We start from the raw sequence: 144,179 nt of genomic DNA, 5'->3' as shown, positions 1-144,179 counted from the left end.
CTGGAATGCGCATTCCTAACGGTTCACCTGAAGAGAGTATGAGCTAGTGTTAACAGATGGCGCCAGCGTGTTCGCTGTGAAAGAATAACGTATTTTTTTACCGCATGAGGTAGCGGAAGTCAAAGAACTGTGACTGCTGTGACAGGTGCTGTCTCGTAGAGGAAGGTAGTGGAACTAAGCCAGTGCAATGAACCTGGAGCGCAGCCTTCAAAAGGATGTTGACTTCAGAATAGCTTTGTTTACCTCGAAGACCGCGCGAAGGAACGTCATGTTGTAGACTTTAACTGCTAGGTGCAATGTTGACTAAATTTACTGTAACTTTATTCATCCTGTTTTATTTTAAAGATTTATTTTTAACATGATTGTGTTTTTAACATAAATATGTCTTATGGGTGGAGGGTCATCGGAAAATGTATGAAATGTGACGCGACAACATGCGTGACGGAAGTGTAACCATAGCAACCGGGCAGGCAATGTTGTATGGTCAGACAATGTTACCTAGCAACCGTGCGGGCTATGGCGGTCATCTAAAATTAGCAGCCATTGATGGTTGGGCATGATAATTTAATTTTCGCAAAGGGAAAATTGGTTTCATTTGGGCTTGGGGTCTATCTATATACATATTTTTTTTTGCAAGCTGCTTTACGTCGCATCGACACAGATAGGTCTTATGGCGACGATGGGATAGGAAAGGGATAGGAGTGGGAAGGAAGAGTCCGTGACATTAATTAACCTGGTGCGAAAATGGGAAACGACGGAAAACCGTCTTCACGGCTGCCGACAGTGGGGTTCGAACCCACTATCTCCCGAATACTGGATAGTGGCCGCACTTAAATGACTGCAGCTATCGAGCTCGGTTATCTAGAATTAGTGTGGTCTGTTTTGAGTCGACAATATCCGACACCACGGTAACCATAGCAACCACTGTACGTCATGTATGTATCCTAGGTCAGTATCATCATCATCAGAGCCAGGATTTTGATGACCTAAAATGTAAAATGATCTATAAAATGACGGCAAAAATCCAGTATAATGATCCGAAATCTTTAAAAATGACAAATTTTAAATAAAATTTTACAACCTAGCAAATTTGTATAGCCTATATTCATGTTATAGACATTATATTAACCTCTTGAGCTTTTGCAATGTAAAGAAAATAAGGTGAAATTCTTTACGTTTTGCAGAGAACTGTTCTCCGCTTCTTCAGAAGAAAAAGATTGTTCACGAGAAAGACTTCTCCAATTGGAGGTGTCTCTCCTGCAATGTGGACATTTCCGAGAAGTAAGTGGGGAACAAAGTTTCTTTAGTCCCGAGATTGACAAAGCGTTGTGAAGATTTTCAAGTCTCCGTATTCATCCTCACTTAAAGTTGCGATAATACACAATACCACACGCTTAAATGCTTCAAAATTGTCAAACATGTAAGAAAATGACTCGAAAAAGTATAAAGTTTAATAAATTCCATTAAATGACCTAGTACTGACGTATAATTTTAGAAAATAACCTAAAAATACAAGACGGCAAAAATGACACAAATGACCTAATAAATTAGCAATTCTACAATGTGCGAACTATGATCAGGATTTCTGTACAAGTTAGCAATGTATGTTGTGAACCAATTAAAAAATGACATGTCATCAAAATCCGAGTCCTAATCATCATCCATACGTTACTATAAGAACGGAAATCTTTGTTACGTGTTTTTAATTTCGTTATAATGCTGAACGCTGAAAAATGTAAAATTAAAATAGTTTGCTATGAGATCTGCACTCTATTAACTAGCACACTGTTATATTAATGAGTCAAAATTTTGCTCCGTCTTAGAAACAATCTACCTTCAGTGGTCCTTCTGCAGTAGTGTTTTAAAATATATATATGTGTTAACATCGATATGTTTCTAGGCTAGGGGCGTATCTGGAATAAGCGTGGACAATTTTTCCCCAATAATTTTGCGACACCTTTTCTTCTATTTCAAAAAAGGATATTAGTGCTTTCTGCTTGTCTGTGTATCAGATGAACTATGCCAATTATTTGCATTACAGATTTGCAATTTTCAACATTTACCCAAAAGACTTTCGTGATATACCAATCGAAAGACACACGTTCCTGTCATCTAACAAACAGATTGTATAACGTCCAAGGTCTACTTGTACCTCTCTTACCTATTATGGCTAAGTCCTTTACTTCGCTTTGTAACTTTACCCACTCCGTTCTCACCGTATGACCGTACATTCGAAGCACACATGTTTAACAATGAATTACTCATACCGTGTGACAATATGGCGGCTAAAACTATGTGCGAGTCGGTGGTATCTCTAGTAGACAGTAGATAAAGGTGCGAAGAAAAATGTGGCAAATGTAACAGGATAGTAAAAAATGATATTCAGTGTGAGAAATATGATGAATGGTGTCATTTTTGTAATTATAATGTCGCAAATAAGACCGATATCCCAGTGTAAACAAACTGTTACACTTAGTGAAGCAAGACAAGAAGAAAAAGAACAATTAAGAGACAATATTTAAAATTTTAGGTGTTCTACAAGAAGATATAGTTGCTCTAAAAGCTGAAAATGAATGCCTGAAAGACAGAATCAAGAAAGTGGAAACAGAGAAGATCGTGGTAAGGAAGAAATGCTTTGGACTCAAGTGGCGAACCGACATTTTAGGCCTAATGGAAAACAAATGGGAGAAAAGAGGAACATCTCAAAATCAGACACAAACTCTTTTCATTGCGAAAATAAGTTCCATTTACTGCAACAAAATCGAGATGACCCATTTGTAAGTGCTCCAGACAATAAGAATGCAGTAAAAAAAAACAGCGGAAGAATAAAACTAATTTACGAACAAGATCGCCTAAAATCCAATGCAGTGCCAGGAATCATCATTCCTCCTCTGCAGAATCCAGAGATGGAGGTATATGAAAAACCGGGTGCTAGAACGCAATATATTTTTAAGGACTGTGGTCCTGTTTTAGAGAAGGACAGATATGTAGTGATTATAAGTACGACAAATGATATTGCTTTAGAAAGGTGAGGTATTACTCAAGAACCTCAGAGGTAAGATATCTAAATTACCTGATTCCAAATTAATTGCAATTATGTACCATATAGGCATTATCTTGGAAAGAACTCGTGTGTGAACCAGGCGGTGGAGAATGTAAATATGAGAATTAATGTACTGTGTAAACATTTTAGAAATGTTGGTTTAGTGGATGTTTTAGGGTTTAGCAGGCGCTTCTTTACCAAGCATGGCCTACATTTTAATAGTGATGGGAAAGAAACCCTAAGTAGACAACTGTTAACACTATCAGGAATGATTTGCAGGATAACTTAAATACCAGTAAACCTATACCACTGAAGTGGCATATACAGGGAAACTTGCTGGAAAACCTGGGCCCTTAAATCAATATTTAAGCACACGGATCCAGGTTCACAAGGGTGTCGCAAATTATGGGGTAAATGTAAATAGTACAGGTGTTGGACTAATCTCCACGAAAAGTTAAGATCGCTAGCAAACATTTTTATGTAAATAAAGAATTTACTGTTTTCCGTATCAACTTACAACACATCAGAAATAAGTTTGGTGAAATTGAAATATTCCTGAATTCATTCTCTGTTGATATTCTGTGTGTAAATGAACATTGGCTTGTAAAGGAAGAGGTTGACTTGTATATTTCCCCAGAATATGAAGTAATTACATATTTCCGTAGAAAGGATTTCAAATCGGGGAGTTTAAATATATAAGAAAATAAATAGCAACATGAAATACACTATTATAAACGTAGATCAGTTGTGTGTAGAAAAGCTATTTGAAGTAGCTGGGGTGATATTTCATCACATTAACTAATAATTATTTCTCTATATCGAACACCTAATTCCGATATCAACATCTTTATGAATTTGTGGGATAATTTGGCAGAGTGCTTGGAAAGGTACCGAAACTATAAAATCTATTACATTGGAGACATTAATATTAACACTTCAGTTCAATCATCTGCCATCTGCCAATGACCAACCTACTAGAAAAAATCCTGTTTAGACAATAACATTACTAATGTCCATAAAAGTGATTTTAGGTGTGGTGTCACAGAGCCTCTTTTGTCTGATCGCTGCAGTCTCTGGTTAAAATTTAAAAGTGTCTGGAATAAACACGGTAACCACAGTTACTTAAACAACTTTAGGATGTTAGGAAATAATAAGATTTTCAAGCTTAAAATTGAATTAATGTACGTCAATTTAGAAAACATGATAGCAAAATCCAGTAATGTTTCAAAAACAACTGATTTTTTTTTTGCACACGTTAGGGTCTTGTGCGAGAGTATGTTGTCCTAGAACACCAAGGATAATTGAGACATCAGGTAAGTATAAAGGTCCTATTGAAAAGAACTACATAACATAAGTTGTAGAGAAAACAATTTCCGACCATTTATGTTTTATTCAATTTTACCGTACCGACTATGATAGTGGTATTTCATAGCCGGAAGAAAACTAAATGTGAAGGCCTAGAATATTGAAAGCGCATAACATTGATCAACAATAACATTACATTGACCATTGTTTGTGGTGATGTTCTTTGTCTCTTATGCTGCCGCTCAACTCCGATAGATGGGATTACTGCTGCGTACCGAGCAACGAGCTAGAATAACATAGAGAGGCGGAAGCACTGCCTGGGTGAAGCTAATAGAACGAACGTCCGCCATGTTTCCTGTGCTCACACAAGCAAGGGAGCATGGCTCTTGAATGGAGAAAATTGTAGAAAATACGCATTTTAGAATCACTTGGGCTGAATTAAAGACCGTTAGCCGAAAGATTTAAAGCATTAAAAACCATAGACTGCGAATACTGCCACTTCATCATGTTGCGGCACGAGGCCAACATCACGATCAGCTGATTGTAAGGTAGTTCGAAATCGTTGCACATTGACTTATGAATAGGTCTCGAAATCGGAATAAGAGCGTTACCCTGCTTGGTTGGTGTGGTTAAGCGTAAATTACAATAAAAACCGTGTACGTAAATATTTATGACAGAAATCCTTAAAATGAAAGGGACCTATAATAGGTTACAATCTCATCTGATCATATTTTTAAAGGTACTGCTTCCCCACGAGTACCGTCTTTATTTATTTATTTCTTAATCTGTTTAACCTCCAGGGTTGGTTTTTCCCTCGGCCTCAGCGAGGGATCCCACTTCTACAGTGACCTGGAGCGTGGGACTTTTGGTCGGGGGATACAACTGGGGGGACGACCTCTAACTCGTCCAGGCGGCCGCACATGCTATGCTGAACAGGGGCCTTGTGGGGGGATGGAACGTTTGGAAGGGATAGAAAAGGAAAAGGTAAGGAAGCGGCCGTGGCCTTAAGTTAGGTACCATCCCGGCATTTGCCTGGAAGAGAAGTGGTAAACCACGGCTGAGGTGGGAGTTAAACCCATCTCTACTCAGTTGCCCTCCCGAAGCTGAGTGGAGCCCGTTCCAGCCTTCGTACCACTTTTCAAACTTCTTGGCAGAGCCGGGAATCGAACCAGGGCCTCCGGGGGTGGCAGCCACTCACGCTAACACCACAGAGGCAGCCCATGAGTACTGTACCACTATAATTGTTTAATGTAATTATTTATTACAGTATAGGGGGCATATCATTTCTTCCGATTACCATATCATACTAGGATTACTAGCTGACAGCTTTGAAAGTTGTCCATTATGAAGTGTAGCTTAGCTTTAAATACCAATGCAACTGACATCTACAATAAAGGCTGCATCAATTTCACAAATAGCAGTAAAATGCTGTATTTACCATGCTTGGTGTACGTTTGACCGAAATAGGTAACTTTTCGTGGTTACGTTTCCTTGGCGGTAGGCGCTCCATTTTCCATTCCGATAAATAATTACCGTGGCTATCAGTACTTCCGCTGTGTAAGCATTAAAATGGATTTAATTGCAAACAGAAATTACAAAAAGTGATCTCGGCTATCATTCAGTAATACTTACTTAAAGTACGATATATCCTTGGTTTTATTACTCCTATTAGTACAACCGCACACTGAGCATTCGGCTGGCATTCTTGAAAGCGAGAATTTCACTTTTCACTTCTTCAAAACTTACCAAATTATTTTGCCATGCACAATTTCCCTGTCATCTGAACACATGTTCTCACGACAACCGTTAACATAAATAAATAAATAAACTCGTGTCCTCATCCCGAGGTGGTGCAGCTCTTTTCAGGCACACCCCCACTGGAGGTGAGCTGCATGTACCATTTCAACCACATACCAGCCCTCCTGCCATTCTTAAATTTCTGGCAGTACCAGCAATCGAACCCGGGCCCCCGAGGACGGCAGCTAATAACACTAACCGTTACGCTACGGAGGCGGACAACCGTTAACATGGCTGCCGTTTATCAACTTGCTTCCGCCCCTCTATGTTATTCTAGCTCGTTGGTACCGAGTATGACAGCCTGACTGAATACTGGCTTGAAATGACTGGGGAGTTAGAAAACTTTCTTCTCTAACATGTCATTCCTCTGGTTCATACATTTTCTGATACCGTACTGCTGGTGCGTAACTCGCTGGTTTATCATAGTATTCCAGCTATAAGATCCCTACTCTGACGCGCTGTTTTGAATGAGCAGTGTGCACACTTAAGGCAGAGGCTCACGTAGTAGTAGTAGTAGTAGTAGTAGTATGACCTGGTCTAGAATTACAATTTAGGCGTATTCCAAATTATAGCACCACAATTCACTAAGTAACTCAAAATTCAATCCTCAAAATACCCGTTTCTTAAAAAGAGCTTCTTCCTCTTCACTTTTATTGAATTCTACATTCATTTTATTGAAAATTAGGAGTGAAGAGGGGTTTTTCTCTGGCTTTGAGGAAAAAATTGCCTTCAAGTCAGATAGATTTTTCCGCTGCCAGTGTAGTGAATTAAGGTTTTCTGACTCATTAGTAAAAGGGCATAGTTTTTGCCCTGGGACTCTCCACTATTCAAACCCCGCACCCCCCCCCCATCCGAAAAAAGACTAAGAGTGTTCACGGATCACGGCTGTCTGCGGCCTGGTCATTCCAGCTCTGGAACTGTTAGATCGGCAGCGTAGTACTGTTCGTTAAAAGTGAGAAAATGTGTGGTTTTTCATTTGGTCGAGTATTTCATGTGAAATCATTCCTTTTACTCGCACCATTCCTACTGACGTCATTGTAGTGACCTATGTTCATTTCAGTTAGGAAAACCACTAAGGCAGTCTTCCTGAGGATGTAGAAAGGCAGATGGGAAGTGAGTGTCTGCCATTATAATGCAATTCCACAACCTGATTTTGATTGATGGTAGGCAAGCAGGCCTACCATTACAATGAAAATTCCCTAACGCAGTCTTCATATGAGAAAAGACGTTTGGTGATTTCTCCGTCGCGTTTCCGGGGTAACGTTAAGAGCTATGCAATATAATACAGTCTTGCTCACAACGTGTACTCTTCCTAACCTACAATTCTGTATACAATATAGAATTCCGTAGCGAAGCACGGGTATATCAGCTGGTTATATATAAAATAATAGAACATTGTATAAAGGAGCAGTTACCAGCATATTTTGAAAAGAACACTGTATTAAACACCGCAGTGTCTAGTTTCAAAACTGGTACAGCCACCATTAAAGCAGTAGAAAGTGTTATGACCGAGGTAATAGAGGGCTTTGAGTCTCACCACATAACATGCGCTACATTGTTAGACCTCGGTAAAGCTTTTGATTCCGTATCATATGATATACTAATAAGAAAGCTCAATTATTACGGGGTTAAAGATGTAGAATTATTATTAATCACATCCTATCTCAACGACAGACGTCAAATCGTACAAGTTGAAAACAAAAAATGTAGCACACAAAGTAGAAACATGCGTAGTTCGGGGATCTATAGGATCTATAGGGTCCTATAGGACGATTTCTCCTCCTCGTGTATATAAATTATATTGTAAGTAATTTATCCTGCAGGTGAGTACTCTATGCATATGATATCACTATCATAACTACTGGTAAGGACTTAACAAAATAATGTGGAAGATGAAAGGTTGGAGATGCTACACAAATCATCCAATTGATTTCAGACTAATAAAATATTTTTAAACAGTAACAAGACAGAAGTGATTTATTTTCACATAATTAAATCAACCTTAGGTGAAAGTGAACATAGTTCTGTCAAATTATTGGAAATACATTTGAATTCTATGTTAATATGGTATACTCACAGACAAAAGTTATGTAAAAGACTGTCTAGAGGATTACTTTTACTTCGAAAACTGAAAGAGTCAGTTAGTAGTAATCAGATATTATGAGCATACTATGCTTTCTTCCATTTTCATTTATCATACGGTACCATGTTATGAGGAAATTCGACAGGCGCGCAAGATGTGTTTAAGTGGCAACAACAAGGCAATAAGATATATAAAAGGCAAGGCCTATAGGGAGTCATTCAGGCCTAAGTTTCAAGAACTTGCTATTATGACTCTCCCATCACTATACATATTTTATTGCATCATTAATATACCGGGCGAGTTGGCCGTGCAGTTAGGGGCGCGCAGCTGTGAGCTTGCATCCGGGAGAAAGTGGATTCGAACCCCACTGTCGGCAGCCCTGAAGATGATTTTCCGTAGTTTCTCATTTTCACACCAGGCAAATTCTGGGGCTGTACCTTACTTAAGGCCACTGTTACTTCCTTCCTACTCCCAGTCGGTGCGACGTAAAGCAAATAGCAAAAAACAAAAAACAAAAGAACCATCCTCAATATCAAAGAAAATATCGATGATCTGACATCTCTTAGAAATGTACGTTCATACGATACACGGAGAAGGAATGATTTAGATTTACCGCACGTGAGACTGAAAAAGACACAAGAATATCATAGGTATAATGGGATTAAATTATTCAATAACCTACCTCCCCAGTGGAAAGGTATCCCTTAAGGTAACTTCAAAACATATCTAAAAATGGCTGATATTAAACAGTTTTTACTCACTATCTGAATTTGAAGAAAAATTAACGCTATTGTCAAAGGGCAAATATGAAAGTCAGCACCTTCCTAATAGGTAGACCGAGCTCGATAGCTGTAGTCGCTTAAGTGCGGCCAGTATCCAGTATTCGGGAGATAATAGGTTCGAACCCCATTGTCGGCAGCCCTGAAAATGGTTTTCCGTGGTTTCCCATTTTCAAACCAGGAAAATACTGGGGCTGTACCTTAATTAAGGCCACGGCCGCTTCCTTCCCACTCCTAGCCCTTCCCTGTCCCATCGTCGCCATAAGACCTATCTGTGTCGGAGCGACTTAAAGCAACTAGCAAAAAACCTAATAGATAGGTAACACTGGTAGTTATGATCAGCTGTACGGTTACCATTCAATAGAATAATAGCCGAAAGTGACATGATAAGCTTTCATTTTACTTTACAGTGTATATAAACATTTTACATGTAGTGCTCTGTTTAATGACAATTAGATGCATTTTTTAACCTGTAACTTATATATTGTATCTGACTTCGTTTATTGCAACTGTATGTTGTCTAATGGCAATAAACTATATTGTATTGTACTGTATTGGTTTTACCTTGGTTGGGAAAAAGAGTACAGTATAATATTTGCTGCATAAAACATTGTAACGAAATAAAAATGACTGCCTTTATAGCCTACAGAGCAGAAACATGGTTTCAAATTACTATGTGTATGCAAATACAGTAAAGCAAAGCAATGTCATCTCCGTACAGGCCATGAAGACGCTTAGAGGGGGGGGGGGGAGGGGAAAGAAGGTAAATGCTTCCACTATTCATAACCATGGCACTCGATGGGCTAGAATGTTTAGCTCTATGCTCGGCCCAGCAATTAACCTGGTACTCGTTTTAGTAGGATGAGTGAACCTCAGGGCCATTTGCAACTCCGGAGGTGGAAATCTGATATCTTAAATTTTTCGACTTCCTGACGGGGAAACGAACCCACGTCCTTTCAGGTGAACTGATGAAAACACAGTACAAAATCTAAACATTAGGATAATGAGTCACCATTAATATACATCCGAGACGATTTTTCATCATCTCTTGCTAGTCTAAATTGTTCACAAGTCTTGATCATGTCGAATTTCACTTTCATCACTTGTTCGAGCGTAGATATCAGCATTTGACTCGAATGACTATTTTTAACACTGTGCTATGCCTATACAAGTTCCAGTTTAATAATCTCTAGTTCTTATGCAGATTAGTTGTTGTTGGGAAACAGTCCATATTACTTACTCAGAAAGTGAAGAAAACTGATGTGTGATTTTAATTCCATGTGTTTTAAATAGACAATTCCTTTTGGCACACCAAATAGAAAGGTTTGCAATTATCATTATTTAATGAGTTTTTAAAATACAGGGATGTGTCTTCCAAATATTGTTGTATTAGCATGTTCCTCACGACAAATCTAAACACACCATCAAAAATAATTTCACAACAACTTCTTATTTGGACTGGACTCCCTCCATTGATAACTGTTTCATCGAGTATTGTGAAGTCTTTGAACAGGATAATACCTATAAGAGCCTTGAAAAATCCCTACTAATGCCCAAATATTCCTTCCAGCATGTCAAATTTCAAAACTGACTATTGGAGTTATTTCATGCAATTACATTGTTTTCTACGTTTCTCTCTTTCAGTGCTGAACAAAAATGGAGACTTTACTGTACGTATTTAGGGCTAATAATGGTTCATTGACATTTTTTAAACTGAACAAAATAGCGTAAATGAGGCGACTGAAGATTATGAGAGGGGTGTTAATCTCAAAAAGAGTATACCTGGTCTCCCCGATTGTACCTACTCTTTACAGATCTCCTCGTGTAATATGAAGATCATAGTTCTTACACCCACTCTTTGGCCAGTAGATATGGCGGGGATGAAAAAGGATTTATTATATTGGGGAGAAGAGTAAGAAGGAGTGTTGGTTTGGATGATAGGAGTGGGTTGGGGTAGTTATATAAGGTTTTATTATATTTTACATTATTGATACATATGATTTCCTTTGCTTTTTGGTTAAAAATGAAGCCGCACTCTCCTGTGTCGACCAGTTGTCTAACATCAAGTTCTCCAGTCCTTCGAACACTAAGTATAGGAACCACATCCCTTGAACGTATCTATAGAAACAAACAATAAAAAATAAAACTAATAAGATAATACAAATATATAATGATAAATGTAATGTTTTACATTATATTACATATGTCTATACACAGAAGTGTATGTAAAATATACAGTTTTTCTGGAGCAGTACGATAGAGTACTTTTTCAATTACACATATGAGTTTTTTCAATTACACATATACCTTTGACTGACTTTGAACAATGAACATCACAGTGATACACAATTCTTACAATAATATATTTAAGTTTTGCAGATATTATTTTGTATGCATGGAATGCTGGATAAAAGGCACGTTTTATTATATTTTCTCTTGGTTTATATATTACACAATATCACCTGTTCACAAACTAGATGGACATGCCCCTCTAGAGGATGGTGTGGGAGATTTACAGTGGGGCACAGACAACTCAATCAGAAGAAGAAACGGAATCATAACAGCTGATGAATACCGAGATTGAAAATTAAAAGATAATGGTAGCTAAGAGTTAAAAGAGATGTTCCTGGGCATTTTTTTTTTTTTTTTTGCTAGTTGCTTTACGTCGCACCGACACAGATAGATCTTATGGCGACGATGGGATGGGAAAGGGCTAGGAAAGGGAAGGAAGCGGCCGTGGCCTTAATTAAGGTACAGCCCCAGCATTTGCCTGGTGTGAAAATGGGAAACCACGGAAAACCATTTTCAGGGCTGCCGACAGTGGGGTTCGAACCTAGTATCTCCCGAATACTGGATACTGGCGGCATTTAAGCGACTCCTGGGCATTTTAATTAATAATTCTCGGCCACCAAAGTATCAAAGCATGGTCGCAGTTCTCGTCAATTCTTTCATGGGGCGTCCCAGTGGGCACATACTGTACGATTTTGTTTCGTCCACTCTCCCAACGGGGCTCTTCCTTGTTTGCCTCCGAGTATCCATGTAGCCTACAGGTTCGATTTCTACAGGTTGGTGTTGATTTTTTTAAATCAGGTACATTCGTGCGAGGCAATAATGAATTATTATCCTTACAGTTCATTTAAACTTCTCTTGAGACCAACAGTTTAGATTTGAAGAAGCAAATTGATATTAACACTTTTCTGACTTAATATTATTTTTATAGATTTCATTTTACATTCTTGTGTCAGCCGCACATCCTAGTTCTTGTAAAAATAAATTACTTTACTATTAGACATTTTATAATAATCTCATTTCCCCTACATTATTCTCAAATATAAGTGTTTGCAATAGTCAACCATTCACTTTCTACATCCTATACATCTGTAATAGCGGTGTTTGGGTGAGGAGAGAGTTGATTTTAGTTTAGAGTTTACAAATGGGGAAAATAGTATGACTGTGAACCACTGTATAAAATGAACTGAACTTTGACTTGTTCTTCTGCACATAGATATGGATGGTGTTTGGCATTATCAATATCTGAATCGTTAAAGCATGTTAAGTCCTAGACGTTTCTTCTTTTTTCCATAACAAAACATTAACTATAGTGCCGACGTGAAACAGGATACGGTATATGAATAAAAGAGAATCTCAAGTTATCTTTCCTTTCAGGAGTTTGCAATATATACGGGATGCAAATTTAATACCAAACTAGAACATAACCAGTAGAATATGGTACATGGTTTTCATCCTGAATAAATACGACAAGGAATCAGACTTACAACACATTCATGACTAATATTTAATATCAATTTTAAACAGCAAACAACTATTTAGACGAGTGTGAGAGGATGGATTACGAATAGTCTGAATTTATTATGGCGCTACATGGGAGGATGTACTGATTAAATCCGATAGATAGGCGAGCAAAAATATTTTTATCCAAGGGACAAACAGTTCCCTCTACGGTAGTCGGTCATCGAATCAGCTGATGATTTGGATGTTGGAGGTGATGTATCCATTCAAATTGAGACACACCTGGAGCACATGCTTGTTTTAGTGTGTGCGATGGACGTTCTAATTGGTGTTGGAAATGTTGTGATATTATGATAGGGATGGTAGGGGTACAACATCAATAACACTCTATATCTCAACCGACTTTGAATTAAGAAACTCTGTTAGGAATGTGCAGGTATTCCAAGGATTTTTCAATAATACAGCCCACTATCTGATCTGTAGTTAACTAAGTATCTCTAGGCCTAGGATAGAGAGAGTGAAATCTGTCTGCAGACGAATAAGAATAGAAAATCTTCAGGACGAGGAAATTAGTCAGAAGTACATGGATATGATTAGGGAACAGTTCCAAAGCGAGGATAGTCAGCAGGTTCAGGATAAGAAAGAGAATGGGTGGCATACAGGAACGATGCAGTAGAAACGGCACGGTAATGCCTAGGAACAGCTGTGTGTAAAGATGGGAAAAAGTAAACATCTTTTGATGAAGCTGTACGCATAAACTAGCTTCGGTGGTGGAGTGTGAAGCGAATGGAGGAGGATAGCTTACCTAGGAGAATAATGGGCTCTGTTGTGGAGGGTGAAAGAAGCGGAGGGAGATCAGGATGACGATGGTTAAACTCAGTTTCTAACGATTTAAACAGAAGATGTATATAATTAAACAAGGGCATAAAGCTGGTTTGAAATGGAGAATTGTGCAGGCGTTTAGTAAATGCACATCTGCTTGCAGACTGAATGGTGAAAGACGTAACATTCTATCATGAAAATATATGTATACTACTAATACCAATAATAATAATAATAATAATAATAATAATAATAATAATAATAATAATAATAATAATAATAATAATAATAATAATAAAAGCTACACTGAGGTAGTTCGCCATGCGGTTAGGGGCGCGAGGCTGTGACCTTGCTTTCGAGAGACAGTTGGTTCGAACCTCACTGTTGGCAGCCCTGAAGCCTCTTCCTCACTCCTAGTCCTTTCCTGTCGCATCATCCCTATAAGACCTATCTGTGTCGGTGGGAGGTAAAGCCAATTGTAACAAAAAGAATAATAGCTCCCTTAGTGGCAGACTGTCGGGCTCCGGATTCTGAAATCACGGCATCATTCTCTGCATAGATTGCGGGAGTTTGGAAAGGTGGAGAAAAGGTCCATATTCTCTTCAAACCTAATGTATACAAGGGAGGATAAATACATGTTATTCTGTAAATATCAATGAAATTCGATTTTCCAACAAATTTTATCAGAGGTGTTATCAAAGCTTAATTTACTAATCTCTCTGGCTACTATCAACTCCTTCGTGAACGACAGGACGGGGATGCTGTATACCACAGGAGCGTTACTGTTATTCTTCCACAGCCATTTCTAGGGCCTGCAAATTAAACAAATTATCATCCACTGTTCCAGTTATTTCAGGATGGAAATTGCTAAATGCCTGATTTGTGAGTCTCTTCTTCCTACAGATACAGAGTAGGACGCAGAAGTTGCTGATGGAGAAAATGGACGATGTAAATTGAACTATCTCTGAAATTGGGGGTATACTGTTGCTTCACGTCCGTTGGTTAAACCTTAAAAGCCCTATACATGACCCCTCGGTGGTGCTAAGGAAGCAACAACATTGGCTGCTGGACCTATCTTCTAAAGATCTCCCAGCAAATATGCAAACTGTACGAAGTAATCTACTCAACGGCTCTTTTAAGAGCCAATTGTCTCGAAAGCTTGGACATGGTATTAAAATTTGCCAACTGAATATTGAAGATATCAGTAGATCTAAGTGTGACGTTTTGTCAAAATTGCTATGTAATAATGACATTGATCTGGTACTCATTCAAGAAACACATACTGCTACAGAAGATGAACTAAGCAAGGAAGGGAAGATTTATGGTTATAGTATTATTGGTGCTACCTTTGATAATGTATATGGTATTGCTACATATGCCCGTAACAACTTGGAGCAGGTTGAATTCATCTCATCTAGTACAATTAATAATATTCATACTGTAACAATAAAAGTGCAAGATGTAACCATCGTAAATGTCTACAAACCTCCAGCCATCTGCTGGCCAACCCCAGCTCTTCCAGATGCAAGTCATCCAACTATCTATGCCAGCGACTTCAACAGCCACAATGAAACTTGGAAATATGCAAGAAACAATTATTGCGGCATAGCTTTAGTAGAATGGCCAGAAGATCGAAATGTACATTTTATATTTGATGCAAAAGACAAAGGTACGTTTAGATCTGCTGCTTGGAAGCGAGAGTCCAACCCAGATCACTGTTTCGTCACATGTGACTCTGTAGGCAACCCTCTACCCACGATGAGAGAAGTTTTGGGGGACTTCCCAAATAGTCAACACAGACCAATCTTCCTTGAGATGGGCATCTCTGTTCCCTTAATTACATCTTTCCCACGCCCACGCGGGAATTTTAAAAAGGCAAACTGGACGAAGTTTTCTGAAGAGCTGGACAAATGCATCAGATGGATTCCTGCGACCAGCGATAATTATCAGAGATTTGTAGGGCTTGTGAAATCTGTAGCCAAAAAGCACATCCCAAGAGGCTACAGGAGGGAATACTTTCCTGGATGGAGTGAAGAGCGATGCCCTATACAGAGATTTTTTTGAAACAGGTGCCCATACGATTGGTGAGGATCTATTACGGAGTCTGGATGAAAATCGTAGACAGAAATGGACAGAAACAGTAACTTGGATTTCTCTTATTCCAGTAGAGAAGCCTGGAGCCTACTAAGAAAACTTGGAGGAAGCTCAAAAGGAGTTAGAGAGAAGTCAACTATTTTACCAGACAAAATAGCCTTCCATATTGTTTTAACTTTGAGGGTTACTAAAGATAAAACATACAAAGACGGTGAGAAGGAACCTAAGGATGCTTAAACTTACCTCTCCAACCTCTTCCGAGTACTTTGAAGACTTGACGATTGATGAGGTTGATACAGCATTAAAGGATATGAAAGTTGGTAAGGCACCAGATTTTGTTGGAATACATCCTGAATTTATCGTAAATATGGGACGGAATGCGAGAAGGTGGTTGACATGCTTCTTTACCCACTTACCTCAGACAGGTATTCTTCCTAAGGAGTTTAAGAAGACTAAAATCCTTGCCATATTGAAACGTGGCAAACCAAAAGATATACCACAAAACTACAGACCAATCGCTCTCCTCGGTTGTTGTCATAAACTCCTTGAATGACTACTATACAATAGAATTAGCATTGTAATTAACCAACATATTGCTACTGACCAAGCTGGTTTTAGGCAGAATTGTAGCTGTTGTGACCAAGTCCTTGCACTCACAACATGTATTGAAGCAGGCTTTCAGCAACAGTTGAAAACATATGCTGTTTTTTTTAAATCTTTCTGCTGCTTATGACACGGTTTGGAGAGAAGGGCTGCTGTATAAACTTCTTCACGTATTACCATGCAAAACCACGCTACAATTAATTGGAAAAATGCTTAATAATAGACTATTTCAGGTTGTTCTAGGGAACAGGACTAGCAAGCTGAAAAGATTGAATAAAAGTCTTCCTCAAGGATCAGTCTTGGCTACTCTCCTGTTCAATTTGTATGTATCAGATATGCCACCAACGAAATCTAGAACATTTTGCTATGCTGATGATATAGTTTTAGCTACAAGTCATGGTAACCTGAAAGAAACGGAGAACATATTAACTGATGACCTTTCCATTCTTAGTGACTATGTTCGGAAATGGAGACTCCAACCAAACTGTAGCAAAACTGAGGTGTCCTGCTTTCATCTAAATAAGAAAATGGCAAGCTATACTCTCCAAGTGTCTTTTAACGGTAAGGTCCTCAGACCTAATAACTACCCAAAGTACTTAGGTATAACATTAGATCGGACACTCTCCTTCAGGCAACATCTAGTAAATACAGCAGCATAGATTAGGAGTCGTAACAACATTCTGCAGAAGTTGTGTGGTGCAACCTGGGGTGCTTTTGCAACTACCTTGAGATGTTATACCCCTGATTTAGTTTTCTCTGTGGCAGAATATTGTGCTCCTGTGTGGATCAACAGCTGCCATGTGAAACTTGTGGACACTCAACTCAACAACACAATTATGATTATTTCAGGCGTAATAAGATCAACTCCTACCCACTGGTTTCCTGTCTTGAGCAACATTATGCCTCCTTCATTCCGTAGAGCACAAGCACTGTTGAGAGAACACTCCAAGATAAACGAGAACCCTGACTTGTCTATCCACTCCAATATTCCTGACCTTCAGAGGAACTGGTTGAAATCTAGACATCCGCCAGTTAATTTCGCTCAGAAGCTCACAGAAGACAATTCCAACTCCTATGCCCAATGGAAGGAAGAATGGGTCTCAAAAACAGGAGAACATCTCTGGCCTTTCTTCCCACCTAATTCAAGGCCTGATCTCCCAAGAAGAACTTGGACAATCCTTAATAGGATTCAATGTGGTCATGGTGTCTGTGTTGCATCCCTGTATAAATGGGGAAAGATACAATCCACGAGTGTGACAGTGGTACTCCTCTTCAAACCAACGAACACGTTGTAAAGGAGTGTAGCAGAAGAGCCTACCCTGGAGATTGGTTTGATTTTCTAGAGGTCAATACAGAGGCTCTAGAATGGATGACAACTTTGGACATTAAAATATAATGTATTTGCTTTCCTGTTTCTGTATATACAGTATATGCCATACGATAAATAAATACATAAATCTTTGAACTTAATTCTGGATATGATTTGCTCCATTGAAATAACATAAACTTAAGGGACACATATGTAGACAAATTATACCAAGAAATTCTAATCGCAAGACAAGATGGTCACAATGGTAGTTTTGGAAAGCTGGAAAGTGATAGGCCTATCATATTCATCACCAAATTATGGACATCAGGCCCGTAGTGGATATTTTACACCATGTCGCACGATGTCAGCATGTAAAAGATCTCACGTGACATATTCAGTGTTTACCGGAAAAGATAATTAAACTTCAACCATAGGTCAGCCAATAGAGATCCGATTTCTTTGCCATCCGGTAGGGTAACACGAGATGTCGACATTAACACATTGTTAGCATAATGAATGACAAATTAACGCTTTCGTCCGGTAGGTGAAGTATTATTATTATTATTATTATTATTATTATTATTATTATTATTATTATTCACAAGTAAGGGTGATTAGCAAGAAGGGTGAAGAAGAGAAGTTGAAGGTATGACTTCTCGGAGGGAGCGAGTGGATTGTAAGATTCGAAAGTTGGACGTCAGGCCTATTTTTAGTGACCATTGTATTGTAGATCTAATGAAATGCGTCTTATAGGATTAGGGTGTAGTAATATTAACTAAAGCTGTGCAACTGCATCTTAAAATGAGTGATCTCGATACATCGCGTCCCTAACATATACTATGCCGGTAGGTGCTGCCATCTGGGAGGAGAAAGCTGAAAGTACGATAGCAGCATACGAAGACTTGTAGCTTGTTCAGTGAGTCAGGTGCTTTTTAATGCATTCACTCCCATATCCAACGATGGTTGGATTGGGTTTGACGTGTGTAAAATACCCTATCCGACCTTAGTCAGATTAGAATTCGCGCCAACTTTTCACGTTCAAATGAACAAGATAGAAGGTCTTAATAATTGAGTAACTCTCCCTTTACAGTACTCTACAATGTTATTCCTTTCTATTTGATTTTAAAAAGGAACATGTTTCGTCTATTTCTTGTGAGACAACTTCAGCCTAAAAACATTATAATAATAAAACCTATCCTTAAAATGTTTAAGAGTCAAGATGACTCAGTCTATCATATGTAAACACAGTTATAAAACTGTTCATGTTGTTAAAAATTGTCATAGGAACAAATTGCTAAATGATAAAAGTTCCAATAAGCTTAAAATAAAAAAAAATCATTGTGATTATCTCAGTGTTCTGAAAGCGGAAATAAATCTTGAATTAGGTTAATGCCATCTCAAGTTTATGGAAGCTTCAGTACGTATGTGTCTGGTTAAACAGGGTTTGTTTTCTAAGTGGAATTTCTCAATATGCTGGTTATGTAGCCGGACAAATCGTGCGGTCCATATATTGTTTGTATGTGAAAAATGTTCTCCGCCCAGTTTTTCTCTCTCTCTTGTCCGGCCGGCTCGTAAGTATTGTAAAGAGGGAGTTACTCAATTATTGTCTTGTTGAGGCTGAAAATACGGATTAATTATGACATTTATTTCTTGTGGTTCAAATGAATGTTAGATGACACAGCACATCAGTTTGCCGGTAGATAGTGGGTGAATGAAAATTTTACGACAGCTTGCGGTAATTGTGGTAATTTCCCGCATTGAGGGATGTGTGCTGTAAATAAACATGTGCCAGTCCCGAGGTCTCTGAAGCGCGGAATTGAAATTCAAGTGGTGCTGGGTGATGAAACGGATACTCATGGGGAGTGAAAAAAAGAAAAAAACCGTACTAGATCATCTTGTGAAGGTGTGTACAAATTTTCAGATTTTTAAGGTTTATAGTATATGATTGATATTAAGTTAAATCCGTTTGCTACATGTTACGTAGAGAGTCAGGGTGGCACCCATAAATCGTTTGGCTGCATGATTAGCTACCCGTGGTGGAGCTGGGAGCGAATGTGTTCACAAAAGTATCTCTACTTGGAAACTAAGAGTGAGAAAGGTGGTGGTGATTACTGTTTTCAGGGGAAATACAACTGGGCAACCATACTCTATTAACACTAATTAGAGGGCAAGTATGGAAGGGATCCGGCACTTCGATAAATGAAGGTATCGCCTCCGCAGAGGTGTGCCTGAGCCGGAGTTTAGGTAAGGTAGGGTGGCCAGTTCCTTTCCGCTTCTCCATTCCCTTACCCCCCCCACCACGGCCACGAAGGGCGTGAAAATGAAAGACTCCATAGGTCTCGATACCTAATGGCGTCGAGGTCGAAAAAGAACGAGAGTTGACCAATGGAGGTCGGATAGGATAAATGAAATTGAGGATGCTGCCAAAAAAAGTGGAAGGAGACTCAACTAGACGAACAGACGTCGTCGACCCATGGTGTGAAGTTACCCTTTTAGTCTCCTCTTACGACAGACAGGAGATACCGTGGATATTCTACGCCCCCCCCCCCAGAAACGGAAATAGTAAGAAGAGACAGAACAGTTTACATCAAATGACAAACCTAAAGTGCCACTCAGAAATTGTTGAAAGCCTTTGTAATTAGCAACACGAATAACACCGTTAGGATTTCATTATTCTCTTCTGCGGTTTATTTTCAGATGTGGGTCCAACACACAAAGCAGCTATAACTTAAGACAGATCTCTACATTCGGGAGGGAGTGGACAGGTTTCACAGTCAGCTGATCCTAAGATTGGTTTTCCGTGGTTTTTCATTCTTGTCACTAAAGGAAATTACGACACACTTCGTTGTATAGGCCACAGCCGCTCCCCTCTCAGCTTGTCCACACCATAAATAGCGACAACACTTCGCCCGGCCTGAGAGAGGGCGTCACCCTCTATGTAGCCCGTCGTCCCTTTTAAGGGTACGGAATGAAGTAACAAAAAGGCATAAAAAGAAACCACTTATCTTTTCGCTAAAATCAAATAAGAAGGGTGTAATCTGCCCGAAGGCAGATCCGAACCTCCGCAGAGGTGTGCCTGAGCCGGAGTTTACGTAAGGTAGGGTGGCCAGTTCCTTTCCGGTCCTCCATTCCCTTACCCCCCACCAACAAAGCGTGGCAACGCATCCAAATCTTGACCACGCCCAATGTTGCTTAACTTCGGAGATCTCACGGGATTCGGTGTTTCAATATGGCTACGGCCGTTGGCAAAATCAAATGATCTCAAATAATTATGTTTCTCGGTCTTGGCCATTCATGAATGACTGCTAATTTCGGATGACCACCAGCCACAAGACACAGCCTGCACGGTTGCTTGGTAACATTGCCTGGCCATCCATCCATACCTTACATCACTACCTGCACGGTTGCTATGGTTGCAATTCCGTCACACATTTGTCGTGTCACGTCACACAAGTTTTCAGATTACCCCCAGCCATAAGACATATTTATGTCGAAAATATACCCGGCGAGTTGGCCGCGTGGCTAGGGGTGCGCAGCTGTGAGCTTGCATCCGGGAGATAAAGGGTTCGAGCCTCATTGTCAGAAGCCCTGAAAATGGTTTTCCGTGGTTTCCTATTTTTACACCAGGGAAATGCTGGGGCTGTACCTTACTTAAGACGATCTCTTCCTTCCCATTCCTAGGCCTCTCCTATCCCATCGTCGCCATAAGACCTATCTGTGTCGGTGCGACGTAAAACAAATAGACCATACACCATATGAAACCACGGGACAATTCTCGGGTTTATAACGATACTGTCTTAAAACTGCCCACATTTTTTCAATTCATCTTGCTTCCGGGACGTTGGATAAAAAATGGAGGTCACCACTTATAGCTAGAATTACTTTTCGAAAACTGTAAATTTAGTAAATGGGAGCAAAGGCAGTATTGTTATTATTATTATCTGTCCGTAAAGGTAGCTTAATTCGGGGTAACCACTCTCTCAACACTAATCAGGCGAAAAATGAAGGTACCCGCAAAGGAAATGAGAGGGCCGCGAAGGGCTTTTTCCTAGTCTTCCAAAACAGGAGTTGACTGAGGGAGACCGGATAGGAAGGTTCATAGTGATGAGTCTGCCACAAGTAAGTGGAAATAATATCAAACCCACCTAGGGATGTCATGATCGCTAACCCACGCTCAAAAGTCGAGAGCACCTGGAGTCCTCTTTTAGTTACGTTCTACGAGAGGCATGGAATATCACCTTCACCCACAGGGCTATTATACTAATACCTGTCTACAGTATATCGCTTTGTGAAATATTTCAGTCCAGAACTTTGGCCGGTGAGGTTCTGAAATCTAAAGTTCAATACTGTGCTAGTAAAGAATTCCCACTGTTGATGAAATGTGTGCTGCGGGTCTGTATCTCTGTCGTAACATTAACACATGGCGATTTTCGCAGGCACAACGGCGATATGCAGAATTATACATACAACTTTAGTACTTTTTCCAATTTATTATCTGCATGGTTTCATTGTTTAGGACAAAATGGATGTGTACCGTACTGAATCAGGTTGTAATGTTAGGATCTTACCGGAAGTACCTGGAAACAGGTTCAAAGTGAAGGCTGAAATCTGTTGAGCTCAATGGCAAGCAATCTCTTGAATTTCCAATGAATTGTTCAAAATATCGCAAAATCATTGTTTCTTACTTTTTTATTGAACTCTAAACTATGGGAAGAGGAAAGAATTACGCAAAATTCGATGTTTGCACCAGGAACGACGCATGAGAGAATTATTATTATTATTATTATTATTATTATTATTATTATTATTATTATCCGCCTCTGTGGTGTAGTGGTTAGCATGATTAGCTGCCACCCCCGAAGGCCCGAATTCGATTCTTGGCTCTGCCTTGAAATTTGAAACGTGATATGAGGGCTGGAGTGGGGTCCACTCAGCCTTGGGTGGTCAGCTAAGTGGAGGGGGGGTTCGATTGCCACCACAGCCATCTTCAAAGTGGATTTCTGTGCTTTCCCATTTCTCATCCAGGCAAATGTTGGGATGGTACCTAACTTAAGGTCACGGTCGCTTCCTTCCCTCTTCCTTGTCTATCCCTTCCAATCTTCCCATTCCCCACAAGGCCCCTGTTCAGTGTAGCAGGTGAGGCCGCCTGGGCGAGGTATGGGTCCTCCTCCCCAGTTGTATACCCGACCCGATGTCTGACATTCCAAGACCCTGCCCTTGAGGTAGTAGAAGTGGGGTCCCTCGGTGAGTCCGAGGGATAAACCAACCCTGGAGGGTATACATAATAAAAAGGAAAGAATTATTATTATTATTATTATTATTATTATTATTATTATTAAAATAGATTCCAATTGTTAGATAGCGGCCGTGAACATTAAATACTCATTAGTCATTACATAATTAGAGTGTCTAATTTAAATATGTAATTCTCCAATTCATGTCTGTATTTAAACTTCTGATTTCTACTGTTTGGAGTATTAAAAATTCGCTGCTTAAAACATGCGGAGTTTGTCGGTTAAGACCAAAAGAAAATGGCTCGTGTGATCTTTCTTTACGCACGCACGACTCACAGTTGAGTGGTTGAAGAAAGTAACAGGAGGTGGTGATAGGATTCAAACCCAGTAGTGGAGGTGGTGAGCCGGAACAACCTGCTAAGCCGCAAGGAGGAAGTAGGCTTCGAGGCCAGCGAGCGACCTGGCGAGAGAGTCGAAGTAGCTCACACAAAAAGACCGTGACTTTGAGGCTGCAGCAGCAAGTGGCTTTGGGGGTCAAGGCGAGCCGGAGTGTGGAAGTGGGGCGTTCGTGAGAGTAGAGCCTGCGCACAGAGGGTCACGGTCACTACGGCAGATAGCCTCCTTAGCTCCAGGACGCTGGAGCTCTGCACGTGGTTCACACGTAGTACTTAATACGAATAATTCTTTCCATCTTAATAATTTCACGTACAATTCGCGATTTTCTGGTAGGGCCTAATTGAAAAAGTTCGGGTCGGAAAAAAGGCAAGAATTTTACAAGTTCTGGATCAAAATTTCAGAAAATTTTAGAATTTACACCATCATTATCAGGGGATTATCACATGATCGTTTTATATACGAGAGGTTCAGAAATTGTTTTGATTGACAACACATACTGACACCCACGATATTGCAGTACATTATTTTATTATAATTAACAGGGCTGCTGACAGTAGGGTTCTAACCCATTACATCCCGAATGCTAGCTCACAGCTGCGTGCCCCTAACCGCACGGCAAACACGCTCGTTTTTATTATTATTATTATTATTATTATTATTATTATTATTATTATTATATACATTCCAATTGGGAGATAGCGGCCGTGAAAATTATTATTATTATTATTATTATTATTATTATTATTATTATTATTATTATTAAAATACATTAACCGTTATTTGGATTCTCAGGTCCGCGTTGGCAGCCGTGTTTTGAAAATTACGATTTTCAAATAGAATGTGTGTACACATAAGGGGCACTACACTTGCCGTCTTTCCTGAACTACTTTTAGTTTAATAATAATAATAATAACAATAATAATAATAATAATAATAATCATAATAATAATAAATATTTCTTTCTTAATCAGTTTACCGTCCAGGGTTGGATTTTCCCTCGGACTCAGCGAGGGTTCCCACCACTACTACCTCAAGGGCAGTGTCCTGGAGCTGGAGACTTTGGGTCGGGGGTATACAACTAGGATGGAGGACCAGTACTTCGCCTAGGTGACCTCACCTGCTATGCTTACCTTACCTACTCATAAGCTACCCTGCCTTTCGACTGAATAGGATGTACCCACGCTTCAAACATGCAGGCGGACCTGTGAGTAACTAAACAGGTTCTGCCACATGCTGCTAACAAAGACATCTGTGATTGTCCGACACCAGCCGCCGTTTGATACCTCCCGATCCTCCGCTATAGGAGAAGTGGTAAACCATGGAAAACCACTTCTAGGATGGCTGAGGAGAGAATCGAACCCCCTCTACTCAGTTGACCTACCGAGGCTGAGTGGAACCCGTTCCAGCAATCGTACCACTTTTTCAAATTTCGTGGCAGAGCCGGGAATCGAACCGGCGCCTCCGGGGGTGGCAGCTAATCACACTAACCACTACACCACAGGGAAGACTTATTTTTCTTCATCATTAAACTTTTATCTCTGTTTATAAACACAACAATTACTGTCTTTCAGAGTGAGTACATTTTGCCACACCCTGCATGTACAGTAAAAGTAAAAATAATCGAAATTATGGGTTATTACAAATATGTTGGCGAAAAAAAAAATTATAATCGCATTCTGTTTTCTGATTTAGAAATTTACTCAAGAACCAATGATATTGGGTAGCGCCACATCGAATACAAGGTCATTTACCTGTCTTTTTCCCTGGAATCTATGACCTGTCATTGGATGTGTGACTTGGTCTCTATCCTTGGTCGGCTTGAGGAGGGAGTGAGGTGTATTAACACATAGTGGCAGATTTTAGGGGCAGCAAGGTCTTAAGACATGAACAATAAATACATGTACGATGGACGAATATTACACTTGACAGTGAAAGATTTGTATCAGTGAAGATATGAAAAAATATGACGGAAGAGACGTCGTCTCGTTGATAAAGTTGTAAGGGTCTTGGTGTTGCGAACAACTCTCTTCTGCACTTCTACAGCCTGTTTCCAGTGATTCGACCGAGTCAGGAATGGAATGAATGAAGCTCCATATAGCGGCGAGGATAGGAACTGTGCCGGCTATCGAAGCATGTCACACTCCTCTAGAGCAATGCTTAATAACTGACAGATGAAATGATATTGGAGAGTGTTGCTGGAATGAAAGATGACCGGAGTAGCCGGAGGAAAACCTGTTCCGCCTTCGCTTTCTTCAGTATGAATTTCACATGGAGTGACCGGGATTTGAACCACGGAACCCAGCAGTGAGAGGCTGTGTGCTGCCGTTTGAGCACGAGTTCGTTCTTAAGTGCTTGAATTAAAAATGAAACAACCTTGTGATTGAACAGTGTGAGAGTGAGTAAGCAGTCACGGAGGATTAAACTTTGTGGATGAAAGGTAGATAGGTCTATCTGTGAAAGTGTGAAGAGGTTAGGGATGAGAGGGCAGAAGGGCCGACCCTGCGTCTCTTTACCTTCACTCCAGCAACTGTTATAAAGAAAGAAAAAACCATCTAACTTTCTCGGTAAATTTCTTTCAGACAGGTATCTGGTCTTCGTTATACATGTTCGTATTGAAACAGTTTGTGTATCGTCTCCTGAACACGACTCAGAATATGCCTGGGATGCCACGTGAATCCTAAAAACGACACACAAGAGTGAAAAGCATGGTGGTGGTGATTATTGTTTCAAGGGAAAGCACAATTGGACAACCATTCTCTATTAACACTAATCAGAAGGAAAATGGACCTCGGCGGTTGCAGAGTAGGTTGTGGCCTACAAGTGACCACGGCTGGTCCGTAGTCCGACAGCTCTGCACTCCGACCGGCCAACCGAGCAGAGGAAGGGTGGTCGCGACCCTGCCGTGGCTCTACGCCTCTGCATTCGGGAAACGGAGAGGGGATGGTCCCCATCGTTGGCTGTCCTGAGAATGGGCTTCCGTGGTTTTCCATTCTCCTGCACTAAGGCGAATGCCGGAACTGTTCTTAGCAGGCTATATGCCACGGCCGTCGACCCCCTCATCTTCGCCACCATCTCCCAGCATCAGAGACGGCGTAATAATCTAAGAGGCCCACCTGTCCCTTCAGGGGAGGAATCAAAACAATTTAGAATTACGGAAATGGAAGAGGTCTGACACTTCGAATAATGAACGTATCGGTGAAAGAAAGGGAAGGTCCATGAAGGACGTGAAAATGAAAAGCTCCCTAAGCCTCGAATGCTCTAATACCGTCGAGATCTGAAAATAACAAGAGTTGACCAAGAGAAGTCGGATAAGATAGATGAAAGTGAGGAGCCTGGCAGGAGTAAATGGAAGCAATGCCTGACTCAACTAGGGGGACCGTGGTCGCCACCCCACGCTCCCAGATTGGGAACTCCTATTCCCCCTTTTAGTCACCTCTTACGACAAGCAGGTGATACCTTCCTACCACAGGGGGACAAGAAACTTTGGCAGTAAAGCTCTGTACTTGTATGCGACAGCCCGTTAAGATAACTGCTGCCTCTAGATACTGGAGTATCACGTGGTCAGTCTATCGCTTGGCTTTCAAGATCATGCCCACTACCTCTCGTACCACACAGCTCGTCCATTGGTCTCACGAGGCTGAGTGAATCCTGTTCGAGGATTAAGGCCAAAAATACAATTCTTGGGCCGGCCAGGAATCGAAACTCGGTCTTCAGGCTAAGTAGCAGACCCGCTACCGCTGACTTGTACAACAGCTATTATTTCTTTATGTTGTATCGACTTGAGGTGATTTAACACAACCGGCGCTGTACTGTTTTCCTGCTGTTACAGACGTAAGTTTCCGGTGGAACACTCGTGACCGGGCGAGTTGGCCGTGCGCGTAGAGGCGCGCGGCTGTGAGCTTGCATCCGGGAGATAGTAGGTTCGAGTCCCACTATCGGCAGCCCTGAAAATGGTTTTCCGTGGTTTCCCATTTTCACACCAGGCAAATGCTGGGACTGTACCTTAATGAAGGCCACGGCCGCTTCCTTCCAACTCCTAAGCCTTTCCTATCCCATCGTCGCCATAAGACCTATCTGTGTCGGTGCGACGTAAAGCCCCTAGCAAAAAAAAAAAAGGAACACTCGTGTAGCATAAGTTTAGTTATTCAATCGATGTTGTGCTAGGAAAAGTCACAAATTTACTATAATGTTCAGGGTACATTCGCTACCAGTGACTTTTAATTTGTGAATACCGCCCTATAACCTACACAAAACAGAATCATTGGAGACGAACATAAGCTCTCGAACTGTGTAGTGTGGCTGTATCCAGGAGAGCGAGGGGTCTGGCCAATGGCGCGCTCTGCCACCTGCTTGAGGAAACGACTGCTTCTGAATAATGATCCTGTAGCTGAGCACTTGGAGAAAACTGAAAATGTTGGACACACAGGCCAGTACCGAGTTGCCAAAGAGGCAGAGAAGTCACCAGTCTATGGGGTCCCACTACTTTGAGTTAGATAGAGAGATAGATATGGTTTATTTTAAATGGCAAAGTTAGGGACACATGCCCCTGTCTTTACACTTAACCAGTATAACATAAAATGAGAATATTAAAAAAAACTTGGCTAAAACAAATTACTATGCTACTATGCTACTGTACATAAAATGTATATTACTCAACACAAAATCATTTTGCTTCCTAACTACAATAATATAATACCTAAGAAGAAATTAAAATACAACATTAATAATAAACCGCGCGAGTTGGCCGTGCGGTTAGGGGCACGCAGCTGTGAGCTTGCATTCTGGAGATAGAGGGTTCGAACCCCACTGTCTGCAGCTCTGATGAATGATATGATAGTTATAATAAAAAGGAGAAGGAGAAGAAGAATAAAAGGAAGAAACAGAAGAAGAAAACTTTCACACCAGAGAAGGCTGTACCTTAATTAAGGCCATGGTTGCTTCCTTCCTACTCCTAATCCTTTCCTATCCTTTCATTGGCATAAGACGTACCTGTGCTGGTGCGGCGTAACGCAAATTGTAAAATAATAATAATATAGCTAACTAATATTAATACGGGTGAGGCGCTAGCTCTATGACCCCAGCTTGGTACGTTCGATCCTGAATCAGTCCGGTGGTATTTGAAGGTGCTCAAATACGTTAGCCTCGTGTCGGTAGATTTACTGGCACGTAAAAGAACTCCTGCGGGACTAAATTCCGGCACCTCGGCGTCTCCAAAAACCGTAAAATTAGTTAGTGGGATGTAAAAACAATAACATTATTATTATTATTATTATTATTATTATTATTATTATTATTATTATTATTATTATTATTATTATTATTATTATTATTATTATTATTATTTACAATTTAATTTTCAGTTCCAAAAATTTCTTACATTGACATAAGTTTAGTTTTTATGTCATGACTGTGGGCAAAAAACATTATAAAATAGGGATTGGAATATGGATTACTTTACAGCTCACCATAGGTGAGTACTGATGCTGCTCTAACTGCAATAATAATAATAATAATAATAATAATAATAATAATAATAATAATAATAATAATCGTATGGCCTCAGCTATCGTGTGCAGACATTTCAATTTGACGCCATCTGGCTGTCTGCTCGTCAATTTCGACGTTGCGTTTTACTCTAGGCCCACTAGATGGTAGACCGAGTAAACCGATACTCTCTTGGACGACTATGGCTGAGATTTAATGAATTTTGTCGGGTAAACACCAAATGTGCCACCAGAGATCTTTTACTTGCCGACATCGTACGACATGCAGTATCGAATGGACTTTTTTCCGCCCTTCAAAAATCCGACCACCTCTGTCGGGTTTGAACCCGCTGTCTTGGGATCCGGAGGCCGACAATCTACCATTAATTCACAGAGACAGTGATGAATGATATGATAGTTATAATAAGGAGGAGAAGAAGAATAAAAGGAAGAAACAGAAGAAGAAAAACTTTCGTACTACGAGCTCAACTCGTGCAGATATTTTCAGCACCCTCTTTTAAATCTTCCGTAGTTTGATATCCCTCTGACCTCCTGTGGAAGGAAGTTCCATTCACAGCTGTCCACAGCAGTGAAGGAATTGTCGTAGGTTGAAGATTTATGCTTAGGAAAAGCGAGCAATGTCGTGTTCATTGCTCTGGTATTTATCTCACGGTGTTCAGGTAGGCTATGAAATCGTTCACACAGGTAGGTTGGAAATGGCATGGAATCCATGCCATGAAGTCAAGGTATGCAGCGTACGTCTTCCTTCGACGCGCAGGCACCCATGTTCAACGTAAGACTGGGTAACATGATCTGAAAATTTAAAATTAAGTACAAATCTTACACAGGCATTCTGTGCACATTGTCGTTTATCTCGGAGCTCGGTTTTCGCGTCCTTGTAAACTACGTCGCAATAGTCGAATATTGGAGGAACACGGGTTTCGACCAGTTTCTTCTTTAAACTGAACGGGAAAGTAACTTTTAATTTGTTTAGAGTGTGCAACATTGCAAAAGCTCGTCTACTCACAGATATTGTCAGATCCGACCACGAGAGGTGCTGATCAATGATTACTCCCAGGTTCTTTTTACGCTGTTGCAAAAAAGCAAAACTTGGTTTTGAAGTCGACGCCTCAGTGGTGTAGTTGTTAGTGTGATAAGCGGCCACCCCCGGAGGCCGGGGTTCGATACCTGGCTCTGCCATGAAATTTGAAAAGTGTTGCGAAAACTGGAACGGGGTCCACTCAGCCTCGAGAGGTCGACTGAGTAGAGGGGGTTCGATTCCCACCTCAGCCGTCCTCGAAGTGGTTTTCCTTGCTTTATCACTTCTCCTCCAGGCAAATGCCGGGATGGTACCTGTCCTCTTCCTTGTCTATTCCTTCCATTATTCCCATACCCATACAAGGCCCGCGTTCAGCATAACAGGTACTAGTCCTCCATCCCAGTCGTATCCCCTCCGACCCAAAGTCTCACCCTCCAGGACACTGCCTTTGAAGTGCTAGAGGTGGGAGCCCTCGCTCAGTCCGAGGGAAAAACCATCCATATGCGGTAAAGGGGTTAAGAAAGAAAGAACAAAAGAAAGAAAGAAAGAAAGAAAGAAAGAAAGAAAGAAAGAAAGAAACAACGGAACAATATAATGTCGACGTGCTCTTGAAAGAAAATTAATCAAGTTTTATGAAATAGTCTCCAAAAGATAGAAAACATTGAATCAATTCAATGAAACGAAAACCATTCATTGAAGACCATATGGCGGAAAAACTGTTTTCATGCAATATACGTATTAAAAATTTAAAGTAGTCTTTTTTATTCTTTTACAATTTGGTGTACGTCCCACCGACGTAGATAGGTCTCACGGCGACGACAGAAGCGCAGTCGTGAAATATCGTCGTATCATAGAACATGAGTATGTCTAACCCTTGTTCCGTTTCTCTGCGGGGTCGGGTATGAAGTGAGCTGAAACTTCGCAGCGAGTTTTTACGACCGGATGCTCTTCCTGACGTCGACGTCATCAGAGGAGTTAATGAGATGACATTAACGACGTAATGCATGATAGTAGGAAAGGGGAAGTTGAAACCCGGTAATGGCATGTAGCTTACTTCTGTCGAATAGCACGAAGGGGTCTCCTGAAGTCTTAACGTCTCCATCCGACGGACCATTAACAGCACCCTATGCCTTCACTCCATATGAACACTTCGAAAATGCTTGAAACTGAACCCAAGGTTTTTTACGCTCTCTAATACAGTAATTAGAAATTGTAGGCTATACCACCACCTCTCCAACACTGTCGAGTAACATTCTGTTAGTTAATTTTTTTCCTACCAACAGGACTCGAACCGAATAACCACGGTGTCAGACGGTAGAGTCTTGACACCTTAACGATCATGACTGAGAGGCGGGCTCATACAGCGATCAGAAGTCAGGTTCAGCGTTAGATAGTTGTGAACATTTTAAATCAAGTTATGTTTGTGTAGTTGCTTCTCCACCTTCTAGTGGTGTCGCGCACATGTGGACTTGGCATGGTTTTACAGCCAGATACCCTTCCTGACTCAACCGAATGTGGAGAGATGTGTTCACTATCGCATGTATCTGTGGTAGTTGGTATTGTGATGAGCTGTAAGTATTTAAAACAAGAGCGCTGGGACTATTCCAGTCCTCAGGCTACAGGAATTAACCAGATGTGGCTAGCATCAAGGACCCGACCTGGAATCGAAGCTGGAACCCTCTGAACCTGGCCATTCAGCCAGGCGGCTCCACACTGAAGTTTAAAGTTTCAAGAATTGACATTTTTACCCTTTACCTGCGATCATGATACTATAGTGACTTTGTTATTATTGCAGCATCGGGTCGAACCTTACTCCGGTGTGAAATTTTACCGAACGAAATTTCATGCTTTAAAGATTCAATTGCAGATAAGTGTACTTGCCCCTTGGTTTCATCAGTTACTTTCAAAACAAGGGTCTCACTTTTCAGTCGAGTTCAGTCTGGGGGTTTTACGTTCGTATGTCGTTCCTGTCATTAATAAAAAGTTCTAGCCGATGTCATCCGGATTCAAACACAGGACATTCGCTTCGAGATCTGAACGAATCTATCACTGACATTCTGACATCCCTTAAGACTACTAACACTCAACTGATGGTATTTACAATTATCCTTCTTCTTTTTCTCTACCAAGGTTTTCTATCCCTTTTTTTTTTAACTATTTAACTAAATTTTGGGGAATTAGGGCTTCCTGACACATATAATAACCTAGGAAAATGATACAATAGTGTTGTACAATAAGTGAGCCAAATTGCGATTCGAATATTTTCGATACAATTTTAGAACAGTAAAAAGCAAAGCACAGCAAAGTCACCTCCATACAGGCCATGAAGGCCCTTGGAGGAGTGGAAGGTAAAGGCTTCCACCGTTGTTAACCTCGGCACATGATGGGGTAGAGTGGTTAGCTCTACGCCCGGCCGCCTTTGCCCCAAGGAATTAACCTGGTACTCATTTTTGGTGTAGGCTGAGTTAACCTTAGGGCCATACGCACGTACGGAAGCGGAAATCTCGTTTCTTAAACTTTACGACTTCCTGACGGAGATTCGAACCCACGTCCTTTCGGGCGAACCGAGCACGCCTTTACCGCCTCGGCCAGGCAGCCCCTATTTTAGAACAGTATTTATTTAAAACTCTTCACAGAAATGCAAGCACCATGATTTTACAACTACTAACATCTATTGCTAACAGAACCAATGTTTTAAAAGTTACACATCGTTGTTTAAAAAATGCACTCTCAGTTCTTCAAATGCTACATTCTGTTGACTAATAGCTCAGTGCAATATTTAGGCTTGCTCGTTGAAGCACAACAATATTGTTCTTGGCTGCAACTTTGGTGGGTCAAAAACTAAATATCGATCAATCATCAATACTGATCTGTATTTAGAGCAGTCGCCCAAGTTGTAAATTCCCTATCTGTAGTCTTCCTACAATTTTCTTAAATGATTTCAAAGAAATTGGAAATTTATTGAACATCTCCCTTGGTAAGTTATTTCAGTCCCTAACTCCCCTTCCTTTAAACGAATATTTGCCTCAATTTGACCTCTTGAATTCCAACTTTATCTTCATATTGTGATCCTTCCTACTTTTAAGACATCACTCAAACTCATTCGTCTACTAATGTCATTCCACGCCATCTCTCCACTGACAGCTCTGAACATGCCACTTAGTCGAGCAGCTCGTCTCCTTTCTCCCAAGTCTTCCCAGCCCAAACTTTGCAACATTTCTGTAACGCTACTCTCTTGTCGGAAATCACCCAGAACAAATCGAGTTGCTTTTCTTTGGATTGTTTCCAGTTCTTGAATCCAGTAATTCTGGTGACTACAAAAAGCTTTTGATTCAGTCAGCAGACGGGCTGTCGTTGTGAAGCTGGCCGGAATAGGAATGTCAATGAAAATGATTAAAGCCATAGAAGAACTATATGCCGAAGTAATATGTTCAGTTAAAGTCAAAGAAGATGTAATGATAGGAAAGATACACTCGAACATTGGACTTAAGCAAGGATGTAAACTATCACCAATACTGTTTTTGCTCTTTATTAATGACGTAATAGAATGCTTAGCAAAAGAGAATAATACTAGCCCTTGCTTACACAATAAAGAGATCCCCGGTCTAGTCTTCGCAGACGACATCCTGCTGCTCTCACTAACAACAGCAGGTATGCGAAGTAACCTCAAAAAATTGGTGGAATACTGTAATACATGGAATTTGAAAATAAATACCAAAAAAACAAAAGTAATGGTTTGCAAAAGAGGTAATAAATTAAAAAGAAATGAAAGGCGATGGCTGTTGGATGGTGTTGAATTGGAAGTTGTAAATAAATTAGAATATTTAGGAATAATATTAACAAAGAATGGGTTGTGGAAGGAACAGATACGCCATGCAAAAATAAAAGGTGTGGCCGCCCTATCAAGTATAAAGGCCTTAGAAAAGAAGATGCCTAATTTGCAATACAAAGTACATAAAAATGTTTTTAATGACTTGTGGTATCAAAAGCACTGTATGGGGTTGAAATATGGGGTATAGAAGTTGATAAAAAAGAACTAGATATCATAAGTAACAAATTTTGTAAAATAATAATGGGCCTACCAGAATGTGCAGCAAATAGTGGAGTGAGAACTATATGTGGAGATATCAACATCCAAGCAGACATAAGTAAGAAAATAGTAAAATATTGGTTAAGATTAAAAAGAGGAGAGGGGAGGGAAATATTAAATCTAGCCTACCAGCACCAGATGAGACACTTGGATGAGAATTATTGGTTATCGAAAGTAAAAGGTATGCTAGACAAAATAGGAATGGGGCTATATTGGGATAAGGAGATGAACGGTAAAGAAAACAGCTTCATTAAAATACTAACGATTAGGGTAAAGGACATAGACAAACAGACGATCAGAGCAGAATGTGAAACCAAAAAAACACTAGTAGAATTCTGTGGCATTATCCAATATATGTCAATAAGAAAAAATAGAATCACAAATAGGGAACTAAGAGGTGTGTTGTGGTGGCTTTTGGGTTTATACAAAAATAAGGGAATAAGTGAGAACCATAACGTAAATCAGTGTGTATTTTGTGACGACATTATGGGAGAAGCTCATTTACTGAGAACATGTAAGGGAACGGAGGCACTGAGAACTAAATACCTTGGAGATGAATATAAATTAAAAATAGAAAGAGAGAAAGAATTTTATACAATAACCAGACTGTTAAATAGAGAATGGATCACCCCAGGAAAACTAGCTAAATTTTTCTGTATTCTAAGAAGCATGTGGAAGAAAGAAAGCAAAATGAGATTTGTAATAACAGAAAGTAATAACAGTACAGGTAAATGATAGTAAATGTAATATACATGAGCACGATGATGACTGTACAACAAGAGACCTCGGAATGCTATAGTTATAAGTTTAGGACTATGTTTCTCTTGTAGTTGTTCAGTGTTCATTTATATTAGATATTGTATATTGCTAAGTAACAGATTTAATTCAGCAACATGCTAACAGTAATGAGTTCCTTTCAATGAGCTCATTTAAGAAATTAAAATGAGATTAGCAATAACTCAAAGTAACACCAGTGTTAGTAAATGATAGTAAATGTAATGTAGATGAGCACGAGGATAGATAAGTAATTTGTAACTATAAGTATTATAAGAGGAATGAGAGGTAGTATGGAAATAGAAAAATGTAAGAAGCAAAACATAATGGCAATGTGTTTGTTAGCCTGTTTTTAGTTTGCTTTGGGATTGTTAGTTTGTTTTGACTGCTGCAGTGTATTAAACCAGAGAAAACAAGTTGTCAACCAGTCAGCGAAATATGAGCCGAGTATGGATTCCGTCTCGGCAGTGGAATACAGGTGAGGCAGCCTACATGTTGAGCTAGGTCATCCGCACACATGTGGGCTGTCACATGAAGGAGTGGAGAGGAAACAATATTGACAACTTAAGGGGTCTACGAGGCTTCGATTTCGGAGCCTCATGAGACGTGTCTGGTCGTGACATCCCTGGGAAGGGTGGTAGAAGTTCCTCACCAGGGGGGATGTCGTAACCAGACAGATTTAGGTTAGATGTAGTATATATTCAATGTAAATTTGTCATTTTGATTCTAACTTTTCTTTTAATGTTATAACGTAATATTTCTAATTAGTAGATTTAGTTCATTAATATGTTAGCAGTAATGTGTTCCTTACAATGAGGTTGTTTGTTAGCCTGTTTTTAGTTTGCTCTGGGATTGTTAGTTGGTTTTGGCTGCTGTAGTATAGTAGAGTTGGGAGAGGAGGAGATAGGCCCACCTATCTCAAGCATAGTGTTGACTCAGTACTTCTGCACGTGTAGATTAGAGTAAGGTGTGAACAGTATTAAACCAGAGAAAACAAGTTGACAATCAGTCAGCGAAATATGAGCCGAGTATGGATTCCGTCTCGGCAGTGGAATGCAGGCGAGGCAGCCTACATGTTGAGCTAGGTCATCCGCACACATGTGGGCTGTCACGCGAAGGAGTGGTGAGGAAACAATATCGACAACTTAAGGGGTCTACGAGGTTTCGATTTCGGAGCCTCATGAGACGGGTCTGGTCGTGACATCCCTGGGAAGGGTGGTAGGAGTTCCTCACCAGGGGGGATGTCGTGACCAGACAGATTTAGGTTAGATGTAGTATATATTCAATGTAAATTTGTCATTTTGATTCTAACTTTTCTTTTAATGTTATAACGTAATAAATAATAATTCGTTCAGTTAGTAAGATAAGGTAGGGAAGATACATGTTGTCCTAGACTATATAATATTGTTAATGTCTAGGACAAAATAATTCATATTCAGTATAGTAACAGCCAACAATTGTAAGAGGGTATTGTAAGTCATGTATCATAATTCAAGGAATTGCAATAAACGAATGCTCTCTCCCCAGCTCTAGGCGATCCGGAATTGGAGGATGGGAGTATTCTATTCTATTCTATTCTATTCTATTCTAATTCTGGTGACGGTCCCATACAACGGAACCATACTCCAGCTGGGGTCTTACCAGAGATATATGCCCTCTCCTTTACATCCTTATTATAACCCCAAAACACCCTTACAACCATGTGCAGAGATCTGTACCCTTCATTTACAATCTCATTTATGTGATCACCCCAATGAATACCTTTCCTTATAATAACACCTATGTACTTACAGTGATCTCCAAAAGGAACTTTCACCCCATGAACGCAGTAATTAAAACAAAGAGGACTTTTCCTGTTTGTGAAACTCACAACCTGACTTTTAACCCCGTTAAACATCATACCATTGCTTGTTGTTCATCTCTGATTCCAAAGATATATATTAGACCCCACAGTAAGATTAGAAACACACTCCGACCAACCAGACGAAGTGGACCGAGAAAAGAAGTCTATCTACCTGCCTACAGTGCCGTATTATAAGAATAAATACGAACTAGCCGACATAGAAGTGAGGGGTCTCATGATCGGTGCGAGAGGGACAGTCCCTAAGAATACGATAGAACTGATGAAGACCTTTAACATCAATACCAAGGAGTTCATAGACTACGGGCTGAAAGCGCTCGGGGGTTCTCTTTTGATACTCAGACACCACTTATACTCGCCAGACTGAGACATAATTTACTTTTATTTTTGAATGAAATTGTTCGTGTATTCTTTGTCTTTGGCAACCTCCAAGTGGAGGAAGATTTTGAAAATAAAGCACAGTAAAATAATAATAAAAAATAAGAAAAGATAAAGGTCCAATAATACTGCCATGAGGAATTCCCCTTTTAATTATTACAGAGTCAGATAAAGCTTCGCCTACTCTAATTCACTGAGATCTTTTTCTAGAAATATAGCAACCCATTCAGTCACCCTTTTGTCTAGTCCAATTGCACTAATTTTTGCCTTAGTCTACCATGATTCATCCTATCAAATGATTTAGACTGGTAAATTGCTGACCTCCTGAATCCAACATATCTGCTATATCTTGACGGAATCCTAGAAGTTGAGCTTCGGTGGAATAACCCTTCCTAAACCCGAACTGCCTTCTATAGAACCAGTTATCAATTTCGCAAACGTGTCTAATATAATCAGAAAGAATGCTTTCGCAGAGCTTACATTCAATGCATGTCCAACTTACTAGCCTGTAATTTTCAATTTTATGTCTATTACCCTTTCCTTTATACATAGGGGTTACTATATTGAAATTCAACTCAGGAGCTTAGGAAAAGTATTCTTCCGCATGTGAGCACGTCTCCTGTTCCCCCTTCCCGTCTCCGTTCTCCATCTCCCCACAACCAACTTATCATTAACGCCGTGCGTCTATCTGACAAGTACTTCGTTCTGAAATAGTGAAGCATCAAACGAAATCACTTCCTTTCACATAGCTGTAGTTTGATTACGTACTATACCTATTTATTCCTGTATTGACCAGGTAAAACCTACAGATTACTGACGAATACCGACGCAAGGGAAGCAAAGTTTATTTTTATTCCACAATGCAATTTGTGTGAGGCACATGGAGACTTACAACATAAGTATACGATTCCGCTCTCGTGCAACGACTGTCAGTGGCGGTTTCTCACAGTTCAAAAAGGTGAAAAACTCATCCATGAATGGGATTGCAAAATATAATGTTTCCAGGCATGTTGTAAATATTGTAGTCTCGTCATTCGGAAGGTAAAAACGAACTCATGATCTCCTCATGACAACATTTCTGCAGGTAGAGGGCGGTTACGAATATAAAGCAAAGTACAAATTATTATTATTATTATTATTATTATTATTATTATTATTATTATTATCAAATACGCCAAGGATCCTATTCCCATACCGTTTTAAGTCCCTTCCTGTTTTATATACGTCGAGTGCATAGTATGAACTGAGCTGACACATCGACCTTTCGCTGAAGATTTGGATTTTCCGTGGAGTTTAAATTTCAAACGAGCGGCGTAAACACCGTACACAGAAACGCCGGTCAGCTGCGTGGTCTTTCTTCACGTCTTCCACAGTCCACAGCGGATTCTAATCTCGTAGGCTACTGTAAACGTTTAAAACAATTCGGTTTAGATTTCCTACTTAATTTTTCTCTACTTTTGTTAGCTTTAAAGTATTTCACAGGGGACTCAAGCGTCACAGCATCACACACGTCTTGCTCACAGCTGGCAGCCATTATGAATACTGAACAGTGAACACGCTGTTGCAGCCAGTATTGCCAACAGTTTTCTTGGATCCATCTTCAACGTCGCACATATTATGCAAACTTATCAGCAATGGAACGAACTCGAACAAAGCTTACTAAGTACACAGTGCAGTAAGATATCAATATCATATTAAATAATTATTATTTTGCTACATACACCACTGAGAATAATAAATATTCATAGCCATCTACGTATCAAATATAAGAGTTGGTAACAAACCCGAATAACATACAACCTGTGATATATTTTCCATATTTATACAGGGCAACATTTTTTTAATTCGTTAAGTCAGTTCACCAGAATATCTAACCAAACTGAAGAAAGCTCCTGTCTTCAGGAACAAGTAACAAACCTAGGGAACTATTTGGCGTTGCGGAAGCCTTTTCATCGACCAGAAGTCTGACTAAAATCAAAGGGACCGCTAAGGTCTTGAGTTGACTCTCAGTATAGAGCAACTCTCATTTCATTTGGCATAGCTCCTTCATGTAAACAATTATCAAACAAGTACTTCAGATATGGTACTAAATCCCAACCCATTGTCTTTAGTATATCCCCAGAAATCTGATCAATTCCAGCCGCTTTTATGGTTTTAAACTTTCATATCTTATTACACATGTCATTGTTATCAGAAATACATTTTAATACTTCTTTATCATTAGTTACCTTCTCTACCTAGACATTATTCTTGTAACCAACAATTTTTACATACTGCTGACTGAATACTTCTGCCTTTTGAAGAGCCTCACATACACACTCCCCGTTGCTCATTATTGATTCCAGGAATGTTCTCCTTGGAACCTGTTTCTACCTTAAAGTACTTATCCATTTTTCACTAAAATTTGTATGACTGTCAATTATTATAGCCATTATCTTATCCTTAGCTGACTTCTTTGCTAGATTCAATTTTCTAGTAATTTCCTTCAATATCCTCTTACTTCCACAGCCATTTCTAACTCTATTTCTTTCCGGGATTTGAACCACGGAAACCGGCGGTGAGAGGCATGCACGCTGCCGTCTGAGACACGGAGGCTTATGGTTATCACTAAAGTAAAAATAAAATTTACAAAGTGTGCAAGCCTTGAACCCCGAGAACTTTCAACACTGGATTGTCTTCAGTCAGTGGCCCCATGCGCAATGTGCAAATGATCCACGATTCATCACGCACATGTTGTTTACAGATGAGGCAAGCTTGACTCAAGATGGTATTATGAACTATAATATACGTTGGGTGGACAAATACCCGCATGCGGCCATTGGAAAGGAACATCAACGGAAATTTTCTGTCCATGTGTGGGCACATACTTTAGGTGATCCGTTATTAGGACCTCACTACATATTTGGTAGACTTAATGGCCGTCCGTACCTCCACGAGCTACGTTGTGATTTGGAGAATATGTATCTTCGGACAAGCAGCGTCTGTGGTACATGCATGACGGACCACCTACACACATTAATGTGAACATTCCACAGTTCTTATGCAGAACCTTCCACAACAGGTGTATCGGCTGTGGCTTACCAATACGATGGTCTCCAAGGTTTCCCGGTGTCTTAGGGGATATTTGAAATCTTTAGAGTACTTGCGCCCTGTTGTTAACATTGACAAACTCCGGGAACGTATTGCCAATGAGTTTCAGCTCATTAGAGAAAGGCATTGGATATTTGACGGTGTGCGATTGTCGATGGGAAAACAAGCTGATGCGTGTCTTATGTTGGAAAGCGCGCGTTTTAAGCATTTTTAGCAGTGGTAGTGTTACCCCAGAGCTACTGCACTGACAGTGAGGACGTCATATCTAGAAAATAGTTGCAAACGTACAGGATGCTTGCGACTACAATGATGGCATCATTTCTCAGAATAGGTCGGTTTCCGGACCTATGTTCCTTTGGTCTTGCTGCCTCCCTTGAGCGTCCCACGTTCAGCCTTGAAGTTTGTACCTACAGGTTTCGAACACCCTGCATTTATTATGGAATATAGGCGGATATGTCATGGATGCGTCAAATTTGAGGCTTTACTTGCTCAGCCTCGTCATGCAAGAGGTACAGAATACGTGGTTGATTCTTCCTCGGTGACTTTTTTTTTTTTGCTATTGGCTTTACGTCGCACTGACACAGATATGTCTTATGGCGACGATGGGACAGGAAAGAGACTGGGAAGGAAGCGACCGGGCCTTAATTAAGGTACAGCCCCAGCATTTGCCTGTGTGAAAATGGGAAACCACGGAAAACCATCTTCAGGGCTGCCGACAGTGGGATTCGAACCTACTATCCCCCGAATACTGGATACTGGCCGCACTTAAGCGACTGCAACTATCGAGCTCGGTCGGTGACTTTCAATATACAAGTGAAGGTGTACAGTATGTCGCTTCATTCTCTGAGTTCGTTTTGGAAGTAGTGAGGGAGAGAACATCAATACAATCAGATCCAAGAAGGGGCTGATATCCTACCATATGGGCAGAAAAAAAGAGGAGCGTCTCGCACAGAGCGGTCCAACAGACCCTTAAAATTAAGTTTCATGCAACCCTCATTCTTTACACAAATTAAAAATACCTTTCTTGTCACATAGAATAAGATTGGTATTCTTAGCTAAGTCTCGGGTGCTGAATTCGTAAATGAAATCACTTTTTGCCTATCGGGCTCAGACTTCTTGTGGCACTCTACCCTCTATTTGTCCAAACCCTTGAAAACGCCATAGCGGGCGAGTTGGCCGTGCGGTTAGAGTCGCGCAGCTGTGAGCTTACATCCGGGAGATAGTGGGTTCGAATTCCACTGTCGGCAGCCCTGAAGATGGTTTTCCGTGGTTTCCCATTTTTGCACCTTAATTAAGGCCACGGCCGTTTCCTTCCCACTCTTAGGCCTTTCCTATCCCATCGTCGCCATAAGACCCGTCTGTGTCGGTGCGACGTTAAACACATAGCAATAAAACGCCACATATTGGTTATTCTGACGATCTTATTGTTGAAAAACAGTCGAAATATACACAAGCCGTTCCCGTACGTGGAACTCAGGTCAGAAATCCATCTTCAGAAAATCAAGGAGGTTTGGCAACATTGCCGATGACTCATACTCGAACAGGTAGAATCGCATTGTGTTTGTTGCCAGTAACATCTCAGAATTGAGAGTTCTCAGAGTGTGGGAAGCGACTGCTTGTGGTTTTAGGTTCACGAATATTTGTGCTTTTTATTGATACAGAAGAAATGCCTCGTACCTGAGTAAATAGCCCGAATTCTTTGTGTTATATCTGTGGAGAATTAACTCTGAAATCGCTAATACGAAAATTTAATCCTCTTGTATAGAAGTTATACCAGCTTCATTTGGATGTAAGTTTGGCGACCAGGACAAGAAATGGGACGCCACATATGCTGTTTTACATGGGTTACACTCCTGAGAGGCTAGTTAAAAGAGTTATGTCACATGTTCTTTGCTGTTCCCATTATTTGAAGGAAACCCTCTCGGATCACAAAAGTAGCTGGAACCACCTCGAAAACAGAGCTGTGCAATATCCTAATTTACGAGCTTCTATGACGCCTGTATGTCAGAGTGAAGTATACCGATACCAGTGCCTCCTGAGAAGGAGACATGCATGCCGACCCAAAATTTCAAGCCCCCTATGAATCAAATGAGCCATACTTCTTGTCTCAAGGGGATCTCAACGATCTTGTCTGTGACATAAATTTGTCGAAGCAAAAGGCTGGGCTTTTGGCTTTGTGATTAAAAGGGTGGAACCTTCTTTTATTTGCGATATAAAAGTTCGTGTTTTTCGACACCACTATGCTCTTCTTATCTGAATATTTCTCCAAGGAAGGAATGTTTCCCCATATGAGATACATGTTAACTTTAAACTGGTACTCACACTTATACAATATGAGAAATACAAATAGCGCGTATGAGGAGATTTCAAGATGATTCTGCTCGGCATGCAGCTCGGATACACAAAGCACTAGGTATTTCTTTACACGCGAATGGGACGGCAGTTTACCCGGAACTGGATCCTTTGGCTTGAGGACCTTGGAGCTTCTTCCAATTTCTTGGTGAGTTCCATGCATCTTTCTTCTTACAGTCCACTCACCTCACATTCGACAACACCTCCTCTCCCCTGTATAGCTCTACAAATCTTACATTTTCTCTATACTTCCAATTTCTAGCTGTTGTCCGTTTCCTTTTACAAAGCCAAACTCAAGATTCTCCTTAAGTGACGGCATTTTTATCAAACAAAAGTTCCACTTGGATAATAAGTTGGCTACCGTCCTGCTCAATTTGGATGTAACCTCCATATTTCACTGGGCTTTGAAGAATTGTTGCTAAAATTCAAGTATCGTCCAAGTGTACTTGAACAGCGTGAACCAGAATTAAGGGTGGATTCATGGCCAAGTCGATCGAGAGTGCCTCCTGTATGGATTATGAGGTAAGGTAAGAGTTATTCTGCCCGAAGACAGGTCCGAACCTCCGCAGAGGTGTTCCTGAGCCGGAGTTTACGTGCGGTAGGGTGGCCAGTTCCTTTCCGCTCCTCCATTCCCTTACCCCCCACCAACAGCGCGTGGCAACCCATCCAACTCCTGACCACGCCTAATGTTGCTTAACTTAATCTCACGGGATCCGGTGTTTCAACACGGCTACGGCCGTTGGCTTTATGGATTGTGAGAAGGATACAAAATATTCCTAAGATCATAACACTGTCATCACAGGCTGTGTTCTTCCAACAATAGCTACAGAGTGTTTATTCTTGGCCGTTTCTCTCCCGACATGGCAACTCCCATCCTTTTGATGAAGCAGAAAATGGGATTCATCTGAGGAGGAAAAAATGAGCCTATTTCCGATGATGAACCACGAGGAGAAGTGACATTCGTTTGCTTTGGAACCCCATACTCAGCAGGTTTCACTGAACTGTCGTTTTACATCCACATCTGGTGGCCTCTGGCTAATTTTGACGGCGAGCTGCTCTACTGTAGCTTCTCGTTGGTAATCAAATGCATTCGTAGCTAATGTTCACCTCTCATATCACGTGTGCTATGTTCCAAATTGCCACTCACGAACAGTTCACATATTACGCTGTTTCAGAAGTACTGCCTCCAATGGCCCGTAAGCCGATAATCATCGCTGTATACAATACAGTAAATCACCCTCTCACTCAGGACAGGTGGTATGTGTGAAACGGCTTGTTGTATCTATTAGGATGTGTCACGCCCCTCACATCAAATATAGTTAATGGACTGGAATGTGTATATATTTCGTAACAACACAAAATATAGATCTGATTCACAGAGTATCACGAACTCCTCCTCTACAAACCAAAACAGAAAACATCTTAGTAGAAGATAGCATGATCGTCTTTCAGTTGGACTTATTCACTTGAGCGTTGATAGGTAAATGTTGTATATAATAATTTATGATATTCTTTATTTGCGTGTTGGTTTCCCAGTTTCAGTAGCTTTAACTTTGTTGTGGACATTTCTACCTAATCAACGCTTTCAAATTGTGTTAAAAAGCTTTATTTTATCTCGTTTAGAGTAGAACTAGTTTAGGTCTGTTGTTCAGACCATCTTCAGCTACAACGATAAACTTAAGAGCCATACATTCACAAACTACAAACAATGATAAAATGATATAACGTTTACATTCCTTTTCTTAGTGATGTATTCAAGAATTTAAAAAACACAAATTAAATGTTCATTTTATACCATTATAATATCTCTGTAGTTGTCCTGCAAATGTTTGAACACATTAAAATAAAATTTTAAACCTTAATCTTCACTCGGTGTTTTGCACCAATTTTAATAATGATTATAAAAGTTTTGCGCTACTCAGTTGTATCTTCAAATGAAAGTAGCCTCTTGATTTACAATATAATGTTGCCGATGGATAAGTGTGAATGTTTAAAAACAAATATCTAAAAATATAAAATACGTAAGAGGCATGAATCTCCCCTATATCCTTGTTTTGATTTGGATACATTAGTATTAAATGGCAACAGTTGAGTGTTGTCAAAAGTAGAAGTCCTCAAGAAATTTCTTGTTGTTTCATGAGTCAAATGCACCGGCATGAAAATGAAAAAAACATACCACATTTTATCATTGGGTTTCCCAAATATGAATTTTGGGAAAGGAACCCTTTCTTTCCCGTGTTGACCTTCTTGCCGGTGTGTTACAAGATGACTGACTTGATTCTCGAAACTCACACAACAGAAATAGAATATTGATATCATTGTTTATACTTCGTGATTGTATGGTTCTTAAGTTAAAGCTACTGAAACGTAAATTTTGAATAGGACGTCGCCTTGCTTTTATTTATGTGTGTGAATCCCTTTTGGTGTATCGTCCGCATCATTAGGTCATTGTGAATGCAAATTTCGACACTGTCCTTCTTACTTTCAATACTCAAGCATTAGTCTCGAAACTGTAAATCCCTCTAGGGGGGGGGGGGGGGGGTGCACCTCCGTAATCCTGTCTGGCGTAAGAGCTGACTGGACAGGGGCTCAGAGCTGAGGTTGGCATTGCATCTACTTGCTTGTGCCTGCTTCTTATATTTCATCGGTCCTATCACACTGCTCATCCATCCCTCTCCATGAGGTAGCCTTGGGAAGGGCATCCGGCCGTAAAACTGGACGAAGTCAATGTGTGCTACAGAGATCACACCCGAGGCACCACCGGGGTGTGAGAATCTCGTAGAGAAAGAGAGAGAGAGATAGAGAGAGATAGAAAGGAAAAAGAAAGAATATATTACTTTGAGGAAAGAAAAACATACACCAGGTTTTTATGTGACAAATAAGCATTATTTATTTATATGTTACAAGCACCTTATAATGTTTTGTACTAACACGAATGTATACAACGTAGTCTAAGCATGTTTAAAACAAGACTTTATTTGGCAGACCAATTGGTCTGCAATTGTGCATCTTCTCTAAATTAACCAATTATTGAACAGGCATTTTAACGCAGGTTAACATTTAATTATTCCAAAACAAACAGAGATTAAGATATGTTTTTGTCAAAACAAGTTTATAACTATAACGTAATGCCTAGTTTCTGATCAAAATGCCTTGTTTGGAACATAATTATACACTCAGTTTTGAAACAAATATGTATACATTATTCATAATTATGAACGATAAAATAAATTTGGAGTAGCATAAGATCATTCCCTGATCTATCATTACTGAAACGCAATTGTAACATTTCTGGAAAACTGAGTTTATTTTCTAAACTACTAAACAGTTGGTTATCTGGATATAAGAGCTATCAAATTCCCTTACTTATAATTCTAACGGTGTACAGTGCGTTAAGATGAGTCCTTTCTAAGACATTTAAAGCATGGTGTTCCATCAGGTTCAGCTTTTGGTCATATATTATTTCGTGTGGCAACAAGTGACTTACCTTAAAATGTTCAGGCTCGTGATTATGACACTTCTTTTATTCACAGTTACAATGGTGTTCTAACTTGTGGAATGGGGTTTGAAGCAGAAAACAATAAATAATTAAATGCAGACACTCAGCCAGCAACCAACATCGTAACGCAACCAACGTGCTTCGTTCATTGAACTGGCTCCAAGCTTCAGTGAGAGCTAATTTTGTGTACTGTCCTGATCAATGTTATACAATAATAATTCAATAAATAAAATATAGTGAAAAGCGATGAAGACAGATAAATACATTCTCTAAGCTATCTGATCATGTTTTTAATTAAAACATATAATTTAAAATATAAAACAATTATATTTGAGTTACTCTCACTTCATCTTACTTTATACACAGCCAACCTCTCGGTTAATTATGAAATTATTCTATATTTTTGTACATTGAGATGTTCATCATAGCGTCGGCCTGTCCCATGAGGATGAGCTGTATCCTCTGTAGGGGTCCACGGAAGGGTTGAACCCTCCTCTGTAGGAGTCCACGGAAGGGTTTAAGCCTCCTCTGTAGGAGTCTAACAGACCGGAGCGGCTCCAGCCATGGAGAAGATCACTGTGGTACACATCCGGAACGACGTGAGGTTTGACTACAGTCACTCGGGTGTTGCGGTTGTCCTTCTCACTGGACAGGATGGACTTGAGACCCACAAATGCAGAAATTAAAATACCTCCTAGACCTGCTTGCAAGGCGATCACGGAGAAGATTGCAATCGCTGATAGGAAGAACGGCACGATAGCGAAGAAAATCAGCTCGAACACAATGACGACAGGCAGCAGAATTTTGCTCCATTTACTGCGACTCCTCGCTGGAAAAGAAAGAAGAGCCTCACTTAGAAATAAAAGCAACAGTTTTCATTTGGAAGAAAATACGCTAGACTCAGAAGTGAACATGATATCATCCAGAAATACAGTTTAAGTTATAAGTGTACAGCGTGATCCAAAAATCGTAATGCGACTTTCTAATAGGAACGTATAGTCTAAGACGAAATCCTGCATCTGGAACTAGGTAATGGTCAATTTATATTTTTATAAATTCTCTATATTTTTAAACAATGCATAGATGGCTATCAATGAAATGATAGTCGTTTCGAACACAGCGAAATGTTGCAGTGGCGTGCGGTGAACACGTTCGTTACCCCAGCTGCAAATAAATTAAGCAAATACAGCCCCACCACATTGCCATTTCCAAATCGGTATTCACTGAACCATCATACCAGGACAGATTTTACACAACAGTTCCACCTGGTGACGCTTCTTAATCATACAGTCATGGCTTGCACTTTTCGTTTTTTAACTGGGTTTGACGCCTAAAAGAGTCAACAGCTGTCGCACGAGTATTGGGTTTGACGCATTTAGGCGTTCTTGTACTTCTAAATGTGTTCTTACGGTAGAGTTAGAGGCGTCTGGCTATTCTTAATCACTTCTGGCATCTACTATCGTAATTTAAAACTAATTCCATTCATATCAGATGTGATTATTGCTGTCCTATTCATGCCAGTCGGGTAGTTCGCGCCTAGGCGGCAGTCCGACAGCTGTCTCGTGTTGCCTCGTACGGTCCGCGCCAAATTCTTCGTAAAGAATTTATTTGTGTATATGTACATTGAAATTACTAAATTTGCGAGTTGTTGTTGTTGTTGTTGCCGTTGTTGTTGTTGTTGTTGTTGCGACACAGTTGTTCTGCGAACTTCATTGTCCATGTTCTGATAACTTTTTGTAAATTGGTACAGTATGTATATGGTGGTAAACTGTTCCGTGTGACGTGAACATGGCTTGGTTAGGAAAGACGTTGAATTATCTGAGAACCCGCCGACCGGAAGCAGGAATCAATCAAGAAAACGTTGTGTTGTGAGCCTGTCAAACTAGAGGCGACGGAAAACTGTCTCCTGCTGTGTGGAATGTGACGTGGCACTTTGTGCTTGCCCGTGCTTCCGTATTTACCACAATGTGCGCAATTTCTGAATGACCTACGAACCAGAAAGTATTTAGAACCTATTGATGCATATTTGAAAACTTGAAAAATGTCATCAAAATAATGAAAGGAACACTTTTTATATCCACTCTTGCATGAACACACTGTGTATATATGTATATATTTACGGGTTTACAAGAAAAACGGTAATAACATAATGCTATTGAATTTCTACTATATCACTAATAATTTAAATAAATCAAGTAAAATATATTTTCTGTTGAGTATTTACATCTGTCGAACGCTACTGTACCCATTCCTAAAGCGCACGTTGCACTGAGTAATTACCCACTGACTGGTTGACATTATGAAAAGATTTCCCAGTTAAGGGGTTAAAATCCCAACCTAAACTGACTGAGCAAAAGTCAGGAGGTATTTTACCGTAGCCAAAGTTTTACAGTTAACACTCTTTGTGCGTGTGGGTAAAGCGACGACAAACGTCGGAAAGAATTCCTCAAGACGAATAACACTGTTATATTCATGAACAATACTGCAGAATTCGCGAAACTTTCACCTATAGTCTAGGAAGAATACTGCAGAAATTCACAATCCCTACCACCGTTACAGGCAAACCCATTCCCCCATAGCATCAAAATATCAAATTCTTGTACGGTACTTCACGCTTGGCTCTGTTTTCATGCTGGGCAACCTAAATATGTTTCCGTATGTATTGAAAAACATCATCTACAAGAGCCATCAAAGAATAACGTTATAAATACCGAAATCCTAAAATAAAACAAATACTGTTATTACAATTGATTTCATAAAATAGTCCTATTTTTTTAAGAAGACGATGTGGCTATACTGTTAACATACTGTTTTTTGCCTTGTAGCCTCTCGTGTGTGACTGAACATTTCGAGTGTTAACTGTTACAAGTAATTTGTGGCTGTTAAAAGTCATTTTATGGCGTGACCGTATCTTACCCTAGCTAGCTGGTCTGTCGCCATAAGACGCTGTGAATCTTCAGGCTACAATCCATCTCGCCAGGAAAAGATAACTTCAAGCGCATGCGTCAACTCAGCAGCTTGAATTCCGCAAGGGGAGCTCCCTTTCGCGCCTTGAAGGAAACGCAAGGTGAAAACTGGACTGCTTTAGAACGAACGGATTATCGAGACAGCTGTACGTGGCCTGACTTGGATCCTTGCAGAATTTTTAACTTGATTCAGAACATTCTAAGGAATAATATGAAAATGTGAATGCAAAACAGCGCTGGGGGAGATGGGTTTCAGTGTACGCCACAGGAAGTTAGACACTGGGTACTGAACGTTGTTTGTATGTTTGAATGTGGTGGCTGACAGTTCGTGCAGCCCCATAAATTTAACAATACAGATCTATTCAACTGTATCTTTTCTATACTGGAATGAATATCGAGAACCATACAGATGAATTGCATATTAAAAAGGCTCATATTATTTGACAATAAAACCTTATTTACTTTTCTGTCTCTAAGGATAACTGGAATGTGGGTCTCCCGAGTCTGGAAAAGTAATATTATATGATACATTTCATGACTTTTCTTTGAACGCTGTTACAGTTAGGAAAATATACTATGTGCACCGAACACGACCCAATAGGTTGAAAGTTTATTTCGAGTACAATTTGATGCTAAAAATTCAATATTCATTAAAACATCTTGATTTTGAGCATTCATAAGTCTATATTGAATTTTGCATAATTTAAAAACTCAAGTTCTTTTTTTCCTGTTTTGACAGAGTTACGAAGAATGTCCCTCTAATCCATCTAACTACCTTTTTACGGTTTTCGGAGACGACGAGGTGCCGGAATTGAGTCCCGCAGGAGTTCTTTTAAGTGCCAGTAAATCTACCGACACGAAGTTGACGTATTTGAGCACCTCCAAATATCAACAGACTAAGCCAGGATCGAAACTGCCAAGTTGGGGTCAGAAGACCAGTGCCTCAACCGTCTGAGCCACTCAGCCCGGCGGTATTTTTCTTTCGCATGGGGCTGGAATAATACGAAAGTTTGGAAAGAAAACTATATATCTTTTCTTTCTTAATCCGTTTACCCTCAAGGATTGTCTTTTCCCTCGGACTCAGCGAGGTGTCCCACCTCTACCACCTCAAGGGCAGTGTCCTGGAACATGGTACTTTGGGTCTGGAGGATACAACTGGGTATGAGGATCAGTATCTCGCCCAAGCGGCTCCACGAGCTATGATGAATAGGAGCCTTGCAGGGGATGGGAAGATTGGAAATGATAGACAAGGAAGACGGAAGGAAGCGGCCATGGCCTTAAGTTAGGTACCATCCCGGCATTTTCCTGGAGAAGTGGGAAACCACGGAAAACCACTTCGAGGATGGTTGAGGAGGGAATCGAACCCCTCGTATACTCACTTGACCTCCCGAGGCTGAGTGGACTCCGTTCTAGCCCTCGTACCACTTTTCAAATTTCGTGGCAGAGCCAAGAACGGAACCCGAGGCTCCGAGGGCGGCAGCTAATCACACTAACTATTACGCCACAGAGGCGGTCAAAAATTACTTCATTTTATGTTCCTTTTTGTTAATCATGGAGACGTTAAGTGCCTATCATCACTTAGTGGGACTAAACATGAAACCTTGACGTTTTCAAAATTATTTTCCCTATAAATTTGATTTCATTAGTGACTTTTAGGATTTTAGATAATTCGGCATTTGCTTTACAAAATAATTGGTTATTAAAATTCTCGTCATTCAGCTTCGTCCTCTTGGGTGCGTGGGGAATGGAGGGCAAATACGTTTTTGCATTTGCTAGAGGGGCGCTTGACAGGGCCACTTGAAGAAATACCTGTGTTTAACTTTAAGAAAATCTCCAGCAGTGGTGGGTGTTTTAGGATAAGTTTGATGACTCTCAAAGTACTGGGAAGGTAAAGAACTACGTCGTAAGATCTGATGAAGCTACTGGTTCTGTTGTAGTAAAAATAAAAGGTTATCTTCATCATCACTTAATTTCTCCCGTTTCTGCATCCACGCGATGTACTCTACGTGGATTTTTAGAATGTAATTATTAATATTTCAGTAAGTGAATTACTTTTACTCAATTACTTTCCAGCTCTGTTTACCTAAGAAAATAATGGAATTGGCGGCGGGTAGTAAGACAAGCCGGTGACCATAGTTAAACCATAGCAAATAAAATTAAAAGTGTGACGACTCCATCTCGATCAGCTGGTGAAACTCCACCACCTGCAGCGCTGCACTCGCTACCAGTCGAAACACGGCCGGCAGTTAACTTGTTATTAATGCTCAGTTTGTTTCGTGCACGATATTACTATGTGGTTTCTTAATCAGGTCTTTTAAAAGTATAGTATCAAAGTCATAGACTCCCCAAATTGTCCCTCTGACCCCAATCAAGAAGCAGACCTCAACCATACAATTTTAGGATGCACTAGATACAAACCACAAGTGACCAACTTATATCAAACGCTTATACAACTGAAAGTTCCACTTCCGACTTCCGTTTCGTCGTTGTTCAGCAGCTATGACATCCGTATATATCAAGCAATAGCCAAATTTTTAAGTGAAGCTAATTTAACATTGTGATACGTTTGTTCTGTAGTCTGTAGTTAAACTGTTCTCATCCAACCAAAGTTCCTGTACCGTGGCTTTCCATCACCAATTAGTCATAATGCCATGAACGGTTCCATGTTGTAAAGATGTTGCTCTTTGACTTTCCTGTTTTCTAAATGTACAGAGCTGGCAGCATGGTCTTACGGACCAAATGCCAAATAAATTAAAAAAAAAAAAGTATAGTATAGTCCGTTCAGAGACTTGTGTTGTGGAATACGCGGTTAAAATAAGCGTGTGAAAATGTCTTCGCACTGCTATGTTCTAGGTTGCGAGTCAGGTTACGACTGTAATTCTAATAATAAAAAAATCTTCTCGCCACCAAAATACGAGGATATTTTCACGAATTAGTCGAAAGTTATCCCACACGATGATTTGCCTCTAAGCAACAAAACTTGTATTTGTGACCTGCACTTTAAAATAAACTTTTTCAGAGTTGTCCGCTTCACTATTAACGGTGAGACACTAAGAAGTGCCAAGACAAAGGTCGTGTAAGTTTCATCCCTCAGCAGTGCAACATTTATTCCCCAGTGTTCCAAATTATATGTCACGGAAAATTCCAGAGTAAATGTCTTCATATGAAAAGATATCTCAGAAAAATATTTCAAGTTAATGAAAAGAAACCCCTCCCCACAGATTTTTCCATTTGTTTGCTCTCCCTCTTTACAAGACTTGCGTGGGAAATGAGTGAAAATCACATAGTTGAAATCACATTCATGTATTCTTGAAAAGGAAAATTTAATTTCCTTTAACCCTAACGGCAACAAATAACTTTTCACCTATATAAATGGATAAATATTGTAGACAGAGGTAGTTTTACGGCACATCTTCAACTTTTCTTTACATAACATAAGACAAAACAGCCCTACAACCAAAGGTTGACCATCCCGTCAACATCCACGCGAACCAACCGCCGTTTATTTTACGTGGGCCCTCCCCATCACATTACCACAGGCTTCAGGTCTTACTAAGACGACCTCTCCTCCGTGCCCCTTACGGATTCCACTCCAATGCTGAGCGTTCAGTGGATCCCGTAGGCTTTCTCAGCGTATGACCTATCCATTTTTAATTCCTCCTCTTGATTTGCACTGCGGCTGGAGCTTGCTTTGTTGTTCTCCGTAGCTCGTCATTGGATATAATTTCAGGCCATCTGATGTTTATGATGCGTCGTAAGCAACGGTTGATAAATGTCTGAAAGAGATTAGTGATAGTTCGTGTAACCTTCCAATTTTCACAAGCATATAGGAGTGATTTAATATTTGTATTGCCAATTTTTATTTTCGTCTTCCTTGAAATGTTCTTATTCTTTCCACACTGCATACAGCTGCATAAAGTTATCCATATTGTGAGTGAATGCAATTTGCGGCGCTATCCTAATAGTTGGAATGACTTTCTGGAACCACCATCGGAAGTTCAACGGTGGATCAAGGAACTTGACATTGAAATTTGATACTATGCTCTAAAATTCATGTTTCTTGTTTATGTACTCTACATATGTATGTAATTATAACTTAGATATGTGTGTAACTTATCGCCATACGTTAAATAAAACTGGAATAATATTATTGTTTCGTATGGTTTTTAAGAATTATTTAATTTATGTAGACGCATCTACTTGCTGCAAAACGGGTAGTAAATATTTGTATACTTATCTAATAAACCATCTAACTTTTATTGTAGGTTATAGTCTTAACAGTTACTTGTGTCGCGGCTATTTTCACACAGTTACGGACTTAAGCCGTATTGTTGTTGCTTGTTGTTTAAGGGGCTTGACATCTAGATCATCGGCCCAAGGCCTGTCTTAAGCCACTTGCTGATTTAGTAACACAGCCTCGCAAAGCCAAATTGAATTTGCTTGCGGAGTGATCTGATCGATTAACTTCAGCAATTGATAAAATGGCAACAGTGCGAGACATCGAATTGTATTTTTTCAAATTATTTACCAACCCTCTACCCTCATATAACCGGTTCACGTTATTTCCGAATACGCTGTATAATCATATGATTTTTTTTAAATCTATCCTTATACTAAAATCACATACGTATTGTGATAGTATTACATTGTTATCCTGGACCTCCGTAATCACTTTATACGTAAGACAGGGTATGTTATTTTCGAAATACACTAATCTACTTAGTTAAAATCCCTGACTCAGCCAGGAATCGAACCCAAGACCCTCTGAACTGAAGGCCAGTGTGCTGAACATTCGACCTAGGAGCCGAATATATTAATTAATGATTAGTGTTTAATAATTGAAATAAACTCATTTTCTCACTCATAATGACAATTCAAGAAGAAAGAGTCCGTCTCTCCGGTGTATTTGTTAGTGTGATTAGCTGGCACCCGCAGAGGCGAGGGTTCGAATCCCAGCTCTGCCACGAAATTTGAATTGTACGAGCGCTGGAAAAGAGTCCACTTAGCAGCGGGAGGTCAACTGAGTAGAGAAGGGTTCGATTTCCACCTCTGCCTTCCTCGGAGTGGTTTTCCGTGGTTTCGCACTTCTCCTCCAGACAAATTCCGGGATGGTACCTAACTTAAGGCCACGGCCACTTCTTTGCCTCTTCGTTGTCTATCCCTTCCAATGTTACCATCCTTCTACAAGGCCCCTGTTCAGCATAGCAGACGAGGTCGCCTGGGCGAGGTACTGGTCCTACACCCCAGTTGTATCCTCCCGACCCAAAGTTTCGTGCTCCAGGCGGTAGAGATGGAATCCCTTGCTAAACCCGAGAAAGCATGGATTTTGATTGCGTTTCGTCTAGACGTGGTATTCCTTTACTCTGCAATGCGTGTAGAACAATTGATGTTTTAAAATTCGTTCACCAGGCAGAATATTAATAGACGAAAAAGAACAACGATTTGTCAAAATACATTGTACAGAATCATTTGTGTAGTAATAAGTAAATAAATGAAACAAAAAATAAATAACAACAGACACAATTCATCGGGATTTGAACACGGGGCGCAAAAGTGTCAAGATGCAACTAAAGCCAATGCGTCACCGCGTCGGTTTAACTTGCTAAGTGATAATAGGCTTGTAAAGCACGTCGGAAACTTCGACTGTAATTTTCTTGGAAACGGTCGAGAGTCTACGGAAGGTCGAAACGTGTGTTCGCTTATTTCTACCCCTCTTACACTGAGTGAAGTTTCTGGCAAATCTGGTTGTTACAATTGCGGGGTTCCCGTCGTCAGTTATAGTACACAGACAGTATCGCTTCATAGAAACGTTCGGTGGTTTGCCGATATAGCTAGGCGTCATACTATTTCATTTGTTTTATTATTATTATTATTATTATTATTATTATTATTATTATTATTATTATTATTATTATTATTATTATTATTATTATTATTATTATTATTTTACAATCTGCTTTACGCCGCAGCGACAAAGGTAGGTCTTTTGGCGACGGTGGGATAGGAAAGGCCTAAAAGTGGGAAGGAAGCTCCCATGGCCTTTATTAAGGTACAGCATTTGCCTGGTGTGAAAATGGGAAACCACGGAAAACCATCTTCAGGGCTGTCGACAGTGGGGCTCGATTCCACTATCTCCCGGATGCAAGCTCACAGCTGCGCGAAAGAAAGAAAGAAAACAGAAACATACTTTTCATATTCATACGGAAGTACATTTATATGAATACTGTCTCTGCAAAGCATATTTTAAATCACTCTAATTTAAAGGTGTTAACAGTTTTTCTTTCTTTCTTAATCTGTTTATCCTCCTGGGTTGGTTTTCCCCTCGGACCCAGCTAGGAATCCCACCTCTACCACCTCAAGGGCAGTGTCTTGGACCATGAGACTTTGGGTAGGGGATACAACTGAGAAGGAAGACCAGTACCTCGCCCAGGCGACTTCACCTTCTATACTGAACAGGAGCCTTGTGGGGGATTGGAAGATCGGAAGGAATAGACGCGGAAGAGGGAAAAAACGGCCGTGGTCTTAAGTTAGGTAAAATCTCGGCATTTGCCTGGAGGAAAAGAGGGAAACCACAGAAAACCACTTCGAGGATGGTTGAGGTGGGAGGTGGGAATCGAACCCCCTCTAGTCAGTTTACCTCCTGAGGCTGAGGGGACCCCGTTCCAACCCTCGTACCACTTTTCAAATTTCGTGGCAGATCTGGGAATCGAACCCGGGCCTCTGTGGGTTGCAGCTAATCATACTAACCACTACACCACAGAGGTGGACTAACAGTTCTTTAAATGTTTAATTATTTTGACACTGTCAGTTCAATATGATATTTAGGCTTGTTTCTGCTAGCACAAGAATTTTATTCTCGGTGGCAGCATCTTCAGTAGCCGACACGACGTTCTGCCATTATGAAAATCAATACGATCTGACTACACGGTAGTAGCTGGGACGCCGAAGGCCCCTGAGTCCGTTATCATCAGGTTTACCCAAGTTCGTAAGTGGAATTACCAGCAAACTTCGTGTAAGGTGAACACTGAATCAAGACAACAGTTGAGTTATGATTGTTGCTAAAGTATTTTTTGTATTTTTGGGGAACCCATAATACGGCGTCGTTGAATCCTGGTTTGGAATCGTTGCTGTAATGGATAATTTTGTTCGAGACTTCACGGAGGAATGTAGTGCATGTGCCACATATCATAGGTCGCGTCTTCTTCTTACGCCTCCCATTGTTCACAATGATTTGTTTAGATGTCGGATTATTTGGTTAACGGTTCCCTCTTTTCTCTGAATATTCATGCTTGAAGGGAGCGTCTGGTATGTGGGGGTCACACTCTCTCTTCTTCGGCGAGCCACTTCTTGCATCTGCTTGGAGTCTTGCACTCTGCTGCTCTTGTCTCATCTAGGCAACTCCCGCTTCATTTCATACAGTTCACCTGCCTGTAGGCATGTTCACGGTTCGAATCCTGGACTTGGTAACAAAAGGCAAGAATCATGAATGAGGACTTAAATTATATAAGCCTTAAACATGATTTTAAGTTTTGCATCGATGTACATTTATCTACTTATAATACCTATAAATAACATTTACAGTACTTCTTCATAGGGTCTTCCAGATATAAGACTCACAGTATTAAATTAATAAATTTATTTTTGCTACTTTCAGGGGTTGGTGGGGTACCCTGGCTGATGGTCCTCTCTCGCCACATGTAGGCCTACTCGTCTTAATAAAAATTCCACTAAAATCGACTTTTCAAAGCCGGCCTCACTTTTCGACACCAGAGCATTTGGTACGGGAGTTGAGTTGCTCCAGTACGTCTCCCAAATAAATAAATAAATAAATAAATAAATAAATAAATAAATAAATATGTCCGCCTCTGTGGTTTAGTGGTTAGTGTGATTAGCTGCTACCCCGGAGGAACGAGTTCGGTTCCCGGCTCTGCCATGAAATTTGAAATGTGGTACGAGGACTGGAGCGGGGTTCACTCAGCCTCGGGAGGTCAACTGAGTAGAGGGGGTTCGATTCCATCCTCAGCCATCCTGGAAGTGATTTTCCGTGGTTTCCCACTTCTCCTCCAGGCAAATGCCGGGATGGTACCTAACTTCAGGCCACGGCCGCTTCCTTCCCTCTTCCATGTCAATCCCTTCCAATCTTCGCATCCCCTCGCAAGGCTCCTGTTCAGCATAGCAGGTGAGGCCACCTGGGGGAGATACTGGTCATCCTCCCCAGTTGTATCTCGACCCAGAGTCTAAAGATCCAGGACACTGCCCTTGAGGTGGTAGAGGTGGGATCCCTCGCTGAGTCCAAGGGAAAAAACTATCCTGGGGGGTAAACAGATAAAGAAGAAAAGAAGAAGAAGAAGAAGAAGAAAAGAAGAAATATTTCCTAGCCTTTCTCCCAACTATTTGAGGTCGGCATAACACGTAGATTTGGCCGAGTTTTACGATCGGATGAATTTCCCCTTTTTTTCGTTTACAATGTGCATTACATCGCACCGACACAGATAGATCTTATGACGACGATAGGATAGGACAGGTCTAGGAGTGGGAAGGAAGCTGCCGTGGCCTTAATTAAAGTACAACCCCAGTATTTGCCTGGTGTGGAAATTGAGAAACCACGGAAATCTATCTCTTGGGCTGCCTCTTCATATCCAACATCTACTCTAGTTTTTGTGCTGGTCTCTCTTACCCCTACATTTGCCTCTAAAACTAGCTGAACCTGTCCTAGGTATCACAATGTGTGTCGTATCATTCTGTCTCTTCTTCCAGCTCCCTCTGCCGATCAGTAGCACAGTTTGGTCTCTGGAATCAAAGATTACGGGTTCAAACCCGGCAGAGGTAGTCGGATGTTTGAAGGGCACAAGGAGTTCATAGGACACCCCATGTCACACTTCGTGTTAACTTGGCAAAATTAATTAAACACATCTTCCTCTCCCATCTGCTCGAGTATAACGGAACGTTTAAACTGACACACGAGTAACCTAAATGGCATCAAATAAAAGTGCCTGCTCATGGTTTATTTTATGGCCTGCTAGGGACCAAGTATCTATTTCAACTCCTTTCCCAATATCCTTTCAGTCTTTCTCTCCTGAGTCCTCTTTGTACCAGTTTTCCCATTTTGACTCGGAATACTTTCATATTTAACATATTATTTGTAAAAGACCTTCTTTCTTTGATTTCCATACGATTATTATTATTATTATTATTATTATTATTATTATTATTATTATTATTATTACTATCATTTACGGTTCACTTTCAGTTTTTCGATGAGGGCTACCTAGCTAAGGTGGTAAAAGCAATTAATTAACACTTCTTTCTTACTTTCTTTCTTTCTTTCTTTCTTTCTTTATTTCTTTCTTTCTTTACTAATCTGTTTATCCGCTAGTGTTTGTTTTCCCTCGGACTCAGCGAATGATCCCACCTCTATCGCCTCAAGGGCAGTGTCCTGGAGCGTGAGACTTCGGGTCGGGGATACAGTTGGGGAGAAGGACCAATACCTCGCCCAGACGGTCTCACCTGCTATGCTGCATAGGGGCCTCGTGGGGGACGGGAAGATTGTAAGGGATAGACAAGGAAGAGGGAAGGAAGCGGCCACGGCCTTAAGCGAGGTACCATCCCGTGGGAAACCACGATAAACCACTTCGAGAATGGCTGAGGAGGGAATTGAACCCCTCTTTACTCAGTTGACATCCCGAGGCTGAGTAGACCCCGTTCCAGCCCTCGTACCACTATTCAAATTTCGTGGCTGAGCCGGCAATCGAACCCGAGCCTCCGGGGGGGGGGGGAGAGCTTATCATACTAACCACTACACCACAGAGGCGGACAATTAACTAACACCCGGGAAATATTAGTTCGATTCCCATTAGGGAGTAGAAATAATTAGAACATTTAGAAACATGAACTCACTTTGGAAGTGGCACACGGCCTTGGGGTTCACACATCCTACACCAGAAATGAATTCCTGGGGTAAAAGGTGTCTAGATGTAGGTCTAACTACTTTTTTCCAATAATTGTGCCGAGATTACAGGTACTAGGGTCCTTTACGATATATGCGGAGATAGCTTTACTTTGTTTCTGTCCTCGAAAGGGTTCGACCGCTTCGTCTTCATCCTTCGATTGATGTTATATGAGGCTTACATATGTATTATTTCCCATTAAAACAATATACTAATCACCAATTCTACCACCAACCAGCTGTGTCTCAGAACTGGGTGTTGATTGTACATGTAACGTACTAGAGATGATATGTAAATATGCAGCATGTGTATGTTTCTTATTCTATACGTAGTAAAAGGCAAGTAGCCTTGCTAGACGTAGAACCTACATTTTTACGAACCACTTGGGCGAGATGGTCATTATTCAAACAATCCCTTGTCATTGTCGACCACGTTCATGAGAAGCTTAGAACTATATCTTTCTTGTGTTAGATGTTGACGACGTACCCTGAGAATTTGAACAAGGGGTTTTCTGCTGTGTACCTCGAATGGTAAGAGGGATACGATACACGGACCTCCAGAGTAACGCTGTCCAGTTCAAACACCAACGTGCAGAGAACTCTCCTCCTTCCAAGGTAAGGCAGCGGGAGACTACAATAAAGACCTCTACGTTTATATAGAATATAGTCATGAAAACACCTGTTTTGAGTCCTTTCTCTAACCTCCATTTCAAGCACGAAGCAGCTGAAAAAATTGTTTACCATCTCCTGAGTTTCTCCTCCTACTTATCTTCCTCTTTTTACCTTTCTACTTTTCACCGCACCTCGTTCTTGTCTGTGGTGTACCTCAAAGTCGTCCATTACACAGTGTCCTCATTTCTCCTTCCAGAGCGCACATCCGACTTATCCCCCCACTCTGAAAACATTCCCACCAATGAAACGAATCTCACTTTGTCTTTCTAAGGAACTAGAGAAATTTCTCTCTTCTCCCTACATTCCTATGTTGGTGTTAATTGCAACGTGAAAGGTTCAATAAAAGTAGATTTCTACTTTGAGTATGATTCTCCCCATCCCCTCCTCCCTCTCTTTATTTGAGTTCTGTCCTAAAAGGGCGTTGTCTTGCTTTCGAGTGAAGAGAAACTTCCCCGGATGTCGGAGGATCCCACGTCCCGGTTTCTGGCAGCACAGTAGGTTTCTCGGCTAGTGGCACACCATGTCGCATAGCTAAATATTTACCGATCTCATGCCTTTCACATGGCAATAATAATAAAAATAATAATAATAATAATAATAATAATAATAATAATAATAATAATAATAATAACTAATTATAAAGAACATAAATAAAAGGGACTGCAACCTGTAGAGCAACAAAACTAATGTAGAAGTATATTGTAAATTTATGTAAATATATAAATTACGTGGCCGCCTCTGTGGTGTAGTGGTTAGCGTGATTAGCTGCCACCCCCGGAGGCCCGGGTTCGATTCCCGGCTCTGCCACGAAATTTGAAAAGTGGTACGAGGGCTGGAACGGGTCCACTCAGCCTCGAGAGGTCAACTGAGTAGAGGTGGGTTCGATTCCCATCTGAGCCATCCTGGAAGTGGTTTTCCGTGGTTTCCCACTTCTCCTCCAGTCGAATGCCGGGATGGTACCTAACTTAAGGCCACGGCCGCTTCCTTCTCTCTTCCTTGCCTATCCCTTCCAATCTTCCCATCCCTCCACAAGGCCCCTGTTCAGCATAGCAGGTGAGGCCGCCTGGGCGAGGTACTGGTCATAGTCCCCAGTTGTATCCCCCGACCAAGAGTCTGAAGCTCCAGGACACTGCCCTTGAGGCGGTAGAGGTGGGATCCCTCGCGAAGTCCGAGGGAAAAACCGAACCTGGAGGGTAAACAGATGATGATGATGATGATGATGATGATGATGATATAAATTACGATTAAGTTCTATTTCTTGTACTTCATGTATTGAAATACCAGCTATATTAGCAACTATAACGTTTTGAAATAAATAAATAAATAAATAAATAATAATATTAAGGCGTAATTAAATGCCTAATAATACTAGCTGTGCAGCGCAGTTGGTTGGGTGCTGACTTTATTTATTATTTTTTGTTTCTTTCTTTCTTTCTTTCTTTCTTTCTTTCTTTCTTTCTTTCTACCTGTGCTCCAGATTACGGAATATTTGTTCAATCCGTTGCTTAAAGGTTAACACATGTGTAAGGAGATGTAATGGAACGTCAAACAACTACTTTTAAGTCTGGTGTCTTTTGGTATCTGTATTATCTAGTTAACTGGAGCCTCCGTGGCTCAGGCGGCAGCGCGCCGGCTTCTCACCGCTGGATACCGTGGTTCATATCCCGGTCACTCCATGTGAGATTTGTGCTGGACAAAGCGGAGGCGGGACAGTTTTTTCTCCGGGTACTCCGGTTTTCCCTGTCATCTTTCATTCTAGCAACACTCTCCATTCACATTTCATTCATCTATCAGTCATTTATCATTGCCCCAGAGGAGTGCGACAGGCTTCGGCAGCCGGCACATTTCCTATCCTCGCCGCTAGATAGGGGCTTAATTTATTTCATCCCTGACTCGGTCAAATGACTGGAAACAGGCTGTGGTTTTTCATTTCATTATCTAGTTAACTGATGTTATATTCTTCTTCTTTTTCCTCCGTCTTAATACAATCAGACAGTAAAAGAATATGGCCTGCTTGTTGTTTTAAGGGGCCTAACATCGCAGGTATCGGCCCCAAGAGAATATGGCTGAGTCGTGAGTATCTTAGCCTTTGGTCCTCGGAGTTTGATTACCGGCCGAGTGCAGGGACTTTAATCTTTTATTTCTAATTCCTTTGGCTCGGGGACGTTCTATTTCTGACGTCCCCAGCAAATAACGCACAACACTATTCGTCACCACACTAACAGACATTTTGCCATTCAAAGCAGACGCTACTCAACCTCAACGAAGGGCCTGGTCTGCATTAGAAGTGCTGCACCAGGTTAGCAATAGCCACACTATTTATTATTATTATTATTATTATTATTATTATTATTATTATTATTATTATTATTATTATTATTATTATTATTATTATTACCTTTGTATAATCATGTTGGCTTTACGTTTCCAGAGACGCCGAGGTGGCGGAATTTAATCCCGCAGGAGTTCTTTTACGTGCCAGTAAATCTACCGTCACGAAGCTGAGCCACTCAGCCCTTGCATACAGGGATGGTTCATAAGGTATATGTTTTCCTTTCTGGTCGGTTCCTTATGAGAATTTGGTCCAGTTTTGCGGATGGATACTCATTTTTACGCCAACTCTATGGAGAGAGAGAGGTATTCACTATTGCGTTTTACTGTGTTCTGATGTATGTAGATGAAGACATGAACACAAACATTCCAACACCAAGCCTGAAGAATACCAAATGTAAGTGAACATCCCAGCCACAACCAGGAATCGAACTCGGGGCCCTCTGAACCATTCACTCAAGGAACCGGACTGCTAATGGTGATCTTATAAAGACAAACTCATCACATAGTATTATTTCATATTGAATAGCAAGTTATGGGGGCATAACGTTAGGGTCTGAAGGGCCTGCAATGCCTGTAGGGGCCCAGCAGACTCCTCGCGAAAAAATTACATATAATATATATCTGGCCTAATGTCACTCTGATGGGAAATGGTCAGGTCGAATTTGTAGATTCGGTTTAAATAGTTTTTTTTTTCTTTTACAATTTGTACGTAGAGATTGCCACTTGATTGCGTCACTCAGCAATTATTATAGTATCGATAATATCGCTATAAACAATGCTTGCCCTTGTCTGTCACAACAGCTCGGCACTCTCCTCACAAAAGACCTGCACAAAATTATTTGAAAATATCTGCAGCAGTGAAAATTGATACCAAAATGTCGTATTTTAGTTGAAAAATTATTCTTATTGTGTAGTGCACCTGAGATCGTATTATGCACAAATTTTGCACCACCCTTTTACTTTTGAGACAGCATTTATTCGACAACAGTCTTCTTCTTCTTATTTTTCTACCGTTTTTCCCCACACTTGTGGGGTCGCAGGTATGAGCTGTGTCGCACATGTGGATCTGGCCCTGTTTTACGCCCGGATGCCCTCCCTGACGCTAACCCTAGACGGAGGGATGTAATTATTAATTACTATTGTGTGTTTCTGTTGTGGTTGGTAGTGTAGTATGTTGTATGCATATGAAGAGGAAAGTGTTGCGACAAACACAAACACCCAGTCCGCGGGCCAGAAGAATTAATCAGATGCGATTAAAATCCCCGACTCGGCCGGGAATCGAACCCGGGACCCTCTGAACCGAAGGCCTCAACGGTGACCATTCAGGCTAGGAGTTATTCGACAACAGTGTATAACGCCAATAACAATTTGGTGTAGAAACATTCATTGAATTCAGTTACGAACGAGCTCTCTTTGCGCAAAATTAATAATAGACTTGGTTTATAAATTGTGGGATTTAACATTCTTCACACTTTATTTGAATAGTATTTTGTTTAATTTTGTTCGTATATTTTTCTGTGTTGTAATCGAATAAAATATTATAACCGAGATTTCGGTATCGGTTACAGAGTATAGTTCAGTAATTAATGAGAAATAAAACCAATTAAAATACGAACATCTAAGTGGCGCATGGTTGACAGTTCAACAGCTCAGCCGTTAAACCACGGAGGTACTCAGATAAAACCTTCTTCTTCTTCCTCTTCTTGATCTGTTTACCCTCCAGGGTCGGCTTTTTCCTCGGACTCTGTGAGGGATCCCACCTCTACCGCCTCAAGGGCAGTGTCCTGAAGCTTCAGACTCTGGGTCGGGAAATACAACTGGGAAGGATGACCAGTAACTCGCCCAGGTGCCCTCACCTGCTATGCTGAACAGGGACATTGCGGGGAGATGCGAAGATTGGAAGGAATAGACAAGGAAGAGGGAAGGAAGCAGCCGTGGCTTAAGTTAGGAGAAGTGGGAAACCACGGAAAACCACTTCGAGTATGGCTGAGGTGGGAATCGACCCCCCCCCCCCTCTTCTCAGTTGACCTTCCGAGGCTAAGTGGATCCCGTTCCAGCCCTGGTACCACTTTTCAAATTTCGTGGCATAGCCGGGAATCGAACCCGGTCCTCCGAGGGTGGCAGCTAATCACACTAACCACTACAGCACAGAGGCGGACCAGATAAAACGTACTAAACTAATAATCTTACAATAACGAATATTCCCTTTGTTCATATAATTTGGCAATATATTGAATTACTTCTATCTGCTATAATTAAATTTGTATTTATTTCTAGGTTTTACATTTTATTTGAGGGGGCCCGCAGTTTTATTTTGGCAGACGGGTCTTTATCGCATTCGTTACGTCCTGGCAAATTATGCCTTCAGTCCAGTGATTGGAGTAGTATTCTGCCGATAACGAGCTAATACTTCCTCCAAGGAATTCAAATTACTGAGTGAATTGGGCGTGAGGCCTTTCGCGTAACTTTCACTGGAGGAAAATTGCGAGTTTGTACATTCCTACTCGGAACTCGCCGCTATCGCATCGTCACCGAAGACCTACGAAGTAAGTTAGCAACAAAGGAATATCTCATGAACTTCTACAAATTATCTCGCTTGTCGGTGTTGTAGTGGCAGATGAAATGACCACCCCCACCACAATTAATAATTTCGTGTGGCTATTTCTAGCCGAGTTCAGCCCTTGTAAGGCAGACCCTGCGATGGGGGCGGGCGGCATCTGCCATGTGTAGGTAACTGTATGTTATTGTGGTGGAGGATAGTGTTATGTGTTGTGTGTGAGTTGCAGGGATGTTGGGGACAGCACAAACGCTCAGCTCCCGGGCCATTAGAATTAACCAATGAAGGTTAAAATCTCCGACCCGGCCGGGAATCGAACCCGGGACCATCTGAACCGAAGGCCAGTGCGCTGACCATTCAGCCAACGAGTCGGACACCACAATTAAACAGCGGCTCAAAACACCCGTCCGCAAGTTGTCAGAAAAGTACTCGTACCTTGCTCCTGTCTCACGGTCCTGAGCAAGGTAGTATCACTCAAAAATTTTATCGAAAGGGAGGCTGAGTAGCTCAGACGGTTTGGCACTGGTCTTCTGAGTCCACCTCCGATGGTTCGATTCTGGCTCAGTCCGGTGGTATTTGAAGGTTATCAAATACGTCCGCCTCGTGTCGGTAGATTTCTTCTTCTTTCTTCTGGTTACTCTCCAGCGTTGGTTTTTTCCTCGGACTCAGCGAGGGATCCCATCTCTACCGCCTCAAGGACAGTGTCCTGGAGCGTAAGACATTGGGTCGAGGGATACAACTGTGGAGGATGACCAGTACCTCGCCCAGGTGGCCTCATCTACTATGCTGAACAGGGGCCTAGTCGGGGGATGGGGAGATTGGGCCTAGAATCGAACTTGGGCCTCCGGGGGTGGCAGCTAATCACACTAAACATTACACCACAGAGGCGGTGTCGGTAGATTTGTTGGTTCTTAAATGAAATCGTGTGGGATACATTTCAGACACTCCAGGTTCTTTGAATATCTTAAGTGCCTCCGGATTCTGCCAGGATGATTGTCGACCTTGGAGTTGAAAAGGAGTACGTTCTCCATATCCATAATATCTAGTCGAATTTTAATGGTTCATTTCTAAGAAATTTTGTTGAAAATGTGTTAGTAACGAGCGGTATGGTGCTCATTTCTTTCCTCTATGGACGTTGGAGAAGCCTGATGGAGTTTTATACACTGGAGATCCAAAGGGCTCAACGTTCTCGGTTGTGATACTTGGCTTGCCAAATGAAGCTTACTTCGGGGGGCCAGAGGTGTGATTGCCAAGTGGAAATGTAACCTAAATCCTACTGGTTGCCGTATTAATAACTTGTTTACCGATAGACCTGGCTGTACGGTTCGGGCGATCAAGCTCTGATCTTGCATTCGGGAGATTGTGGGTTCGAACCCCACTGTCGCAGCCGTGAAAATGGATTTCTGTGGTTTCCCATTTTCACACCAGTCACATTCTGGGGCAGTACTTTAATTAAGGCCACAGCCGTTTTCTTCATTCTCCTAGCCCTTTCCTATCCCATCTTCGCCATAATTGTCGGTACGATGTAAATTGTGAAGAAAAAACCCTTTTCACTGGTATAAAAGTGGGAAACCTTGGAAAACCATTTTCAGAGCTGCCGACAGTGGGGTTCGAACCCACTATCTCTCGGATGAAAGCTCTCAGCTGCGCGCCCCTAACCGCACGGCCATCTCGCCCGGTAGAGAGAAAAATCTTTACATCACACCGACACCGTCTTATGACGACGATGGGTGAGGAAAGGGCTAAGAGTAGGAAGGAAGCGGCCGTAGCCTTAATTAAGGTACAGTCCCAGCATTTGCCAGGTGTGAAAATAAAAAACCAAAGAAAACAATCTTCAGTGATGACGACAGTGGAGTTCGAACCCACTATCTCCCGAATGCAAGCTAACAATTGTGCGAACCTAACTGCACGGCCAACTCGCTTGGTAACGTAAAGCAAAGTGTTAAAAAGGAAAGACATTCAAAGGTTTTTACACTGGACAAGGCCAAAGACCATCGTCGCTTCCTTCCTCATCCTATCCCAAGGCCGCCATAATAGCAGTCTAAGCCGGGCTGAGTGGCTCAGACGTTTGAGACGCTGGCCTTCTGACCCCAGTTTGGCAGGTTCGACCCAAGCTTGGTCCGGTAGTGTTTGAAGGTACTGAACTGCGTCAGCCTCGTGTCGGTAGATTTACTGCCAATTAAAAGAACTCCTGTGGGACTAAATTCCGGCACATCGTGGTCTCCAAAAACTGTAAAAGTAGTTATTGAGACGTAAAGCCAATAGCGTTTTTATTATTATTAGAGCTGTTTGAGCCGTTACGATGTAAGGACAATAGGAAAATGATGTAAAACTTATGAAGAAATAATCACATATCTTGGCATATTTTAGAGCCAAATAATCGTAAGGTCCTGCTCCTCTTCGTCATAGTGGATATGTTTTTATTCTAACCGCTGTAGCGCGTGCTGGTGCGTAGAGCTGTCCTGGCAAGGCGGTCAGGTCGTTAGTCGTGACGTAGAGAGAATGCTGCTCTCCCATTGGCTGTTCGGTACATATAAATGAGGATCATCATTGTGAATGCACCAAATGTAGCACGGTTGATGTTTCGCCATCTGCTCAGCACAGCACTTCCAAACGGAACGTCTCTCTGCAACATTCATTTGGCGCTTTGTTGTAGCCCAAGTTATCGGGTTTGATCCCCGCTGAGGTCGCTCCCTGTGGGTTAAACGATTCCTGTGGGGATACCAGTCATTAGAGCTGCCTTGGTGGATCAGTAGTAGATTGTTGGACTCCGGATCCCAAGATAGCGGGTTCAAACCTAGCACGCGGAGTCGGATGTTTGAATGGCGGAAAAAAAAGTCAATTTGATACTCTCTGTCGTACTATGTCGGCATGTAAAAGATTCCTGGAGACACATTTTGTGTTTACCTGATAAAATTAATCAAAACTCAGCCATGGACGCCCAAGGAAGATTCGTTTAACTTTGCCGTCTAGTAGGCTTAAAGTAAAACGAAACGTAAAAATTGAAGATCGGGCAGCCAGATGGCATCAGATTAAAATACCTACACACAGAAATTTAGGCCATACGATTATTATTATTATTATTATTATTATTATTATTATTATTATTATTATTATTACCGGGGGAGTTGGCTGTGCGGTTAGGGCCGCGCAGCTGTGAGCTTGCATCCGGGAGATAGTGGGTTCGAAGCCCAGTCCTGAGGATGGTTTTCCATTTTTTCTCCATTTTTAAGCAAGGCAAATGCTGGGATTGTACGTTAAATAAGACCACGGCCGCTTCCCTTCTACTCCTAAGCATTTCCTATCACATCGTCGCCATAAGACCTATCTGTGTCGGTGCGACGTACAGCCAAGTGTAAAAAAAGTATGCGTCGACAGAAAACCAAGACCGTGGTAACCAGGTAACCAGAGCCCCTCATCTATTATATCTACTAATAATAATCATCCTACAGCCTCAGCTACCGCGGGCAAGCATTTTAATTGGACGCCATCTGGCTGCCTGCTCTTCAACTTTGACGTCCCGTTATATTGTGCGACTACTGGATGGCAGAGTAAATCGAAGCTCTCTTGCACGTTTATAGCTAAGTTTTAATTAATCTTGTCGGGTAAACAGCAAATATTCCGACATCGTGCGACATGGAGTGTTGAATTGACTTTATTTAGGCTTTTAAAAATCCGACTACCTCTGCCGAGTCTGAGCCCACTCTCTTGGGATCCTAAGACTGCTATTCCACCTCTTCGTCATCATCTTTGAGAGCGAGTCGGAACTCTGTCCTCTATTTATACAGTGGATACAAATGGCGCCGTATTTTAAACGAGTTCCCACTGTTTTTGGCTGGCGTTTCGTCTACGTCACAGCAAAGCCCCTTACACACTGTAACGTCACCGAAGGCAGCGGAATGTTTCTCATACTAGGCCTATGTAACTTACGAAATGTTTATGGCCATAAAATTTTGTGTTGAATCAGTGACCATTTTGTTGGACGTAGGTCTTGACAGGTAGGGCTATCTTGTGATATGGCATGGGAAAGTTACGTGCTGGATTATTTGCCATATTGTTGGACGCAGATCATGAAACTACATATATTTCTTTTGATATATCGCACTCTCCCCTGAGAGTGGAGTGAAAGGATGTATTTTCTCTGTGTCGTAAGAGGCTGCTAAGAAGGGAACAACTAAATAATTTGTACTCGCTCTGTCGTCTTCCAAGCCGAAGTATTGTATTATAGTAGGATGTTTTTCCGTGTGTCGGATAAATTTACATATATCTGTTTACCGTCAGAAGATCTTCCTGACGCCAACCTCAGTTGAGTAACTAATGAAGACAAAATGGATAATGGTGAATGAAATTGGATAAGGAGGTTGAAGGAATCAACTTTGAGTATTAATAGGAGCTGTCCAGACAGTTGCCTTGTAATGAAAATGGAAAATCATTCTTAGAATAGCGGACGGTGGAATTCGAACCCACTTTTCTCCCGAATGCAAAGCTTGGGTCCATATCCGTAGCACTTTAACATGTGTGGCCACTCCACTCTGTACACGACTTCTGCTGATATTCCCTTATTTTTGATGATGATGATGGTCATCATCATCACCATCATCATTATGGGCTGTACCTTAATTAAGGCCTCGGCCGCTTCATTTCCGCTCCTAGGCATTCCGTATGCCATCGTCTGCGCTGGTATGACGTAAAGAAAATTGTAAAAAAGAAAAAAAGAAAAAAATCATCATTGTGCACCGTTGTACCTTTCAGCGTTCAGTCTGCAGGCCTCTGTGAGTGGACTAAACGCCGCCACAATCCTCTATTTGTATCAAGCTCTGTGACCTGGTTTAGTTCTATACCTCTTATCTGTACATAATTAGAAACTGAGTCTAACCATCGTCGGCTTGGCCTCTCTCTACTTCTCCTACTACCTTGCACGATTGTGTCTGTTACCTTCGTAGGTATCGGGCGAGTTGGCCGTGCGGTTAGGAACGGGCAGCTGTGAGCTCGCATCTGGGGGATAGTGGCTTCGAATCCCACTGTTGGCAGCCCTGAAGATGTTTTTCCGTGGTTTCTCATTTTCACATCAGGCAAATGCTGGGGCTGTACCTTAATTAAGGCCACGGCCGCTTCCTTCCCATTTCTAGGCCTTTCTTGTCCCATCCTCGCCATAAGACCTAAACTGTGTCGGTGCGACGTAAAGCAACTAGCATTTTCCTCCTCGAGTCTGTACTGTTTCACCACATTCCTGCGCAGTATTACTCATGATAGGACAATAGTACACTATCTCAGGGTTGGGCAACTTAATAGCCAGCCAGGGCCAAGTTTAATTTAGATAAAACCTCAAGGACACAAAACATGCATATTCTTACCATACCCAATCACAAGTCCTTAGTATACGGCAATTCCTTCACAATCGTTGAAATTCGTGAATGAAACAATCTGACACAGGACGCCGTTCAAATTCATGAAGTGGCTGACAGTTCGTGAAAATGACATAATTATAGTTTCTGTTTGGTTGAACCAAAAGTCAGGAAGAACCGGTACAGTTATTACTATATTTCCTTTCTTTCTTCTTATTAAGAGAATTAACACTCTTATCACCTTGCTAATTTTTAACCTGATCTTAGTGTATCTCTCCATATTATTAAGATTTTGTGGAATACTTCTGCTTTCTTCTTTCATTTAATACTCTTTGGGGTACATTGAAACAATGATTTCTCTGTGTGTTGCTCTTTTCTTAATGCCGAGTATTTCTTCATTCTCTCTTTCGTCTTCCAAGATAATGGGTCTTTTGGCTTTTAATGTAAATTTCTCTTGGAAAGTTATATAGTATTATTGTCTTTAGTTATTCCTTTAGCTGTTCAGTCGAATAGTGAACTTTTTGTAATTTTCAATTCTACTAGGTCTTTTCCAGTTTCTTAAAACCAGAAGATTGCCGGAGGGTATGAGTGTCCATGGAATTTAAACGAGAATGCACAACATATCTGATGGAGAGACGCAAATAGCATGCCAGCAAGATATTATCACAATGAATATGACGTAAATATTTTGGTCACATATTTCGAGATCTTCAAAATGTTGCCGCTCTTTAAATTAACATTATTGAGCTCGCATCCGGGAGATAGTGGGTTCGAAAATGGAAAATGGAATGAAAAGATAAAAATATGACAAGAAACGAAACTTCATGGGGAAATATGACCATAATATGAAAAATTACCGGAAAATGACAGAAAATCGTTAAAAGAGCCAAAATATGACTTTATATGACCAGTGAAAATTGCATAATTTTAGTCACCATAGATAACAATAATGCTTAACTCGTATTTTTAATGGAAGTAATTTAAAGGAAAAATATGACATGTCCGGGAGCTAATTATTACTTTCCTACTTCCTCGTCCTCTTTACAAAATAATTCTATTCCCCCCGTCTACTTTATCCTTCCCCTGTAGACTACCCTTCTCAACTTAAGTGTATACTCACAGTAAAAGATTAAGTTTTATTTCACAGAGAATTCCATTTTGTTTCGTAAACATATTTTAAACGGGGTGCACTCAGCCTTGGAGGTCAACTGAGTACAGTGCGGGAGAGGGGGTCGAGTCCCACCTCAGCCAACTTCAAAGTAGTTTTCGTGGTTTCCCCACTGCTCTTCCAGGCAAATGCCAGGATGGTACCTAACGTAAGGCCACAGCCGCTTACTTCCCCCTTCGTTGTCTATCCCTTCCGATATTCCCATCCTCCACAAGCTGTTCAGCATAGCAGGTGACGGCTCCTGGGAGAGGTACTGGTCCTCGTTCCCAGTTGTATACCCAGATCCAAAGTTTCACGCTCAAGGACACTGCCCATGTGACGGTAGAGGTGGGATCCCTCTCTGAGTCCGAGGGATAAACCAACCCTGGAGGTTAAACGGATTAAGAAAGAAAGAAAGAAAGAAAGAAAGAAAGAAAGAAGGAAATCTTTAAATTTTTTCAAATTTAGTGTTTATGTACGTACTGTATATCCAAAAACTGTAATCATTTTCTGAAATATTGTGTTCTTTCCCCTTTTATAAATTTTAATATAAAAATACAGTAGCTACTGTCATAATTCAATAGTTCTACATAGTTTTTAAGTTTAAGATGGGTTTACTTCTTAATGATTTTTAATTAGTTATTAATCATTCCAATTATGTTACTGCTTAACTGTAAGATAGGAAAAGCTGTCCATAGATTTGCCTGGATAAATAAACTATCTATCTGTCTAAATAGGATTCTAAATGAATTTTGCCTTATGCAATTTTCCTGTAAAGCCAATCGTAAGATATATACATCGAGTTTTATACTTTAGACTTCTCTGAAGCTCTTCATGCTGACTTTACATGTGCTACTTTCAGTTAATATCTAATTCACTCTTCGCCTGAACTTAAGTAGCAAGTTCAAGAAAATCCAGCTATTCGCTTTCCTATTATACTGTAACAATCAGACAAACATTAAACTGAACCTACTACAGAACGTTATTTGTCCTGTCCATTGTGAATGAAACATGTTTCAGGTTAATATTCAAAAAGTACACACAGAAGGAGGATTTCATATATCGTCGCTGCCGGGACAAAACCTCCTATGTGAAATAATTTTAGCTTAGAACTTTGGCTGGTAAGGTTCTGTCATCTAAGGTGCAATATTGTGTGCATATTGTCAAGGCATTCTCGCTCTTCACAATGTATGTGCTGCGGGTCAGTATATCTCCAAAAATATTATCACATAGGAGGTTTTTTTGTTTTTTTTGCTAGTTGCTTTACGTCGCACCGACACAGATAGGTCTTATGGCAACGATGGGACAGGAAAGGGCTAGGAGTGGGAAGGAAACGGCCGTGGTCATAATTAAGGTACAGCCCCAGCATTTGCCTGGTGTGAAAATGGAAAACCACGGAAAACCATTTTCAGGGCTGCCGACAGTGGGGTTCGAACCTATTATCTGCCGAATACTGGATACTGGCCGCACTTAAGCGACTGCAGCTATCGAGCTCGGTCATAGGAGGTTTTGTCCCGGCAACGACGATATTCAAGGTGTGTCAAAACTCAACGCCAAAACTTCAGGAATGGATTCCGTTACGTGGAAAGGGACTTAAGGTCGGATTTTCCATTTTTGCATTGTTTGTGGTTCTAAAATTGGCATAACGACGGCCTAGATTGAATACCTCGTATCTCAAAAAGTTCTTCCTATCCATTATTTCCCTTAAGAATGGTCACGCCTCCCAGCCACACATGAATATGCAGTCCATCAGAACAATGTTCATTGGGTTTATTTTCCTATGCTCACCCGTAAAGGAAAATGAACCTTATAAAAATTATACTCTAGGAGTTAGTAAATACGTCACAAAGACATACTTTCCTATAGTACGGTACGATAAGGTTCATTTTCCTTCACATGTCGGCATAGGAATAAAGAACACAACGAACATTGTTCTGATGGACTGCGTATTCATGTGTGGCTGGGAGGCGTAACCAGTCTTAAGGGAAGTAATTGATAGGAAGAACTTTGTGAGATACGAGGTTTTCATTCTAGGCCATCGATAAGATTGAGATAATTTAAATAAAAGCGTTCATGCTTCTAGGTACATTGCTTCAGAATTTATTATTTATTTACTGTTGCTCTTAATTTGAGAAAAACGCATTTACAGTTTTCAATGATTTTCTTACAAATTGTACAAAGTTTTCTAGTTGTGAAGACTCGAACTGCTGCGTAATTTGGTTTGTTAAGAAGACCCATAGGTAGCGCAAGAAGTCAAAACATAGAAATACAACTTTCACACTATTAATAATACCACTAAATGTTTTCATTCCTCCCCTGAAGGGGAAGGTGGGCCTCTTATACGGTGACGCTGTCTCTCAGGCCAGGAGATTTGTATCGGAGAAGATGTGCGGTGAAGGTGAGAGGGTTGGCAGCCGTGGAACTGTCACGGCATTCGCCTTAGTGCAGGAGAATGGAAAACCATTTTCAGGACAGCCGACGGTGGGGACCAACCCCTCTCCCTCTCACGAATACAGAGGCGTAGAGCCGTGGCCACACCTCCTCTGCTCGGTTAGCCGGTCGGAGTGCAGAGCTGTCGGACCACGGACCAGCCCTGACCACTTGTGGGCCGAGAACCACTCTAAATTCACTGACCGCAACTTTAAAGGTCGATTCACACATCTCCGTGACGTGACGGCGCTTTCCGTGACGTGACGGCATCTTCCGTGAAAATAAAATATCGTCGCCATGTAAACGAAGGGATGAGTTCCAACACTTCCGTTGACGTCATTCGTCGTGACCTTCAGTGCTTCTCCGTGATCCGTGCCGGCAATACGTATTCGCTCGCCGACGATATTTTCTTGTTTTCACGGACGTGATTTCTCTCTTCCCGCCTTCCTGCTTCTCTGCTTTCTTCGAGTACTGAGGTTATCTTTGTACGTTTGAACTGTTCTTTACCTCCCAAAATGAAGGGCGAACTGCTGATTGAATTAGTGAAGGCACACTCTTTTCTATATAATTTAGCTAATTCGAAATACATGGATAGTGATTTGAAGAAGCGAGTATGGGACGAAATTGGCGAGAAAATGGAAGCTGAAGGTAGGTACCGGTACGGTAACTAACATTTTTTGCTTTTAAGATTAAGGAAATCAGTCTGTCTGTAAATAGGCACCGACTTTGGCGCGGCAAGGCACTTTTTGCCCCCAACGTACAAAGTCAGGGGTATTAAAAATTAATCAATAATTTCATTTATTTAATTTTTCAAGTTATTATAAGCAAATGTAGTGTATCCGTGAAATTTTACTTCGCCGTCCTTCAAGCACTTATACTGTATAGAGTAGAAAACTCTCCTTCCTTATCCCTGCGTTTCCATATGGGATGAACCCACTGTTTCTTCCTCTCTTTCTCCTCTTCATCCAAGATTATAGCTATCATTAACAGTTCATCGTCCCAAAAAACTCATCATGGAACACTTGATTGCTGACTTATAACTGCACGGAACTGAAGTGTGAGAACAGACGTGAAATATTCATGTCGGAAAGGACGGATACGGACACGGAGAGCGTCGTCACGTCCCGGAGATGTGTGAATCGACCTTTACACTCCACACACTTTTGTTCATATCTGTTGGAAATGCCTTTGCTGGCAGGACCTAGTGTTTACAGTGCACTATGTCTTCTGGTATAGGCTAGAGCAATTTTGTTACTTTCATAGATCTGTCGCTGTCTTATCCTTGACTTTGACAACATGAAAGTGACTGAGGTATGAGAGATGCTAGTAATGCCATTCCTTATGCAGCCAGTAACTGCTATGAATGGTGTGAAAATGTTGCTCATAGGGCTGGTTGGTGCATGCATTTCAGTGGGCTTGGAAGACTGATATGTAATAGCAACTTCCGGCTCGGTGAGGAAAGCAACGGGAAACTACCTCACTCCTCATTTCCCTAGTACGCCTCTTCAGTGATGCCTAGGCCATCTGTGACAGCTGATGGCGGAACTGTTGAGGATCCAACCAGCCTTAGGGCTGAAGACTCAACATACAAACATCTGTTGGAAAACTTCCATTGCCGACTTTGGGCCCCTTTCCGCGCAACGCCTGGTACATAGCGCCGAACACGATGTCTGGTGTAGTGCATATTGCCGAACATGCTGCTGCAAGGCGTGCGCTGAGGGTTTGTTCATCATCAGCAGCTGAATACACGGCCGACTTGATGTGTCCCCGAAGGTACTGCAAAACTCCAGGGGGTTTAAATCAGGCCACCGTTCTGTTCAAGCTAAGGCCAGATAACTCTGGAATTATGCATTTTCGAACAAGTGTCCCCATGCTCTGTTCTAGTTCTCTCTGTATGAGGAATCCATTTCCGCAATTTCTCCGCTGACGTTTCATATACCCTGTCTGTTTGCCTTCGGAAACGACATCATGTCTATAGTGCTGGGCGGAATTTCAAGGAAGTTTGCTTAAACCTTCTCAGAGATGACTGTCATAGAACTATTGAAGTTTCGACATAAATGTGGCGTATGTTTGGGGATCATCTGAAAAATTGCGTCTCGAAATTAGCGATACAAAATGTGTGACGCTATGTTATATAACAATCGCGCAGGCTGTGATGTGAAGTATTGATGGATGGCCTTGACTGAGACACATACATCTCATAATGGCGTGTGGCCTCCAGAGAGGTCTGTTGCAGGTCATGATGAGGATGAAATGATGATGAAGACGGCACATAAAGCCAGTCCCCGTGCCAGGAAAATTAACCAATTATGGTTAAAACTCCCGACCCTGCCAGGAATAGAACCCGGGACCCCTGTGACCAAAGGCCAGCACGCTAACCATTAGCCATGGAGCTGTAAACCTCATCATATTCTAGATCAGTTGTATTTAAAGTGTGAAACGCGTACTACTATGTCTTTGCTGGCGAGATGTAGTGTTTACAGTGCACTATGTCTTCTGGTATGGGCAAAAATAAATTTTTTGCTCTTATTGATCTGTCTCAGTCTCATCCTTCTTGTAGTATGGGCAAAAATAAATTTGTTACTCTCATTGATCTGTCTCTGTCTCATCCTTGGCTTTGACAATATGAAAGTGACCGAGATATGAGGGATGCTAGTAAAGCCATTCCTTATGCAGCCAGTCCCTGTTATGAATTGTGTGAAAATATCGCTCGTGGGTGGGGGTCGTAAATAAAAAATGCACCCACGGTATCCCCTGCCTATCGTAAGAGGTGACTAAAAGGAGCTGGAGGGGCTCTCACCTTGGGAGCGTGGGTTGGCAACCATGGGGGCCCTTAGCTGAGTCCTAGTATTGCTTCCACTTACTTGTGCCAGGCTCCTCACTTTCATTTATCCTGTTCGACCTTCCCTGGTCAACTCTTGTTCTTTTCTGACTCCGATGGTATTAGAGCATTTGGAGCCTAGGGAGTCTTTCATTCTCACGCTCTTCGTGGCCCTTGACTTTCTTCGTCAATTACTTCATTTTTCGAAGTGACGGATCCCTTCTTTTTTCATCCTTTTCCTCTCTGTCTACTCCCTGTGGGTGGGGGACGCTGATGTAAAATACATCGACGGTATCCCCTGCCTGCCATAAGAAGCGACTAAAAGGGGTGACCAAGGGATGATTGAATTAGAACCATGAAACTACTTGTGATTAGTACCCTCACGCGGGGAACACTATGGGTTGCCTTTACTTGCGAGTAGTACCACTATGTTAGGTACTCAATAGTTTTGTGATTAGTAGAAATGGTGGTTGGCTCACTATGGCTTTACAGTACTCGTGTTTAGTAGCACTATATGCGGAACACCACAGGCTTGCGTTGCATGTGATTAGTACCACTGTGAGAAACACCACGGGTCTGGGCGTTGCTTATGATTAGTAGCACTATATGAGCGACAGTGTGGGTCTGCATTGCCTGTGATTAGTACCCACTATGTGAGGAACAGCACGGGATAGTATGGGTCCCTATAATGAGTACACCTACGTGAGGAACACCATGGGTTTGCGTTGCCTACGAGTGGCGCCACTATGTGAGAAGCACCATAGGTCTGCGTCACCTGTGCGACTTACAATACTTTTGTGTAGTACCATAACGTGTCCGCTTCTGTGGTGTAGTGGTTAGCGTGATTATCTGCCACCCCCGGAGACCCGGGTTCGATTCCCGGCTTTGCCACGAAACTTGAAAAGTGGTACGACGGCTGGAACGGGGTCCACTCAGCCTCGGTAGGTGAAGTGACTAGAGATGTGTTCGATTCCCACCTCAGCCAACCTCGACGTAGTTTTTCCATGGTTTCCCACTTCTCCTCCAGGCAAATGCCGGGATGGTACCTAACTTAAGGCCACGGCCGCTTCCTTCTCTCTTCCTTGTCTATCCCTTCCAATCTTCCCATCCCCCCCACAAGGCCTCTGTTCAGCATATCAGGTGAGGCCGCCTCGGCGAGGTACTGGTACTCCTCCCCCGACCCAAAGTCTCACGTCCAGGACACTTCCCTTGAGGTTGTAGTGGTGGGATCCCTCGCAGAGTCCGAGGGAAAAACCAACCCTGGAGGGTAAACAGATTAAGAAAGAAAGAAAGAAAGAAAGAAAGAAAGAAAGAAAGAAAGAAAGAATGAAAAAAGAAAGTACTATAACGTTTGGAACACCGTGAGTCTACGCTACTCTTGATTAGTAGCAGATTAGTAGTTAGTACCGCAACTTGAGAGAAATACCATGATTCTTTTTTACTACCGGTAAGTACCATTATGAGGGGCCGTTGACCTGGTATTTTGGATCCCTTTTGACAGCAAGAAGTATCGATTCAGAATTGTGCTTTGTAAGCAGTCCCTTGGTCACAAATAATAATTTTTCAATATAGTTTCTGGGAAGGTGAGACATTACGGGTCTGATCCACTGATTATTTTAAGTTCATAATTATTGTTCAGCGTCATCTTTTTGAATTCTAGCCAGTAGATCGATTTTGGAGTTTTTTAAGTTTCAGTATTGTGAGTTGGCTCCGCTGATTACTTTAAATTCTTATTTATCCTTTCATTCTTCATCATCACGTTTTTAAATTCTAGTCAGTGGATGGATATTTTGGACTTTTAAATTGTCATTGCATTTCATCTCATTTCGTACCATTAGGGGCCGATGACCTAGATCAGGGGTTTCCAATTGGCGGCCCGCGGGCCGCATGTGGCCCGCGAAGCCATATAATGCGGCCTGCGAGACCATTCTAATGAATAATGTGAAGAATAATTACAAAATAATATTTTATACGTCGTTCAAAAATGTATTAATTTTTATATTCTTTATAGACCCAAGTCCGAATTAGTTCAATCTTTAATACTATTTCCTCTTTTTAAAAATTCACTTGATCTGAATAGATTATTTTTCATTAAAAAAATTAAAATCCAAATTTCAGATAAGAGTGATTGGTTTTGACGTCCCACTAACTACTTTTGATGTTTTTCGGAAACGCCTAGGTGCCGGAATTTTGTCGAGCAGGAGTTCTTTTACGTGCCAATAAATCAGTCGACACGAGGCTGACGTATCTGAGCACCTTCGGAATGATCTAACATCGAACCTGCCAAGCTGGCTTCAGTAGGCCAGCACCTCAACCATCTGAGCCACTCTGCCCGGCTCCAATATTGTAAAATAATGTTTTACTTAAGTAATTAAAATTATCAAACCTGTATTTCAATTGAATTAAGTTATGCATATTATTTTTTCAAAGTGGTAGTTTTTTAAGCCTACTATATGCAGAATTATACGAAAATTGGCCTATTATTCAAGTGCGGCCCGCGAACATGACTAAGGTTTCCACTATGGTCCTCGAGCCCTTACAAATTGGAAACCCCTGACCTAGATGTTAGGCCCCTTTAAGCAACAAGCATCATCATCACCATCATCATAAAAATATCGCTCATAAGGTCGGTTGGTCCATGAATTTCAGTGAACATGGCAGACTGATATGCAAGAGCAACTTCTGGCCAGGTGGGGAAAGCAACGGCAAACTACCTCACTCTTCATTTTCCTAGTATGCCTCTTCAGTGACACCTAGGCTATCTATGACAGCTGTTGGCGGAGCTGTGGAGGATCAAACCAGCCTTCTTGCTGAATACCCAACACGCACGCGTACTACTAGGGGTACGCGGGGATGTCTCAAGGGGTACGCAAATTTATCGTAATTTATAACCGTCTTCAGTGAGGAGTTCAGAAAAAATCGACCCTGCTTATTTACAATAAAATCCTGTTTTAATTTAGCGCTTTCGTCTACCACTACATAGAGTCCTTTCCGAACTATTCATTTTTAAATATATGTCACCGGGCAAGTAGGCTATGCGATTAGGGGCGCACAGCTGTGAGCTTGCATCCGGGAGATAGTGGGTTCGAACCTCACTGTCCGCAGCCCACAAGATGGTTTTCCGTTGTTTCCCATTTTCACACCTTCCTAATGCTGGTACTGTACCTTAATTAAGGCCTTGGCTACTTCCTTTCCCCTCCTAGCCCTTTCCTATCCCATCGTCGCCACAAGACCTATGTGTGTCAGTGCGACGTTAAGCAAATTTTAAAAAAAGGTGTCAGTTCATACTTCCCATTGACTAAGTACTGTATAAAAGAAATACGTGCTTATACTGTATTGCTCTACTGACATTTTTATTTCGAAATCTGCTCATTCTTCTTCTTCTTCCTCTTTATCTGTTTACCGTCCAGGGTCAGTTTTTCCCTCGGACTCAGCGAGGGATCCCACCTCTACCACCTCAAGGGCAGTGTCCTGAAGGTTCAGACTCTGGATCGGGGGATACAACTGCGGAGGATGAGAAGTACCTCGCCCAGGTGGCCTCACCTGCTATGCTGAACAGGGGCCTAGCGGGGGGATGGAAAGATTGGAAGGGATAGACAACGAAGAGGGAAGGAAGCGGCCGTGGCCTGAAGTTAGGTACCATCACTGCATTTTCCTGGAAGAGAAGTGGGAAACCACGGAAAGCCACTTCCAGCATGGCTGAGGTGGGAATCCCACCCACCTCCACTCATTTAACCTCCCGAGGCTGAGTGGACCCCGTTCCAGCCCTCGTACCACTTTTCAAATTTCGTGGCAGAGCCGGGAATCGAACCTAGGCCTCCGGGGGTGGCAGCTAATCACACTAACCACTACACCACAGAGGCAGACAATCCACTCATTCACTTAAAAAGATTTTCACTAGCAGTGTATACAGTGGTATGGTAATTGTTGCATTTTAATTATACTTGTATATATATCGTTTCTCGTTGGCTGAATGGTCAGCGTACTGGCCTTCAATTCAGAGTGTCCCGGGTTCGATTCCCGGCTGGATCGGGGATTTTCATCGCTTCTGATTAATTTTTCTGGCACGGGGACTGGGCGTTTGTGTGCGTCCCAACACTCTCCTCTTCATATTCACACAACACACTACACTACTAATCATAACAGAAACACGCAATAGTGATTACATCCCTCCGTATAGGGTTGGCGTCAGGAAGGGCATTCGACCGTAAAACAGGGCCAAATCCACATGTGCGACGCAGTTCGCACCTCCGACCCTACAGGTATGGGAAAAGCGGTAAGAAAAGAAGAAGAAGAAGATAAGAAGATATATATATCGTTTCCAGGCAATGCAATATTCGTAATTCTACTCACGAGAAAGCCACGCTTCTCCATCTGTCTTGTGAAGACTTGTCGCGTTCCCTGGGAAGGGAACGGAAGACTCCAATGGTCGAATAATTGGGCTATTGTTAAGCAGTGAAAATGCCGGGAACAGTTCTCCGGCCTTTGCTCACCGCTCAATTATTGTTATTACTGGGAAACAAAGTAGTGTAGTGGCTTGGCTTGCGTGTCATCCCGGCGATCGTGGTTCGATTTCTGGTGTTTTTTTCTTTACAAGTTGCTTTACGTCGCACCGACACTGATAGGTCTTATGGCGACGATGGGACAGGGAATGGCTAAGAGTGGGAAGGAAGCAGCCGTGGCCTTAATTAAGGTACGGCCCCAGCATTTGCTTTGTGTAAAAATAGGAAACCACAGAAATCCATCTTCAGGGCTGCCGACAGTGGGGTTCGAATCCACTATCTCCGGAATACTGGATACTGGCCGCATTTAAGCGACTGCGGCTATCGAGCTCGGTGATTCCTGGTGTTGCTGGGGTGGAATTTTCGGTTGAAAATCCCGTGGTATCAGGAAGGACATGCGACCTTAAATCCAAGGCCATGACTCTTTCATGCTTTCAGTGCACTCAGGGGCCCTGAACAAGGGCCAAAGGCTGCAGAAGATGAGGCTGATGGTGATGATGATGATGATGATAATGATAGTTAATAATGTTTGGCGTCCAGCAACAATCATTTGTTATTTCTGATATAATCGCAATATACTCGTATTTCGCGGGTACAAAGGTAAAACAGTCCGCCTCTGTGGTGAAGTGGTTAGTGTGATTAGCTGCCACCCCCGGAGGCCTGGGTTCGATTCCCGGCTCTGCCACGAAATTTGAAATGTGGTACAAGGGCTGGACCGGATCCACTCAGCCTCGGGAGGTCAAATGAGTAGAGGTGGGTTCGATTCCCACCTCAGCCTTCCTGCAAGTGGTTTTTCGTGGTTTCCCACTTCTCCTCCAGGCAAATGCCGGGATGGTACCTTAAAACCACGGCCGCTTCCTTCCCTCTTCCTTGTCTCTCCTTTCTAATCTTTCCATCCGACACCAAGGCCCCTGTTCAGCATAGCTGGTGAGGCCGCCTGGGAGAGGTAGTGGTCATCCTCCCCAGTTGTATTTCCCGACCCAGAGTCTGAAGCTCCAGGACACTGCCCTTGAGGTAGTAGAGGTGGGATCCCTTTCTGAGTCCGATTGAAAAACTAACCCTGGAGGGTAAACAGATTAAGAAAGAAAGAAAAAAAGTCGAAGGATTTTGGGGGTACGCCAACCAAAAAGTTTGAATACCACTGCTCTAGAGGACTGATTATTGCATTCGTGGTTGCCCCCCTTCGGTGCACTTTCCTACACTTGTCGACCCCAGATTCCAAACAGGTGTCTCTCTAAAACGATTCGTTAGATACAATTAAATTAATCATTATAGATTCGAATTTCATTTATTGAAAGACATATTTTCGATCATTTGATTTTCCTAGGGGGAAATTTGACGGCATTTTAATTTCAAATCGTTCAAATAAAGTGCGAAGATATTTGCAACAAATCATGTAATAGTTTAATATGAGGCGCTGTAATTTTCTTTCTCATTCAGTAACACCTACACCACTGGATCATTTGAGCTGACATTTGTTATGCATGTATCACACATAGTTAAGAAAATGGTATACTCATCTGTAACACCACATTTCGAAGCCTTCACTTCTTTCTGCACTAGTTATTGTTAATGTCACGCTCTACACACAAGTCTTCAGAAACACCCTGCGAATATACATATCTGCATGGATGGGAGCAATATATATATATTTTTTTTTTTCATAAGAAAAGCTTTCGTTGGTCGTGACAGTCTGCGCTTTATGCCAACCTTATTTATACCATTGGTAGAACTGTTACCCAATTAACAACACTCCTTTGCCTTCTTTAAGATTTCATTTCCTAATCTAATATTTCCTACGTCAGGCGATTTTATCCGATTGTATTCCATTACTTCTGTTCTGTACTTATTCACTTATTTCTCGTATTCCTTCCCGAAGACTGTGTCCGGCTCCATGGCTAAATGATTAGCGTGCTGTCCTTTGGTCACAGGGGTTCCGGCTTCGATTCCCGGCAGGGTCGGGAATTTTAACCATAATTGGTTAATTTCCCTGGCGCGGGGGCTGGGTGTATGTGTCGTTTTCATCATCATTTCATCGTCATCACGACGCGCAGGTAGCCTACAGGAGTCAAATAAAAAGACCTGCACCTGGCGAGCCGAACATGTCCTCGGACACTCCCGGCACTAAAAGCCATACGCCATTTCATTTCATTTTTTTCTCGAAGACTGTGAATAGGATAAATTAAACACATCATCGGCAAATCACAGGTATTGTTTACCTCTCCGTAAATCCTTAGCTAAAATCCTCCTTGATTTCCTTGTCCGCTTAAACTAAATAAAAACGGGCGAGTTGGCCATGCGGTTAAGGGCGCGCTCAGCTGTGAGCTTACATCCGGGAGATAGTGGGTTCGAACCCCACTGTCGGAAGCCCTGAAGATGGTTTATCGCGGTTTCACATTTTCTCACTAGGCAATTGCTGGGGTTGTACCTTAATTAAGACCACGGCTGCTTCTTTCCCACTCCCAGACCTTTCGTATCCCATCGTCGCCACAAGACCTATGTGTGTCGATACGACGTAAAGCAAATTGTAAAAATAATAATAAAACAGAAAGAAAAATAAACGAAATAAACATTGAAAAGGAGTGGAAGACAATCTGCAACCCTGGCCTCACTCCTTTCTGGATAGGTGCTTCATTTCCATTGCCCTCCAGATTCTACTTAAATAAGTAAAAATCATCATTTTCATTTTTTAAACACATTGCTCTAAGAAAGTTTTGTGTTTTTTGTTTGTTTGTTGATCAATTTTCATGTTGTTGTCTTTCGATGTTGATGTTGTACAGTGGGTCTAGCTATTTAGTTTACTCTTTATTTCCCAATATTTACATATTTTCGTACAAAAGGTGCACTTTCTCTGAAGTATAACTTCCTTAACGGGGAAATTTTTGCATGGTTCCTTTATAGTTGTACATCAATCAGAAATAAAACATTAATAACAGGGTAAAACTTTTCAGTAGAAATATTCATAGTTCAAAAAATTAGGGGAACATGTTTTTGAAGGTATGCTATGCTCCACAAAACAATACCTCACACCCAGGTATATTGCCAGGTAAACCTTTATTCTTTACCGTAGAAGTATACAGAAGAACATCGATGGATTCGCGTTTAAGAACACAAACGGAAATGTCCAATTAGGGGTGAAAACAAAGTGATAACAGTCATCCAGGGTGGATTTTTATTACAGTTGGTGAGCTTCAGTATGGTGTATGTCCTCCATATGCATTTATCACAGCTTGGCACCTGCGTGACATGCTCCGTATAAGTCGACGGAGGTCACGTTGCGGTCAGGTCCCATTCTTCAATGAGAGCCTGTTCGAGGTCTTGGAGAGTCTGTGGTGGAACAGGATGCCCACGAACACTTCTGTCAAGCCTATCCTACACATGGTCGATGGGATTAAGGCCGGGACTCACTGCTGGCCATTCAATCTCTTGAATGTCCAGTTCTCGCAAGACAGCTCTGGTGATGCGTACTACACATAAGCCCTGGTATTGTCGTGCCGGAGTACGAATTCAGCATGCAGCAACAAACACATGCTGCAGCAGTATCTGCTCGATGTACCCCGCAGTGGTAAGATTACTACGGACGACGACAAGATCCGTACGGCGATCAATACTGATGCCACCCCACACCATCACAGAACCTTGTCCGAATCGGTCGCCTTCCTGGACAACATTTTGCGTCTCCATACACGTTGACGTTCATCACGCTGTGTCAGTGGAAATCTGGACTCGTCTGTGAACGACAAAGGTCTCCCTTGGCGAAGTTGCCAGTTTACGTGGGTACGGGCAAACAGAAGGCGAGCTGCGCCAAGGTACTGCTTTAAACGGGGCACTCGAATATGACGTTTGGGCCGTAAGGACACTTCTCTTAACATGTTCCTTACTGACTGGTCAGACACAGTGACTCCAGTGACCCTCCTGAGGTCTTATTGCAGTTCTCTGCCAGATGCTGAACGACGCCGCAACGCACGGATGGTCATATATCGGTCATCCTGTGGGGTTGTTATGCGTCCACACCTTGTCCAACCCTCCTTGTGAACTGGCCTGCCTCATTGTGGCGATTCTACAAGCGGTGAATAACTGACGGAGAGACATTGAGATCCACAGCAACACGGCGAAAAGTCCATCCTTCCTGGATCAAAGTGACCTCGCTTGCGACTTAAACCTCGTTAAGATGTCTCATAGAATGTGCTGGTTTACGTTCAACTTGCTCAAATGACCGCAGTGGTCTGTATACCTCACAACGACACACGGTCTCACCGCTATACGCTTTGTTTTGAGGGGTCACCTGACAGTGTAATGCAATACAACTTCGATTTGACATACCCTGAGTAGCTAAGGTCTCAAGGTATGCTGTACGACCATTGGAACCCCATTTACCAAATTAACGTTCACATACCAAACGTTACAAAAGAGGTTCCCCTATTTTTTCTTAACTGTGTAATAATATTTTAAAACACAAATATTTTCCTTCTTCAGCTTATCCCAGTTATTGTTGGGGTCACTGGAGCCACCCAGGCTAATCTGGTTTTGGCCGGGGGTTTAAGACCGGATGCCCTTCCTGACGCCACGTGATTCTTGAGCCACCGAGCTAATTACGCCCCCCACTAAAAACACAACTAAAAGTTATCTTTCTAAAAACTATTTATTAAAAAATATTATTTTCCACACTCCAAGGATATTGCAAGAAAGAATTGAGATCATTATCATGGGTGTTTTCAGCGATCAATTCACCATAAGTAACCTTGTAATCTACCGGTCGAGCTGGCCGTGAGGTTACGGTGCCGTAGTTGTAAGCTTACATATCAAAGAGAGTGCGTTCGAATCCCAGCCCTGAAGATGGTTTTCCATGGTTGAGCACTCGAGGCCCAGGGAGTCTTTCATGTTCACTCCCTTCGTGGCCCTTGTCTTGCATTGACCGATACCTTCATTTTTCGAAGTGTCGGATCCCTTCAATTTTTTCTCTCTGGTTAGTGTTATATAGGGGATCATTGCCTAGTTATATTTCCTCTTAAAACAATGATCACCACCACTCCAATTTTCACACCAGACAAATGTTGGGGCTTTATAATAACTAAGGACACGGTCGCTTTTCATTGTCGTAAGATGATAGAACTACGTATTTTATTGGGAAAGTGTATGTTAATGAGTAACACAAGAAATATTTTATTACGCAGGGCTATAGTATGGAACGAGGTATTATAATATTTTTGTACAATAGTCAGCTCAGTTTTGTGTGAAGAACTGTACCTAGTCGAAAGTTTTAATTGTAAGGAAAATAAGTGTCACGTGTTAAATGCGGGTCAAAGCGAACAGCAGACTTCATGGCCTGGGGCATGTAAAACAAGACGTCTAATAAATAAATAAATAAATAAATAAATAAATAAATAAATAAATAAATAAATAAATAAATAAATAAATAAATAAATAAATAAATAAATAAATAAATAAATAATGTGTATCATTTTGGAAATAACAATTGCTGCTTTGGCGTATTCGTGTGGAGTCGTGGGTGCGAGATATGTGATGTATGTGGGTTAGTCCAGTTTTACGTTCGGGTGCCCTTCCTGACGCGAACACTATGTAGGGCTATGTATTCACAGGGGAGTGTCGTGTGTTACTTCAAAGACGAACAGAAAAGTCCATCGCCAAGGCAAAGAAATTAACGAGATGTGGGTGAAATCCTGGACTGTGCCAGAAATCAAACTGGAGCCCCCGAACAGAAGACTTTAATGCCGACCGTTCAACCAAGGAACTGGACTTCGACGATAAAAATAACAATGTCAGGAAAATATGTTTTTTACAGGTGGTATTGTTGAGAGATACAATAATTAGAATTAACTTTATGGAAATGAACAAGTATGGATGTCTCTTGCACTAAAACACAACAACGTAAAGCAATTCGATATAGCTGGTACTTTCCCAGGCTGGGACACTGGTTAGATCTTATGCCGTGTGGAACAAGGTGATGCCATTACTTAGTAGTCAGATTCAGTGAATCAATGTGCTTGTTTTTAATAGTTTGTCTCTTTCCACACGACGCAAACACATGTTAAAACGTTTTTGTGGAGAATGAAGCAAATAAGTTTATTCATCTTACCTTCGCTAGCATCTCCAGATACTTTGAGAGAATCCATGCTGAAGTCCAGTGATCGAGAGCTTGAGTCTTCTTCCATCCCTGATATGTGTAACCTTAGGCAATGTGTATCGAGGTAGCGATCGAGTCTCGATAAAAGTCCTTCTTGAGATTTAGGTGTTTCTGGTTCCTTGTCATTCTCCTCTTCCGTCGTCCTCTCCACTGACACTAGACCGTAGAATAGAGGTACTGACCTCTCACTGTCGACTCTATCGATCACTGAAACTAACTTTTGTTCGGTACATTCCAAACTGCCTTTACAGTCACTAAAAATCTGCAGAGGACTCGAAGAGGAAGTAAGTGTGATACTGCTTTCAGATGATTTTTCTGGAAGGCTGGACGACTCCTCAGTTTTGAGATCTCGTGGTGTTTCCTTTAATATTTCCTTACTATTTTCCTTTTTATTATCTTTTTCAGTCTGGGTAGGTTCCTTAATCTTATTATCAGCCTTCTCTGCTGTAGGAATTATTTTTGGAACATCGCTAGTTGTGGAAACGTCCTCTTTACTTTTCACTTCCTCTCCCACAGGTTGCGATACCGAAAAACAGACGAACAATGAAATAAAAACAAACGAATAAATTAATTTAGAAGATAAAGTCATGTTAAAGTCTTAAGAATGGCTTACACGCGAGTATTGGCAATAATGGCTATTGTCTTTACCAGTTCTCTGCTTTTATCGTTAATGGGAGGATCGAGGAGGGGTACGGGGCATAGTCTTGGCAATGCTTCACATTTTGACGTGAAGGTCAGAACCTACTGTCAGATGGCACAGATATATACCATTCTGGACACGACGCACGACACACGTGAGGCGCCTTACGCTCTCGTTCGCACTTCGTAACACTTCTAGGGGATTATCTCATGTCAAAAATAGGCTTAGGCTTTGCCGGAATGGAGACGCATGGCCGGTGTCCAGGATGCGTACGGGACGAGCTCACATTTACAACAATAGGAGGTGAGAAGTGGGAGTCTTCTTGATGTGCCATCCTCTACTGAACATTCTAGAATTTTGAGGAGTATATTTAGTAGGTCTTGGACGAGAATTTCTTCTTAGTCGTACCGATGCGGCAGATTTCCAGGCCATAATATTCGACGTCTCCTAGATCTACGTTTCCCAGTCATCCTACCGTGGATTATCCATTGCAGGTGTTTTACTTTTCTCTCCACAGATTTTTATTATTCATCTCTTCTATCTCTCTGCCTGCCTTAAGAGGCGGGAAAAAGGAACCCCAGGGGCTCTAAATTAGCAGCGTATGTTGGCCACCACTGGACCCTTGACTGAGTCTTGGCATTGCTTCCACTTACTTGTGTTAGGCTCCTCACTTTGATCTACCCTAACCGACCTCACTAGGTCAACTCTTGTTCTTTTCCGACTCTGATGGTATTAGGTTTGTTGTGAGGCCTTGGGAGTCTTTCATTTGCGTGCCCTTCGTGGCCATTTCTTGATCGATAATGTCATTTTTCTAATTGTTGGACCTCTCCCATTTTTTCCTTCTGCTTTGTGTTAATAAAGGATGGTTGTCCAATTGCACTTCCTCTTAAAACAATACTTACCGCCACCACCACCACCACTAACTTACATCTCTGTGGTATTCGTGAATATTTCTGTCCCCGAGGGGCGAAGCATACGGCTGTAACACCACATTTAAAAATACCAGTGTTTTACGGGCACTATGTGTTACAGACCAACTTTCCATTCTATACAGCAATACAACAAAGCCATAACACGTGACACTTGGGAGTAAGATTTTAAAATAACTTATAGTATTAAGAAAACATACAAGAAAATGTGTTTTAATGCAGTGGACACCCTCGCAGACCCTTCGTCGATAACTATACGGCCGGGCTAAGTGGCTCAGACGGTTGAGGCGCTGGTCTTCCGACCCCAACTTGGCAAGTTCGATATTGGCTCAGTCCGTTGGTATTTGAAGGTGCTAAAATAAGTCAGCCTCGTGTCAGTAGATTTACTTCCACGTAAAATAACTGATGCAGGACTAAATTCTGTCATCTCGGCGTCTCCGAAAACCGAAAAAAATTAGTTCGTGGGACGTTAGGCAAATAACATTATTGACAACTATTCGGCCGGTGAAACCAGTATTATTAAAATGAAGAACACTATCCTGCAATTTTCCGTACTATCATTTGCCAACGGCCGTAGCCGTGTTGAAACACCGGATCCCGTGAGATCTCCGAAGTTAAGCAACATTGGGCTTGGTCAGGAGTTGGATGGGTTACCACGCGCTTTTGGTGGGGGGTAAGGGAAAGGAGGAGCGGAAAGGAACTGGCCACCCTACCGCACATAAACTCCGGCTCAGGAACACCTCTGCGGAGGTTCGGACCTGCCTTCGGGCAGAATAACCCTTACCTTAGTAGTTATTTACCCAACAGACACGGAAAGTCATCTGTTACGTTAGGAGTGAAATATTTACGTCCGAGCCTGGAATTTAGAAACGAATAACTAAACTTATCACTTTAGTGGCTGTTGCCTACAATATTCTACATCAAACTAGGGCGAATTTACTTATTTTAAACTGCATTAATTTTATCATGTTCATAATGTTCATGCGTCGCGACGCAAATCGTCCATGTTTGATCCATGTATTGACGTTTCCTTTTTTTTTTGTTGTTCGTGTCTCGCTGTGGATGACATAATGTTATTTGAAGCAGCGGACAGTCCAGTGAGTTACTTTACTGCAATATGTGCGATATTTATCTGTTAGAAATGGATTAAACTATACTTTAGTCAGTACTGTGATGGCGGCAGATAACTTTTTTTAAATTTTTGTTTTACTATTATGCTTTAAGTAGCACTGACACAGATAGGTCTTATGACGATGATGGGATAGGAAAGGGCTCCGAGTGAGGAGGAACCGGCCGTGACCTTACTTAAGGTACAGCCCCAGTATTTGCCTCGTGTGAAAATGGGAAACCACGGAAAACAATCTTCAGGGCTGCCAACAGTGGGGTTCGAACCCTCTATCTGCCGGATGCAAGCTCACAGCTTTTTTTTTACTTTTTTTTGCGTCGCGCCGACGCAGATAAGTCATATGGAGACGATGAGGCAGGAAGGGGCTAGGAGTGGGAAGGAAGCGGCCGTGGCCTTAATTAAGGTTCAGCCCCAGCATTTGCCTGGTGTAAAAATGGGAAACCACGGAAAACCATCTTCAGGGCTGTTGACAGTGGGGCTCGAACCCACGATCTCCCGAATACTGGATACTGGCCGCACTTAAGGACTGCAGCTATCGAGCTCGGTAAGCTCACAGCTGCGTGGCCCTAACCGCAAGGCCAGCTCCCCCGGTAATATATTAATAATAATAATAATAATAATAATAATAATAATAATAATAATAATAATAATAACTATAATAATAGTAATCGTATGGCCTAAATTTCTGTGTGTAGGTATTTTAATCTGATGCCATCCGGCTGCCTGATCTTCAATTTCTACGTTTCGTTTTACTCTAAGCCTAAAATAAAATGAATCTTCCTTGGGCGTCCATGGCTGAGTTTTGATTAATTTTGTCAGGTAAATACTAAATGTGCCTCCAGAGATATTTTACATGCCGACATAGTACGACAGAGAGTATCAAATGGACTTTTTCCACTAACCGCGCGGCCAACTCACCCGGTGGCAGATAACTTAAGGTGGGAATGCAGAGACGCCATTTTTTGTGTCGATACCATGGAACCACGATGCTGCAATAGGTAGAGAAACAATTCACCAAAGTTAATTTTTGTGTTCCTTGATTCATGATCTCTCTTATTATCAGTGTATACTTTACTGTGAAGCGAAGTTCAACCAACCGGAGACTATTCCTAATAAAACACTACGTTAAGTGTCGTTTTCCGTACTATTTTGAGTACGGGAAGAAGGCAATTACGTCATGCTATGAAATAAACTATGTTTCGAAGCATATTAGGCTTATGAACTGACTAAAAAGGGGGTTAATCAATTGCGCGCGAAGGTTAGCTGTTCGTGCATATTATCTGCGCACCTTTTCTGGATAGATTTACACCCTAGTGCTGAATTGGTCGACCTCGACAATCTTTGAGATTCGTATTGGCAACCTTTGAAACACAAACTATGAATCGCTTATGCATCGCTGCGCGACATCTGGCGTACCCTTTACGTACTAGTACTGTTGTTATTTACGCAGCAAATCCAAACTATAGAATTCACTCTAGGAATAAGATCCGCATCGAGAAATGTTATATAATGTTATATAATGTGTGTGTGACACAGTTGTTGGCTTAAGATAACAAAGGTTTAGCAAAATTCATATCGATCGATCATATTATCGATTCAATTCTGATTGCATTTCCATTCAGTTGGCAGTACTACTGGAACCGGAATTGCTCCCTCCTTACTCCTCAAACCCGTACACAAATCTATCGATAAAAAGTGCGCAGATAATAGTTGTACTGTTTTCACAGCTTTTGCCTTCTCATAGGGCTCTCTGCTGTTGACGGGTGTAGTTAAACATGCTGTTCATCGTACCAAAATGTTATTGCTCCTCTAGAAAGTAAAAATATTCCTACCTTTAAGTTAGTACACGTCGTAAAATTGAAGATGTTCATACATGCACAGTATATTCATTTTTGTCATAATGACAACCGATCTTCAGAAAAGTGATTCTTCTTATGTTTCCCAGCTTATATTTATTTTCCAGTTTCTGTGTTATTTCTTTCAGATTCATTCTAGTACCATTATTTTAGACTTGAACTGGATCATCAGTCCATAAACTGGTTTGATACAGCTGTCTACGCCACCCTATACTGTGCGAACTTTTCATTTGTACATAACTATTTAGTAGATCTACTCTAATCTAATTTGTCATATTCATGCCTTGGTCTCTCCCTGACTGGAAATATCCTGGGTATCTCAAGATGTGTCCTATCATTCTATCTCTTCTTCTGCTCAAATTTAGAGAGTTTATTCTCCCCTCACCAATTCCATTTAGTATCTCTTCAATCGTGATTCGATTTACCCATTTTTCCTTCAGTATTTTTCTGTAACACCACATTTCCAAAACTCCTGTTCTCTTCCTTTCAGAGTTAGTTATTATTCAAGTTTCACTTCCGTACAGTGCCATGCTACAGACGAAAGTATTCAAAACTGTGGCCGGATTTGGGACAGCAGTGGGGAAATGATGGAAGCCTTTTCATTTATTGTTTTAAAAAAATTGTTTGTATTGTTTTGTAACTAACAGGGAAAACCCTGTTTTTGAAATATTTTGTTTGTATAATGTAGCTGTGAGTTATAAAATTATTATATATCTAACGTATGAAACAGCGTGTACTCCTAAGTGACGTTTTAGAAGCACATTTCCTGCTGCTTTCTGTTGCGTAAAAAGACTTTTCTGGATCAGCGAGAAATGGCCAACTTTCATTGATCAAAATTAACTTAATTATAATTGGTGAATATGAAAGTCGAGGATAAATTCTGTAGCCTGATTGGTTACCTCGGTGGTTGCACCCTTTCCTGCTTCTCGATCACTTTTGCTCCTTCTATTAATTTATCTGTTTACTTCAATCAAACGTGAAGGGCAATTACAATCTTTTAATTCTTTATCCATAACGAATACGTTCCATTACCTCGTACGGATCTTGCCATTTTCCACATCTATTTTGTAGTTGTCATGTTTCCCACCCTGTTGTTTACGTTATGCTACCTCGAATCTATGAACCTTGAGTTTGTTCTAATATTTTAACTGTGTTTTTGAATTCATAAAATTTATCATAAACCTTTTATTATTTTATCATTATTATTATGTTTGTGTAAACGGAGCGGTTACAAAAATGATCGTTTAATTCCTATATCACTCGGAATGACCAAATTTCTTTTCTTAAGAAAGACCTTTCTTGCTTGTGCTAGCCTCCGTTCTATGTCCTCTTTACTTAGTCATTCTACTACCCAAGTAACAATATTCATCTACTTCCTTTAAGACTTCATTTCCTAGTCTAATATTTCCTGCATTACCTGACTTCGTTCTACTGCACACCGTTATTTTTGTTTTGAATGTATTTATTTTCATCCTGTTCTCCTTTTCCAAGACTTTTCCATACCGTTCAGAAAAGTCTGCAGACTCAGATAAAATAACACTATATCTCAGAGTTTTGATTTTCTTCCCTTGGACTGTGATTCTTTTTCCGAATTCCTCTTTGTTTTCCTTTCCCGACTGTTCAATACAAACTTCGAAAAAAAAAAAAAAAAAAAACAGGAGGCAAACTGCAGTCCTGCCTCACTTATTTTTAGATTGCTGTTTCTTTTTCACAACCCTCAATTTTTATCACTGCAGACTGACTTTTGTGGAGATTGTAGAAAATACTTTTATCTCGGGATCTGATCCCGATAACCTTCAGGATCTCAGATATCTTGGTCCAATCAAATTATTCTATGGCAGTCATAGATCTATAAAAGGCATTGGATAATGTCGATTGACGAAAGGCGAAAGTACAAGAATGCAAAAATATGAGTAGGACAGAAAAGAATACATCCAACTCGCTCCGTGCCTATATGTTGGCCCGACGATTTAGCACATTCGCTGTCCCGATGATTTATTTCTGCAGGGAGCCCACTGAAGGAAACACGATAGTTGGAAAGTGGGCAGTTGTGGACAATGAGATCAGTAGGGCTATTGAAGATATGAAGATCAAGTAGCCCTAAGAATCATTGGGTAACTCAGAAGATACTAGATATATGATCGTTAAGGCACCATATATTTAAATGGTAGGACTCCATGAGCTTCTAGTAGGAAGAGCAGAACCAGGCGAACCAAACATGTTTTCGGACACGCCACACTAAAACACATGCGCTAAATAAATAAATAAATAAATAAATAAATAAATAAATAAATAAATAAATAAATAAATAAATAAATAAATAAATAAATAAATAAATAATTTTCTGTGGCATCACAGTAAGTACTGTATCTAGATGTTAATATAAGGAATGTTCTTCAGTGGGGTATTCACATTAACGAGGTTGTAAATGAAGTTCACAGATCTCTTCATAGCCTATAGTTATGACGGTATTTAGTGGTTGTTCTAACGATGTAAAGGAGAAGGCATATAAGTCTCTAGTAAGACCCTAATTAGAGTTCAGTTCCAGTGTATGGGACCCTCGCCGGAGAAAGATCCAAAAGAAAGCAGCAATACGAAAATGTTGCAAAGTTTGGGCATAGAAGGCTTGGGAGTAAGGAGATGAGCTGCTCGACCACGTGGTATATTCCTAGCCGTCAACGAAGAGATGGCGTGGAATGCCATTAGTAAGTAAATACACGTCAGTGAAGCTTTTAAAAGTCGGATGTATCAAAATATGAAGATTAATTTGAAAGTGAAGATGATCAAGGTGGAATTAGGGCTTGAAATAATTTATCAGTGGAGATGTGCGGTAAAATTTTACCTTCTTTGATATTATTTAAGGGAGGGTTAGGTAAGCAATTGGTAAAGATCTGTCACCTGGCCTGGGCAACAGCCCTCTGTGCATATCAATAGTGACTGGGCGATTGAATGACTGTTTGGCACGTAAGGGAACTCTTGCGGTAAAACTTTCGGCATTTTGATATTTTCGAAAGGCGTACGTGTCGTTAGGAATAATAATAATAATAATAATAATAATAATAATAATAATAATAATAATAATAATAATAATAATAATAATAATAATAATTGTATCAGGAGGTACACCTCAACTCCGCTCATTCAAAAGAATCTCCTTAATGAATTCTATCTACCCAACAAAATGTGAAACTGCTGCTACATGAAGTTGGGACTTTAATCAGAAGATGTCTCTACTGAAGTGTTGAGTAATTGTGTTATTGTGAATTTGCCTAAACTGACTGGATTTAGTTGCTTTGTGTTTGTTTACTTCAAGAAGTTTGGACATTTCTCCATAGATGTCACTACCAAAAACTGTGGTCATCCACTCTGGTGCAAGGTAAAAGAAGTTGTTATTAAAATAAATTTTGTGTTCATGGGTTTTCTCTAGTAAATCAGCTTTCATTTGTTTTTCTTATATAGTTCAAGGATCACAACACTTACTTCCCATTCCGCCAGTTTTGAATCTGGCCAATGGGAATTTTCTGTAATTATTTTTCAGCCTATCACAGGCTTCTTTTTTGTTCCTAGGGTTTTATTTTTGAATTTGCCAATAAAATTCATGATGATGATGATGATGATGCTTGTCGTTTAAAGGGGCCTAACATCGAGGTCATCGGCCCCGCCAATAAAATTGAGAGGGTGTGTCCGGATTAGCCCAGAATACTCTAGAACCTTCCCTTCGGGTATATAACCTGCAGATGCTCTGGCTACCTTGTCTCATTGATCGTCGTATTTCTGAGTGTGTGTGTTAAGAGAGGAGGCGGGGCGCCTCATTCTTCGGCAGGCAGAACATCAGCCAGGTAATGGCCACCAATATTCTATCTTTCTAGTTGTCTCCACAAACGTAACCGAGGGGAAGGTCCGAATTTCTAACTATGTAACCGTTTAATGTAAACTTCTTCCTTTTCATGTAAAATTTCATAAAGTCTTTAAATGTAAATCGGGAAGAGAGAGTGCGTTATCCTCTCGAGTTCCCTTTCATCTTGGTTTGAGGTGACTACGTTTTCGTAACTGTTTTCTTTCCTGTAATCTATTAAATTAACTTTCATTCGAATCACCTCAGTAGCTTGGGATTTGCCCCTGTATCGTCTAGCCGAGAGCCCTGTTAGGATTTTAATACATTATCTAGGAGCGCAAGTGTATGCCTCCATTCAGTTTGGGTTCGGGCCATTTATTTAACCCGTTCTTTTTCCACGAAGGTCCAGTAGGTTGGGTACTTGATACCCCTGTGTACTACTTTTGTTAATTGTAAAGTGCGCCTAAAGAGGCCAGAGATGATAAAGTTTTGTGTAGTGTTGCCTTAAGTGCGCGGTTAAAATTGGATCAATGTTGGAGAGCATGTAAGCTTTTTCCTAAATTTCTGCAACATTGAGGAGTGCCTCTGGAAGGCTGTAATTTGTTGGAGCAAAGTGCTCTTAAATTGGGATATTCCTGTCCTTGTCTAAGCATGGAGATTTTGCAAAGTTTTGTAAACTGGATCCGGTATCTCAGAATTTGTAAACTAAGGGCTTGAAGCCCCAAATCTGTAAAATTCACTAACCTTGGATTTTCCAAGTCTTATTTCAAGATTGCTATTTGTGCCTGTCATGTTGTTATGTTCACTCAGTGAAAAAGATTGTTAAGTTTGTTTTTTTTGAAAAGAAATATAACCTTTTAGAGTTTTAATTTAATTTTTTATATCGTAGGTAGACCTATTGAACACCAGCACCTTCTTTCACCTCTCTGCGATACACCAAAACACGGTAATAATAATAATAATAATAATAATAATAATAATAATAATAATAATAATAATAATAATAATAATAATAATAATCCTTCGAATTTCAATTGCTATAGACTTTAAGACACTCCAGAGTGTTGGACTTTGTCCTCGAGTTCTTTAACGAACAGGAAAGCAACGATACGGAAATGCAGGTTTTTAAATCATACTCAAATACCTTTGACCACTGCCGGGATAGAATCTTCTATCTTGGCAGGAGGAGACCAATGTGTCTGTTAAATGGGGGGCAAATGTCAAAGAATGAAACAAGTCGTAATTTTTCAGTTTTGTCACTGATGTGTAGAGGAAACTTACTGAATAAGAAATATTACTGCGCACATATGCGTGTACATAGCTCTTCATTATTGACTGTTGTGCGTTTCAGCGTTCACTCTGCAAGCCTCTGTGAATCAACTAGGCGCCACCACAATCCTCTATTTGTAACTAGCTCCATGACCACGTTCCAAACCTATTTTCTTTAACTGAGTATAACCAGAATTTTTTGGTCTTCCTCTACATTTCTTACTGTTTATGGTCAGGTCGAGTCCATTATTCTCCTAGGTAACCTATCCTTCACGAACGGTTGCACTATGCGCACAGTTTCGTCCATCCACTTTATCACCTCATTCCGAGTATCATCCTGTCATTATTCCCACCTGTTTGTGGAATCAACGGAATTCTGTAAGAATATTTTATTCATAAATTAAAAGTAACAGGCATAAAAATAGGGATATTGTTTGTTGATTAATATTGTATATAGTATCTTTATCCTAAGTTAATTCAAGTAGTTTCATTTTCTGTCAACTACTGATGAGAGAATGATCATTCAGTTTTGTTTTGCTTTCCTGTAAAATTGATATCTTTTGTGGTATATTTATCTTCCAAGGTATTCCCAATAACAATTCTGTGTAATAAAATGCATTGATTTACAGAGCGATCCATATACACCTGAAGTACTTTAATAGGTCGTAATTTACCTCTGAAAGCTCATAGAAACTGGAAATTTGTTTTAATGATGTCAGTGGCTCTGGGAGAATCAGTACCACTGCCCATTATTGACAATTTTGTTGATTGTCATGACAACGAGAACTGTCAGCAAATCAATAATTTGTTTGCAGTCTTTAACGGGCAGTCGTAACGGAAATATGCATTACATGCATATACATTTCGAGAGCGTATTTTTATTGTGAAAACATACTGGAAGACAGAATCTTTGGTTACAGGACAACAGGCATTCCGAAGATAATTCTAAGTGTGCGATGTATAAACAAAGGCAACAATTTTATCGACTGTAAGGAAGCTGGAGACAACTGGTGTACTAAACAGTGACAGTGGTAAGCATAGACCATGAATGAGCGCAGAGATATTAATAATGTTCGAAAACGCTTCAAGAACTCTCCCAAGAAATCGTTGCGTCGATTGAGCCAGAGACAGGCATTTCGTATGCTACATGTGAGAGAGCTGCGAAGAAAGCGGGGATGGGAGCGTACAGAGTGCATATCAAGCAATTGAAAGAAGCAGATCATGAGAAACGAATGCTTTATTGTCGATGGTTTTAGGGGTTTATTGTTCAACGTCCAGAAATTATCTCCATAACTTTGTTTAAGGATGAGGCATGGTTTTATCTATCAGGTTACATCAGCATACAAAACAGCAGATATTGGCTGCTGCTGTAAAATCCATATCATTCACGAAACACCACTGCACGATGATAAGGTTGGAGCGCGGTGCGCGGTATCAGCTTCCAGGAATTTTAACCTAAAGGAGTTTTATAAGAGGTCCCACAAACGGAACCGAAGTCGATCCCCACCATGAAATAAAATATCGTATGGCTTTTAGTGCCGGGATATCCCAGGACGGGTTCGGCTCGCCAGGTGCAGGTGTTTCTATTTGACCCCCGTAGGCGACCTGCGCGTCGTGATGAGGATGAAATGATGATGAAGACAACACGTACACCCAGCCCCCGTGCCATTGGAATTAACCAATTAAAGTTAAAATCCCTGACCCGGCCGGGAATCGAACCCGGGACCCTCTGAACCGAAGGCCAGTATGCTGACCGTTCAGCCAACGAGTCGGACTATCCCCACCATGACTACTAGTGAGTACCTGACTGTGTACATTGTTACTCTACGGAATTTAATTACCTATGTAACCTAATTATTGTGTATTAGTTCAGCTCCATGGCTAAATGGTTAGCGTGCTGGCCTTTGGTCAGAGAGGTCCCGGGTTCGATTCCCGGCAGGGTCGGGAATTTAAACCATCATTTGTTAATTTCCCTGGCACGGGGGCTGGGTGTATGTGTTGTCCTCATCATCATTTCACCCTCATCACGACACGCAGGTCGCCTACGGGAGTCAGATCAAAAGACCTGCACCTGCCGAGCCGAACCCGTCCTGGGATCTCCTGGCTCTAAAAACGATACGTCATTTTTCATTGTGTATTATTGTGTGTATGGCCATTGGCTGCAATAAATTATTATTTAAATTAATTCTTCTGGCTAGGAGAGTAGGTGTTTGTGTATATCTCAACACTGCCCTTTTCAAATTCAGAGAACACTACCAACCACCACAGAAACTCGCAATAGTGATTACATCCCTCCACATAGGGTTGTCGGCAGGAAGGGCATCCGGCTGTAAAACAGGGTTAAATACACATGTGCGACACAGTTCGCACCCGTAAACCCACAGGTGTGGATAAATGCGGTAGAACAAGAAGGCAACAATTGATTTTTGTCACACCGACATAGACAGGTCCTATGGCGATGAGGGGATAGGAGTGGGAATGAAGCGACCATGGCCTTAATTGAGGTAAAGGCCCACCCTTTGCATGCTGAGAAAATGGGAAACCATGGAATACCATCTTCAGGGCTGCCGACAATGGGACTCGAACCCACTATCTCCCGAATGCAAGCTCAAAAGTTGGGCGCCTCTAAACACAGGACCAGCTTGCTCGGTAGAAGAAGATGAAGAACTGCATCAGTGTCAAAACATATGTAGCATCAGGTTGTATGTCGTGGATATCTTCAACTAGAGGTGAATTCCTGTACTGTCTCAGGAACTCGAATAATCAAAAGGTGTTAGATTTCCTTTCCTTGTATCCAAAGACAGCAGCTGAAGAGAACAATATTCACTCAATCACTACTGTTCTGCGTTTAGGGCAGTCACCCAGGTGACAGGTTCCTATCTGTTGTTTTCCTAGCCTTTTCTTAAATGATTGCCAAAAAAAATTGGAAATTTATTGAACATCTCATTTGGTAAATTATTCCAGTCTCTAACTCTTCTTCCTATAAATGAATATTTGCCCCAATTTGTCTTCTTGAATTCTAACTTTATCTTCATCTTTATCTTTCCTACATTTAAAGACACCATTCAAACTTATTCGTCTAACGATGTCATTCCACGCTATCTCTCCACTGGCAGCTCGGAACATACCACTTAGTCGAGCAGCTCGTCTCCTAAGTCTTCCCAGCCCAAACTTTGCAACAGTTTTGTAACGCTGCTCTTTTGTTGGAAATCACCCAGAGCAAATTGAGCTGGTTTTTTTTGGAGTTTTTCCAGTTCTTGAATCATGTAATCCTGGTGAGGGTCCCATTGGTCGACCGCTTATTACGTCTAGCTGCTGAATAGCTCAAAGAGAAGTTAGTTAGTTAGTTCTTTAGTAATGTTTTATTTTCCTGGCAAGATTAAGATATTCAGCCCTTCTCTTCCATCTAACAAGCCACACGTTCTGCTATCTGCGACGGTTGGTGGATCTATCATTGTTGCCCCTGCGAAAACTGCTCTGTGACGATATTGTTGGAAAGTGGTGGTGGTGGTGATTATTGTTTTAAGAGGAAGTACAACTAGGCGACCATCCTCTATATAACACTAATCAGAGAGAAAAAATGGAAGGGATCCGACACTTCGAAAAATGAAGATATCGACCAAAGTAAGACAAGGGCCACGAAGGGCTTGAAAACGAAAGACTCCCTAGCCCTCGCAAACCTAATAGTGTCTGGGTCGGAAAAGAACAAGAGTTGACCAAGGGAGGTCAGATAGGATAGATGAAAGTGAGGAGTCTGGCACGAGTAAGTGGAAGCAATGCCAGGACTCAGCTGAGGGCCCCGTGGTCGCCAACCCACGCTCCAATGTTCAGAGCCCCTGAGGCCTATTGTTGGAAACAAAATTGGCGGTAGGCTGTCACTATTGTAACAGCTGCAGGGTTTTGAGGGTTTTGTGGACTTACTTATTAGAAATAAAAGACAAATATTATGCGAATAAGAAATTTTATCCAATAGAACGTGGTACACTTGGAATGTGGGGATAACTCGATGTAGTGTAGGGCTGTGATGTGAGAAAAAGAGTAATAATTTAAAAGTTCCGAAGTAGTATTACGATTAGAAGCAAGATCAATAAATGAATTGCCCAATGTGCGGGGATAGTTGCTCTGCACAACAGTCAAATTAAAATGATGTTGAGAAAATCAACATACGCCATCTTTAAATCGAGTATGCGTGTGACGTAAATATTTCTCTTCCATTATTGAATTTATTATTTTATACAACTGACCACGATGTATTCACAACGACATCTAAACTCCTACTGAGCGCACGAATCAACACAGCGCCATCTTATAAGAGAGTACATTTTCACACCAGGCAAATGCTGGGGCTGTACCTTAATTAAAACCACAGTCGCTTCCGTCCTAATCCTAACCCATTCCTATCGTATCATCGCCATAAGACCTATGTGTATCAGTGTGATGTAAAGCAAATTCTAAAAAAATTCTATAACAGAGTATGCAACAAATTTTGCCTTACTTTGAAGCGCAGTTTCATGAAATAGCCAGCTATTTTATCTGTCAATTGAGACATTAGACGTAATCCTAAGTGAAATACTCTCGGCAATATACGCGTTCCACCCAAACTCTAAAAGCGTCTTAACATTTTTCTTTCCAGTTACCCGTTGTTGAGGAACATAAGTCTACGTTAAAACAGACCCATAGTACAGATGTCCTTAAGAACGAGAATTCTGTGAATTTCGTCACACAATATTGAACATTGGATAACAGAGCAATGTTCTAAGTTGAAATATTTCACGCAGCGGCTTTTGCAGCTGCAACGACTATATAAGGTCTGTGAATATATTCAGTGTGCAAGGAAAGGATCAGTTGAAAGGGATTTAATAATAAAGTAAAATATTCCTTGAATAAATATGTATTTATTTTTAAAAAAGGTATTACATTACTCACTTTTCATATAGCCTACGTCCTGGTCATGGTTCCGTTGCAAGACTCTCTCTACGCACCGTTTCAATACACATATCATATACCAAATGGTACTGTCTTAGTTTTACAATGTTTGTACTGTTTCATACATTTTGAACTGCTCTAGTCATCAAGTAGGGAAGTTAAAGAGGCAAGAACATGGCTTTGAGAAACTGTTGATACCGAAATGCCCTCATCGAATAGCTCTTTGTGCAAAATTATTATTCACGTTTCCTCAAATTGACTGTCAGGATTTTATTCGATCTCAGACAAGCTTAAAACCGATCTATGCACAATAGATAGTGGCTTAAAACAGTGAGAGATTCTCGAGCTCTGAAGTATTTTGTAATGATCTGATCGTTGCTCCTTTATACTTGCCTTTCGTAATCAAGGTTGCAGATTTAAATCTCAGTGCTTTCAGCTGGCAAGATTTTACGAGACATACTTTACTTTACTAAAGCAAGCTTGTATTTTACGTGATTTATGATATCGTCATCACTCACCATAGTCCTCAAGATTATCACTTCTCATTTCCTAAATCCTACATACGTCGGTCGCCACTATGAGAAGCCAACAACAGTGCCACTGGACTTATGAAATGATACGCTCTATGAGGAGATTCCGACTCCCCTCATATAAATATATAGGAATGTAATTATTTACTTTTCCTATGTACAGTAGAACCTAATTAATCCGCACTAACTGAGGCTCTAGGTTTCCAGAATTAATGGAAGTCCGGATAAAACAAAATTACATATAATGAGCCAAGGTACATATTTAAACACTCTGTTCAGTATAATACAGTGAATTATTTTAAATTTAAGAAATACAAAGTTCATTTAATATACAAGATATATAGCAATACAGTATTAGGCCCTACAAAATAGAGAATAATTAGTGCAGTACAGAATTAGAACATGGCAATCAACGCACGCTGTCACTGACCACACTTGACACGCTTACTGGTTTGAGGAGACTTCTGATCTTTCGCTGTTTTCCTTTGACATTAATTGCTTTGATAATTAACTCACGCAGATGTCTCAAATGTTCGTAATATTCAGATATGTTTTATCGTTGTAATCCTCAACGTATTTAATGACAGTGTTTAGATGATATTTAATTTCACTAAGTTTTGGCTTAGGTTTAATAATATCATCTGCTTTATCCTGGTCATATTCATCTGTTTCAGAGTTTTTTTGCAACGATCACAGTTCCAACGATGTTCCCCGCTGTTAAAAGGTGATAGGTCTAACCTGGATCATCATCATCTGCTGCTAGCCACAACTCACGCCTTCCAAGGTTGCTGAATTTTAACCACCTTGGTGGATGGTGTTGTGAAAATCCTCTGTTTCCAATCCAGCCGTATCTGATTCAACTTCTTCATTTACTAAAAGTTTCTTCCACGAGTTAATCAAAGTTGATTATTTTATATCATTGACAGCAGGCGCGAAACTGAAAGTCATGGATCTGAAATTTTAATTACATTTATGTATTATTATTATTAAACGGCTGTCCGGATTTATCGTAAGTGCGGCCAATGTCCGGATTAAGCGAAGTCCGCACTAATGGGGTCCGGATTAATGAGGTTCTTGTGTATTTCATTTAAACTTGTGAAAATTTAGATTTTATAATTCCACCTTTACAACACTGTAATTGTCTTTATTAAAAAGACTACATTAAATTACACTCGTGAAACATATTTCGTCCTCTTATAGGACACCTTCAGTCACCAATACAAATACATAACATTACAAATAAGGCGAGTACACATTAAAATAAGTAAATGCAAAGTCTTTGTATCCTGTGACGCGGCGTGATAGCGTCTTGTCAATCTTCAATGTTAAAATGGTGCAGCGTGAACATGATATGAAGCATGAAGTACACAGGATACAAAGACTTTGCATTTACTTATTTTAATGTGTCCTCGCCTTATTTGTAATGTTATGTATTTGTATTGGTGACTGAAGATGTCCTATAAGAGGACGAAACATGTTTCACGAGTGTAATTTAATGTAGTCTTTTTAATAAAGACAATTACAGTATTGTAAAGGTGGAATTATAAAATCTAAATTTTCACAAGTTGATACTTTGACAATACGGGCTCTAATATGAAATTTATAACGTGCAATATTTCATTTAATTCATTGAAATCTGTGTACTGTTTTGAATACATTGCTTAATCTTAATGTATTAATAAAGTGTTCCTACCGCGTTTTTATGCTATAGTTATTTGATACGGATTTGTCCTAATTTTACAGTCAGATGCCCTTTCTGACGTCAACTCCGTGTGGAGGGATGTATCCACTGCAGTGGTAAGTAGTGTGTGCGTGTGTAGAGTTGTATTAAGACGTACACAAAGACTCAGTCCGAGAAACACAGAATTTAACCATACGCAGTTACAATCCCCGTGATAGGAACCGAACACTTCTTGCTTGTAATACGGTGCTCCAAATGACTCCCAAACTGTGTACGCCTGAGAAGAATTCTGGTTAGTACTGATTTCGAGACAATTTTTATTGATCACAGTGTGTTGTTGTTATCCATCTCGTTCAGTCACACAGAAAATGAGAGAAACGCACTTGTTGTCGAGTTAACTGTGCAAGTTTTATATTCCCCACTACGTGAGGTACTTTAGAACAGTTCAAAAACGTAGAGAGTTTCCTGGTCACGGGACAGGTCCGTACCCTCGATAAGGGTCAAGTAAAGTTGATCGGCTCCATGGATGAAGCAGACCGCTGTGGTAGATCTCAGGCACAACATGCGGCTTCACCAGTGTGACTGTGGTACCGGGACTCGACTCCTTGTCCTGCCAGATGGACTGCAAGGCGAAGAATGTTGACACCAAGAGACCGACGAAGGCGGACACTACGCCTGTTCCCGTGACCTGGAATAACGCCCACAGAATGTTTGGGACAATGATGAACCATGCCACTTCCATGAGCATGATGATCGGCATGAGAATCTTCTGCTGCTTCTTCAGTTTCTTCCTCGTTCGACCTGAAACACAAAATTTTATTACTTGACTGATTGATGCTTTATTTATTTTGAGGAAGTCAAGTCCATGTAACCAAATTAGGAACTGCAAGTTACATAAGGACATTCCTAGTGTATAAGGTGTCCCAATACATGTGGAAATATATCGGAAGGTAAGGGTGGATAGTACACCCGAAAACGGAACACAGAATACATGTACTCTACACTGCCACTCGGCAGCTCGACGAGGTAATTCGGACACCCCTCATATACATATACAAGGTGGTCAGAAACAACGTGAACCGGGTATTTGAGCGCTAGAGGGTTGGCCATGCTGATAAATAATTTGAAATAAATAAATAAATCGATATCTCGCACCGTTGTTATTTTATCAGCTGATGAACTTGGCCAATCAGATCACTTCGCGGGCGAATTCAAATGGGCTTTGCGCGACACTATTGCAAAACCTTTACATGGCTTAATACCGTCATGAGGGCACAAAAACATTATTTCGCAGGGGAGGTGTTTGAATACAGACCTCCGAGCTGACAGCAAGTGTGCTACGGTGGCACTGGCTGAAAATAGTGGTGCGTTTGTGATTGATCCTGATTTCTCGGCATGACTCTCAAGCCACGTGCAGTATTTAGTAACGCCGCCTTGCAAAGCCTACATCAATTCTCTCGCGAAGCGATCTGATTGACTTTTTTTTTTTTCTTGGGGCTTTACGTCGCACCGACACAGATAGGTCTTATGGCGACGATGGGATAGGCAAGGCCTAGGAGTTGGAAAGAAGCGGCCGTGGCCTTAATTAAGGTACAGCCCCAGCATTTGCCTGGTGTGAAAATGGGAAACCACGGAAAACCATCTTCAGGGCTGCCGATAGTGGGATTCGAACCTACTAGCTCCCGGATGCAAGCTCACAGCCGCGCGCCTCTACGCGCACGGCCAACCCCCCGGTATCAGATTCACTAGCTTCAGCCAACACCGACTCCAATCCTCAGACTGTAGTATAAAAAAACATGTCGGCCGAAGTAGCCGGCTTGCTGGTGTTGGCTAACACGAAAATATTGCGTACATGTTATATAAAGGCCGGCAAATTAATATGATAAATGTAACATCATCGGGAGAATCGCTTTTACACGTATGAAAACGCTTCGCCAACAAGAATCACGTATATTCTATTAGAAAAGAGACCAGCAAGCTGACTATTTAGAAATTTCAATTCGTCAAATAACGCTTTTTCTTAGATTTCACTTCGCTGAATAGATGAAAATACATTATAAAACTATTAAAATGATACTTCTAACATCATTTTGAATGTTTCAAATTAAGGTACGAAATTCCTCGATTTATTCGCTCTCATGAGAACTGTGGAACACAATTTGTTGCCTTAGTTTTGAAGTGGTGGACAATGTCTTAAATTCAGCACCCAACGAATAGGAAGTACACCAGAGATAATAATGTTATTGGCTTTACGTCCCACTAACTACATTTGTTACGGTTTTCGCAGACGTCGAAGTGTCGAAACTTAGTCCTGCAATAGTTCTTTTACATGCCAGCAAATCTACCGACACGAGGCTGACGTATTTGAGCACCTTCAAATACCACCGGACTGAGCCAGGATCGAATCTGCCAACTTGGGGTCAGAAGGCCAGCGCCTTAACCGTCTGAGTCACTCAGCCCAAGTACACCAGAAATGATTATGTTAACCCAATGAACGGCCCTGGTAATGTTAACATAATGTTGACATATGGCATAACACCACTTCACACAATGATGGTAACCTTAGTAATGAAACGTTCAGACTCTAAAGATATAATAGGTTTTTACCCATTAAAGAACATGAGTGCAAACTTTATTGACTAAACATTGATATTTAACCACATGCACGAGCTTCAGTTCGGCGGAGTCTGCTTGATAACAGATAACCACAGTATGAATCGGACGGTGTTGGTAGTGTAAAACCCTACGTTACAAACCCAGCTAATCCCTCTAAGTCACTATTTCTTCTGTGTAACAGTATACAGATTGCTCCAACTGTCACACTTATAAGTTTCTTTACACTCCAAGATCCAGCTAAACATTTCCGCAGGCATAGCACAGATTATTGTAAAATAAACTTGCATCTAAATAACTCGACACTTTGAAGCACATAGACACTGACGGAATAACACAATATCAATTATATTCTATCTAAATTAATATTTTTCGAGGAACACGAATAGTTTGGAAGTAGAGAAATGGCTTCCCTAACCTCAGACTTATTCTCAAAATTATGTATGCACGCTACAGTTTTGTCATGGACTTCAAAATAATCACGATGTACATTCCTAATCCATTTCTATCTTAATGTTCTATTCCGTAGAAAACTTAAGAATAGTTGTATGAGAGGCATTGGCATAGTTAGACTAAAACCTGGTCCACCCAGTGCACTCATATTCCTTAATGGGTAAAAACACGATCAAAACAAGCATATTCTCACTTTACTGCGTATAATTACGGATTGTATGTGTCCACTGACTCATATAAATACACTCACACACTTATATTCTACAAGGAAACTAACATTTATCGTCAATTTTCATAAAATTACACAGACTACATACGATAACAACAAATCAAAACAAACCCAGATTTCCAACAATTCCGGCTACTCGATTCGCAATCGTTGAACGATCGAGAGTAGCATTAAGGTCTGAGGATTGAAGTCGGTCTTGCTTCAGCTAGTGATGGGAATATCGAATGTTTTAAACTATCAGTAGACTGCCGATTGTGAAGCGAGACTATCGAATGAAAACATTCGATAGTTTTCATTCGGTTTGGAATCGGTTATAAAGTAGTAATATACGTTTTGTACTGCGGTAGTACTAGTAACTAGTAACAAGTTATTTGCTAGTAATTACCGAAATGCGGATTGTTGTATTATACTACCGATGTTTATAGCGTGTTTCTTTTGTTGGTCGTGATTTATAAGCGGAAATATTGAGATTAGTAACAAACGTTACACACTGTTCGAATGAAGTAATTGGAAACTGAGATGCGTTGTTGGTCTATAAAATAAGATAAAATGTCCCTATTAAAGTAATTGTGGTCATTATGTTTCATTTTAAATAAAATGCATTTTTGTGTCCCTAACCACAAGTAAATGCATGCAAGAACATCTGAGTTGTTAATTAATTAATTAAATAATTAATACTTTATTAACGGTAATACCATTTTACATATCAGTGGAGAAGAATAAACAAAACAAAACACACACACACAAAAAAGAAAGTTCAATGGATTATAAGTAGAAAAATATGTACAGATATATACACAGGTTATATTACAAGTAATCACAGGAAAGTAATAGTCAAATTTGGAGATTATGTAAGTGATTTCTCAATTTTGACAATGAGCAGTTAAATATATCTGTTCATAAAATAACAAATGTTAGGTAATTTCAGACGTAGGTTAGATTTAAACCTTATTGTAATGACACCACATATTAAAGTAATGTGATTACAGCAAACATGAAAAGACAACAAATTTTCCTAGGACGAAGTAATAGTCATATATTAATTTAACAATAATTCCATTCATTTTAAGGATATACCGAGCTCGATAGCTGCAGTCGCTTAAGTGCGGCCAGTATCCAGTATTCGGGAGATGTTCGAACTTCACTGTCGGCAGCCCTGAAGGTGGTTTTCCGTGGTTTCCCATTTTCGCACCAGGCAAATGCTGGAGCTGTACCTCAATTAAGGCCACGGCCGCTTCCTTCCCACTCCTATCCCTTCCCTGTCCCATCGTCTCCATAAGACCTATCTGTGTCGGTGCGACGTAAAGCAACTAGCATTTTAAGGATAATATTCAATCATTAGAGGTTCATGATTATATGGAAAGTATTTATAAAAACTACAACATGATTATCTATTGATAAAAAAACCCACGGCACTTAACGCCCTTGAAAGGGCTTTGGCCTGCCCAGCGACCGCTGCTCAGCCCGAGGGCCTGCAGATTACGAGGGGCCGTGTGGTCAGCACGACGAATCCTCTCGGTCATTATTCTGGGCTTTCGAGACCGGGGCCGCTATCTCACCATCAGATAGCTGCTCAATTCTAATCACGTAGGCTGAGTGGACCTCGAACCAGCCCTCATACCTAGAGAAAAATCCCTGACATGGCCGGGAATCGAACTCGGGGCCTCCGGCAGAGAGGCAAGCACGCTACCCGTACACCACGGGGTATTGATAAAGTGCACAATAATAAAAGTGCATTTATCATACAACTTTGAGTCAGATATCTATTAATTTATAATAAATGACTGACTTCACTCCATACAGAAAGTGGAGGCAGATTTCAGCGCTGACTAGTGGAAACAATTGGAACTTGCACACCGAATGCAAACGAAACGATTGGTTGTAACTGTAGTTGACGACTACCGAACAGTTAGGTAGTTTTCATTCGATATTCCAATCACTAGCTTCAGCAGCTGATAAAATGACAGTGGTGTAAGATATAGAATTATTTTTTTTCAAATTATTTATCAGCATGTCCACCCTCTAACACTCTAACGTTCACGTTGTTTCCGGCCACACTTATAGGAATATATACACAATTTTCCTTTATAGACTTCTATGCCCTTCAGCGTTCCGCCCCTGAAAATTTACTAAATGCTTCCACAATGCTATATTTGTAACTAGTTCTGCGTCCTCGTTTAGTTTCATACCTTTTAAGTCATATGAAACTGAGTCCAAACAGCACCTTGGTCACCCTCTACCTATCTCTACCTATAACAGAAACTATTATCCTCCTCCACTCACCTCACATGACCCCACAACCGAAGCTTCACGACTGAGCTCATTCAGAACTCATACTTTACCTCCTCATTTCTCCTGCCATTGTTCCCACTTGTTTGTACCAGCAATCATTCTCGCTACTTTCATGTCTGTTACTTCTAACTGTATTCTGAGTGCACCTAGCTTTCACTCCCGTAAAGCAAAGTTGGTCTTAAAACAGACCGATGTAAAGATAGTTTCGACCGGGAGCTGACTTCATTCTTATAGAATACTGTTGATCGCCACGGTGAGCTCACTGCATTAGCTTACTGCACCTTGATTCAATCTTACGTACTATACTACTATTCTGGGAAAAACGTATATCCTAAATTCTTGAAATAATTACCTACCTGTTCCAGGATTTTATTCCCACCCTGACATTCAATTCTCTTAGGTTTCTCACCTACTGTCTTCACTTCAGTCCTGGAAAGGCTAATTTTCATATCCTACCCATTGGATTTATTTTAAAATTTCCAAGATACAGTACTAGACTGCAGGCTTTCGGCACAGTCTGCCATTAAAATCAAGTCGTTGGCATAGGCCAGACTGCTTATTACTTTTGTACCTAACTGAATCTCTCCCTGCCACTTCATACCTTTCACTGGATGATCCATGTAAATTATGAACAACAAGGGTGAAAGATTGTAGCCTTGTCTAACCACTGTAAGTACCTTGAACATATATACAACGTATAATAATTTTATTATTTATTTCCCTAGGTATTTCTTGTAATTGATTCCAATCTGTGTATTGTTTTGAACACATTGCTTAACTTTAATGTACTACTGAATTGTTAACTAAGGCGTTTTCGTGGATGATATAGACGACATGCATAACTGATTTATCATAAACTTATCAATAATTTGCCTGCTTCACAAAATCCTACTATTTTCTTTCAGTACTGAACAAATGCCGTACGGTCGAGCGGTTACGAGCTATGGCTGTTTTAGTTATTCGCTGGAATTAAGGGAGCTCGTATTAATTTTGGTGTCGGTCATGCTGTTACGGACATCGCAGTACTTCGCCAGCTTGTGGAACAAGGTTTCCGCCAATGTCTGGAGTTCTGGAGTGTTCGAACCTGTCCAACAATCAGTGAGGTGGCGCGTTCAGGAGCATGGTGAATATTTAGACCACTTCTTATACTAAATCGCAGTATCCCTGTAGTACACCAACATGGTGACACGGGGTGTACCAGGTAAAATAATTTCGACCGTAGGGATATTTTTTTTTCTAGGGGCTTTACGTCGCACCGACACAGATAGGTCTTATGGCAACGATGGGATGGGAAAGGCCTAGGAGTTGGAAGGAAGCGGCCGTGGCCTTAATTAAGGTACAGCCCCAGCATTTGCCTGGTGTGAAAATGGGAAACCACGGAAAACCATCTTCAGGGCTGCCGATAGCAGGATTCGAACCTACTATCTCCCGGATGCAAGCTCACAGCCGCGCGCCTCTACGCGCACGGCCAACTCGCCCGGTAGGGATATTTTAGCTTTATTTTTGTCTATACTATAACTCCCTCTCCCCCTCCCCCCCATTAATTCCCTTACGTTTGGGAACATACATATTGTATCTGTGCCCTCGAGGTAAAGGCCGCTATGTCACAAATATCGAATTTTATAGGAGAGTTAATGTTCTTTTGAGCTCGTTCCTCTTGCATCATTTTTGTTGTTGTTGTTGTTGTTGCGAAATTCATCATAATCTTTTTTTTTTTTCCTTTTTAACATTCACTTCCTGAGAAGAAATGCTTTCCCGAAGTGGTAATGTACTTTATAACCGGTAAGATGGATGAGTAATTAATAGCATATAACTGATTTAGACTCAATCCGTTTACGTAAATACAAAATATTGGAAAAAGTTAGTTTAAAGCTGTGATGTTTGAAGACGAAAGTATTGCGACAAACACATACTCCCAGTCTCCGAGTCAGAGGAAACAGCCAGACTGTCAAAACACCCTATCTGGTTCGAAATAGAACTCACGATCCAGGGGAGTAGCGAATGTGATTCTGGCCCCCTTAAATAAACATTCGGAACCCTCAAATTAAATGTAAAACCTATGAATAACTCAATCGAAATTAAAGTACAGCAGGTAGAATTAATGAAATGCATTGTCAAGTTATATGAACAAAGGGATTCATCCTTATTGTAATATTACTAGTAAATAATGTTTAACATGTTGTATTTAACTGCCTCAGTGGTTCAATGGCTAAGCTGATGATCTGCCAACCATGCACAACTTAGATCGTCGTGCTTAACTTTAATTGGTTTCATTTTTCAGTAACTAAAGAACTATACTCTGTAACCGATACTGAAATCTCAGTTATAATAATTTATTATATTCCAAACAAAAGTATACGAACTAAAATTATATTGAAAAGCTGTTGAAATAAAGTTTGAGAAATATTAAACCGTACAACTGACAAGCCTATTATTAACTTCATGCAAAGATAGCTCGTTCGAAACTGAGTTGACTGATTGTTAGTACACTAACTTCTTATTGGCGTTATAGCCTACACTGTTGTCGAACAAATGTGTGACGACAGTTAAATGTTCTGCAAAATTTGTGCATAATACGATCTCAGGTGCACTATGCAGCAATAAAGTATCATTTTGTAACTAAAATATTATACTTTGGTACGAATTTTCATTGCTGTAGTGATGCCTACTACAAGCAATGTGTACCGCTATCAGACACCGTCAAGGTAGGTATACAGGGTTAAATAACATCCAGATGAATGAACCCGTGAGAGAATTTGTACAAGAAACTACAGCCACCACTTACCTTCTCCAAGATTTCTTGTGCTGCCAAGGGAATCCGATTCGGAGTCCGCAGATTGTGTTTCGGAGCCGTCGTCTTCTTCGTCAGGCAAGTCTATGCCTATGGAATGATCGACAAGGAATCGATACAATCGTGATACAAGTCCCTCTTTGGACCTCGGAGCGTCGAACCTCGTAGCTATTTTCTCCACAGTTACCACGTTAGACAGGAGCGGTATCGTTTTTCGTTTGTCAAGTTCTTCTATGAAAGTCAATAACCTCTCCTCAATACAAGACACGTTTGCTTTACACTGGCCGTAAATATCCAGCAGACCCATGGAGACACTGCCCTGTATCGTCGTAGTAGACGCTTCCATTGCGGCGGTATATTCTTCATTTCTTTGGTCTTCTGTACTCTTTTCACCATCCACCACGTGTACGCTGTGTGTCGCTTCATGTTTTACACTTTCTGTTTGAGCAAAGTAATTATTTTCTATTTTAATATTCTGTGACGTTGTGTTGTTACTAGAAGCTTGATTATTTCCTTCTGATGAGACCGTTCGAATGAGTATAAAAAGTAATAACAATATATTACTATTTTTAAAGATTAATAACATTTTACTTAATTATTTCCTCGTTGACGGTTTGATAGGACCTCATGCGACTACGGACAATAAATGGCGGAAGTAGTTGCCAGTTCTCAGCCTTTATCGTTAATGGAGGACCCCGGCGGGGTGAGGGGGCTAAAGTTGGCAAGGCCTGACAATATTACGTGAGGTTGTCTTTGAAGGTCAGCAGCAGGCAGTGCATATTTGTTATTACTGGCACGAGATTTAGCCTTGTTTCCGATTTTTTGTAGCACAGTACCGGCCCAGATATAAACCATGCATGGCACGAAGTGTCAAATGCGTGACACGATTGGATTAAAAGGAGCGTATTCATTGACACGCGTGCCAACCCATTGTGTACAATATCTGATCATTCCTTGTCCCATTCACTGATTTCCTCATTTCTAGAGATGGTTGGGTTTATTGCCTTCGCGGAATCCATATTTGTTTTCCTATCCAAGTGACACTGTTCCATTAAAACCACCATTTTATATATGTTTTGTTAGTGCGAGTTCTTCCTTCTAGATAAAGTAGAACGATTCTTATTTGCGAACAAAAGTACAGTATATCTAACAATTAACTATTCGTGTATTAACAATAAATTGAGGCGTTGATATAAAAATCGGGACATGTCACTAAATAGTAGTTTTGAGATATACCAATTTCTTATATAATTTTGAATAATAAAATTTCTACAGCTTATGGTTAACCCTACATGATCATTAGGAAGATTAAAGTTATATAGCAAAATATGTAATCATGTAATAAAGACACATACTAGTACATGGATATAGGAAATGACTGATATGTGCCATTTTTTATTTAAACAACATTCATTTTACCAAAAATAAAGTGTAACTCAAAAATGTGTACAGTTTTATAGCAAAATGTGTTTTAATCATTTAAACGTAGCCTATTAATGCACATTTCAAATACTGTAGATGTATAAAACTGCATCATATAACAGAAGAAACATATAACGATACATATAAAAATCGACACTGTCATGAAAACAAGTCAATAACCTATTAGTATTAAGTTAGAAAACGATGTTCATATTTGGGTTGGAAGCCACAATTCACACTTGATCACTGTTCCTAAGTTCACTTCCAGTCTCATTGTTTTGCTCTTCACCAGTTATTTCTTAAATGGCACATTTCCTTAGTATAGTGTCAAAGTATTCACCAAACATCAACGGGATAACATCAATCATGCGCGAGACATTCTGCACGTTTTTCAGGTTTCAGAAAAATTACGTCCATGTAAGCCCTCGGCACGTTATAAAAATGGGGCACTATCCCAGTCTTGACCAGAGGGAATTCATATTTTACCGTTCCACTGCTACTGGGTGAAACAGAGATGCATTTCGACTGAGCATTGTATTCAAATATGTTGTACTTTGTAACAGCCCATTGGTTACCTTTCACAGTTACGGACTTCTAAAAAAATGCATCTAGATGTTTCTGGTAGTCAAGTTCAACATGTATGTATTTCCTTGCCGTTCGTAATCTTGGGAACCACCGATTGGGAGTGTACACTGTGTCCTGCTTCCTTTTGCTAATTCCAAACTTGTACAATCCCTATCACAAGCATTGTAGGAATGCCCACTGGTTGGGTACATGTGACAAACGTTGGTAAATCTACCACTATGAACTAATGTACGTACCGTATACCAGAACTGAACCACTGTGCGATTCCTGTTTTGTCCTGTACAGACATTTGAAAATGCATACAAAGTTTTCACACTTTCTTAATTTCGTGTGGCTATTTCTAGCCGAGTGCAGCCCTTGTAAGGCAGACCCTCCGATGAGGGTGGGCGGCATCAGCCATGTGTAGGCAACTGCGTGTTATTGTGGTGGAGGATAGTGTTATGTGTGGTGTGTGAGTTGCAGGGATGTTGGGGACAGCACAAACACCCAGCCCCCGGGCCATTGGAATTAACTAATTAAGGTTAAAATCCCCGACCCGACCGGGAATCGAACCCGGGACCCTCTGGACCGAAGGCCAGTACGCTGACCATTCAGCCTACGAGTCGGACAGTTTTCACACTAGTAACCACATTATAAAATAGTTTGAACAATTACAGTATATTACAATATCGTCGCTGGAAAGGTAAAAGGTTGTATTCCACAAAGCTCTTCCTATCAATTATTCGCCTTAAGACTGATCACGCCTCCCAGCCACGTATGGATATGCAGTCCAAAAACCAAACCAAACCAAACCCCATGGCACTACAGCCCTTGGAGGGCCTTGGCCTACCAAGCGACCGCTGCTCAGCCCGAAGGCCTGCAGATTACGAGGTGTCGTGTGGTCAGCACGTCGCTTCCTCTCGGCCGTTATTCTTGGCTTTCTAGACCGGGGCCGCCATCTCACCGTCAGATAGCTCCGCAATTCTAATCACGTAGGCTGAGTGGACCTCGAACCAGCCCTCAGGTCCAGGTAAAAATCCCTGACCTGGCCGGGAATCGAACCCGGGGCCTCCGGGTGAGAGGCAGGCACGCTACCCCTACACCGCGGGGCCGGCGGATATGCAGTCCATCAGAACAAATTTTGTTGTGTTCATTTTCCTAGCCCATGTGTAAAGGAAAATGAACCTTACAGTACCGTACTGTAGGAATGTACGTTTGCATTACGTATTTACGCACTCCTAGTGTGCAATGCATGTAAGGTTCATTTTCGTTTAATCGTCGACATAGGAAAACGAACACAACGGACATTGTTCTGATGGACTGCGTATCCATATGTGGCTGGGAGGCGTGACCAGTCTTAAGGAGAATAATTGATAGGAAGAGCTTTGTGGAATACAACCTTTTACCTTTCCAGCGACGATATGTAATAACTGTATCCTAATTATATGGATTGTATTGTATTAAACAGGTGAATAATAATAAATTATTTGTAACTTTTTAATATACGAAGCTTCAATACGGTCACAATAATAAGATTAATTACGTGTAATCTAGAAGCCACATGTTTAATTATGAAATCCATCAGAAGAAAAATCACTTCATCAGAACCCTTCTTGGCGGTTATTTCATCGTACATGTAGATTAAGGCTTCGTTGTCAGAAAATCTATGAATACCAAATATAAATACCCATAGCTGCTGCAAACAGAACATATTAGTTACTGACTTGTGTGAAACAGGTACGTTCTGCATGAAACCAAATTATATCATTTCCGATGTTCCCCTCCCTACACCCTAAACAAGTTTTTCACACTGTGCCATTTTATCATAGTACTGACGTGCTCGAAGATTATGGAGCTTCAACTCATTCTGAGCTGCAGTCTTGATAGTTGTGGATGACCAAAGCCATAGTTGAAATAGTAACATTGACTGTGTCTAGTTACCTGCAATCTGCGCCTGTTTGCCGTTTAGCAACAGTATTTCGTTTCCAGTTGATATGTTCCAGGGCCATAACCTTCTTTGTGTTAATCAAATTTCTCTTCCATACTTCAGGGCAACGTTTATTCGTTCTAAATTAATTTAAATCGTCTCCGGTTTCGTCTGAGGAAACCATTACCGAAGCCATTTTAAATCCTCACAGCTGTTTAGCGCATGTCGCTACAGTGCTGCCATCACGGCCTTGTCGTGTTTTTTTTCGTGCAAGACTGGGACTTGTATGTGACAAGTCCTGTTTTTCCGCAGGTAAGTCCTGTTTTACCTGCAGATTGCAAGTAACTAGACATACAGTGTTCAATGTTTGTTCTGTCTGTGCGTACTCTAATAGTAAAACAGTCTTCTAGAAACAGTAAACTGAACTGTGACATTTTCATTTAGCATACGTGGATATTCCACTTATTGTGACATAAATATAAATAAATCGTTAAAATATGTTTTTCAACGTCGATTCAGACAGGGAAAGAGTTTTTGAAGAAGCTCTGTTTTAGCATCAAAAGTTGCGGAATTATATAAAGATAAGATCTACAGTAATAACTCATATACCACCAAAAGTATGTCTAGTCCCTTTTTATCTCAGCGCCTCTATTACACTATTTGATTTATTTCATTGAAACTTCCATTTACATGAACTTTAAGTGATGCAGTTTTTTCTTTGAAATCGTCTGTTTTGTAATTTCGATGTTGATTTAGACAGGGAAAGAGTTACTGAACAATTTCCCTTTTAGCATCAAAAGATGCGGAATTATATAAAGATAAGAACTGCAGTAATAACTCATATACCAACAAAATTATGACTAGGCCCTTTTTTTTTAATCTCAGCGCCTCAATTATTATTGATTTATTTAATCGGAACTTCCATTTACATAAACTTCAAGTGATGCAGTTTTTTCTTTGAAAGCCTCTGTTTTGTAATTTTAACGTTGATTTAGACAGAGAATGAGTTACTGAACAAGTTCCATTTTAGCATCAAAAGATGCGGAATTATATAAAGATAAGAAGTGCAGTAATAACTCATATACTAACAAAATTATGACTAGTCCCTTTTTTTAAAATCTCAGCGCCTCAATTATTATTGATTTATTTAATCGGAACTTCCATTAACATGAACTTCAAGGGATGCAGTTTTTAATTGAAATTCTCTGTTTTGTAACTGCATCTGGTAGTAAAATATTTCATAATAATCTATTGGAAGGAATGGGGTAGCAATACGAACATACTCAGTATGCATATCTACATAGGGCCTATATATGAAATAAGAGTTTTGTCTGTACATTATTCAGAATTTGAAATTAATGATATTTCCGTATCTGTATTTCCTATCATTTATGTCATACATTGGTACCGTGCCAGTTTTGATAACACAGATATTGATGAATTTGTATTCTTGTTGCCAAGTCTATATCAACGCCAAGCCACGAGAAAATGGGTTAACAGAATTTAATGAAAGTCGGAATATAGATTCGGGGAATAAGAAACTACAGTCTAAGTTATAAACATTTTTATTCGCCCTGTATGAAATTGTAATTTAGGGGAAGGTGCCTAAAATGTAATTTTTAAATACCTATGTTAATGGTCCTATCGAAAAGTATTACATAACAAAAGTTATAGAGAATACAATTTCCAAACGTTTACGTTTTATTCAATTTTACCGTACCAACTATGATAAGAGTGGTATTTCAGAGTCGGAAGAAAACTGAATGTGAAGGGCTACAATATTGAGAGCGCATAACATTGATCAACAATAACATTATTTGACCATTGTTTGTGGAGATGTTCTTTGGCTCTTATGCTGCCGCTCAACTCCAATAGATGGGATTATTGCTGCGTACCGAGTATTACAGCCTAACCGAATATTGGCGGGAAATAACTGGGGAGTTAGAAACCTTTCTTCTTTAGCATGCCATTCTTCTTGTTCATACATTCTCTGATACCGTACTGCTGGTACGTAACTCACTGGTTCATCATAGTATTCCAGCTATTCGATCCCTACTCCGACGCGCTGTTTTGAATGAGCAGTGTGCACTCTTTAGGCAAAGGCTCACGTAGTAGTAGTCGTAGTAGCAGCAGTATGACCTGGTCTAGAATTACAATTTAGGCATATTCCAAATTATAGCCCCACAATTCACCAAATAACTCGAAATTCAACCCTGAAAAGAGCAATTTCTTAAAAAGAGCTTCTTCCTCGTCAGTTTTGTTAAATTCTACATTCATTTTATTCAAAATCAGCAGTGAAGAGGGGGTTTCTCCTCTGGCTTGGAGGAAAAATTGCTTCCAAGTCAGATTTTTCCGCCGCCAGTGCAGTGAATTGAGATTTTCCGACACATCGGGTACTCCTAGGAAACATATTAGTAAAAGGGCATAGTTTTTTCCCTGGGACTCTCCACTATTCGCCCTCCCCCCCCCCCCCATCCGAGAAAGACTGAGAGTGTTCACGGATCACGGCTGTCTGTGGCCTGGTCATTCCAGCTCTGGAACTTTGGACTGTTAGATCGGCAGCGTGGTACTGTTCGTTAAAAGTGAGAAAATGTGTGGTTTTTCATTTGATCGACTATTTCATGTGAAATCTTTGCTTTTACTTGCGCCATTCCTACTGACGTCATTGTAATGACCTATGTTCATTTCAGTTGGGTAAATCACTACGACAGTCTTTCTGAGGATGTAAAAAGGCAGGTGGAGAGTGAGTGTCTGCCATTATAATTCTTCAACGCAGTCCTCATAGGAGAAAAGGCGTTTGGTGATTTCTCCGTCGCGTTTCCAGGGTAACGTTAAGATGGTGATGGTGGTGATTTTTCTTTTAAGAGGAAGTACAATTAGGCAACCATCTATATAACACTAATCAGGCGGAAAAATGGAAGGGATCCGACACTTCGAAAAATGAAGATATCGGCCAAAGAAAGACAAGGGCCACGAAGGGCGTGAAAATGAGAGACTCCCTATCCCTCGCAAACCTAATAGCGTCGGCGTCGGAAAAGAACAAGAGTTGGCCAAGAGAGGTCAGATAGGATAGATGAAAGTGAGGAGCCTGGCACAAGTAAGTGGAAGCAATGCCGGGACTCAGCTGAGGGCCACGTGGTCGCCAACCCACGCTCCAAAGTTCAGAGCCCCTGAGGCCCCTTTCAGTCGCCTCTTACGACAGACAGGGGATACCGTGGGTGTTATTCTACCGCTCCCACCCACAAGGGGAAAACTTTAAGAACTATGCAATTGAATACAGTCTTTCTCACAATGTGTACTCTACCTAATCTATAATTCTGTACACAATGTAGAATTCCGTAGCGAAGCACGGGTACATCAGCTAGTAAATATATAAAAGTCTGCATGTTTAAAAGGAGTGACAAAAGGAGAATTTCTCTAATATACGGTATACATTACATTATTTTGTTCAAAATTTTGACCAAATTCTTGTTATGTAATGGTGGGTGTACTAGTATGTCAAGGAAAAAACCGCGGAAGTATCAACACCTCGTTATATTACAATAAGAGGATGTAGAAAAAAGTACGGAAGTAGTATTATTCACATGTTCACAAACACATCCAGTATTCCACTGCAAGACACAAAGTAGATCAAGCATATAGTCAAGTTGTGTCATAATGTGTGAAGTCAATGCAACTAATTTAACATTAATGAATTATGTTGAATATAGACTATGATAATTACTTGTTGCTATTTTCGGGCAGATCCTTCGAGGAGGGTGGAGGCACCTTAGTGAGATATATGTAGTAATTTTTTTAGTTGTGGGAATGCTGCGGACTCTACAAAAATCCAGTCACAGATAAACTCCTACGATCTCAGTGGAATGAATGGAATGGCGTATGGCTTTTAGTGCCGGGAGTGTCCGAGGACAAGTTCGGCTCGCCAGATGCAGGTCTTTTGAATTGATTCCCGTGGGCGACCTGCGTGTCGTGATGAGGATGAAATGATGATGAAGACGACACATACACCCAGCCCCCGTGTCAGCGAAATCAAGTACCCCGCCGGGAATCGAACCCGGGTCTCCTGTGAACAAAGGCCAACACGCTAACCGGAGCCGGACGATCTCGGTGGAAGTCGCATCGAGACGTAAACCAGTCAACCTCGGAGTAGGTCTCTCAATTCTGGAACTTGTGTTTGACGAAGTGGCCTCTAGCCGAGTACAGCCTCCATACTTCCATCTTTCCAGTCTCACTTCTCTCAGTGAATTCTTGTTTTCTGTCCCCCCTGTGGATGGAGGGCTCGGTATTTCCTACCTGTAGTAAGAGGTGACTAGGAGGGAAACTCCTAGAGGCTCTTCTATATCTGAACATGAGTTGACAACGACACGGTTGACAGTGCTTTGCTAGGCTCCTCACCTTCATTTTTACTTTCAGACCTCATGTGGTCAACTGTTATTCTCAATGGTATTAGGTGAGACAAATTTTAAAATTTCAGTTCGTTCGAGATCTTTCCCTTTTCTTATTGAGACCTTTTATTCTTTCTATCACGATTAAAGTGTATGTCCAAACTTTGTGCCGTTTCTCTGGCATCGGATATGAAGTGAGATGAATCTTCGTAGCGAGCTTTTGCGATCGGATCTCCTTCCTGATGTCCACCTTATCGGAGGAGTCAATGAGATGAAGTGAATGACGTGATATTAGAGTAGGAAGGGAGAGGGTGAAATCTGGTGTCGGCACATAGCCTACTCCTTTCGAATAACACCAACGGGTCTGTTCAAGGCTTAACATCGCCATCCGACGGACGAACACCATCAACAGCGTTATATGCCCTCACTGCGTGTGAGCACTGTGGAGAAGTTTGAAATTAAATCGAGGCCTTTGGTACCCAATCTACTGATCAAAAATTGTATACCACCACCTCTCCCAGTCCGCAGGCCAACATTCTGATGGTGAAAAATTTTCCGACCAACGGGACTCGAACCGGCTTACCACGATGTCAGATATATACACATGACGCTTTAACGATCATGCCCACCATCCGGGTTTACGATTCCAGTTACTGCTCACTTTAAAATAATTATCACCACGGCAGTGGTGACGCCGTCTTCACACTAACAGCAAATTGAAGGGACTGCACGTTATTATTATCATCATCATCATCATCATCTGTTTACCCTCCAGGGTCGGCTTTTCCCTCGGACACAGCGAGGGATCCCACCTCTACCGCCTCAAGGGCAGTGTCCTGGAACTTCAGACTATTGGTCGGGGATACAACTGGGGAGAATGGCCAGTACCTCGCCCAGGCGGCCTCACCTGCTATGCTGAACAGGGGCCTTGTGGAGGGATGGGAAGATTGGAAGGGATAGGCAAGGAAGAGGGAAGGAAGCGGCCGTGGCCTTATGGTAGGTACCATCCCGGCATTCGCCTGGAGGAGAAGTGGGAAACCACGGAAAACCACTTCCAGGATGGCTGAGGTGGGAATCGAACCCACCTCTACTCAGTTGACCTCCCGAGGCTGAGTGGACCCCGTTCCAGCCCTCATAAAACTTTTCAAATTTCGTGGCAGAGCCGGGAATCGAACCCGGGCCTCCGGGGGTGGCAGCTAATCACGCTAATCACTACACCACAGAGGCGGACCGTTATTATTATTAGTATTATTATTCGAAGGCATATCCAAAACGTAGAGATGTAAATAGTTATGGTGTGTTATAGCAATCATAGTAACGAAATGGGATGATATCATAATTCTGAAGTCAGTATAATGCAACATCATTCAGTCTTACATCTGATTTGTTCCCATTTTTACACCAGGTAAATGCTGGGAATGTATCTTAATTAAGGCCATGGACGCTTCCTTCCCACTCCTAGCCCTTTTCTATCCTATTGTCGCCACAAGACCTATCTGTGTCTGTGCGACGTAAAGCCAATATTATAAAAATAAAAAATAAAAACATCTAATTTGTCCTACGGGGAGTCTTCTCCATATGATCCTGGGCTGTTCTTTTAGTTTCTCCATAACTGAAGAATGTGTTCGTGTTCCCTGGCCTCCCGCGAGGCGCTTTCGAGTATTCTAATGATTAAGCCGCCACGTGCCCCGAACATGTTGATCTTCCTTTGTTGATTTGACTGATTAGCTGTCGCTTCACGTTGGCTTGCTCGAGCACGTCCACACTGGTCCTCTTTTCCACCCAGCTTGTTTTCTAAAACGCCGTCAGCAGCACATCTGTCACCATTGTTCAGTCCGGCTCCATGGCTAAATGGTTAGAGTGCTGGCCTTTGGCCACAGGGGTCCCGGGTTCGATTCCCGTCAGGGTCGGGAACTTTAACCATCATTGGTTAATTTCTCTGGCACGGGGGCTGGGTGTACGTGTTGTCTTCATCATCATTTCATCCTCATCACGACGCGCAGGTCACCTACGGGTGTGAAATCGAAAGACTTGCACCTGGTGAGCCGAACATGTCCTCGGACACTCCCGGCACTAAAAGCCATCCGCCATTTCATTTCATCCATGTTCAAAGTTCAGAATTCTTCTTCATCTTCTTCTTCTTCTTCATTTTTTGTGTCTGTTTACCAGGGTCGGTTTTTTCCTCGGACTCAGCGAGGGATCCCACCCCTGCCGCCTGAAGGACAATGTCCTGGAGCTTCAGACTCTGGGTTGGGGGATACAACTGGGGAGGATGACCAGTAACTCGTACGGGCGTCAACACCTGCTATGCTGAACAGGGGCCTTGCAGGGGGATGGAAGGATTGAAAAGGATAGACGAGGAAGGGGGAAGGAAGCGGCCGTGGCCTTAAGTTAGAAACCATCCCATTATTTGCCTGGAGGAAAAGTGGGAAACCACGGAAAACCACTTCCAGGACGGATGAGGGGAGAATCGAACTCACCTCTACTCAGTTGACCTCCCGAGACTGAGTGGACCCTGTTCCAGCCCTCGAACCACTTTTCACATTTCATGGCAGAGCCGGGAATCGAACCCGGGTCTCCGCGGGTGGCAGCTAATCACACTAACCACAACACCAAAGAGGCGGACTAGCATTCAATCAATCACCACTAATCTGCATTTAGGGCAGTCATCCAAGTCGCAGATTCCTTATTAGATGTTTTCCTAGATATGCTGTGCTCTACATCTTTTGTTCACATCAGAAGTTGGGCAGCAGGAGGAGAAAGATATTTCTGTACCAGTGGAAATTAAAAGGTACATTATGCTTTAACACAAGTCAATTTATGGTATTGCGTTATTCTTGAGATATTTATTTAACAGAAATTGTAATATATTGTACCGTACCCAGGGGTAAATACCCTCTTAGACGATGCCTCCATTCCTGTATAAACATCCGACTAACTCAGGGTTGGGCAGAGTGTGGGTTGGTTGTCGATTGGGTCAGGATAAAAGTCGAAGTTCTACACTAAAATAGCAATCAATGACAGGAAATGGAGGTATAACACGAATGAGAAACAATCATAGGGGGTAAGATGGATTTATTAACAAATATCCCCGATCAAATCACACGAAAATAATTGAATCAAGAAAAATAAAAATAATTTATAAAAAAAGTAAACTCAAAGTATTGAAATAAGTTGAAATCAGAAACGTTAATTGAATAATTGTATAAATTTGACATTAAAAAAAAAACAAGTTCAACAAAGAACATTTATATAAATCAAGATTGAGTTTCTTCGTATAGTCCAATGTTTATGTTATATGGCAACAAGTGTACGCAAACACTGCCATGTAGTATTTCCGTATGGAGTTTCACACTATCGCATCCCAACGATACGGTTTCAAATTTAAGTTACTCCCGAGAGTCGTTAAACTATTTCCGTAAAATAAAAGTTACATAATAAGAAAAATTACGACGGAAAGAAAAATAATTAAGACGCACCGGACGCTATGTAAGGTATGCAAAATACTAGGGGCAAATCCTACACTATATTTACAGCAATTCAAATAATCAAACTAAGCATATATATATACATCGGATATCGAGTAAAGTCTTAAATGCTACACTGCTTCTAATGTGAATCCCGGTTCACTACAAAAGATCTAGACAGAACTAGATAAACCAACAATACTTCAGCACTCGGGCTGTTCCCTTTAAAAACAACGAGACAAGGTATATAATCATAAATAATAATGTAAAACATCATCCTGTAAGAGAAAAACATATAAATAATCCTTGATATCATGAAGAAAGCAATGGGCAACATTTTCTCCTTCTGCTGCGTTTAAGCGCTCAACAGCGCGGTCATCCGTCATGTACTTTCGGGTAGATTACAAGCTGTAAAGAAATATTGAACTCCACTATGCTAAAGATTGGATTTTGTCTCCCGAGGCCGCCACAAGGAAATACTGTCTCTTTCACACATGCCGATAACACAGGCCAGGAATCAGCTTGCCATGAGATAACGCCCATCATCGGCTACACGGAAACTCACGTATATTCATTGCTTCTTAGCATGCTTGGGCCATTTAACAACATCAGACTCAATAGTCTGGAATTAACACTGTCCATTCTGATCACAATATACTCAGAAGACACTAAGCAGGCACATACATCTGCATAATACTCTATCTTGCCAGGCTTACCATCAGCCTGCACCAATACATTATAATTCAGCATGCAATTATTATCTCATTATTCCTCATGAATCCCACTGGCCTTTCCACATAATGAGACGCAGTTCGAGTCCTTGGCAGACCATCAGGCAAACCGAATCCAACTTAACTTCAATGATCTTAATTTAACAACGACGTTCTGCAGCTCCTTCTGGCAGCTTCTGTAAAACCATGCATCATGCAAAATAGCTATACCTGTCTCTCTGAATAACCGAAATAAAATGAATTGATACGTGTTTGACGTAATATAAAAATGAACTTGTCGATCTAGCCCTTCTAGCATATATTTAAGGAAAACTCGGAATATCCTACGCTAAGTACTATATTTACAACAATAACTGATCCTATCAATCCCTCATTTTCCCAAACATCTACTCATAAAGCAAAATGAAAATAAAATAAAACATGCATTAATCTCGTATCCGAATCTATCATAGTAACAAAGTTAAACAAACACATGCCGTCAGGCTTACTTTATATGAAAATTAAAGTTCTATCTACACTGCCCTAGTACCTTAACATAACTTACATATCATGCCGTAAATAATACATGCGTCTTACTTTACATTCTATATGACTCTCGGGAAACCAGGATAACAGCTTACATCCCCACTACTTATGGGTTTACTCCGTGTTAATCACAGCATTAACATGTGGGAATGCACTTCCTTTCTCTACAGGCGTATCCATCATCTTGCTGGAAAATAATTCACTGGAACACAGAAGACTATTATTGATAACCTCTTCACTGCTTAATGCTGCGAGCCGAGATACCCTTTCTTTTACCAGATCAGCTAACACACTGATTCACATATATATAACACACTTCACTTAAAGGGTAAAAACACAGTTTAAAAAGCAGCCCACGGTTCGGTACGGAAGTTCCACGCGAATACGCGCCCGTCGCGAAATAGTGAAACAATAGCACGTTTCCACTACACTTGTTACTCAACGGTCACTAAACACCGTCTTTATCAATTGAAAGTAAACTCTGCCAAAATTATACTATTTCATTTGCTCAAGCACAGTGAATATTGCGACTGCACAATTTGAAGTATCAATGAAACTCAGTTACTGTTACAGGAATGATACCACGTTAATCACGATCACCAGCCACAGAGTTAATACATCCGCACTGTGCAAATCTTTACCACGGAGATACAAAGTTGGTGCATCCGCACTGCTCAAATTTTTACTACCGAATACAAAGTTGGTGCATCCGTACTGCTCAAATCTTTGCTACGGACTGAGAATAAGTGCATCCGCACTGTTCAAACTTTTACTACAGAGTGACGCTCTCCAGAGCTAAGGGTTACTGAGGAGGCTTCGGTGACGCCAATAATGTTGGGGTTCCCGGGTGTCTGAACCAACCACCAATCAGAGAGTTCGTCATGTATGATGACATAATACTTATTGTGATATATTTACAAAACACAGCTCAAACACTAGCAAATCTCTTCCACCAATTTCTATAATACATTTCCAAATATATCTGACTTCAGAAACTGTGGAAAAACCGATCTCTTACAGAAACTGACTTTATCCACAGAGCACGTTGGTCATCCTGGAATTAATATTTGGCGCGGTGTAGTCTCCAGGTTTGCCAAATCCTTAAGTTCCCATTGGCTGAAATATCTTGCTTGGTCAGCATCTAATACACGTGTCGATCCTTGCCAACGCTTGGGTACGCTATCTTTCTCACGGTCATACGGAAATATGAAGCAATATCCAGCGATTCACTGTCTTGCTCAACATCCGGTATCAACTATCTTAGGATACGATGCTTTCACATGTTAGACTGTAACTTTTATAAATAATATATCACATATTTGGTCAAATAATATTCTAATTATTATTATGGGCCGGTAGGATACGGCTCAATATTAAGAATAAATGACAGACTTATGTATGCTTTAATATTATAAGCAACTAAAAGTTTGCTCAAATTGGACCTGGATCATTGCCACTAAAGTGAAATAAATAACATTACGCACCGAAATGGTTTATTTAAGCTGTGGTTTTCGTACTTCAAGAGTGTAACCAGCATCTTCATTTATCATCATTTTCTCCTTCGGATGTCCGACTCGTTGGCTGAACAGTCAGCGTACTGGCCTTCGGTTCGGAGGGTCCCGGGTTCGATTCCTGGCCGGGTCGGGGATTTTAACCTTAATTGGTTAATTCCGATGGCACGGGGCTGGGTGTATGTGTTGTCTTCATCATCATTTCATCCTCATCACGACGCGCAGGTCGCCTACGACGTCAACTAGAAAGACCTGCACCTGGCGAGCCGAACCTGTTCTGGGATATCCCGGCACTAAAAGCCATACGACATTTCATTTCATTTCTCCTTCGGATGGTTTATTAAGCTTTCTTATTCTCTAATTATTTAACAGCTCACCGATACTTCTGTTGCTTTTTTAAAAATTTTAGATTCTTGTGGGATTTATGAATAATTTCCCTGGCAACCTGCATGAGGGCGTTCGTTGGTTTTTCTTGGTGAATCTGCCATTTCGTCAGTGTAATCACCAACATAAGATTTCCTGAATACCTCTGTTTTAGGAGAAAACTCGTTTTCCTCTTCCTGAGGAGCACTAAAAATACGAAATTGCCGTTCTGAAACATGATAATGGATGTTTGATTCTTTCTTTTTTTTCTTTCTTAATCTGTTTACCCTCCAGGGTTGGTTTCCCCTCGGGCTCAGCGAGGGATCCCACCTCTACCACCTCAAGGGCAGTGTTCTGGAGTGCGGGACATTGGGTCGGGGATACAACTGGGGAGCATGACCAGTATCTCACCCTGGCGGCCTCACCTGCTTTGCTGAGAGAGGCCTTGTGGGGGGGGGGGGGTATGGGAAGATTGGAAGGGATCGACAAGGAAGAAGGAAGGAAGCGGCCGTTGACTTAAGTTAGGTACCATACCAGCATTTACCTGGAGGAGAAGTGGGAAACCACGGAAAACGACTTCCAGGATCGCTGAGGTGGGAATTGAACCCACCTCTACTCAGTTAATCTCCCGAGGCGGAGTGTACGCCGCCTCAGCCCTCGTACCACTTTTCAAATTTCGTGGCAGAGCCTGGAATCGATCCCGGGCCTCCGGGGTGGCAGCTAATCACACTAACCACTACACCACAGAGGTGGAAGATGTTTGATTCTTCGGTTGAATAGAGTGGGGGTGGAGCATCTTTTCTGTCCAAGTGTGTTTCATCCAACATTTCTTTACCCGAGCGGTAGACGTGTCGGATGCCATTTAACCTCCCACTTTTTTTGTCAAATTATCTTTCCGTCCAATTACTTTTTGCTCAATATTATTTTGCCTATTGGTATTTAGTTCAATGACTTCTTATCCTAAGTAATTACGTCTCGTACTGATTTACGTTGTGCCCGGGTTGAGTGGCTCAGACGGTTGAGGCGCTGGCCTTCTAACCCTAACTTTTCAGGTTTGATCCTGGCTCGGCCCAGTGGTATTTGAAGGTGCTCAAATACATCAGCCTCGTGACGGTATTTTTACTGGCACGTAAAAGAACTCCTGCGGAACAAAATTCCGGCACCTCGGCGTCTCGGAAAACGGTAAAAGTAGTTGGTAGGACGTTAAACCGATAACATTATTATTTACGTTGCTATATACTGTATTTTTTCAGTTTCCTTCAATGAAATGAGTTGTTTTAGCAAGTCTACGTTAAAGATGCCTAGATTAATTGAGCTAAGAATGGGGGACGGTTGCTGAAAAATGAGAATTTTATGTATGCAGTAGTTCTCATTCAACAATTAATATTAAATTAATAGGAAAATAATGGAGGTGTGAGCAGTGAGAGTAAAGGTCATAAACGTGCATTACAAATTTTGATGTCGATCAAAATATTTGGTTTAAAAACGGGTAATCACTCTCATGAGAATGTTTCAGATATTTAAAAAGCCGTGAAGTAAAGAAAATATCAAGATATTATATATGCTATGGGTTTCATTTTCTTTTTCTTTGTAAATTGTTATGATGTGCTTCAATTTGGACGAAAATTTCTGGACACAGTAATATATTCTAAAAATATCTGGACGTGTAAAAGTTTGGACGAATTTTGAATTGGACGAAATATCACTCGATCAAACGTCTGGTCAGTAGTGAGTTTGTGAGGATAATGAAGATGTGTAGATTTCGTTTCTAAATTACTGAACATACTTCAATAAAATTAGTACTGTATTTGGAATCACCTAAGCCAAGATATTAGTGCGCGTATTTTTAACAATTTGCATCACGTCGCACCGAAACAGATAATTTTCATGGCAACGATGGGGTAGGAAAGGGGTAGGAGTGGGAAGGAAGCGACCTTGGCCTTCATGAAGGTTCACAGTCAATATTAGCCTGGTGTGAAAATAGGAAACCACAGAAAACCATCTCCAACGCTGCCGACAGTGCGGTTCGAACCCACTATCTCCCAAATGAAGCTCACAGCTGCGCGACCCTAACCGCACTGCCAATTCACTCGGTAACAATTTTTTTTTTTAAACTCTGCAAGAGGGAAGGGTTTCTGGGAATACCTTAGACGTTATTGTAAGTTTTCTTAGTTTTTGTTGATTCTGTGCATAAATGTCACTCAAGCGACTTTAAAGATTGAGCCGTTTCCAATAGTTGTCTTTTTATTGCTCAGACTTGAGCAACAAGGTAAAAAAAAGGAGTTTGGTCAGTTACGTATCAATGCATGACTTTTTTATTTTTCTGTTCTCAAATCAAGCATCAGCGTTATTCTCAGTTGTACATCATTTAATATCCTGATGTACAAATGGTACTTTTTTAGTTATTACTGATACTATGCTTTTACTTCGATGGTTATATATGTTTGAGGGGCTGCTTGGCCGAGGCGGTAAAGGCGTGATCGGTTCGCCCGGAAGGACGTGGGTTCGAATCTCCGTCAGGAAATCCTAAAATTATGAAACGAGATTTCTACTTCCGGAGGTACATATGGCCCTGAGGTTCACTCAACCTACACCAAAAATGAGTACCAGGTTAATTCCTGGGGGCAAAGGCGGCCGGGCGTAGAACTAACCACTCTACCCCATTACGTGCCGAGGTTAACAATGGAGGAAGCTTTTACCTTCCACTCCTCCAAGGGCCTTCATGGCCTGTACGGAGGTGACTTTGCTTTGCTTTGCTTTAGTTATATTTGTTTCCAGCACTTCTTGCTTTGTGCTTAGCTAAGGGAAGGACAAGAGGACATGTTTTTATGTTACGAACTTAAGAAAATGTACCGTAACACACCACGTGGCCTTAAAGCTGAATTAGCTATTGGGCTACCAAATGATCGCTAATTAGCCCGAAGACCTGCAGATTACGAAATGAAGTGTCGCCAACGTGACGGATCCTCTCGGTTGCTATTCTTGGCTTTGTGGACCAGGGCTGCTATCTCACATAGCTCCTCAATTGTTCACAGTACACTGAATATATCCCAAACCTGCCTTCAGATCAAGGTGAAAATCCCTGACCTGGCTTGCAATCGAACCCGGAGACTCCAGTAGCAGGCTCATTACCTCCAGTCCGGATTACTGGTTAAATTAGTAGTTAGTACTCTAAATGAAAATAATTTATCACATGAAATCATCCTGTTAAACCGTCATTCAACATGTCTTACGTAAATCTTGCTTGTCTTGGAGGATTATTGTCATTTCGAGGCAGATAACTTGCTTCCTTACGAGAACTTCGGTGTTCTACGTTAGTCCGTTCTCTTTTAAACCCAGCTCACGTTTACTCGGAGTACGTACACAAGGAGAGCGTTATCATTATCAACAGTCGTACAACGAATGCGCATGCTCTACCACTAACCATTCTTAAGTATCACTTCAGTGTGTGGAAAATTAAGGAGCGCGTGCGTTTCGTTCATCTATTTATGCATTTTAAATATTGTTAGGGCAGAATACTTCTACTACTACTAATAATAATACAATAATAGCAGTAATAATTATAAGCACATTGCAAATAGTTGCGTTGAATTAATGAAACAATAACGTCCAGACTTAATGTCTTGGTAGATGACACTTGGGACAAAGTGTTATAATTACAATTTTTTATCTTCATATTTGCATTGTTTCATTATAGAAAAAACAGTATTCTATGCATTATGTAACGATGCTGCCTGCTGTCCTTTCTTGATGGATGCAGTACTTTTGCATCCATCTCTTGGCACAGGCCAGAGTAAAGTGTAGCTTCCACGGAAGTCCCAGTCAACATGCATGGCTGTGACAATATGGAAGCTGGTGGGGTATGGGTGGTGCTGAGTAATGACATTCAGAGCACGACTAGTGCATCTGAGTGTTATGAAAGATACTGCTCATAGGGTCAGTCGTGCTGCAATAGTGAGGAAAGCAATGGCAAACTACCTCACTCCTCATCTTGCCTAGTACGCCTCATTTTGGTGCTGCCATTGGTTTTGGGGTTTCCTTATAACCGCATATCCTTTGGTGGTGCTATTTGAGGATTCAACCAGCCTCTGGGCTGATGACCTAACAGACAGACAACAGATGTTACGTTGAAAATTGTTAACATTTTTTAAGTCGTATTTCCATGCAAAATGGTATATAATCTCCCAAAGATGAGTTATGCAGCTAGTATGAGGAAGAAACAGCGTAATAAGAAAGAAGAAATTGCGTTCCATATTATGATCTTCACACGATGTTTGACTTGCTTAACGTTCTGCCCTATTGAGGGATCTGTTCGAGTGAGATAATGAGGTAACTTTACGCTGATGTGCTTTGGTATAAGAGAATCCGCGATCTTTTGTTACGGACAGTAGACAGTCAGTGGTGGTGGTGGTGATTATTGTTTTAAGAGGAAGTACAACTAGACAACCTTCCTCTATATAACACTAATCAGAGAGAGAAATGGAAGGGATCCGACACTTCGAAAAATGAAGACATCGGCCAAAGGAAGACAAGGGTCACGAAGGGCGTGAAACTGAAAGACTCCCTATGCCTCGCAAACCTAATAGCGTCGGAGTCGGAAAAGAACAAGAGTTGACCAAGGGAGATTGGATAGGATAGATGAAAGTGAGGAGCCTGGCACAAGTAAGTGGAAGCAATGCCAGCACTCAGCTAAGGCCCCGTGGTCGCCAACCCACGCTCCAAAGTTCAGAGCCCCTGGGGCCCCTTTTAGTCGCCTCTTACGACAGGCAGGGGATACCGTGGGTGTTATTCTACCACCCCACCCACAGGGGGAAGACAGTCAGTGCTTATGAAACTGTGATGTGTTGTTTCGAGGAAAACAGTCTTAACTTGTATGACATCTTTTGCATTTTTTGTGTCTATAATTGCTGAGTGACTGTATTAAAGCGAATCGGTCTACCGGGTGGGTTTTCTGATTCAAATAAAATAAAAGATTATGAACATTTTGTATATGTGCACCTATTATGCTAATTCATTCTTTTTTCGTCCTAACAAGCTTCAAGGACTATAACGCAAGACAATATATTACAAAGCATTGGTCTAACAGATAAATTAGGTCTATGTTACACGAGATCGTCGAGGGCCTCCTGTGCCAGGAAGAATTCACGAAAAATCATGTTTTTAGGCATCACTGAATTGGAAAGAGTTAGCCTCCGGAAATTGGATTACAGTACTCCGATAACGTACTTAAGGCACTGAAACCAAAATAATCGGCCCTTGATTCCGCTAACCGCATTCCACGTAACAACAGATTTTCGCTTTCCAACTGTGCCACTGAGTTCGTTTGGCCCATACTAATCAGGCTGAGCACGTTACCAAACGTAGCTGGAAGTGGTTATATGGAAAGTATACTAAGGAATCAATCGTTACTGCATCCAGCCTGCTAACCTAGAATTGTCTGGCAGGAACCAAATAAAATAAGAGGGGAATAGATTGTTTCATTCGTGATAAAAGGGAAGTTAACTATCAAATTATTCTCGGTGAAAATAAGTTTTCATCAACTGAGTGTACATTAAGTCCGTATATACACAGGTCTACATACATACATAAATACATTCATCTTCATTGTAAATGAAAATTGCGTAGTTGTACTTCCTCTTAAAACAATAATCACCACCACCACCATCTTCATTATAGAATCTTACCCCTTCCGGAGTTCTGTCTGTGAATGAACTAAGAGGCGAAATTTTAGTGAGATGACATAGCAACTTATTTGAAAATTCCCTAATATAATATACGTACCATGAAATGATCATGCACGAAACTTAAGCTTCGAGTTTTAATTGGGAGTTACTGAAATTGGCATCGGAATATGTAGAAAAATGTCCCTCTATGTATGGAGACGATAGAATAATACCCACGGTATTCCCTGCTTGTCGTAAGAGGCGACTAAAAGGTGCCCCATGGACTCTTAACATGGGAGTGTGGATTGGCGACCACGGGGCCCTTAGTGGAGTCAATTGTTTCCACTTGCTTGTGGCGGGCTCTTCGCTTTTATCTGTCCTATCCCACCTCACTCAGTCAACTCTTGTTTTTTTCGACCCCGACTGTATTAGGTTGCGAATCCTTGGGAGTCTTTAATTTTCACGCTCTTCGTGACTCTCGTCTTCCTTTGGCCGATGAAATGAAATGGCGTATGGCTTTTAGTGCCAGGAGTGTCCGAGGACATGTTCGGCTCTCCAGGTGCAGGTATTTTTATTTGACGCCCGTAGTTAACCTGCGGGTCGTGATGAGGATGAAATGATGATGAAGACGACACATACACCCAGCCCCCGTGTCAGTGAAATTAACCAATGACACTTAAAATTCCCGACCCTGCCGGGAATTGAACTCGGGACCCCTGTGACCAAAGGCCAACACGCTAACCAATGGAGCCGGACCTTTGGCCGATATCTTCATTTTTCGAAGTGTGGAACCCCTTCCATTTTTCTCTCCGATTAGTGTTAATACAGGATGGTTACCTAGTTGTACTTCCTCGTAAAGCAATAATCACCACCACCTGTGGAAAGATGCAGGGTAAGAAGTATTAAGTGTATCAATCAGCTTGGCCAGCCACTGTAAGAGTGGGATGATGTGCAATAGATCATGCACACACGACAGACATGCTGCGTGTATCGCCGTATTCGTCAGCTCTTTGGTTTTTCACCCCCGAAGAAACAACGGACAGCAGACAGCAGTCCTTAGCACCGCACCGCTGATAAGGATGCCCATTGCTGCTGGTAAGCTGCAATGTCATCCGATATTTCCAGTCTCGGTTTCGGGACCTTCCAGTAAAAATTCACAGCTTATTTTTGGTGCAGGATGTTCTTGCATGACATCCATGCTGTCAATGATATTTTGGGTAAGTTGCGATGTGATGTCAAGCATATCCATAATCCTCCACTTGAAACTAGGTGTGTAACCTCCTTTAGGTATATCCTTCTGATCTTCAAATCAGTACAAATAGAGTCTCATCATAGTCGCCGTGGCCTCGCTCAGCCTCTCATATCCTTCGAAGCTGAGAGCATCATTCTCCTAGGTAACCTATCTTCCTCTATTTGCCTCACATGACCCCAATACCGAAGCCGGTCCATGCGCTGAGTTCATTCCTCACTTAGCCTTTATCTCCTCGTTGCTGGGCAACTGGAGGTTATCTGGGTGGCTAGCACTCGTCTTGTTAACTTGAGATCCTTAATGGCAGTATGTGCTACAGGTTTCTTTGAGGTATCGTAGTTCATCGTAGTCCCATGAATTTATTATTGCGTGAGGAGTCAGAACTTTGGTGGTGGTGTTGGTGATTTTAGGATAACGGGTAACTAACCCCTGATTAAAGGAACAGTCAAGACAAATACCACTTTTTTGCATGATTGTCTAAAAATGTGATTTTTTTAAAAAACGCTGCTTTTTCTTGTGCGGACTCGCACAGGTTATGAAAAGTGGTAACATAAAGATTGATGGAGTAAGCGTACGTCAGTTACTCCACTGTCCGGCTCCATGGCTAAATGGTTAGCGTGCTAGCCTTTGGTCGCAGGGGTCCCGGGTTCGATTCCCGGCAGGGTCGGGAATTTTAACCTGAATTGGTTAATTTCGCTGGCACGGGGGCTGGGTGTATGTGTTGTCTTCATCATCATTTCATCCTCATCACGACGCGCAGGTCACCTACGGGAGTCAAATCAAAAGACCTGCATCTGGCGAGCCGAACTTGTCCTTGGATCCTCTCGGCACTAAAAGCCATACGCCATTTCATTTCATATCAGTTACTCCACTCACTATCAGCCATAGCCGCAGTAGAAGCATTTATTAGTACCTTCGAGTGTTAAAACGTACCGGTAAAACACAATTGGCGGAGGAAATTCTACTAATACATGCGTAATTTTGATATCATTTACCAACCTTTATAAATAACCAGCAACGTAAGCTGGAAGAAGATCCTCAGCAGCCCTAAATCCTTGACAACTTCTGTCAGGGTCAGATGACTTGGTTTTTATCCGATTTACTACACTCGATGGTGAAGCAATACGATTTTTATGACCAACTATAGTTCACGAATTATCCCTTCTAACAAGCTGTGTATATGCTATCAATCTCCACGTTTTAGAAACTGGGATATCCCGGGTTATGTGAAGATTATTTTTAGAACAGTTCGTTTTTTATGGCTAAATTGTGTCGTATTATATTAAGGGCATCTGCGTAAATAATTAGATTATGGAATTAACGAACAACAGTTACACACCCCTTTACTTCGTATATATTTTGGAATTTTTATAGTGATGCATTTTCAGATTAATATTATGAGATACTATTACTCCTGCCCAATCCTTTTTTTTTTTTTTTATTTACGGAGAGGCAATCCCTTGTCGTCATCTGCCTCAGTAGAGTTCACCTCCTGTGAGTGGGGGCGGTAGAATAGCACCCACCGTATCCCCTGCCTGTGGTAACAGGTGACTAAAAGGGCCCCAGGGGCTCTGAACTGTGGAGCGTGGGTTGGCGACCACGGGGCCCTTAGCTGAGCCCTGGCATTGCTTCCACTTACTTGTGCCAGGCTCCTCACTTTCATCTATCCTAACCGACCTTTCTTGGTCAACTCTTGTTCTTTTCCGACCCCGACGCTATTAGGTTTGCGAGGGCTAGGGAGTCTTTCATTTTCACGCCCTTCGTGGCCCTTGTCTTTCTTTGGCCGATACCTTCATTTTTCGAAGTGTCGGATCCCTTCCATCTTTTCTCTCTGATTAGTGTTATATAGAGGATGGTTGCCCAGTTGTACTTTCTCTTAAAACAATAATCACCACCACCACTACTCAGTAGAGTTCTTGTTGGGTTCGAAATTACATTATGGCTTCAGTTCTCTCATATCCATATTGATATTCCTTTCGTATTACAGGTCAGGACCGAGAAACTACACCGATTGAAGATTCGTGTTTCGAATAGCGTTTATTTCCGAGTATAGTTTGTAAGAAGACAAACTTTGGCAGACATGCGTCGGCCGGGTCGTCCTAATGCCGCGTTACTGGACACTGACTGACGCCACATGATTCGTGAGCTGGCTCGAGACAACGGATTAGCGCATACGACTGTGCTTCACATTCTGAAAGAATGCTTGGGCATGATAAAAATCGTTGCAGGCTTTTACCCACCGCACCACTGTTCTGTAAGGCAAGTCTCTTGAAGATCTTGATGACGCTCTCGTGCTGTACGAACGACCTCTGGTACATAATTTCATTCGCTTCAGAAATGTTCCAGAAATTTGGTAGGCAGTAGACAGCTCCATTCGAACTATCAACACAACAGGCGCTTCTAAAGGTATCCTACCACTTCCACATCGCTGGCAACGGGTTGTATACAATGCTGGTGACTACTTTGAAGAACAGTAAACCTTGGTAACATGCATCTCTTTTGTATCCGTTGATGAGCTTCAGCAGGAGCCAATTAGAGCTCTGCATTTTGAAGAAAAGAACCGCTCGAGCATTGCCCACTACGTGCCGCCGCTCGACGGCTGGGATAAGCCCACGCTGCGATAAGGCTGTGGCCGTCTAACGGACCATGTGGCCGGCCTTCCTTCACCTCTCGGTGATCAGTGGAACTGTCGAGCACTGCCGGGCGCTCGAGCGTAATCGTAATCCCGGTCGGTGACAGTAAAATCGCCGCGCGCTCTACAGTGCGGAATGCATTAGAAATCGTGTGTAAAATCAGTTGGTGACTGGGCTTTGAGCAGTGCAGACAGCGTTATGGATCAACCAAGTATAGGTTGTAAAAGCTGCATTTAAGAAACGAAGAGAAGTATTCTGGAGAGAATTAGGAGCGGCTCGTTAGTCCTGAAGAAGAAAGATATGTCGGAAGAGGAGGCGAAGAGTGAAGCTTGGAAATCGCTTGCACTTGTAGTGGATCCTGTCACGCAGGCTTCTTTTGGGTTCGTGCAGTGATACTGTACTTTCTTAGCAGCCAAGCACAGCAGGTATGATTTGGCGCTGCAAAAGTAACTGAGTATCAGAATTCCACCGAACATGTGCAGTACCAAGCAGCATAAAGAAAGTTGGTGTTGATAAGTTGGTCGATATGAGTGGAATAGGTTTGCTACCGTTAAACACTTGTAGTAAGATTGGCTTCAAGATTTATTCGCAGGAGGTCATCAATGTTGGCGCCACTTATGGCAAAGTCAATATAGAAGATGTTCTTCCGCCCCTACCACTGTATCACGGCATGTTAAAGTCCGACTCGTTGGCTGAATGGTCAGCGTACTGGCCTTCGGTTCAGAGGGTCCCGGGTTCGATTCCCGGCCGGGTCGGGGATTTTAACCTTAATTGGTTAATTCCATTGGCTCGGGGGCTGGGTGTTTGTGCTGTCCCCAACATCCCTGCAACTCACACACAACACATAACACTGTCCTCCACCACAATAACACGCAGTTATAATTACACATGGCAGATGCCGCCCACCCTCATCAGAGGGTCTGCCTTACAAGGGCTGCACTCGGCTAGAAATAGCCACACGAAATTTAAAAAAAAACGGCATGTGAAAGAAAAGGCCGACAAAATACGGGCGACAATGATGCCCAAGCTAATATGTGCAATAAAGAACAATATGTGCGCTTTAGACGCTGATCTGTGGTCTGATAACTACAAGAAGAGAAATGTTTTGACTGTGACATCGCATTATGTTAACGATGAGTGGCAGCTAGAAACGCTTGTTTTGCTAACAACTGAGTTTCCGGACATACCTAAGACAGGAGAGAACATTCGGCACGAAATCGAAGAGCGGTTGCTTGAGTTAGCAATTAACAAGAATGATCTTACAAAATTTACTTTGTCACCGACCAAGGAGCTAATATGAAGAAGGCACTTGCATCTTACGACCGTTTGCCTTGCTTTGATCACTGCCTGATGACTGCGCTTCGTCACACATTTCAAGAGACGTTTTTAGAAAACGAAGCTCCTGAAATCCTGTCGTGTTTGCTATCAGCAAGAGCTATAGTAGGCTATTTGAAGAGATCGGGTCACTCGGGGCGTCTGCAGCACTCTGTGACGCAAGAAGCTGTAACGCGGTGAAACAGTATACTGTTAATGCTCAATTCCATCATAAGTCAAATCGACGATATTCGAGATCTACTAGAATCCCGCGGGCAATCGAAACTCTTAGAAACTTTCCATGAAGAGTGCGTACGAGCAGTTATCGCTTTTCTAACCCCTTTTAAAGAAGCGAGTTTGGATTTGGAAAGTGTAACAAGGCTGGAACGTGTGCTGCCTTGGTACACGCGTCTGTTACATTATTGTGAATCAGAAGAGAGTGACAACGAAGTAAGAAATACTTTTATAAGTTACGATCGTTTATAAACCTGCTGAATTATCGGAATTAAATTATGTATATATTGTTTATACTTTTCAGTGCATGACGATAATAAAAACGAGAGCAGCATACTTCATCAGAGAGAAGTGCAAATTGGAGGCTATCCATTACGTTGCCACGGTTCTGTAGCCATCACGACGTCATTTGAAGAAAGTCACTGCAGAAGAAAAGCGGGTCGCTTGTGCTGAAGTTCGACGATTGTTCTCGGAACTGCCTGTAAATGGTAAGGTCGAATCACTTTGGCCTTATGCCGTGTCAAGAGAATAAGGCATAAGTCCAAAAGCCTATACAGTATCATGTCTTTAAGTGCGGGCTGGGAAAGCATTAATGACAACAAAACGAATGTTTGTTTGTCTAATTTTCCACCTTTCGTTAGATCAGCAATTATGGCGTCTAAAATGTACAATATTTGGGAAGGGTTTCGCAGCCTAAAAATTCCACAATGCGTTTTAATGTAATTTTTGCGATATATATAGGAATTCACTGGAAATTTAGCTTTATAGTAACCAGTAATCCTAAGTTTTATACATATTTAAAGTTGACAGGAATGCATTACGGATGTTTTGTTCATTTTTAGAGTCCATTCAAGCAAACAGTGACGAAGTTCTTCCCATGAAAAAGTCCAAGGTGGACTGGAGTTCAGATGAGGACGACGAAGATGGACACACAAATACTACTAATGATCTCGACAGGTACCTTTCGCTCTCCAAATCCGACTGTTGCTGTGCCGAAGGACACATTTTGAAGTGGTGGAAAACGCATGCGGAGTTATTTCAATTCTGTCGGTAGTAGCCAGAAGAGTACTCTGCATTCCTGCCACTAGTGCTGTCAGCGAGAGAAATTTTAGCCAGGCCGGTCACCTGCTGTCCAGCAAAAGATCGTGCTTGGAATCAGACAAGGTGTATGATCTCTTATTGATCCATCACAATTTTGTAAGTATTCTGAACATACCACGTAATCACAAGAAAGGAAACATGCCTCAAACGCTATAAATGTATGATTCTACTTTCATTTACTTCACAGGGAGAAGTGCAAACCGTCAGCTCTAGTAGTAGCTCCAGGAACACAAATGAATCCTGTGCATCAGGCAGCACCAATGACGAAAAACGAATTATATAGTTATGGTTCACATATAACTTTATTTACAGGTCATAATTTGTTTATAAATTAACGCTTGTAAAAAGAAAATCGATGAGTATTTGTTTAAAAACAATCCTGCATTCCTTCTTGATCCTACATTTGATATTAGTACAGTGTATATGTGGCCGAGTCTGGAGATAGGCTACACATAGCCCACTATTACTGTGTCCCCGTTTATCTAGCGAACAGAACAAAATACTATATGAAGACTTTGCAGTTCATAACGTTACAATTATTGGAATACATGAACACCTCAAAGACGAAAATCCAATAGTCTGCAACATATTAACACACTTCAAATGTAACATATACAATTGTATTATTTAGGTTATAGAACTGATAGTAGAAAACGAAAGACATTTGTAAAAGAAATAGGTGAGGATTAATGTAAAGTAGTGGCCTATGATCTCGAGCCCGGCGAAGCGCAGCTCGCTGGCTGGCTAGCACTGAGTCCGCCGGTTACTGGCGACCGACCGAGCGTTTGGCGCGCTCGGCCAGTCGCTGATGATCGGTAGCCCGCAACCGGCTGCACAGGACGCTCGGCCGCAAACTCCCGAGAGCCAGAGAGGCGAGCGGTACTTGCCGGTAAAAATCAGAGATAATGCAGACCTCTAGAGCCAATAATGGATGTCATTGGGAGGAGAGGATTGGGCTGGATTGGTCACCTAGAAATAATGGAAAATGAAAGGAAAGCGAAGTAGGTGTGGCGTGCAAGACCAACAGGAAGAATAACACGAGGGAGGCCACGGATTGAATGGGAGGAGTACATCTTGGGACTGATCAGTAAGCGAGGGAAGACCCTGGGTGAGGTTCAGAGAATGGCGCACGACAGAAGAATCTTTCCCCATTCTCACTTCCAGGTAAATGCCTAGACAGTTCCTATTCATAGGCCTCAGCGTATCCCTTCACCTGACCGCAAATCAACACTACACATTTCCTGGCCAGAGAGAGGGTTTAACCCTCTTAGTGGCCGGTCTTACCCCTTCAAGATAAGGCATGGAAACTTTAAAACAATCTCGTAGCGCACAAGCTGCAGCTTGATGTTGAGTTAGGGAATAGTAGAAGTGACGTCACGATGTTCGACACAGCCTTTTTCACTCCGGAATGCATGATTGGAATCTTCTGCGAAAAACAGTTGTGTTTCTTTATTCAAGGTCTCTTATTCAGTCTTGCATAATTTTACACCAGACTGCTTCTGTAAGTTACAAGCCACGGTATCTAAGTTTTATGTGGAATCCAAACCACTATAACGTGACATTCCATTGTCAGAGATTTGAACCACGGTCACCTATAGTCGCGGCCACCAAATTAGGCGGGTCAGGTAAGTTACGTTGTTGGCAAGATTATGTAGCAACTGGCGATGAAATGTCTAATTGAAAACATCATGTCGGGGTGCAAGGCAGTTTGTTCTCTCACATGCTCCTGATTTTACGTCCGACAATGTTGCAAAACAAATTATACTGCAAGCTTCAGGAAAGACTGCTGATTCTAGCGGTATAACTATTTTCTACATAAACCAATGAACATAATTAATAAAAAAATTAATAAGTAAATTTAAATCCGTAAAATTATGTATTGAAATTTTCAGTAAGTGGCCAAGTTTTTGTTTCTTCAGCCAATAAAATATTGTCTGCGGGAAAAATGTAGACAATCGGCTAACTTAAATTTATTATTATTAAACTTATTTAACTTATTATGAAACTTCTTTTCATGGGTCTTTTGGTTTTCCTGGAAAATGGCTCGGGAAGTGGCCATATAAATGTCGCTAAATGATTTTTCACGAGAGTTTAATCCTGATGTAAACAAGGCATGTCCACACGCCTCAGCCAAAGAAAGAGTTGTGATTCGCTGAGCGTGTAGTATCGACCTCCGCCCCGTCAACGTCTCGTGTTCGGACATACAGTGCTGCGCATATGACCTAAAATAGACGAGGAACAGTTTTTGAGCTGTGTGAAACTAAACGGAGGGGTTTGAAGGGACATCTACTGCTGAAGATTAGGGCCTACGTTATTTATTTATTTATTTATTCATTTTTGAATATTAAAGAAAGCTATCGTAGGCTAGAGCACAAAATTTCCTTGCCTTTCTAAACTCTGTCCGCATGTTATGAACCGAACTAGCCGACACACCACACAACTCTGCACTTAGTTTCTCTACCTCTTTTATGGCTAAACCTAGATTCTGTTCCCTTATTTTATTAAAACATGCATAACGTACTACTTATGGTCACTTCTGAGCGGTTTTCCTCTTTTGTACTTCACTACACGGGATGCTCCTACCTCTTGCTCCATTTCTCGCACTGTGAATACTGACACTGACAGCTGCTGCAAGATGCAACACCTTATCTCCACGCTGTACAGCTTGGGACTTCCCTCACTATGAGAAGACTTCCTGCATTACACCACGCCTTCTGCCTTCATATCTCGTTATTTAATCACTGTTTTATAAAAAAAATATAGATACACACCGGTATATATGACAACCATATTTTAATTTGATTACGTACTCTTTCAGACTATCTAAATGTAATAAACTAAGATTAAATTAATGCGACGTACTTTTTCCTTCGAGTTCGCATACAGTCGAGTTAGTGCGACGGTTGCTTCTCCAATCAACTACGTCTATGTCCACGTGCAAAGCCAAGGTGCTCCGCCTATTTGTTTACATCAGGATTAAACTCTCGTGAAAAATCATACAGCTGAGGTCGTTCAGATCGCACGCGCCAGCACAGGACACAGGGCACTGTAAGTACTCTCGGATTACGTATTAATCTGCACCAGTTTTATTAAAATATTTATACTTGTTCATGGTTTAAAATGGAACTTTGAATACTTTAATACTATATAGTGGACTGCGTAATAATTCTAGAAAAGAGAAAGACTTAATAAAATACGTGGACCTGGAGCGGACCGGCTTCGACTAGCCAGCACTGCACGGTCAGCGTTGCCAGTTCTTGCTCGGAGGTAAGCGGCTCTCGATCATCTGTCGCTTCTCCGTTCCCATATCTGACAACCCGCCTAAATCAGTGGCCGCAGCTTTAGTAAGTGAACAGAAAGAATATAACTTGACATTCAAATCAGACAATCGTTAATTGAAATTATTATTATTATTATTATTATTATTATTATTATTATTATTATTATTATTATTATTATTATTATTGAAATTTTCAGTAAGTAGCCAAGTTTTTTATACCCACTACCTGAGACGTAAGTACATGTTTATATTGAACTCAATTCTGATACCTGTTGTATTCAATTCAAAAGTTCATATTTCTAATAAGTCAGAGATTAAGTTACTCCCAACAAACGAGTTGTAGTCTGTGTATCATTCAGGAAATCTATTCGAAAATCGTACTTCGAAGAGTTCAAGGTAAAGTTGAAGAATGGAGAGCCAAATTATTGCAAAATACTAAAGTAATGGGGCTTTGTTGGTGCAAAAATACAAGTAAAAAGAACATGCTATGGTAAACATTTTATTAAAAAATTGCAATCTCGTACAAAATACAAAATTATAAATTACGTAAATTATAAATACACCGCTAGTTTTGTCCAGTTCCTTATTTTCTTGCTTCTTATTGTTTTACCTCCTCCATTCTCCTTTTGCCTGGTCAGTCAGTTAAATCAGGTGGATTTGCAACTTTCTGGTTAACTTATATTTTGTCTTCTTCAGTGTGAGACCTACAAAAGCGCACAGAAGGACGTTCAATGAAGCCCTGTCATTGTTAATCCATCCCACCTGATCAAACATGGCGTCAACCTGTTTTCTCAACAGACTGACCAACCTGAGGTTAAACTGTGTACCTCACAGGTAAATGAAACTGATCAGCAATAAGCGTCTAGTGTTAGTCATGGCTTGCTGATCAGCTTCATTCAATTGTATGTTTTATATTACAACTAGTTATACATGAAAGACATTCTCTCCTCGCCACATTTGGAACTGGAAGTTTCAAATCCTGAGATATACATTGTAACATGATCTAGTTCGTATGATTGTTTCTTCATTACAAAATAAATAAATAAATAAATAAATAAATAAATAAATAAATAAATAAATAAATAAATAAATAAATAAATAAATAAATAAATAAATAAATTAATTAATTAATTAAATACATGATTAAATGAATATGATAATAAATGTGCCAATATGCAATGTCCTTAAATACTGAATTTCAGCTTATTTATCAGAATTGCACCTTGGACTGCAATTTCTTTTCTCATTCTTGCACAATGTATCATATTTAAAATACACTTTCACAGCGAAATGGTGGTATTTTTACGGAGAGGCTAACATTTAAAGGGTAACTTCTGACCGCCATGATACTGTGTTGCCACTAATAGAGGATATTTCTTAAGCACTTTTATGAACTTTCAAAGCCATCTCTTAATGGGGTAAATATAGAATATACTAATATCTAGTAGCCTCATTCAGTACCTCCTAGAGGTACTGCCTCATCTGTCGGGTAACAGACCTGTGGAACTGGTGCCATCTAGGTGGCCTCTTACTAATCTGGACGTTCCAAACGTGCTGCTGTCTACAAATGAAAGCAGAAGCACGAAGTAGTTAAGTTTTGCCGGGTGATGCTGAGTTGTCTTTAAGATGATAGTTGCTAAGATTTACCTCGTATTAAGAAAAGGATCTCCACAACTACCATCAATGGAGGTCTATAAGCAATGGCATGAAGTTCCAAACAACTCGTATGCTGTAGTTTGCAGTATCTCTTTCACTGATATGTAATTTATGTTTGAATTTGATTTCGCTGCGGTACAACAGAAAGTAGGCAGTGTCACCGGGACATCTCCCAACTGCAATGTATTCAATAATAATAATAATAATAATAATAATAATAATAATAATAATAATAATAATAATAATAATAATAATAATAATAATAATAATAATAATAATAATAATAATAATGTTCTAAACACTGGCACGTTACCCAAAGTGTGTCAGCATTATTTGGA

The sequence above is a fragment of the Anabrus simplex genome, chromosome 7 (assembly GCF_040414725.1).
Source record: "Anabrus simplex isolate iqAnaSimp1 chromosome 7, ASM4041472v1, whole genome shotgun sequence".
Taxonomy (NCBI): Eukaryota; Metazoa; Arthropoda; class Insecta; order Orthoptera; family Tettigoniidae; genus Anabrus; species Anabrus simplex.
Note: the sequence above shows the minus strand (reverse complement) of the source record.